Source organism: Cydia pomonella, chromosome 10 (genome assembly GCF_033807575.1).
Source record: "Cydia pomonella isolate Wapato2018A chromosome 10, ilCydPomo1, whole genome shotgun sequence".
Taxonomy (NCBI): Eukaryota; Metazoa; Arthropoda; class Insecta; order Lepidoptera; family Tortricidae; genus Cydia; species Cydia pomonella.
In genome coordinates, this window is record NC_084712.1 from 22,810,926 (window position 1) to 22,955,104 (window position 144,179).

Consider the following 144,179-nt stretch of genomic DNA (forward strand, 5'->3'; position numbering starts at 1 on the left):
CTTGTGTTGAGGGTACTTAGACAACGATATATATAATATATAAATATTTATAAATACTTAAATACATAGAAAACACCCATGACTCAGGAACAAATATCCATGCTCGTCACACGAATAAATGCCCTTACCAGGATTTGAACCCGGGACCATTAGCTTCGTAGGCAATGTCACTACCCACTAGGCCAACCCGGTCGTCAATCGGAATAAGGTTTTAGTAAAAATTGAATCAAGAATCGGAATAAGGTTTTAGTAAACATTGAATTTTTGGTACAAGCTTTTATCGCTTACTGTTTTTTTTTTCCACAGGCAACTAGTACTCATCGAGAAGATTCTAAGAACTCCAAATGTAATTAGTTTACGTTGTTTTACCACAGAGTTCCCATAGCCACCTTCTGTGTCCAGCATCAGATCAGCTCGATAGTCCTATAATATTGCGTTGTCACCCGAGTTACATCTGTATGAAAATTTTCAGCTTCGTTGGAAGTCGGGTATTGGGTCAAATTTAACTTGCAAGATTTGACCCGTACAAACATAATTAGATACCTACATGCTTACATTGCAAATAAAATCTTGTAAATAAGTTTTTGGCAAATATTTCATTTTAGGTACAAGCTTTTATCGCTGACTGTACTTTTCTTTCCACAGGCAACTAATACTCATCGAGCAAATTCTAAAAACCCCAAACACAATTAAGTTGCGTTGTTTTATCACAGAGTTCCTATGTCCACCTCTTATCTCCATCATCAGATCAGCTCGATGGTACCATAATATTGCATTGTCACCCGACTTACATATGTATGCAAATTTTCAGCTCAATCGGAAACCGGTAAGTGGATCAAATTTAACTTGCAAGATTTGATTACAGACAGACAACGGTCAGGTGAAAGTAAATAAAAGCTTTTAATAATAAAAAGAAAATAAATCTGTAGCAAATAGAATAGAACATAATATTAAATGACATTAGATGTTTTCATCATGAGAGAGGTGACTCCTTTAAAAAGGTACAAAATGAGAAGGTTGATGAGATCTGTACCCCTAGTGTAAATGTATTCGATAGCGAAACGTGACGTACGTGTTTGCGTTAAGTTTGTATGGGATTTTGAGTTTCCAAAACGTCCCGCTTGGCGTGCTCTTTCTAAATCCAATACAAAATGAGACTAAACGCAAACGCGGACGTCACGTCACAAGTAACGAATAAAGTTAGACTAGGGGATCAGTACCCCTAGTGTAAATAAATTCGATTTCGAAACGTGACGTACGCGTTTGCGTTTAGTCTCATTTTGTATTGGATTTAGAAAGAGCGTGCCAAGCGGGACGTTTTGGAAACTCAAAATCCTATACAAAATGAGACTTAACGCAAACGCGTTCGTCACGTTATGATGTCGATCAAAGTTACACTAGGGGTACTGAGTCTAGTCAATACCGTGCCCCTAGTGTAAATTTAGTCGATAGCGAAACGTGACGTACGCGTTTGCGTTAAGTCTCATTTTGTATGGGTTTTTGAACAGCGCGCTAAGCGGGACGTTTTGGAAAGTGAAAAATCTCATACAAAATGACACTTAACGCAAACGCGTACGTAACGTTTCGCTGTCGAAAATATTTACACTAGGGGTACAGAAGGCTACAGACCCCATAAAACGCTGCGAGAATCGTCCGTGTTGTAGATGACATATATTACGCTCAAACTTTAGATTTGCGTATGAAAACCGCCGCTCAACGGCTATTTATAATTTCAAAACGAATTGAACTACTGGCCGCAGTTCTAGCCACAAAAGTAGATTTAATGCATAAATATGTCATTCTGGATCCTTAGAAAAGATCTAAAAATCTTAAAACTAGATAGCGCCTCTAAATAATAATAAAAATGCTTTGAATTTATTTATCAACACATTTCAAGTAAACCAAATAACATAAATATTGTATCAAAACTTATAAACTAAACTAAATTATAACCATCGAAATTAATAATAAATAAAATGAGGTTATAAGCATTATTATTATTTTTTATTCTTTACTGTATTTTATGTTTTCTTTTACACCTTTTATTATGTGCATTGTATTTTTTGGGTTTCTTGCCTGCCAAATAAAGAATTTAATTTAATTTAATTTAATTTAATTTAATTTAATTACACTTTAATTGTACTTTTGTTTATATTCATTTTTTCCTGACCTTTATACTAATTAAATCGATTGATTAATTAATTTGAAACCTTAATAAATTCAACGATTTATATATAACACTAATTGTATATAAAGTTGTTATTCCAAAAAAAATGTGGTTGGAATGGCCCCAAGAATATTTAATAAAATACCACAAAACATTCAAGTATTACAGCTTAACAAGTTTAAAAATGCCTTTAAACTATTGTTAGTTCAAAAGAGCTACTACTCTATAAAATATTTTTTAGATGATAATGACTTGTAAATATGTACATACATTTATATATTGACAAGCATGCTCTCAAAATTTGTATGCCGTAAGGCGCCACATAGTGAAACTGACTTATCTATAACATCCTATGTACACCTATGTTTTTCTTTTATACCACGACGGTGGCAAGCAAGCATACGGCCCGCCTGATGGTAAGCAGTCACCGTAGCCTATGGACGCCTGCAACTCCAGAGGTGTTACATGCGCGTTGCCGACCCTTTAAAAATCTGTACACTCCTTTTTTGAAGAACCTCATACTGTATATGTATTTATTTACTATACTGTATATATTATGTTGGACAAATAAATAATTTTGTATTTTGTATTTGTATTTGTATTTATTTTTTTGCAAAGAATAAGTAGGTACAAAAGTGTCTCAGGTGGTAAGTGACAATTGGTTGCTTATTCTGCTATTTGTACTAAACAGGTTGTACTAGCATGCAAAAATCTTAAAACTACTACAAATCTGGCTGTATATCTTCAGAAAGGAAATCTTTTACACTATAATAGCTTTTATCATTAATTTGTTTCTAAATCTATGTACAGGCAGTTCTTTTATAGATTTTGGTAACTTGTTAAAAAGTTTCATGCACATAACGAAACAGTAATTGGAATATAATGCTGTCCTGGGAACACAATTATCAACCAACCTTCCAGGATCCCGTTGATTTCTGGTAGAGGCGCCTTCAGCTGTTGTAAATAAATACATATGCCTCTTTACAAACATGCAGATTTCTAAGATGTATAAACATGGCAGCGGTAAGATCTTAAGTCTTTTGAATGATGGTTTGCATGTCTTGCATGGGGCTAGATTACAAATAGCACGTATACATTTTTTCTGTGCTACGAATGCAATGTTAAAATTAGAATAGAATAGAATAGAATAGAATAGAATAGAATAGAATAGAATAGAATAGAATAGAATAGAATAGAATAGAATAGAATTATATTTATTCAGACAACACATCAATTATTACAAAGAAGATAATACATTAACAACAACAAGAATTAAAAAAAGAAACAGTGGAAGTTGAATAGTACAGAACAGTACCCCTAGTGTAAATAAATTCGATTTCGAAACGTGACGTACACGTTTGCGTTTAGTCTCATTTTGTATTGGATTTAGAAAGAGCGCGCCAAGTGGGACGTTTTGGAAACTCAAAATCCTATACAAAATGAGACTTAACGCAAACGCGTTCGTCACGTTATGATGTCGATCAAAGTTACACTAGGGGTACCGATAAGGATGTGAGGCTGAAATGGTCTCCACTCAGCATTGCAGTTGGCACGACTAAGCGTTGTCAACGGCGCTGGTTTTCTGTGGAGCCAGTGAGGTGAGCGGAACGGCATACTGCGCGACCTGTGTGACAGATAATAATAAATAATCAGTTATCAAAAGGCAATATCAAATAAAAATACTTATAAATAACAGCTATTAAGGTACACATATTATACATTATACATGCGAGTTCATTATATTGCAGTAACCAGATATTTACTTGGGTGTTAATCATATTTAGGAACTGAGGCTATGTAGAATGATGCCCTTAGGCAGCAATACCCTGTTGAGCTATCAGGTGTGCTTTCAGTTCGTACTTAACTAACATATCTCTATATGTTACATACTGAACTGAAAGCAAATTAAAAAGCACTAACGTTGCCATTTTCTCTTACTAATTGGTCGTCTTATCGACTCACATAAAAGTACCAGAGCCGATCATAAACCGACCGGTATGGTCACAGAGTCGAAAGGTAGACAGAGTGTGCGGGCTCGGGTTCGCGTTGAGTGTTAGAAGTCAGAAAGAAAGTAGCGAAAATGTTTATTAATTTTAAATGTTAGTATATGAGTGTTAATGTTATGATAATTAAATTAATGCCCCCGGCCGCGATGGAACCGAAAAGTACACTAAATCTGGGTTAAAGTAAATTGTTGCTTTACGCGTGTTTTGCTGACAGCGTGTGCACGCGCCGCACGAGGCTATAAACGTGTTAAAGATGCAATGCACCGAACACAGAGATACTTACAAGGTACTGCGAGCCAGGAACAGATTTCCATGACCAATCGCCTCCCGGGCGTAAACTCGTATAGTGAACCCTCATGGACGTTAGCTGCCGCTCCGTTGGTGGGTTGAGGAATGGCAGCCACCGAAACACTTAAAAAATTTAGTCATCGCCTCCCGTTTGATATTTTGACAGATGATAGTTCAGATGCTATTGTTAATAAAAAAAAATCTCAGCCGGTTCTATCGTGGTGGTAAGAACGTCAGCTGGTCGCATTAACATGTACAAAATAAGCGCTTTACCGCGATATTGCCAGAGCTCAACGAGGGGGAGGAGGGTTTAGGGTCGGCAACGAGCATGTAACTCCTCTGGAGTTGCAGGCGTACATAGGCTACGGAAACTGCTTACCATCAGGCGGGCCGTATGCTTGTTTGCCACCGACGTAGTATAAAAAAAAATACAACCGGCTGAAGGTTTTTAAATTTAAAACAGCATCTGAACTATCATCTGACAAAGAATCAGCCGGGAGGCGATGACTGACGATATATGCTCGTGGCCCGCGGTCTATAAAGCTTTCTGTCATGTCTATGACGGAATATGCATTTGAATGAAGGGACCGAATCAAAGTCTCTACGCTTGCATAATATCCTACTACAACTTACTGGACATAAGGATAAGAGTCAAATGAACCTAGCCGCCGCTGCCATACAATTAAGGTTACGCTCTCAGATTAAAACGACATTCTGCGATAACATTAAATTTGACATGAACATTCGAATTAAATAAAAAAATCTTACTTTGCTAATCCGCGAAAAGATAACGTGCTAGTCAATCAGTGCTAACCCGTTATACTCCCTTATTTTACATGCAATTAATGTTCCCACCCTCCCACCGCAAAAATAAATACGTAAATAAATATAACAACCCACCACCGAAAGTACAAAACTCGGTATGAGTGTCGCCTCTCTACGAGGCATCCTCAGGAGATGTTGACGGTCCGAAGTACATCAACAGTTACAAAGTAACGCCTGATACTATTCATCATTATGAACATTTGGATGTGAGCCATTCTAGTTGTAAACATGAGGAGATCGGCGTATGGTGAGCAGTTTCATCTTAACGATTTTACCCCCGCACCTACTGAAGTTTGTGAAATTTTCACGTTGACAAATTTTTGTATAGGAGAGAGAATTCCCATTTATAAAATAAAAGTTGCTTTAATTTCCTATGAAATTTTCTTGAAATTTCTGAGACGTCCACATCTGTATCTGTGCCTCTGCCTAGCTTTTAGCTCTGTGGTGTGGACGGTTTTCTGCGGTGTTATCAATAATTGACAAAGAATTGAAACTAATTCGTTTCCTGCGAGTAAATTACTGGGGTAATTATTTGGTTTTATGTGTGTGTGATTGTGTTGTGTTATGAGGTTTGTTACGGTTGGTTGGTAACGTGGTATTGTTTCATGTAAAACGGTTCATATATGCAATGAGTTTCCATATGAAAAATGAAATAATTATCCTGACAAAAGACCAAACATCACCCTAAAAATACTAACATATCCTGGGCGATGGACGATGTTGGTAATTCAATGATACCCCGATCAACCAGCAGATCAAGTCCAAGTGAAATGGAGTTTGGGCATACACTCCGAAGGGATCCCATACCAAGCCCTAGACTGGAATCCCTAAAGAAAGCGAAAACGTTGCCGTCCAAAGCAGAGGGCCAACCGCAAACCACGTTCGACGTCTTGCCTCCCTGTCGCATTTATAAATACGTGTGTAAGTGTGACAGGGAGCCAACACGTCGAATGTGATTCGCGTCAGGCCCTCAGACCTGGTGACGACAGACTATTATTGCAGAGGCAAAAGCTATTGGAAAAACTTGGAGCGATCTCCAGCACGAAGCTCAAGACCGATCCAGATGGCTGCGCACTGTGGACGCTCTCTGCCCCGTACGGGGGACATAAGTCAAGCCTCTTAGCCTAGTCGGTAACTAGGATCGGAGGGTCAATAGGTAGGAAGCAGGGGGTCGCAATTCGAATTTAGGTACCTAAGGCAACATATGTTTATCACAAATATAAAAAAAAAAAAAAAAAGCCTTTTATTTCTTGCAAGTAGTTACAGTGTCAACATGATTCGAAAAATTGGAAGGAATATCTCGTAATTATGATAAGTAGTCAACAATTTCATAATCAAAAATTTAAATTGATTTTTTTAAATAACTCTAAGAATATTCCTACGCTACGAAGCAAGAACCCCTTCTCGGGTAAAGGCCTCCTCCAGAGAGAGCCAGTTTGATCGGTCTTGTGCTGTTAGAGTCCACTTTGGGCCAGCAATTTTTGCAATGTCATCGGACCATCGCATGTACGGTCTTCCATCTTTGCGTTTGCCTCTTGGTCCGGGCCACATAGTTATCTGGTTAGTCCATATTTTGTCTGCCATTCTTGCGACGTGGCCTGCCCACTTCCATTTCAACTTTTTTGCATAATCTAGTGCATCTATCACATTTGTTTTTTTCCTAATAAGTGTATGTCTAATTTTTTGTATCTTCTTTATATTTGTAACACTGCGTTCCATGCTTCTCTGACACGTTTTTATTTTGTTCTTTACATTTTTCGAGAATTTCCAAGTTTACCAGCATGTATATCATCGCCTAGTAGTACAGAAACGTGGTAGCTCACAATGGGCCTCATTAGAAGGCTCAAGGTCACTCAAAGAGTAATGGAGCGAGCTATGCTCGGAGGTTCCCTGCGTGATCGAATCAGAAATAAGGAGATCCGCAGGAGAAACAAAGTTGTCGACATAACTCAGAGAATTGCCAGACTTAAGTGGCATTAGGCGGGCCACATTGCTCGCAGAACCGATGGCTAGTGGGGCAGAAAGGTTCTCGAGTAGCGACCACGTACCTGAAGATACAGCGTGGGAAGGCATCCAGACTAGATGGACGGAAACCGTCGGTTGAGGGCAGCAAATAACCGTTCGTTGTGGAGATGCTTGGGAGAGGCCTTCGTCCAGTAGTAGACGTCTTCTGAGTTGATGATGAGTTGTGCTAGGTCGATCCATGTAAGATAATTAAGTTATTATTTATTTATTTTGTTGTATAATCTGTTAAGATAATAAGTATACAGTGTGTCCCTAGCCATTGGACAAAGCCGAAAGATACATATGCATTAGGGTATTTAGAACCAGTGTACAAAGTATCATAACAACCGGTGTAGCGGTTTCGAAGAAATTAACAAATTACCAATTTTTACTTTGGAGCAGTCTCTATGTGTTAGTAGCTCCTAAGGTAATATCCTCAAAGAATAGTATGGATCCTTCGTCAACCTTTTTCATTATCTTTTTTATTTATGACACTAATAAGCTTCTGACTTTTGAAAAATGTCATCATTATCAAATATTTCGAACAAATTGTCAAAAACACTGCCAAAGATTAACTCAGTGTGTTTCTTTTTGTTGTCGATTATTGCAAATATCTTTTGTTCGAAAAAAATATTAACGTCAGAGCATTCCTGAGAAGTAAGCCTACGTGGGATTTCAGGGTTTGTCCAATGGCTAAGGTCACCCTGTTAAGTCCTCCTCATCGTTTTCGATGACGGCGTCCCTAAATAAACATTATGGATGTTGTCTAGCGTCTAGCGTGTGCCCTAATGTGGCTGGCTAGGCCGAACTTACTCTTAAATACTCTATTGCACGCGTGACAATAAAGTTGGCCAGCTGCGTTGTATAAATAATAATATCTCGTATACGTACATAAGGGATGTATTTCCCTACACACAAAAGCTAAGCCTACCCAATTTACCTCTGACTAATGCGTCACTTTGCTAAGTTAAAGTGTTGTCACAACAAAATAATTTGAGCGTTTAAAGTAACAAAGCGGGGAAGTTGCGTAACGTGACCATTAATGTAATGAAACTCTGTAATGAAGCCGTGACGTGACATTAAGTTAAGTAGGGAAGGATTTGGAAGGGATGTGTGGCAGCTTAAAACCCTTAAATCGACTGAAAATACGGAAAATCGTGAGTTCAAATATCCTCCGCGCTCAGTAGTACTTAGTAATGATCCTGGTTAAGAAAAACACAATGAGTTTTTGGTAAAAAAATAATTGTTGGTACAAGGGTTCATCGCTGACTATACTTTTGTTACCACAGGCAGGCAAGCAAGAAAGCTTACTCAATTTCATGGTAGATGGCGCTGCTCTGCATACATCGCGCGTTACGAGTTCCCAGCGACCTATATAAGTGGCGGCGGATTGTCAAGCTTTTTATTTTTGCAATATTCTTTAACGAATAAACATGTATACGCGTTTAAATGTGATAATATAAAAGTGTGTTGTAAATGGCGTCTCAATTCTTATTTCACAAAATATTAGTAACTAGAGTGTACAGGCAGCTTAAAACCCTTAAATCGACTAAAAACCACGGAAAATCGTGAGTTGAAATATCCTCCGCGCTCAATAGTACTTAGTAATGATCCTGGTTAAGAAAAACACAATGAGTTTTTGGTAAAAAATTAATTGTTGGTACTAGGGTTCATCGCTGACTATACTTTTGTTACCACAGGCAACTAATACTCATCGAGATAATTCTAAAAACCCCAAACAAGATTAGGTTTTGTTGTTTCATCATTACTCAACGAATCCTATGGCCACCTCCCGCCTCCATCATCAGCAGCTCGATGGTACCATAATGTTGCATTGTCACCCGACTTACTTATGTGTGCAAAACTTTCAGCTCAATCTGAAATCGGGAAGCGTCGCAAATTTTGTTTACAAGATTTGACCTACATGTATGTGGGTACATATGTATCTATATACCTACATACGTACAGTCAGCATTAAAAGTTGCGGATCAAACAAGGTTTCAAATGTATCTGCTAATAATGGGAAGTGGGACTAAGTTAGCTTGTAAGATTATTGACTCAAAAAACCAATAGGGTAAACTAGAGCAAGTAGAGGAATTTGTATTGGCCCTAGTTTCTTTGTTTTAAAACGTGCAGCAACGAATACTGATACAAGACAGAGACAGACTATCTATTTATTTTCTGTCTCTACTTCTCTAGGTCCTCGGGGTCCCAGTACGCACAAGTTATGTGCAGAAATCGTGTCCCAGGTTGACGTACCTGGCCGCGTAGCGATACAATCGTTAACGCTCCATAGCGTAGCGTAGTCATCTCTCGCTCTTTTTTTTATACCACGTCGGTGGCAAACAAGCATACGGCCCGCCTGATGGTAAGCAGTCACCGCAGCCTATGGACGCCTGCAACTCCAGAGGTGTTACATGCCGTTGCCGACCCTTTAAAAACCTGTACACTCCTTTTTTGAAGCACCCCATACTGTAGCCCCTCGGGAAAACCTCGGCAGGGAGCTCATTCCACAGCCGGAGCGTCCACGGGAGGAAATTCCTCTTAAACCGCACAGTGCGCAACCATTCTCTATCACTCTTCCACGTTCGTGCGACTGTGACAGTTGCGTTTCGTTCGCCACGGAGCGTGAACGATATGCACGTTGGCTACGCGGGCTGGTGACCGAAGAGCTGGCGGCTTCCTCGCACAACGTATCAGCTTTGCGATACAACTAGGAAATGCCGCCAGCATCATTGGTACGATGCCTCAAGGGCCTATTTTGTATTTAAGCTAATTATTAATTTATTTTAGTATTTGTGTAGTTACTGTAGTGCCCACGACATAGATATATGTTATATGAATGGTGGGCAGAAACTAGTTATACCTACTTAGTTAGGTCATAAGTTCTGTCACAAAGGTTTTGACTGATAAAATGTAATACAAAGCTTTTAATAAAAAAAGATTGCCATGATTTGAAAGCTTGTTTTATACTGATCAAAAGGTAATATTAATTAGTTTAAAATGTATATCGCGTCTTTATTTACTACTTGTTTACTTTGGGATTGTCGTTAGAAGCGAATACGAGGGTGCATTGTGAAAAATCATACTTTATAAAAGGGAGTAAAAATTTGTTTCACATTAATAAAATAGGTACAATTGTTTATTTGTATGAACCTACTGTATTAGAACGTTATTTTATCACCGGCACTTATTTCTCGGACCAGTCTGTACTTCAGCTAATACTCTTCAAACTTAGGGTACTTTTCAGTGACACGCTAATTTTTGACTGCCATCCAACGAGTAGGTTTGGTTAAACACGTACAGTTGCAATTTTGGCAATACCAATACACTTGAAAATAGAAATAGAAATAGAATTTGTTTTATTCATAAACACACAAACAGTAATAGACAGACATAAAAGAGAACATAGTGAGAGTAAAGTGTCACGAAATGGCCTCATCTCAGCATGTTGCTGGCGACTTCCAGCGCTGATCTTCCGATGAGACCATCGAGTGCGAAATAGTCACGGAAGGTAACAGAAAAAAGGAAAGAAACATAAAATAAACATGACGAACATACTTAACACTAAATAAAATTGCACGGACGAAACGAACGTCCAGTCTGTACCGGTCCGGTCGGATCGCATCGTGGTGCGGCATTAAGCACTTGAATTATATTATAATTTAAGAAAGATAAAAGATCCGGCTTTTGTTTTAAGTAACAAAGAAAAATAAATAAATATAAATAAATAAGGATCAAAATTACCTTGAACAGGGCGCGTATTTTTTGCATGTTTTTTTATAAAAAAATTCTGAATATTACATAGAACTATGCAAAACTGAGACAGCAAATTACGTTAAATTATATTGTAAGTAATTCAGTATTAAATATGATTTAAACCCATATGTATGAATAATAAGGGATCTGTACATATAGCTTTTTATCTATATATTTATATATTTTTTATTTAAAAAAAGCGCTGGTGGCCTAGCGGTAAGAGCGTGCGACTTGCAATCCGGAGGTCGCGGGTTCAAACCCTGGCTCGTACCAATGAGTTTTTCGGAACGTACGTATGAAATATCATTTGATATTTACCAGTCGCTTTTCGGTGAAGGAAAACATCGTGAGGAAACCGGGCTAATCCCAACAAGGCCTAGTTTACCCCTCTGGGTTGGAAGGTCAGATGGCAGTCGCTTTCGTAAAAACTAGTGCCTACGCCAAATCTTGGGATTAGTTGTCAAGCGGACCCCAGGCTACCATGAGCCGTGGCAAAATGCCGGGACAACGCGAGGAAGAAGAGAGCTTTTTATCTGTCAAAACCTGTTTGACAAAACTTATGACCTGACTAAGTACAAATATAGGTATTCCGTCTAATTCGAAAGCCACTAAAAATAATGATAATGTGGCTAACATTAAACAATCTTAGTTATATTTTCAGTCTGTCAATACTTTTTTTATAATATAGGAGGCAACGAGCAGACTAACCGCCTGATAGTAAGCAATTACCGATGCCTATGAACACCTGCAACAACCAGAGATGCAAGTTCGTCGCGGTATTTATGATGGGAGGACGCTTTTCGTATCTAACATGATTTACTTGTATTTACATGATTTAAATTAAAACACCATACAGATTTCACACATGTATTTCGTAATAATTATAATATGATCGTATCGGTACTATTAATAACAGTAATATTAATTTAACCTGTAAGTATAAAAATGATATGACCGGGTCGAAAATTTACGTGTTTTCAATCTTCTAGAAAGATATAAGTTCGATGCGGGCAAGACCGTCTACAAGAGAAGACAGTCTACACGCTCTTTCGTCGCTTTTACACTTACAGAAGGTTTATAAAAGGTCGATAAAGCAGAAAGAGTGAAGCTCTTCTTTTCTGACTTTGTCTGAGCGAAAATGTATAAATTACAAGAGTTATTACTCTATGACGGCCTTACCTGTGATATATTTTGTATGCCGGTCTAACCCACATTGATCTTATTTTACTATGTATGTAAAGTACATAATTATTAATTAGGGACACTTTGTTACAAGCCAAAAGAAGTTAAACAGCACACGAAAAAAGTGTATTTCAAAAAATATTTATATTATGAGCTACAGCTAGAAAATAATATAAATTATTTTGTTAAATATTTCAATTTGTGTTGTTTTTACCACTATGTAAATTATAAACTGAAATTTTGATGTACGTCGAAAAAGTGACCAAGACCTTCATTTCCCAGCGCTGAGATAGAACCAGCGGTTTAGAATAGATCTTAGGGATGACTCAATTTAGACCAGGCCGGGCCCGGGCCCGAGCTTCCGGCACTTCGTTTTATATGGAAAGCACCACGTGATCATCTAGATGATCGGTGATCACGTGATCACCATAGAATACGGTCATCTGTCATAGAAAAGTAAGCGTCGGAAGCTCAGGCCCGGACCCGGGCCGGTCTAACATGAGTCTTCCTCTATACGAAACGCATTTGTCGTGAATACAAAATACGCTTGGTTTTGATTTCTGCGCTTTTTTACCGCTTTGGGCAATGAAAGCACTTTTTTGGTCATTTGTTTAACTAAAAGAATCTCCAGGTTTTAACCTTTTGACCGCCACAGAAGTCATATGACGCGCGCGGCGACAGCCCAATATCAACTTTCATACATACCGACAAGGTTCACGACACGCCGCGTACGATAGGCGTGGCGTTCAAAAGGTTAATCATATTAACGGATCGAATGACTAAATTTGATCCTGTATCAAAAGAAATAGTAAGATATGTGGCATTATGGCGATATGGCGCACTGCGCCGCGCAGCGTTGTATTTGTATCGGAGCATCGTTTATAACGGCGGAAGCGCCATCGACAATAAGGTCTCTTTTCATAGATAACGTCACATATATCTTAATTACTTATTGTACAATTCTAGAAGATTAATAACACGCTGACAATGTAGTTAAAAGATAGACTCGGGCTGGTGCGTTTGCGCAGTATTTCAGTGGAGCCATTTCCAATGGGTTCAAAATCGATCCTTTTGTGAAATTCTTATTATTAAGTTTACCATATCTATAATAATTCAATGTTTTTTTTAGAACAATAATAACTGCATCAATAATTTGCTCTGATATTTAGATTAAGATGATATTTCTAAAATTTGACGATTTAAAAGTGCTTGTTGCTAGGCCTATTTGAATAAAGAATATATTGACTAAAATATTTTTTACTAAACATTGTTACTTACAATTTCAAAGCTAAACTAGTTAGGTAGGTAGTTAGGTACAACAATTACCTACTTTCTATGATAAATTCAAATTTAGTATGATTATTAATTCAAATGTAAACAATTTTTCAAATTTTAATGACTGGATCACGGGATTTAATCGCGTAAAATATGTTTATTAATTTGACACGATATAATTTAAAAATAAATATATACGCGATTAGAATTCGTTTGGTTATAGTTGTTTGGTACTTTATGCAGTTTCTACCTGTGGAAACTTGTAATTGGCTTACTGTTTTTATTTCGAAACCTATTTTGTTACATTAGCTGTAAGTTTTCCCAAGAAATAAAAATAAAATAAAATAATACCCAATTTTTACTTCGCAAATGCACCAGTGTGTTCAAGTCTTTACTCAGATCTTTTGATTCCAAATAAAATATAAAAGTGTCAAGAAAACAACTACATCAACAACCTTTTTAAATATAAATTATTGCCCCGATTAAAGTATTAACATTGAAGAGAAATAAATACCTTTCTATATACACTACTAACTATATAATACAATTAGTCTAGTTTTTACACTGGATATGTTATCTTTAAGGTGACATTCAGATCTCAACAGCAGCTGCATTAAGCTGTGTATACAATAGGGTACGCCTGCGCAGCTTTACCCGTACAGTTCAACTGCACAGGTAAAGCTGGTTAGGAAACTGCATAGGCGAATGCCGCACACGCTCCGTTTTACCTGTGCAGTTGGCAAAACTGCTCAGACATACCCTAGTGTGTATGGCCAGCTTTACCTGTGCAGTTAGCAAAACTGAGCAGGTGTACCCTAGTGTGTATGGCCAGCTTTACCTGTACAGTTAGAAAAACTGCGCAGGCGTACCCTAGCGTGGATGGCCAGCTTTACCTGTGCAGTTAGCAATACTGGGAGGCGTACCCTAGTGTGTATGGCCAGTTTTACCTGTGCGGTTAGCAAAACTGCGCAGGCGTACCCTAGTGTGTATGGCCAGATTTACCTGTGCAGTTAGCAAAACTGCGCAGGCATACCCTAGTGTGTATGGCCAGCTTTACCTGTGCAGTTAGCAATACTGGGAGGCGTACCCTAGTGTGTATGGCCAGCTTTACCTGTGCAGTTAGCAATACTGGGAGGCGTACCCTAGTGTGTATGGCCAGCTTTACCTGTGCGGTTAGCAAAACTGCGCAGGCGTACCCTAGTGTGTATGGCCAGCTTTACCTGTGCAGTTAGCAAAACTGCGCAGGTGTACCCTAGTGTGTATGGCCAGCTTTACCTGTGCAGTTAGCAAAACTGCGCAGGTGTACCCTAGTGTGTATGGCCAGCTTTACCTGTGCAGTTAGCAAAACTGCGCAGGCATACCCTAGTGTGTATGGCCAGCTTTACCTGTGCGGTTAGCAAAACTGCGCAGGCATACCCTAGTGTGTATGGCCAGCTTTACCTGTGCAGTTAGCAAAACTGCGCAGGCGTACCCTAGTGTGTATTATGGCCAGCTTTACCTGTGCAGTTAGCAAAACTGCGCAGGCGTACCCTAGTGTGTATGGCCAGCTTCACGTTGTGTTGTTGCTGTCGCTGTATCGGACACCTTCCTTGATAAAAGGGTAATTCTTTTCGTTGTCTTGTTTCTGCCCACTCAGTCACGATTGTATTTGTGTCTTCTCTCAAATAAATAAATAAAAGTGCTATTTTATGTCTTTCTCGCTGTAGATTATAATTTACATGAGAAAAATCAACTCATACAAAAAGACACTCCTTCACATTTTTCGGGGACAAAAAACAAGACAACGAAAATAATTTTGGCCCAAAGTGACGGAATGAACGTTATAATCGCGGCAGTTGCGGCGGCGAACGTTTCTTTATCAATGAAATTATCTCAGATTTAGACGCAACAACGGAGCAACAATGAGAATTGATTGTAATCGAGAGGTAAAGTCTAAGAAAAAACTTACCCCTTAGTTTGACATCCAAAACTGAGGGCCTAGGTACCGCGAACCGCGTTCGACGTGTTGCCTCCCTATCACACTTACGAACGAATTTACAAGTGCGACAGAGAGGCAACACGTCGAACGTGGTTCGCGGTAGGCCCTCAGATGGCGCTGTACTGCGCCATATCTTTAGCGGTCACTGAATTGCCAAACGTCAACTTTTACCGCAAAATGTATGGAGCTGTACCGCGCCATCTCATTTATCTGTCAAATTCGAAGCACGAAGTCTTAGATGTTACAAATCACTCAATCAATGTATGTATGGGAACAGAGGGCCTACCGCGAACCACGTTCGACGTGTTGCCCCTCTGTCGCACTTGTAAATTCGTACGTAAGTGTGACAGGGAGGCAATACGTCGAACGTGGTTCGCGATAGGCCTACAGTAATGCAGCTCACACTTGACATCCGAACCTCAACTTTATTTGATACAGTCTAAGTCACATTTAAGTACCATTTGGGCGTTTTTAGAAAATTTTGTTAAGACTGCCATCCCTAGTTGGGTATGAAATCTCGCACCAAGATTGGCGATGCGAGATCTCGCACGAAAAATCTAAATGGAGTTAGGGTGTTTCGAGATCTCGACAGTCAGACTTTCGAGATCCATTAGGAAGGTTACATTATTACATAAATTGGCTGGATGGATAATTGAGTATAAAATACCACAAATCAACCAGGCAATATCCCACAATAAGAGGAAACACTAGTGGTATTTTTACTATACAAACGTTCTCGACTTTTTCCTCTCTGGATTTTGGTCTTAGATGTTTTTTTTTATGATGAGTGCGTTCTGCGATATTCTTGTTTTTATAAGGACTAGGTTAAGTACTTCAAACAGTGCTAAAACGGCCAAATAAATGCACCGCAAACAGACACGTAGCTTACAAAATCGGCAAAAAAATGCTAAAATCAAAATGGTCATACGCACATAAAAATTTTTTCATTCCGTTCCCAAAGTTTCATTACGATTGGTTAAGTTTCGGAGGAGGAAAATGTCAAGAACGAAACCTCGATTTCAGAGATTTAACTAACTATTGTGGCGCAGTGATCCAAAGAGGGTCTTGGCCTCCAAAACGAGAGAACGCCAGCTGTCCCGATCCTGTGCCACTTCCTGCCAGTTATCGGCTTTGAGTTGGCACAGATCCGCCTGTACACTGTCGCTCCAGTGGTATCTGGGCCGACCCACTGGACGGCGACCAGTCGGTTGTCCCAAATAAGCTTTCTTAACACCTCGATCCTCACCCATCCTCAGTAAATGGCCGAACCAGCGAAGTCTGTGGCATTTCGTTTCGCCGATGATATTGGGTTCGGCCACTAACTCCTCGATTTCGGCATTCTTACGGATCCTCCAGGTGCCGTCATCTCTTTTGATAGGTCCCAGGATCTTCCGTAACACCTTTCTTTCCACTACCAGGAGCATTCAGAGATTTTAACGCAGGAGATTATTCACCTAACGCCTAAGCTACAGTTGTCCTTATCACACTAATTTTAGGAGCCGTTGAAGCCAGCGCGACGGAGATATTCACCTAAAATTTTCAAATCCGAGGAGTTTTTTCCTAAAACTCAAATTCTTGTAGTCGGATTTTGGTTTTTGAATTTATTACTTTTTATTACATTTTCAAAAACATGGTCTAAAATGACTGTGATTTAAAGCATATAAAAGAAATAAGTACCTACCTAAGTAATGTTCTCGAAGCAATCATATTTTAACAGAAGTTTCTAAAAACGCCTGTTAAAAACCTTACAGCAATGTATACTCTATAAAATGGTAATTAAATGCATCTCTGCCTGCTCTATTAAGTCTTTACTGAAGCAGAGTAAAACTAATGATAATCATTCATATATTAAAGCAAACTTTTCATCAATTTACTGAGTCCAGGTATGAACAACCTATCTACTGTATCAAACACGCGCATTAACCGCCAGCTATTTCTCAAATGAAGAAGGTGATAGAAGACAGTGTTCATTCGACATTTACAAGCACACATTAGGAATCTGCAACGCTAGTATGAAAAACTGACCTCAGTAAATTTTATTACAATATCAATAATCAAATTGCATACTATTCACATTTTAGCCAAGATCACCTTTACAAACTATTATCGAGAAAGTTGGTACTGTGTTAGAGACTATGGTCTGTTAAGTGAACTGTAAGAAATACATAGTATGAGTGGTAATTCTTACTAAACTGTTGAGTACAGTCAGCTGCAGAAATGATTGAACCCCTCTGCATATAAGTTTATAGGCAATGGGTGGCAACTTTCTCTGCAGCTAACTTAACCAATCACAAAAAGTTCTATACTCTACATAGGATTTGATCTGTTTGATCATACCTTGCCTTACTTTATCTGAATGTAGGTGCCAGAGAGCTGTAAAAGTACATACCAACATTATTAATGGAATTCATCCATACGTATGTATTTTTGCAGCAGCGTGTACATCACCGGGTCCCAAAGAAGCCACTTAAAGTAGTGGCATATTTATTCTATCACCTGCTTAATTTATATATGCTCTTATCTGTATCTCTAAATGCACAATAAAGGGTGACATAAACCTCTTCAAATACAGTCAAAAGTTCAAGTGTGTTCGATATAACAGTCATTACTTTGTTACATTATTTATAAGATAATACATTATAATTAGAACTTACTCGTCATGAAATGGATATCTTGTCTATATGCACATTATTATTTATTGGGCAACGTCAAAAACGCTATTCACACAAGTAAACAGGATCTTCACACCTGGGCACTAAAAGAGCCTCTATAGTCACTATTCAAAGTCACTTTCACGTATTAAGCAGGGATTCTATACTGAACGGATTGTGCTTTCTGCCCCCGTTCTTCGACAGGTCTTGTTCCGATGTGCTCCCGCCGCTGAGGTCTAAAGATACTGCACGGCCTGAGTCAAAATCAAATTTTTCGAAGCTTGAGGGTCCGAACTGCTTGAAGAACGCCTGTTGAGGGTCCGGGAGAGGACTGAAGTTTCTTCCTGAATGTGCGTCTGAAGTGGAGCTGTCTGAATTATTGATAGCGTCTCCGTTTGAAGGCGCTCGAAGTCTACTGGACAGAGAAAAGTCTTCAGGACCGGAATCATGGCAGGAATCGCCTCCTACCACGTCTATCATGCATTCCTCCCCATCCACATCTCCGTCTGAGTCGGAGTACAGTCCACTGTTCCTGTGCTGAGCCAGGTACTCGGCCTTGAGGGCCTCGAGGTCGACGGCGATGCCCTTGGCGCGCAGCTTCCGAGCTTGGCGGTCGAGCGCTTTGGCCAGCTTCTTTCTTCTTCTCGCCCTGGTGATAAAATCAATAGGGCCTAATTAGTATAGAACCTATCATACTGTTTTTAGTGACAATGATTAAAAAAAAACATCAAAGTGTATAAAAAGTATCACAAAACTTTTGTAGAATACATTTGACTACCTTGGCTATAACTACATACATATGTAAGTAATAAACTTGGATTTAGAAATCATTTCTAAGTCTCCCTGATGAAGATGAAAAAAATATAAATATATATGATATGCCCATTTTTAATTTTTTTTGCAAATATACTGTCTGTTAAAACAATTTTTCAGTTAAAGGGGGAGATTGACTCCTGGTGCCTATTTTATTAAAGTTTTTTTATTGACCATTTGGTTTTCTCGATTTTCTGGATCTATGGGTCTTAGTGCCCTTAATGGCTCCTCTACACGATAGCCCAACGTAGGCCAGTCCAAGGAACGCATTTATGCGTTAGAGGGAGCAAGTGATATTGCTATCTCATTCCACTGCACAGCTGCGTCCCTTAGACTGGCGTACGATGGGCCATCGTGTAGAGGAGCCCTAAAGTATCGTTGCCACAGCTCGTGTGGCGGTAAGGTTTCTCCAGAACACGACTGCGGGTCGTGGACTCCAAGAGTCTACCAAGGGTCCTAGTGACCTTAAAGTACCGTAAGTGGCTCACCTCTCGCGGGCCCTCAGCTCGTGTGGAGGTATGGGTTCTCCGGAACACGACTGCGGGTGCGCGTTGTGGGCCGGCCGTCCTGGGCCCTTTTTTGTGTGTTCCTTCTTCCGCCATTTTGCTCGTCGGTTTTGGAACCATACCTGTGGACAATTATATTCGTGAGTCATAAATTCAGAGTTCCAACAACTATTAACAACAACAATTGAAGTTTCGCTGTCATTATAAAATGACATTCTGAAATAACATGAAATTTGACATGAATATTTCACTACCGGTCTGACCCAGTGGGTTTTTGGCCTTGCGTATGAATCCGATGGAAAAAACACAGAATACACTGAAAAACTGGCCACTTTCCAACGAGCGATGGAAAGGAGTATGACAGGACTAAGACCAGCAGACAAAGTTAAAAACACCATCATCAGAAAGAAAACGAAAGTTCAGGACATAACCAGAAAGATCAAAAGGCAGAAGTGGAAATGGGCAGGTCACATAGTCCGAGGAAAAGACAAGTGGAGCAAAATAGTCAGCCTATGGTATCCACGAACAGGAAACAGAAAACAATGCAGGCCCCAAAAAGATGGGTTAACGACATAAGAGGTGGCAGATTTAACTTGGGGCAGAGTAGCCACAGACGGGCTAGAATGGAGAAGACTGTAGGAGGCCTTTGCCACTTGGCAACCAGATGAGCAACAATGGAAAAAGAATGAAATATACGAATATTAAACGGCATCTGACTAAAAGGCTTATAATAATAATAATGAAGCCGATGGCATCGGGATCGAGTCTCGGCAAGAGCATTTATTTGTTTGATGAACACAGATATTTGTTCCTGAGTCATGGGTGTTTTCTATGTATATAAGTATCTATGTATCTATATACGTTTTTTTTTTTATTCAAACATATTTCCATAACATTACAGTCGCAACCAATACGTCATGAAATTATATAAATTAACAGCGTAAAACTACACACATGTACTCGATATACATAAATACATACTACAGCGTATGTATTTATGTATATCGAGGACCCTCGTACCCATAGAACACGCTTTGCTTAGTTTCGGTCTAGATCTATCCAAAGAAAATTCAAAATAGAGGTGTAATGTGAAAGAAAATTTTGTAGCGACGTAAATTTACTGCCATCTTTCGACATATGATTAAAACTTTTGGAACGCCATTTGAATATATGATAATGAGGAGACAAGTAAATGATTCTTAAAAGGTATAAGGTGGCTATTTATTAAAGAGTGGCCAGTTATTTACCATTTACCCTATGTAGTACTAATAATAAACACAGTTTGTAGTTTTACTAAACAGACTGAGTTATATAATCTGTGCTTAAATTAAGTCATTTAATTAAAGTTTACTAGTGCTTTTACTGTGCCGACTTTATATCGCAGTGGTCACTCAACGTTACGAGGAGCCCGATTCGGATTCGACATCTTGTTACGATTTTGATACGTACTTAAAGATCGCTGAATGGTTCCCGCCTGATAAATGAGTAAAAGTCGTGCATGGAATGTAAAACCGCAGCCAAATAACTAGTGACTGCCGGTGAGTAAGGTTGCCAGAACAAGGTTGCGGAGTGTTATTAGAGTCGGCAACGCGCATGAAACTCCTCTGAAGTTGCAGGTGTATAGTCCTCCTCATCGTTTTCGATGACGGCGACCCTAAATAAACACATTATGGACGTTGTCTAGCATGAGCTCTAATGTGGCTGGCCAGGCCGAACTTGCTCTTAAACACTCTATTGCACGCGTGACAATAAAGTTGGCCAGCTGCGTTGAACGTGTACACGTAGGAGGGCTTAGGTCTCTCTTTCCGTAACTGGCGTTTTATGTCTAGGCTAGTGAGTCGGTTATCTTCGAATGTTTTGACACCGTTATGGATGGTATAACGCCAAGAAGAACTCCTTCCAGCAAGCTCCAGTTCCAGGTGTACATAGACTACGAAGACTGCTTACCATCAGGCCGTATGAAAAAATGCACCCCAATCACCAAGACGATCGCTAAGGTTGTATCAAAACCTGTTTAAAACATCAAATTGTTTAATCAGAATCGATCTCAAGAGGGTAATCGACACGTTATCGCCTCTCAAGTTTAAAGCTACATTAGATAAAGATAAAAGATGGGAAATTAACAAGACTGGGTAATTAAGTTGTAGCGCTAAGGGTCCCCAGCAACCTCGGATCTCCATACAAACGTAGTTACAGTCTCATTTTAAAACAACTAGCTAGATGGCTCTGAAACTTTGTACGTAAAGTAGCATAAGGTATATCTATGTCTGTAATTACTAATTAGTTTATGTAGCTTCAGATACCATAGTTAAAAGAATATAGCTATATATACTAATAAGTAGTAGTTATTTTATATGCAAAGTTCCATTACCAGGGCCCATACATTTCACGCTGTTGACGCAAAACTGGCGTTATGTAACATATAGTGAGTTTTTTACAACACTACAAATTTAGATAACTGTAGGTAAGTAACGCGTAGAAAAATAAATTATTGTTACGTAAAATATACTGCTAAAAATAACAGTTATGTTTAGTTTAATAAACTAATAATTTATTATTTAGTTGAGTGACAATAAGATGAAAGTTAGTTAGTACCTATGTGTACTAATTGTCAACTATCTATATCAGTAGGGCTAAGATGGTCTCTTTATCATTTGTCACCATGCCTGTCACGTTCTGACAAGTATGTCAGCGTGAAAATGACGGGCATAGTGACAAGTGATAAAAATGGAACCATGCTGCCATCACAGTTGATTAAAGAGTTGACGAATGATTAAATATTACGAAAATACTAATTGGAATCATGCTCTAAGTAGCCACATTCCTTTGAATAATTTTGCGTTTTTGATGCGTAAAGTTGACTCGCCCAATTGTAATGTATGCGGAGTAATTGAAGACGTGTTTCATATAACAATGGAATGTCGCCGAGGTGTCGCACAGCGTCGCTTGCTTAATGTCTGTTCCTATGACCTCGGCCGAGTCAATAGCATCCTAGCATCCCCTGCTTCGGAAGAGGCTGGGCTCCTTTATTCTATGGTTATCGATATCATAGCACGTAGAAATAGTGAAAATTAGACTGGTGTAGTTTTGTTAGAGAGCCACTATGAGGGTGGCATTTATTTAAAAACCCTCAATAAATAAATAAAGATTTAAAAAAAAAAATTGCGTGACGTCATTTTTCCGTCAACCGCATGAAATTTCAATCCAAATGCAGGTGCCCGCGCAACGAAGTGAAAGTCATGCGTGAAATGCAGCCAATCAGGAAGAGGATCTCTAAGGTCGTGTCAAATCCAGTTCTAAAACATCAAGTTGTTAAATTTGAGTCGGACTCAAAAGTGTAATCGCCACGTTATCGCCTCACAACTTTAAAGCTACATTAGATAAAAGATGTGGTTAAAATTATATGGGGAATAAACAAGATTGGCTAATTACCACTTATTACTTAATTAAGTTGTAAATTTTAAGGTTGAAAGCATTGTTGTTGCAGTGTTGCGATATAACATTGACGGAATATCAGGAAACTAAATCATCCGAAACCGGACTTTTTCCGAAAAGTTTTGTTCTAGTTTCGGCCGAAACATGATCTTTAAGCCTGCCGTTATAGAAATCGTAACTTCAGTTGGATACTACCGAAAATACAGTTTCGACGCGGCCATATTTTTTGCCCGTAACTGAACTTTCGGCTGAAACGATTTTTATGCCGAAACTGGCTGTAACCGAATCCGAAACTTTAAACAGGGCCTATCAGAAACACAATGTGCAGAGTAAAGTATGCTTATAGGATGCTCTGAAAGAGGGTTTTTTTACGGTAAGCAATTGAAATTTGATTTTAAAATTGGTTTTCTATTCTGATAATGAACTCAACATGCCATAAATAACGACTTTTTTACCTACCTTCATACCGTTTTTACCTTTGAACGTTTACTGTTTTTTTATTTCTTGTAAAATTATTAGTTGTGACTTATTTATGTTTTGAAGAAAAATACTACTTGTATTTTTCTTTATTTTCCTCGTATTCTAAATGATACTTTTCATTTCAGCCTCGGAATATTGGTGCTCTCACTGTGTTCGAGCGGCAAACTACCTCGGCAGAAATGACTTCCATTCATCCCTTGGTGTTAACCTACTGATAATTGACCCCGGTTCACCGAGCACAACACTCCAGACAATTTTTTCATCACTGCAACTTTTTCTCCGACACTAAACACTTTATTACGCCATCTAATTAGCCCTGACTCTGACTTGATAGTTTATGATTAGACTAAGAGCTTTCACATTGCCCGATCTGATATCGGATGTCGGATACGACTTTAATGAAACAAAAGGAAAAAAGTGCCTTTTTATATTTTTTTATACGTTTAATCATTGTTTGTTGTTCAAAAGAAAGCGTTGATACGAGAATTTTAACGACTTGATGTATCCATTGACTTATTATTACTTCGTAAACACCAGCTCGAACATTACGAAGTGAGCCAGGGGGCCTACTGCGAAAATCGAAATTCGCAAATTGCGGGAATTTTCTCTTTTACTCTCACTAAGACGTAATTAGAGTGACATGGAAAAATGCCGGCAATTGATGAACTTCGATTTTCGCGGTTGTACCCCAGTTCACTAATTTTACCCTCTGGGTAGGTCAGATGGCAGTCGCTTTCGTAAAAACGAGTCACTACGCCAAATTTAGGGATTAGTTGTCAAGCGGACCCCAGGCTCCCATGAGCCGTGGCAATATGTCGGGACAACGCGAGGAAGAAGAGTAGCCCAGTTCACTGGTACTAAAATGGCGTTTGTGCACATTTTGGCTGATTGATTGATTATTTATTCGTCAACACTAGGTTTATGAAGTGTATATGTAACCGCATTAGATGTTAACATTATGCCTACATATTGGCATACACATTGGTGTACATATTCGCTCGGTATTATATGAAGGCCTATCCTAGAAAGGATGGGTGACGATCGGGCAGTCAAAAGGGCTTACTTGAGTGGACCAACTGGACGCCGTCCTGTTAGTCATCCTAAATATCGTTGGGCGGATGGAGTGGAGGCAGATCTCCGTGAGCTCGGCGTCAGCGAAAGCTGGCGCGAGTCCGCTCTGGACCGAGCAAAGTGGCGTGCTCTTGTGTTGGAGGCCAAGACTCATTTTGGGTCATCGCGCCAGCCAAGTAAGTAAGTATCCTTACTTTTGAAATCTTTGGATGTATAGCGCGTTTCTTCCAGCTGTTTTCTCCAGAGGTCATCCGACTTCCGATATCGTATCGGACAATGTGAAACCGTTCTAATTATGACTTTATAGATTTACGAATTATTGTGAAGATGTATTGTTCTTGAAATGTTGTCACACGGTGTGTTTGTAGACGAAGTGGGTAAAGTAAGAGAAATTGATAATCTCGGAGTCTGCGGGGTTATTTAGGAAATATAACTATCCATTTTATTCTAGCGTTTATAGAGGGAATATATCTCCCACCTGATTTGGAATTGTATTTCAAAGTGATAGGGTTCAATTTTGCAATTCCTGACACCCATAGCTTATAAGGTTAAAAATTGTACATTACACTTGTTTTTAAATTAGGGATTAGGGTTTTTACTATCGAGCTCTTTTATTATTATTTGTATGTCTTTCCATATCTCAGGACCATGGGGTCCCGGACCTTTGGGAGGCATGCGTGGGGCCGAAGCCAACAGCGCAGAGGCCCTTTTAGACAAATTCTATGTTATGTAATACACCAGCTAGAACCCATTCACGGGTACAAATAGATTATTATTATTTAAACTTTATTGCACAATAAAAATAAGTACAAATGGCGGACTTAATGCCTTAAGGCATTCTCTACCAGTCAACCATAGGGCAAAACTGAAATTCTCGAATGTGGGTGCAGTGAGAAAAATAATTCCAAAAAAATATCAGTAATTTAAAAAAACTATTTACAATTTTGGACATTAATAGCATTAATCGATCTTAATAGGAAAAAAAAGTGTACCAAGTTCATATTTTTATCGTTCCTTTCCGTAACCGTTATATAAAATATAGGTATGAAAAATGGTAACGAAATGGAAATAAAAATCTTAAGACACATTTTTTCTCATATCAAGATCGAAAGAGCGCATAACTCTGAGTAGACTTAACAGACATAAAAATAGACTGAGTAGACACAAAAATTCCCAATTCTGAAAAAAAGTGTAGTTTACAACTTTAAATAAAATCGCCCTTACAATTAAGTACAGTCACGTCTGAAAATATCGACACGAACAAAGTCCCAGAAATTTGTATACACGATCTTATTGCCCGTATATGAAGATGTGAGTATAAATATTTTTGTCACTATCGTCCGTATGAATATTTTTAGACGTGACCGTACGTAGTACACAGAACACCAACATTAATCAATACCAAGCAATAAACAACAAGAAATATTTCCCAAAACCACATTTTCCAAGATAAATCAAATCCAAGCGAAACATGCCAATACTCCCAAAGGAGCCTGTACTAATGGTCTCCCCTCAGAGGGAGGGGCTCATTAGAGGGAGGGGGGAGGGACGCCATTACGTGGCTGTTTCGATTCTATTCCGTTTCTAATCAGTGGTGTGATTTGTCGATGAATCAAAAGTGTAAAAGTGAGGTTAGGATAACAGTTTTCTTGTTGATTTAGGTAAGTTAATATTTTGATAAAATTTGGTAACGTTTCCTATTATAGACAATATAAGCGTATTTTCGCCGTATATTCGACAATATCTAAAAAAAAAGAAAAAGTTTTTTTTTATATCTTTTTCTGAGTTAGATACTTTTTTTTAACGGATTACGTGTTTACTCCGTCTAATAAGGAGCCTCTTCAAACTTGCAAAATGTTATCAAAATCTGACGAAAAAGAAACAAATAAAAATGGGCACATTTACATTGTTATTACCTTAATTTCCATAAAACCCCGTCGCTAAAGCTAAAACCCGAATAACCCGATCACTCCCCGAAATAACGACACCCTTTTGTTTACAATAAAATAACGCAAAAAAGAACAATAACCAATTTGTCTACCGGCCCCAAAATCAGATACACATCAATTACATCCCAAAATACACCTAACCACTAATTTCTATCCAAGCTAAAACGTCATAAGTCACTTAAAACACGTTGATAACATGACGTTTATACTTAGAATATCATCAAATAATCCAATTAAAAGCAAAAAGTATTACATGCTCACGCATTGCGTAGATACAGGACTTTTTAATTTGACAGGATTATACGAAAAGGCGTTTTTCCAAGGGTAACTGTAAATACGGTGAATACATGGGGGGAAAATTCTTATTTACACGAAGGGGAGCGTCGGCAATTGGACGATACGATTTCCACAAATGGTTTTCGTATGAATCTCGTTTTTTGGGCTGTTTAAGGCAATTCGCAGGGGTGATAGTTGGGTTTAAACAAGTATGTTGGGGTTGGAAGGTTAAGCGAAAGTGCCGACGTGAATTGTTGTGTTGACAGCTGTAAAAATAGTCTGATGGTGTGTGTGTGTTCAAGAAAGTCTATTCGGGAAAGTGGAGGTAAGGAATGGAATATGGAAGGTAGAGGCAAGGAACAGAATCTCCTTAGGCAGAACTGTTGCTAAAGTGTCCAGCTGTCAGCTATAAATAATAGTTCCAAATCTATTCAGAGTAGCGCTAGAGTAGCTAAGAACCTAGCCGTTATTGACGGAGTGAAGTGCGCTGTCTATGCCACCTATTTATTATTTTTTGTCGGACACTTTTTGGTATATGGAGATTCTGTTCTTGCATCTACCTTCCATAGAATGGAATCTCCATATACCAAAAAGTGTCATCAAAAAACCTTAAATAGGTGGCGCTACAATACCTAGAATACTTGAAAAAAAAAACAAATCATAGACAGCGCACTTCACTCCGTCAATAGCGCCTAGGTTCTTAGCTACTCTAGCGCTACTCTGCACTCTGGAGAGATTTGGAACTATTATTTATAGCTGACAGCTGGACACTTTTGCAACAGTTCTGCCATAAGAGATGTCACTCCTTTTAATCCCACACTCAAATCCTATTCGTGATTCAGAATTTGAATGAAAATAACAACTTGTGTTATGTGGATAGTTATTATTATCCAGAAATATAAATACAGAGTATAATTATGAAATAATTGAGGGTATATATTGAGAAACCCTCCTTCTTAATTTGTTTGAGGTTTATTTCCAGATTCGTCTGAAAATTTTTCGAGATGAATTTTGTTAAAAGAACGAAATAAATAGGTATGTTGAATATACGGTCCGGTTTTTCATAAAGTTATGTAAGTATCATTATACTCGTACCATTTACCCATGACCCGCCACAGTTTTTGCTCAAAAAAAGATTTACTACTAAGGACTAGGCCTCGTTGGGATTAGTCCGGTTTCCTGCCGATTTTTTCCTTCACCGAAAAGCGACTGGTAAATATCAAATGATACAATCTTGTACATAAGTTCCGAAAAACTCATTGGGTTTGAACCCGCGACGTCCGGATTGCAAGTCGCACGCTCTTACCGCTAGGCCACCAGCGCTTCTAGTCGTATAGTGCAATAGGTAACTTGTGTACAATACAATTATAACATACCTAAATAGTGCATTAGTCCGAAATCTGGCTGTAAACAAGCCATTTTTGGGTTAGCAATTAAGAAACATGAAACTGCGATTAATTTAATGTTTAGAGTTAAAAAAACCGGCCAAGAGCATGTCGGGCCATGCTCAGAGTAGGGTTCCGTAGTTACTCTTCCGTCACAATAAGCTAAACTGGAGCTTAAAGTATGGTAGATTGTTAACCAAGGGATGAACTGTGGGTGTACGTCTTTTTACTATGAAGGGGAAACTTTTTGCGATAACTCAAAAACAGCTAAACTGATCATATCCGCTATAGTTTTCATTTAATGTTTTTCTTAAGCTCTACTTCCAAGATTTTTTTAATATTTTATGGACCTATGGTTCAAAAGATAGAGGGGGGGGGGGACACATTTTTTTTTCTTTCGGAGCAATTATCTCCGAATATATTCACTTTATCAAAAAATGTTTGTTGAAGACCCCTATTAGTTTTGAAAGACCTTTCCAACGATATCCCACACTGTAGGGTTGAAGCAAAAAAAAAAAAATCCACCCCCACTTTACGTGTAGGGGAGGTACCCTAAAAAAAAAACATTTTTTACATTTTATTGTACGACTTTGTCGGCTTTATTGATTTATATATCCATGCCAAATTTCAGTTTTCAAGCACTAACGATCAAGGAGCAAAACCTCGGACAGACAGACAGACAGACGAACATGGCGAAACTATAAGGGAGGAACCCTTGTTGACTACGGAACCCTAAAAAAGGTATTTAGATAGTTATATATCTTCTCACATTGATCTTTCACAAAGCTAAAATTGTGCACATCATGTCTGAGCCCTAATTTATATGAAAACCCGCTGAATAACCCAACAAACGACATATAAAACCTTAAATTATTGTGTTCAACGCGAGCTTCACACGTAAAACACATTTTTATTCGATACACACCGCTGTATTTCAGAGCAATAACGCTATCTCTTTTCTTTCAACTTTTTAAATTGATATTGGAAGTGTGAGATAGAGACAGATATAAATTTCACATGCTCACGCAAAACGGCTAACACGGATCAAAGACATGTATACAAGTTTCGCCGTTTTACAACGAGGTAAGGTCGAATAGTGTATACATGTATATGGCGCGTGCGTTTCGTTTGACGCAAAATTTGGTTAGGGTTGTCTCTGAGGGGGTGTTGTTTTGATTGGAGTAATTGAACTGTCAATTGAATGGTTCGTCGGTTGAATGGTAGACTGCTTTATAGCTATTGTATCTTCAAACAATTTTATTAGTTTGATTAATCAAACAAGCGAACAATTTTAAATGGAGACTTGGCAGGCACATACATGTTAGAGGGTGGGTAAATCTTTTTGTTAATCTGAAGTTTAAGGAGTACTGATGTGCCGATGGAAAGTTTCCGAAATTGCGATATTTCCACGAGGTATGAATTCGGAAACTTCTTATATTTTTGTATGGGAACCTTTTCTATTTCCATTATGAAAGTTTCCCTTGTTTCCTGTGAAATGTTCCTGATATTTCCAAGCACTTTTCCAACGTTTTGGAAACTTACCGCAGTTTGTACATCTGTATTCAGGATTTTTTTGATATATTTAATAACGCTTAGAGGCGCAATAAAAACGTATAAGAACTTGTCTGTAATTAAAGTTACCTACTCATTAAATTCTAAGAAAAGAGATTGTATGAATGTCTAAAAAAAACTGTATTTCTGTCAATAACAATGTGACATATTTTTATTATTTGAAAACTGAAATAGAACGGGAAAATGCCATAAATTCATTAAAAGAAAACTTTGGTTTAGAACTAACGAAAATTTACACGTTTTATACTACTATAAAGTAAACATTGTGTATTTTAAATTATTATAATAACAATAAAACTCCTACCACTTGATGAGCGAAGTTATTTAAGTAGGTATTCAAATAGCTTCATTTGAACATTTTGCAGTGAGCTAAAATTCGCTGATTTACAAACTTGGCAAAACATCTTTTACTACAACTTGTAGCCTTATTATTAATGACAATAAAGATTCCATTACAGATTGTGCACTATTTAATTATAGTATCTACAGAACGCTGCATGCCGCAAAGCTGCATTAAATCACTTTAATACGGGCATTACATTTTCAAGTGAGAAGATTATTCAAGTGCGATAATTTGCCGCCGTTGGCAACCCTACGAACAGGCTCCATGTCTATCTTTTACTGTAAGCCTAGGGCGATTCATACCAACGAGAAAACAGGACAGGGAATATATATAAAGTTACGCGAGTAAAAGGGACGGAGAGGAATCCTTAAATTTTATATTCTATCCGCATTTTGTCGCCTAAGCGTTCCATTTAGTGTTCCATATTTAAACGCGCTTTTTTCTTTTTTCTTTTCAACCAAGCGAAGGATGTAACTTTTTTCTAAGGTTTCCAGCCAGCAACGGATGTGTTCGGAATACTGATGTGTACTGTTAGGGAATGAAATTGGCATATAAATGTAAATTTTATGCTATGAATTTTAAAATGGACTCGATACTTCCGTGGTTCCAAATTTGGCGGAGGGATGAAATTAGATTAGAATACGGCGGCTTCGGTAAAACATGGAGTTTTAAAGGTTTGCATGATGTCTTTATGAAATTTGGTGGCCATTATTTTGGATATTATCTTTAGGAAGATAAATTGTTTGTGTGAAGTTAATATAGATTTTAAATCACACCTAAGTACCTAAACATGTTTGTGTTATACGTAATAGAAAGGTAATCAACCAAACTTAGTTAACAACTCTATAAGTATTTTATGTCTCGAAGCTTAAGTGATCAGAAATGATCGACGATCAGAAAAATTAAAACATCAAACGGAACTATAAAAATAGATATCAGAAAAAGAACAGCAAAATAACCTCTAGACCTCGAGCGAACGCAGGAAAATAGAGAAATGGAAGAGGAAAAAATCCACTTTACAGACGCAAACAACTCACTTTAACTTTATTGAGCTGTAATCGAATTGTGACGTCCCTGCTCGCCGGCGGGGAGGGAGCCGCGCGATCTGTAGCCGTCCTTATCTGACCCGCGCATTTAAATCTATGCTATTCAATCGTGCCGTCTCGCTCGTGTCCCAGGGGTGCCGCCGAGATTGCAATCTTTTGATTTATACCAACTATTAGGAGAGCGGCGGGATAGTCTGTCTCTCGAACGAGATCTGCCGATAAGTGTGTAGCGCTCACTACTGAAGAAGCAGAATACATGGCCTTCGTATAGAAGATAAGCCATTTTGATTTTAACGGTTCTGTTGCATACTGTTCGCGTTAGTACTTATTATACGAATGGTTGTACTGATCCACAGTGAATAAGAGCATGTTTACCGACAAATGAACTAAATAATAAGAGGTATTTCTTTTCATTTGTCAGCTTCGGTATTGATGGGTGTAACGCTTCATTTGACTTCTTGTTTTATTAGTAGCTGGCTTAATGTTATAAATTACTGTTGTGTGTGTGAAGTCACTGATGCACTGGGCTGTAGCCCAACCTTGTACAATAAGAAGTTCGTGCCTACAGATGTGGACCTTGCGGAAAGTTTTTAAATAGTTGGAAAAGTTCTCGGAAATATCAGGAAGCAAAGAAAACTTTAATTTTACAAATAAAAAATTTCGATTTTCATAAAAAAGAGAGAGATATGAACACTGTGAATGTCATCTCACTTTGTGTGGTAGGGCACAGCACAGCGGATGTCATTCCAGATCTAGAGCAGAGCCCAACTAGGGAAGTACCTCCATTTTACAGAAAAACACAGCCAAACAACACTAGACCATACTCATAGTATTGTGTTCCTGCCGGTGAGTAAGGTTGTCAGAGCTCAACGAGGGTGCAGAGTGTTAGGGTCGGCAACGCGCATGTAACACATCTGGAGTTGCAGGCGACTATAGCCTACGGAGACTACGGCGACTAGGCGGGCCGTATGCTTGTTAGCCACCGACGTAGTATAAAAAAGAGATGTTCGTAATTTTTTTCTATGTGGACATTTCGTGGTTCGGAAAAGTTTCCGATCGCACATTAGTAGTATTAGTACTTGTCCCTAAAGTGGTGATGATATTTCCATTCGCCTTTACATTTACCCACGAGTGAAGAACGTTGTTTATATAAATGCCAACAATTTTGATATAGGCATGTAAGTTACCTATACATGCATACCTACAGGCATACATATACGTAGTAGGTACAGGGTACATACATAGGAATATCGAAAAAATAACGACGTCAAAAAATCGTGCTCAATTTCCTCTCCGAGTTTAGCGAAAATCCCTCAAAACACCTGCAACCAAGCTGCAAATTTGGACCTCAAACCAACTCAAAACATTTTTTTCTGTATGTTACCTACATGTGAAAACTCTTGATATATTAACACGGGTTTAACCTCAATTTTTCCGTTCTAGTTACAAAATTGGTCCCAGGTAAACACTTCTGACCGAAGGTCCCCGCCGGATGGTTAAGGTCGGCAAGGGAGAACCCTTTATCAACTAGAATAAAAAGAGCGTAACTGTTTGTAAGTGTGGTTCCTCAATTCCAGCCATTAACTAGCAAGTTGCTTGAGCATCACTTTCTATAGGAGTTAGAAGAGTTAGTATTTTTTTAATACTTTGAAGGACAATTTCTTCCAATAGGTTGAGTTTGGGCAGCTAAAAAAATACGTGTCCGTTATTTTAGATTACTCTATAACATATATAAAAATATAAATCTAATCGGAACCGGACAGTTGGGTACCTTTCCTGGTTAGTTTAGATATTGTTATTAATGTACTAGTGTTTAACTATAATTTCTATAATTACCATTGTAAAAAATTAATTAGCTTAAGTTTTAAATGAATAAATATTATCTTATCTTATTAATTAGGGTCGATTAAACAATATTTCTACCTACTGGCTAACCTGAGAAAAGACATAAAATCTAGACCATATAGACTGTAACCCTCTATCTTGCAAAATCATATCTAATTCATAACTCTTCTAAATCCAAATGACTGACATATCTTTATGACACAATAGTTCTAACCAATGATTATTTAAACCTTATGCTCGCATGACATGACTAATCGCAGTGATATGTCTAAACAAATAATTACTATAATTCATAGCGATCACTAATTAAAAGGTCACGGTTTAAGTTTGACCCTTAGCACTGTCTAGACCTATCTGTCAGTTTGATCTGTCAAGTTTTTTTTGACGCCTCGAAATTGTAGGTAACCTAAAATTAATTTAAAAGGATGAATCATTGTTGTGCTGTTTATAACAATTTAACAATTGGGTACTTGACACATGTTGAATATTATAACAAAATTTAGTTAAATGGATAGAAAATGAGCCATCCATTATAAAAAAGTAAAATTTAAAAAATTATATTGAGATAGTAAAAAAATACAAGGCTCCGAAATCTTAAAAAAAAAATTGTCTTTTAAAAATTGAAAAGAAAACGGTACCATTCGATTCCTTACATTTTATTGAAAAATAAATTGTATGACAACTATACACATAAACGCAATATTTCAGGGTCAAAATGGCAATTTCCTTGATCTTCCATACATTTAGGACAGACTTATATGATGTGACGTCACATCACCTTATCATTTTGAGGCTTTCAGCCGACGAGTGCGAGCGTCAGACTTTAACTCTCATTTCTGACCTTTGTGTTGCTTAAATGCCATGAGTCCTATACAGACATTTGACCCTCAGGAAAATCAAGATCGTTTGACATTATTTACAAAAAACAGTCAAGTAGCCAATTTGAGATAATATTATCAGAGGAAATCCTAAGGGTCTGTTTTACACAGTCTGATAGCTAATTATCAAATAAATTGACTGCCAGATAAAACTTCCTGCAAAACTTAGCACTTTATCTACCAGTTAAGCTTATTTGAAGATTGTTAAACGCCAACGATGACTTTATTCGTCAGATAAGTGGCAAGTAGCTTATTCAGAACTTTACTTGGACATTGTTGACGACCAGTTTGGCCTAGTGGATAGTGACCCTGCCTACGAAGCCGATGGTCCCGGGTTCAAATCCTGGTAAGGACATTTATTCCTGTGATGAGCATGGATATTTGTTCCTGAGTCATGGGTGTTTTCTATGTATTTAAGTATTTATAAATATTTATATATTATATATATCGTTGTCTAAGTACCCTCAACACAAGCCTTATTGAGCTTACTGTGGGACTTAGTCAATTTGTGTAATAATGTCCTATAATATTTATTATTATTATTGTAAAACAGGCCCGTCTAATTTGTTAATGTATCTAACCGATATCCCTAGAAAACCAAATATTTCTAATTTGTTTTATAATTTTTGTTAGGTTATATTAGGGTCATTTTATTTAATATTCTACAGTCCCCATCAGATATGTCGGAGCGGCCCAGGTGCTCACAAATATCTGAACACGCCTCTATTGCCAAGGCGCTAGAGTGCGTGTTCAGATTTTTTGGGAACCTCGCTTATTTTTCAGATTTGAGATTTTTTTTGTTATTTCTACCCCAGAAGGACGAGCTCTTTTGATCCGAATAGGAGAAAAAAAAACATACAATTTTCTTTGCTTCCATTTCGTTACTGTCATAAAAATTCTATTAATAGATATTGAAGCGGAATGGAAACACAAATCTCGGGACACTTTTTCTTCGTCACAAAAGCCCGTGATTTTGAGTAATACTTAACACAAATATTTAAAAAAAATAACAAAATTAAATAAAACGACACATATAAAATTATAAAATTGTTCTCTAGTCTATGTCAAGATATTTTTTTTACCTAATGTGTTTCAAAGATCCATCTCCATTAACAAACAGATGGATAGACAGATAATGTTTACACAAAAACTTGAGACACAAAAAAATAATAATAATAATAAATTCTTTTATTTCAGATACTATCTATGCGATCCATAATTACACAATCATTAATATTATAGCAATTTTGATACAATTAGCTAGACAAAATATAAATTAATAAAAAACAAAAATACATTAAAATTACAATACTTACTTAATTACTTGCACACATAAAATTAAAAATTAAAACGAATAACATACAATCAATCCCCAATCATACAAAAAAAAGAATTCCGTAACTCGTATAAAATAAAATACTTACGTAAAGAAACCGTTATATAAGTTTTCGGAAGTGACTTAATAACCAAAACACGGGCGATAAAACAAAATTGCTTACGACAAACGAAGCGAAGCAAATGTTAACACACGCCATGACGCCACCCTTCCGACGCTTCGGTACAAGTTTTGTAACAAGTACAATGAATATTATACGTTGAAGACAGAGGGTTCGAAGTTGGAACACGCTCTGACATGACACTTTGAGTACAAAGATGTGTGTAACTTGTTCGTTGAGGGAATTACAATACAATTGACAACATTTCATATTTTTAAGTGCTACTTTTTAATGTCTACATCGAAAGAACGCACTAATTTAAGGTACCCGTTTTTTTTTTTATTTTGCGTAAGTCCTATATTTGTTATCTTTATTTAAAAATATCAAATTTTATTTATTCTAAAGAAATATTACAAAAGTAGAATATTATATTACACACAAATACAATTAGAAACAAATACACACAAAACAATAATATACAAATAAACTACGTGTACAATGCTTAATAAATATCTTATTCTAAAAGACCTCCGTAAGCTGCACCGGGTGCAAAGGTGCCCATCACACTTGCCTATATTTTGGTCATAAAATCTATTTATATTGTTACTTGAAACAAAAGGGCGTATGTAACAAACGTCATTTGTGAGAATGGTGACGTCACGGATCTGTTTCATACACTGGAAAAAACGTTGAATTAATTTACGTTTGAGCATAGACAACAGTGCGAGTGACACAACCTCAAACGTTAAAAATAAAATCACTAATTAACAAGTGTCACAAACGTCAAAACTCAAGTCAAACGATGGTTTTCATCCCGTTTTCAATGACAATGACAATGTCAACCCAATCGGAAGTCATTTTTTTGCTTGTAGTGGCAGAACTGAAGGAGCTGGGTGACGTCAATTTCAGTTTTAACTATTTTTAGAGATTTTGAATACAAAAATTCGTAAAAAATATATAAAATTTATTTTTTTGTAATCTACAGGAGCCCCTCTCGAAATGGTTTTCGATTTAGGGATATTGAAAATTTTGAAATGTTGTCAATTTATATTGAAATCTCATACAGTTCGGTCAAAATTATTTTCTGTTTAGTTTCTGACCATACTGTCTCGCGTATATATGTCTTCTATCAAATACATAAAAAACGTCGAGTGCATGGCAAATCTTCCTAGCTGTAGAATATAATTTAAATCAGAAAAAAAAATCATCTCATACAAAAAGCCGTTACATTTTTGCGGCGCCGAAAAACAAGACAACGAAAATTTACCCATAACGAGTAGGTTGTTGAATATAATCCATAATAACTAAAAAATCAAAATCAACATCAATTTTAATTTTGTTTCCGTAAAAATAAGTTATTTCTGTTGTTATAACCTTTTATCACATGTCCGAATATTATTATTTGCAAACAATAATAAATTGTAATTTAATGATAATCTGATTGAAACGTTTCATAATCTGATAGTTTATTTCTTTAGATTTGCACAGATTTACGGCCTGATTCGAACTTTAAGATAAGTCAAACATTTTTTTCGTATCTTAAAGTTCGAATCGGGCTGTTAGAATAGTATCGAATGTGCATAATTAAATTTAAATACTTAAGAATAATATTATAAAATGATCGTCTACGAGTAAAATGTATACATTTCATTACTAAATAAGTATTGGGCACAAAATACAACCAACTAGACTTAGACCACGCTAACTTCGGTCAAACTTGCCTGTAAGAATCTATACATATTTCTATTCCTATTAGCTCCATACTTGAAGTAGCACTTGGTATGAAAACTTAGCGTGGTCCGACTCTAGTATTCGAATTGAATCAACATGTAATTGGTATTTTTGTTTCTGAACTCAGCCCCAGATTAATACATATTGATTGAGTAAGATGTGTAAAATGTAAGACAATTTTGTACTGCGAATTTGACAGATAAACGAGATCGCGCAGTACAGCGCCATGGATTTTGGATGTTAAACTAAACAACACGTTTTTTTTTTCTATTACCATCATTTCTCTTTCGTATTACTAAGTATTTCATTTTCATTTCCGAACACAGCTCTGATCACTGTATTTTGATTTCCGAACACAGCCCCAGGTTTGACGAACCAAATCCTGCCAGTCAGCATGACGACAGGAAACGTCTAACAGGAAATTACAAGGGTGTTATGTTATGATGTAACTATTAGCACCAATCAACACTATGTCTAAAAAAATAATTGGATAACCGGGTGAAAGATACCCACCTATGTTTTTTGTAAGCTATGAATTAAGTAAGACAAGAGTTTTTCAACATAGCGAGTTGCGAGCTGTCTATAAAAGGGCAAATTTGATTTCGTTGTGTAATTTTTGTAATTTTCTCAATAAAAATCGATAGGAGGGCGCGAGGTATGAAGATTAATGGGGACTAAAAACAAACGTTATATACTCGTTCGCAACTTATCTTTCAATCCCCTTAGCAATGAGTAGAAAGACTGAACTGTCAATGTGGGGAGTCTTGATCCCAAATTTTATAATCGTTTGCAAGGAGTAAACTTCAGATATGCGTCGGAGCTGACACACACACACACACACACACACACACACACACACAAAACACAAACACACACACACACACACACACACACACACACACACACACACACACACACACACACACACACACAGTTTTTTCGTCAGATTTTGGATAAATTTGGCTGGTTTAAAAATCATTCTGGGCGGAATAAATACGAAATCTGTGATTATTATACCGTTGAGTTTCGTAACTCATAGGAAGATTTTAGGACAACGGTGAAATTGCGCTTATATAGTACATAAGGAGTGACGAAGCCCTAAAAGACCTGTCCGCTCTCGGAATACCCAACTGGCGTGAAGTGGCGCAGGATAGGGCAGAGGTGGCGCTCTCTTGTGTCACAGGCCAAGATCCTGTTTGGGTCACTGAGCCAGTGAAGTATAGTTGCGAATGCAACTTATTATTGTATAAAAATCAATGCAGTAGCTAAACGCAGCCGTCGGGCTCGGCTAGTATTCGGAGGCTTTTCAAAAGCACCAATAGGAGCGCTCCACATATCCTGTATCGCGGCCAATTAGAAGCATCTAAATTTAAACTACCTTTTTGTACTGATCATATATTGCAAATCACTCTTTCGTCATCCTCCATACTATCAATACCTACTTTCTACATTGAACCGTTTTGGCAAGAACCCTAAACCAGTACCTTTTGGAAGATTATAGGTACTTCACTTTATTATCAATCGAAGTTTTATTTAAGTCGTCGAGATCCTGACCTGCACGGCGGCTGCAGGAATAAAAAAATGACAGAAAAATAAAAATCGGCCCAAAGGGCTTGTTTAAATTAAAGAGTAAATATACAGGTAAACATTTATTATAAAAAAATAACAATTATTTTTGCCGTTTATGCTATTTCGAGCCTAAATATTTGCTATAAAGTAAGCAGATTATTCATAATGGGTTTATGTTATATTTTTTTATTGTATAAGAATATAGCAAAAATTAAAACAGAATAAATAATCTGTTTCTTTACTACATTTTCTGTCACCCTAAGTAGCTGTAAGTTTTTACTATAAAATAAAATAAAATAATAATAAAATTAACGCGTTTCGTTGACTGGACTAGCGGATATTTCCGTTCTGTTCCACGCTTCATCGCGATGTCTTTGTGTGTTAGCGTTTATGTCTTAATTACCGAGTGCACTCGTAAATGAGATTTATCTTGTGTCCTTGTGTAAGATATCTGTAAGTATTAGTGTTATATAACATTTTGTCTAACATATATCCGGAGCATAATTTCTGACATATGTCCACCACAAACAGCAGGCAAATGTCAGCCCTTATCATATATTTTCGGCGTTATCTTAGTAAATTTGTTTCGGATAGTCGGTTTTTACTGTTTAAATTTCATCAGCTTGTTAACATAGAACATAGACACGTAATTACTAATTATAGATAACCCCACAGAAATAAGTCAGGAGCTACAAAATTTGGGGATTTTGGGTGCCAATCTCTGTCAGTGTTTCTCGAAATTAATCAAGCAAACAACGTGTTTTAAACAATACAAACATTTGAGAAAAAATTGCTTGCTGCTAGAGGTAGACATTTGGCTGTTGGCAGAAATTATCTTTCTTATCTTTTGGTCACTTGCCAATCCTGAATAATATATTAATGAAAAAATATTTAATAATTTTTGCACTTAATATAATAAAAAATAGAAAAATTACGACCGGTCTGGCCTAGTGAGTAATGAATGATGCTATGAGGCCGATGGTCCTGGGTTTGAATCCCGGTAAAGGAATTTATTTGTGTGATGAGCATAGATATTTAATTTTGTTCCTTAGTCATGGATGTTTTCTATGTTATTAAGTATTTGTATATTATATATGTCGTTGTCTGAGTATCTACAACACAAGCCTTCTTGAGCTTACCGTGTATGTATATGTAATTTTATTTTGTTTATTATAATTTGCATGGTATTTTGTTTGGTTTTTGTGTATTTTTATAGGTTTCTTCACTGACTGGACTAGCAGAGCGTCTGCGATCCGTTCCACGCTTAGTTACTGCGTCCCGTGTTAGCGGTTACGTCTTAATTATCCGACTGCACTCGTAAAGGTGGTTATTGTTAATGTCGGAGGGTTATGGCCGTTTAGTCTCGCGACTGACTCATGAGTATAGTGAGTAATTAAATATTTATCTTTATTGTGTTAGTTTTATTCTTCTTCTTCCTCGCGTTATCCCGGAATTTTTGCAACGGCTCATGGGAGCCAGGGGTCCGTTTGACAACTAATCCCACGAATTGGCGTAGGCATTAGATTTTACGAAATCGACTGCCATCTGACCTTCCAACCCAGAGGGTAAACTAGGCCTTATCGGGATTAGTTCGGTTTCCTCAAGATGTTTTTATTGCAAATATAAAGTGAACTTGTTAAGATAATGTCTCTATACAAAAGGGTTTTCCCTCTGCAATGATTACACATACATACTGGCCTTAGCGTCTATTTCAGACGATCTATGGTGCAATGTCCGCAAAACATCTTTTTTGGTGACTGAAAAGACCGATGCGAGAGCGGCATACTTTGCGACGGAGCTGGCAAGGGAAGTTCGCGACGGACTGTGACGTTTCGCTACGGTGCCTTTTTTCCCTTTTGTATACCAGTGCCACAAACCAGGCCTCGTCGCAGAACTTGCGACTATCTCCAACGCACTTGCGCCACTCCGTTCGCTTCTCCGCAAGCTTCTCCCAGTTACGGTGGTCGATCTTAACAGCTGGAAAGCTGTTAATGTAGGTACTTACGGCTACTCTGCTCTCTTTAAGGTCCAGCCTCATAGCTAAGGCTTCTCTCATGAACACGTCAGGGTAGTGTGAAGCTAAGAAGGCCCGCTCCAGCTCTTCCAGCTGCCAGGAGTTGAAGTTGGTGCGCGAGCGCCGCCGTTTGCCACTGTCGCCGTCGTCGTCCACGCCACCTGGCGAGAAATACGTTGAGCTTAGACACTGTTTGAGAACTCTAAGAAAAAAAATACTTTCTATGGAAATATTTTAATTTGTGTTTTTTTTTACACGTCGGTGGCCAAGAAGCATACGACCCGCCTGATGGTAAGCAGTTTCCGTAGCCTATGTACGCCTGCAGCTCCAGAGGAGTTACATGCGCGTTGGACCCTAACACTCCGCACCATCGTTGAGCTCTGGCAATCTTACTCGCCGACAGGAACACAGCACTATAAGTAGGGTCTAGTGTTATTTGGCTGCGGTTTTCTGTAAGGTACTTCCCCAGTTGGGCTCCACTCTAGATCTAGAATGACATCCGCTGTGCTGTGTCCTACCACACAAAGGAAGATGATATTCACAAAGCCCATACCCCTCTTCATGTGTTATTTAAGGTAGATACACCACTACTTAACACAACACAAGCCTTATTGAGCTTACTGTGGGTCTTAGTCAATTTGTGTAATAATGTCCTATAGTATTTATTCTTTTTTTTATCATATTCAGTACCTATCACACAATATTAAGCACATTATCTAACGTGTCGGGCGAGCGACCTAATGCCCGGTATATTCAATCAAGTCGTAAAATCATTTTATGACACGTTTCAACTGATATTGCATTAGGTCATTCTTATTTATAATTTTATTATAAAATAACAACACGGTTTTATGACTTGATAGTATGTTTGATTCCTTGTGTAATTGTTTCTTATAGATAGAAGCTACATTGAACATTCAAAAGAATTAAATACATTTTTAATCAGACTTGCTCGAAAAAGAACTTATGTCATGCAGGTGTACTGAAGGACAAAGGCTTACATTGTTCCCGGGGGAGTTGTGGATTGTGGAAAAAAGCTATAACACTCTTTAATTTAATGAATGTTGGAAATGTCATCGTATTTAAGAATTATTTCGCTTAAAATTTACTTTTATTTTCGCAAGTGTGACGAAAAACATTGTGTGTATCTCCAGGGGTAAGAACATTGCAAACTCAGGTCTCACTTACCCCCCCTCGTTGCACAATGTACTTACAAAATGGCAGCGATTTTTCGTAATTCGAACAATTGTAGTAAACCGATATAAATGCAGTTGAGTTTTCTTTATAAGTTGTCAAATCAACACAAAACTGATTTGAAACATGTATATTTTATCATCCCAAATAACGAATAAAGATTTCAACGAAAGTTTACCTTTTAATTTTTTTATATCGACTACTATATCAGTCACGAATTTATTTAATGATTAAACGAACTTACCTTAAATGAAGTTCTATCATAATTTTACGAAGCGCCTCGTCACTAATCTCGAGGACGAGGCGCGAAGTATAATTCTAAATATTTGTCTATAACAGTTGTACATTTATTATATTAAGCAATCTCGAATTTAGACTCAATTTTATAATTCCGAAACTAAACACAAATTTTGTATAGCTCCACTCCTTAGCAGATGAAATCAAAGCAATTAAGATTACGCGTCGATATCCATAAAATATCTCAAACTTATTTATTATTATCTTTCTAATATTTCGTCGACTCAATTCAATAGATATCAATATACATTGTCTATGAAAAAGCAATCGCGCAGAGACAAATAAAGATGCTATCTCAGGCCATAAATAATAATAATTCGCTGTAGTAAGCTATCAGTCGCTTGTATCTAATAGAAATATGAATCAGACTTTTATTGAAATACATGATATAAACAGTTCCGTGTTTGTGAGCCAATTTGTGTAGTTGAGTTGCAAAATACACCTAATAGACTTAGTCGGGTCGATTTTTATCTGTAGGGCTAAGATGGTCGGCTCTTTATCATTTATCACCATGCCTGTCACGTTCTAACAAGTATATAAGTACGAAAGTGACGGGCGTATTGACAAGTGATAAAAATGGAGGTTTCGATAAAATTTGGTAAGTTTGAAGAGCTTCTCATTTTAGGCGGAGGTAAATACGAAAACCCAATTTGTGATAAAAAAAGTATGAATGTTTTTGTTGCGTTACGAAAATACCATACGTTTTCGTAACTATGATGAATATTCTTTAGTACTTTAAGGTGAAATTGCGTTTATATTGTAAAGTATTTATTTAAAACTTATTGCACAAAGATATACAATCACAAAAATACAAATACAAATTTAATAAAAGCGTACATAGTTATGATGCGGGGGATGGGGTCTCCGGGTCAGCAAAGAATAATGCCTGTGTTTGGAGGCACCGCTCTTCCCTTAGGTATATGAAAGTTACATACTTTAGTACAATTATGTATAAATGCCGGACTTAGTGTAAAAAGGCATTCTCTACCAGACAACCATATGGCCAAACAGAAACACTAAAAGTTGATGAAAGGAAAAACAAGCCATCCTCTGGAGTTGCAGGCGTACATAGGCTACGGAGACTGCTTACCATCAGGCAGACCGTATGCTTGTTTGCTACTGACGTATCATAAAAAAATCCAGTAAAGACAATGACAAAATACATTACATAAATCACCTAATTTTACACAAAAAAATTTCGCAATTTAATAAAAAAAGATAGTACAGTCAAGTGTAAAAATATGGGTGTACACATCTTACTGAAAAATATGTCCCATAGCATCTTATTCCAGTGTAATAAGAGCGTAGTACCATATTTCAATTCAATTTCAATTTCAATTATTTATTTGTATCGAATCTAGGGATATCCATATAGTGTTAGTACAGTACAGAGAATCTTAAAAAATAAATTGGGGTTAGTGACATAGAATTTACAAATAACTTAAAACACACACAGACATTGCACATTAAGACAACAACAAAAAGTATTATAGTAAAATAAATAAAATAAAATAAAATCTAGGCACTCTATTAGATGCACCATTTCTCAGCATCTGTTGCTGCCATATGCAGACTATTCCAATACTTTAGTAATGGTGCAGATGCATCTTACCTGCCAACGTTTTCAGGATACTATTGTTACAGCCACCCAGTCTCCGCATAAGTGACGCCGATCTGTTGCGTACAATCGCAAAAAAGTTGTCCGTGTGCGCCTCCGCGAACATAGCGGATGCACTATTTATGAGACGATTTATTCGATACATATTTTTGCACTTGACTGTACTACACAAATTGGCGCACAGACAGTTGTATTGCAAAATGCGCCTCATTGACTTAGTCAGGCTTTGGCTTTTCAGTAATCTAATTTGGCAATTATTTAACGCCTTTTATTCACCTACTTACGGTATTTATGTAACATGGATGCTTTATAATTTTTTACAGTACATATGGTGCTACTTTACCGCACTAGTGCGAATATTAGCATATTACGTTACTGTGTCGAACATTTAAAGGGCCATATGTACTGTAAAACGTTGTACGATACATGTGCGAATAGGTAATTCGCAACTCGTGTCGACTGTTTCCAATTTCCTATTTTTCGCACTTGTATCGTAATATTCGTAATGTACTATTAATGAGTACCTATACGAATTAATGAAATGGAATAAACGAAAAACTAAAACACACGAACGAAAAACTAAATCAGACAACGATAACTTGAATCTGGCATACTAATAATTTCGTAATGTTAAACCAATGTTTTAAATTGGGAAAAGATGCATCTAATCACTTTTTATTTGCCATTAGTTCTCAAGTAATTTTATTATGTACCATGTAATAGTAATATATAATTCTACCTACATTGTTGGAATTATTTAATTGACAAAAACTCCAAAAATACCTATTGGTAAACAAAGATTTCTGATTATGTTTAATTAGTTACCAATTAAATTTTTCTGTCATAAAAATAACTTAAACAATCTTGTACTATTAAATTATCTAATATGCTTCATTCCGTATGTACTAAAGTGTTATTCTTATTATAAATCAATTTAAAAAATCGTCTATCACAACCACAGACTAAAACAAAGCGTTATAATTAACTGTTCGAATTTATTAACCACATTACACCCCCAAATAGATACTTTCGCCCCCTCCTAAAACGCCAGACTAAATTAAACCGCGCCAAAACTGCCTATATTCACAAACTAGTATATTTTGAACTCTTATTACACTAGAAATATAAGTAATCAGGGGTCAGACTTAAACTGGTCGTATCTTAGTGAAGTATTGCTTTAGAATTGCGGTCTGCGGCCCAAGGCAGTCGTTTGTTTTAATACAATATCTCCTGTCTCGCTTGCTCTTGAAGGTTAGCGGGTAGTGTCGTCTCACTCGCGCTCAATTTGGTTGTTAAGGCGACAGCGCGTAACGCATTGGGGTGTTTTTAGGAGGAAAATTCATTTGGAAGCGTTTAGGTTCAGGGATATGATATTGATAGATATGTTAGTTAAATTGGAGTTTTTGTGTAAGTATCTATACAATTGGGGATCATATTAGAAGTATTTTACACACAGACAGAACATAGGCACCCATCTTCATATATGTCAAAAAATTCAAAATTCAAAAATTCAAAAATTTATTCTGCAAGTAGCCCTCAGGGGCTCTTTTACAAGTCAGTACAACATTATAGTAACATCATATAGTGACATGAAAAATACATAACAACATTTATAAATATAACAGCCAATACCTTGGTAAACATAACATTATAATAATCTTAAAATAAATAATTACTACAATACAATAGAGATGTATAGTCTCTATGGTTAAAAATACATTAAATCTGGAGATGTAAAAGGTCCCCAATGTCAGAGTACTAATAAGATTTGGAGGTGTAAAGTCTCTCCAAGTGTCAAAATAAAATTTATACTAAATAAATAAGCCGCGCCTGGACTATTAAGCAAGCAGTCTCATAAACAAATGCTACAGAATACCTAACTAGTATGTACCAATACCAAGTCAAGAATATTATACAATATTACAGAGACGTATAGTCTCCACGGTTAATACATTAAGTTTGGAGATGTATAAGGTACCCACGGTCTGAGAAAGTAATAATACACAATAATAATGACATTAATAAGATTTGGAGGTGTAAAGGCTCTCCAAGTGCCCAAGAATAAAAAATAAAAAAAGTGTATGAAATTAATGTTTCACGTCATAAGTAATCTTAAGTAGGTACATAAATATTTAATGCTAGTTTAGTTTGGTATTGTGTTAAATAAAAACACTTAATACTCCCATATCTCGTTTGTAGTTTTTTTAATCGACGATAATAATTGACGTTTTAGAAAAAAAAAGTTTAAATTTATAACGGTAATTATTTAAAGCGATACATACATACATACATACATATAATCACGCCTTTTTCCCGAAGGGGTAGGCAGAGACCACGGACTTCCACTTGCTACGATACCTCTTTCGCTTCCTTCACTTTTACACACTACTTGTATATAGATTTAATCTGTATACTTTGTACTTGTCTCTAAAAAATAACTATCTACCCAAAACTCTCTATTATTAGCCTCCTCAAATTATTACCAATGTCCATACACACATTCTTGTTATTTCAGTACATTGTATTATTTTAATTACCTACGTTACGTTAAAGCAGTTATTACCAAAACAGGAGCGCTTTCTCTTAATCACTTCTAATTTATTTAGTCGAGGGCAAACTCCGTAATTTATAGCCATCCCCGTCCCACCCTCGCTCTGCTCGTATACCCGTCTCTCTCTGGAGACCATTTTTAATTAAAATCATCGGGAGAGCGGGAGAATTAGAAATTATATTCTATTTTCAAAAAGTTGTCCGACGGTTGGTAGATTATCTGTTTTTTATGAGCCCCTGGTCGCGCTTTCGGGTTATGGCGTGGAGATTTTCGTAATTGACTTAGCCACGGCCGCGAGCTTCACTTTAAAGGCAAATTTTGCTTTGTTTTAACGTGCCTTAATGAAGTTTACTATTTTAATCGTGCCACGAATATTCGATACCTATTCGGTATTCTGCCTATTCGGCCAATTTGTCGAATATTTGGTATTCGGCCCATTTGCCAAATATTCGCTAATTGATCGAATATTGCGTTCTATTCGGCCAAATACAGAATAACTATTTCACCTGCTTATGAAAAAAAATTACGTAGTTTAAGTGTATCGCAAACCGTTATATTTAAAATGTATGTGTAGATTTTCGGTGAAGGAAAACATCATGAGGAAACCTGCATATATCCGCGAAGAAATTCAAAGGTGTATGTGAAGTCCCCAACCCGCATTGGGCTAGCATGAGGACTATAGCCCGAGCTCTCTCGCGGATGAGAGGAGGCCTGTGCCCAGCAGTGGGACGTATATAGGCTGAATTATTATTAATTTATGTGTAAATGTACTAATGAGCAACAAAACTTAAGCCTTAGCGAATATTGTTTTTTGTTTGAGACCAGTTTCATACAAGTGTGACTCAAAATAATACAGATGTTTTATCGAATATTTGGCGCTTCGGTCGAGAGTTTAGCCGAATATTCGGTATTCAGTATTCGGTCAAAACCACTATTCATGGCACCTCTATTTTTTACTATAAATAGTTCGTTTTGCTAAAAAACTGTTTAACATTTTTATTTTATGTTGTTGAGAAAGTCGTATGGACGATAAACTAAACAAATTAACGAAAAACTAAATCGGGCGTACGAAAATATTTGGTGCCGCGAAGCATAAAACATGCTCAATAAAGCATATTTACATCCATTTTAAACAATATTTCTAATACTGAAACTTAACTTTGCCATCAGATAACCATTACAATTCATACACTAAATTATGGTTTAACCTGGACTGAGTTTTAGTTTTTACTTTAACCCCGAATATAGTTAAGGTGACTTTAAACCCCGAGAGAGTAATAAAACATAGAGTAGGGGCGGGCCTATACGAACATTTCAAGTTCATAAGATAGATACACTCCAAAACAACCTATAGAAAGAGTCCCGCTTATGTTATTCTTTGTAGTAGATAAAGTTACAAGCTTTTGGCCAACCTTCATTTTTCTGAAGAAAAAAAAATGGCATAGTTTCCACCAATTCACACTATGCTGTTAAAAAATGGCATAGTTTTCACTAATTCACACTATGCTGTTAAGAGGCTGTCAACACCCAATGTCCTTGAAATTGATGTTACTTAAACAGTTTTTTAAGAAAGACTATTTGTTTTAGACAAATAAGAAAAATATATGTTCATATTAATTATATTTCAAAGACCGTGGTTGTACTCGATACATGATTGAACGAAATCGGCTCGATAGAAAATAATTGCAAAGATTGGTCTTAAAATCACAATTAAACGGTTTTATGTCTTTATTGTTTTGACTTATGGGTCTGCAATTAAAATCACAATTTCAGAACATTTATATCTAAACCGTGGTTGAGTAAAATATTACACTAATAATCCACTTTTTTTTATTTAAATATTTTTCTTATTATACCCTTGCCCAGGCCCAGTAACATGCGACAGTGCTATCTCATTTACTCCGATAGAAATAGACAGTGTGCGCGCTTTAGGTATTGACAACCTCTTAAAAAGAATGTGTAAAAGGGTTTTTTTATTTACAGTTAAACAATACATACACTTCTTTCAAATTTGGGATGTTTTATGTAAGTTATAATCAGATTCACTAGCTCTTACAAAAAGTATCCCAAAATGTCTATGCATCAGGGTCGAACCCTTCCAATTCGTTACTGGCAAAGTCATAAAAAGTCTAAAATGGCAACGGAATGGAAATTAAAATCTTGGCACACTTTTTTCTCCTATTAGGACGAAAAGAGCTCGTTATTTTGAGTAAAAATAACATAAAATTTACAAATACATTTTTTTTGTGTGGAACTTTAAATAAAACGGCCCACTGGTAGTTACAAGTAAGAACGTGCCTATGTGTACGTGTAGTTATTATTCGAAACTAAACCGCAATTTCCTGGAACCGTATTAATCACGTTTTCGCCGAATGTGTCAATAAAACTGCTCGTCTCACGAAAAAACCGACGAATATTACCAAGAATCAATCGAGCAGGTCCGGACTTGACCACGGATTTAATTCGGGAAATTGTATCACGATACCGCACTAAAACGTCATATAAACCTACCAATGTAAAGTAGCTTAAACCCTTTTAAAACTGTAGGAGGTAAATGTGGAACAAGCACGATAATTAGGTATAATGTTCACACCACCAATGATCGGGTTTTCGGAAGCGAATTAAATAGTTAAAGTTGATATCTGAAAATTCACACGTGTTTTGCAATTTCGTTTCATTGTTTCGTGTGTGCAGTACCCCTAGTGTAAATAAATTCGATTTCGAAACGTGACGTACGCGTTTGCGTTTAGTCTCATTTTGTATGTGATTTAGAAAGAGCGCGCCAAGCGGGACGTTTTGGAAACTCAAAATCCTATACAAAATGAGACTTAACGCAAACGCGTTCGTCACGTTATGATGTCGGTCAAATTTACACTAGGGGTACAGTTAATTATTTAGCGTTTTCACTAAACGTTTTTACAAATTAAAAATATCACTTTCATGATGGTTTTAATGTCGTAATAAACCATAATTTATATAATTGCTTTAGATTGTAATGTAACGTAATCGCGTGACTAAAACGGACTTTGAACACCGTTTCTCTAAATATAGGTAAATTGAGTATTCAATTATTAAAAAGTTTGCTGGACTATCTCAAAATCAATAATTCAGACCTCATGTTTTTAGGAAAGACAATAGCGTGGTCGTGATGGTGTTTGTGCAGAGTTTTAACACGTATAAACTTAGCCAATAAGCAGCCAAGCAAGATAGATATATTATACTACGATAAGAAGTATGTCCTAGGATTTCTCGGTAGATCTTCCTCTCTTCTACCAGTAGCGCGCGCTCTTCCTTTTGTGTTAGTGTCCAAGCTTCGCATCCGTACATAAGAATTGGCATATGACCGTTTTGTATATCCGGAGCTTCGTGTTCCTGGTCATTAGCTTGGACACTAACACTTTGTGCAGGGCAGCCGCAAAGCGTAGAGCGTTCTGGATCCGGACTTGTATCTCGCCCTCTCTCTGGTTGGTATCCGTAACTATGCAGCCAAGATAATTGAATCTCTCCTCGCCTTTATACCACAACACACGCCCACACCCACGTGTGGGCGTGTGTTGTGGTATAAAGGCGAGAGGATGGAACCTGGAGACTCCACAGGAACCAGGAGATTGAAGATCTGTTGTCCGAGCCGAACATCATTGGAGAAACTAAAGCCGCCAGACTCCGATGGCTCGAGCACGTAGTCCGGATGGGTGAAGATCGTGCAGTCTGGAGGACGTACTCTGGAGTTCCAAATGGCCGAAGACCGGCCGGCTTTGGACAGAGAAGCATGGCGGTCTTTGGTGTCGGAAGCCAAGATTCACTTCGGGTCGCTGCGCCACAGTAGTAAGTAAGTAAGAAGTATGTAATTTTAACCCACTTAAGAACACATTCTGATTCCATTTGTAATATCGTACCAGTTTTACTTAAACGTCGATATTTTGTTTAGTCCTATGCCATTTCTGGGTGATTAGCCAGCGTGCCAACCGTTAACACTCCGTAGCGTAGTGTAGTCATCTCTCTCTCTATCACTCTTCCATATTAGTGTGACAGTAGCAGTTGCGTTTCATTCGCTGCGGAGCGTTAACAAATGGCACGTTGGCTACGACCCCTGGACAGATTATTAAGGGCAATAGAGTCCGAACAAGATAACTCTGTAGCGATTTTTATAGCACAGACTTGCAAGTGTTATTTAATCGTCATAATCATAATTTTATAGAAGTTTGACGTTTAAAATAACACTTGCACGTCTGTGCCATATATATCCCTGCAGAGTTACCTTGGTCTGACTCTACCTACCACTGGAGCGTTGTTTGGTACCTCACATGTAATCTAGACAATTTAACCAGCGGTACAATATAGCCGACTACCTTACAAGTTCAAAGTTTCCATTTGTCGTCCCTTTTAGTTTCCTGACAACTTATTTTGCATACAGCTAATAGATTAATAAAGCGTAAATAATTATTTGTCGAGTCCGGACCTGTTCGGCGCAGGCGCACGGCTAATGACTTAATTTAAGTATCACAGCGCACACTGCGCAGCGGTACACTCCTCATTTATACGCATTCATGTTTACAGGTGTTTATATCTGTTTTAAAAAAGTAGGGCTCGGAACCGGTATTGAAGTACCTGTTAATATCCTTCCAAAGCCGATATATTATTTCTTTCGCTAAAAACCGGTTAATTAATGGAACGCGAACTAAAAAAAATCGTTCTATCTGCTAACCGGTAAAAACAGGGAACGGAATTTTATGATTCGCGGAGAATTATATATAATACCGGTTACTCTCATATCTCGGAGAATCTCGCTTAAACTTGTTGTCATACGTGAAAGATTTAATTTAACCGGTTAATTTCGTGCCCCGAAAAACGAAATTGGCATAAACCATTATCTCAAAAGAACGGTTTATTAACCGGTAACCGCTAATGGAAACGAAACAATTGCGTTCCCGGATGAATGAACGAAACCGGTTTGAAAAATACCGGTTTCCGCGCCCTGTATGAACACTACACACACCAAAAAGCCGCTCCCATACAATCGAAGTATTGATCTCATTTAAAACGACACGTTTAAATAACATGAAACTTGGCATGAATATCTACGTCACATAGTTATATCTATGTCTGGTTTTTATTGCTAAAAATTGTTAAATACAAAGAAAAAAGTAAGTACATAGAAGTTTTGTGTGTATTCGCTTTAATGAATTGTATATCAGTAACTCTGAAAATATACTTCGGTCTAAAATTTTAGGGTAGGTACCGATATGCAGCTGAAATATAAAAGAAAATTAGATTTTCTCAAACTTGCAATGAAATTTTGACATGGATTACTTCAAATTAGGTCCGGATATACTACGTGCGATGCGATAAGTGAAGATGTTTTGTAAAGGAATTTCATACAGTCTTACACGCCTAGGCCTGTAATGCAACATTCTTTTATTTTTAAACGGTAATTTCTTCCACAACGTTTTGGTATTGAACCATTAAATAGAAGTAGATTCTTAATTTGTTTTTAGCTGTGTAGCTAAAAAAAAATCTACGAATAAAATGAAATGACTTTTTTTTTCATTGCAAGTTTATGAAAAGCGCTATACAAATCTTGGCGAGAAATGGGGTTGCCGGCTGCGTATGTCTGTGTCTGCTTAAGCTTTCGTTTCCCGGCCTCTATAGTAATGTACTAATTTCGTGATTTTAATCTAATGATTTCTTTCATGGAATTGGCCTTTGAATAAAACCTATAAAAATTCAATAAAAAAAAACCGCAATTTTTCGTTCGCTCCCCCCCCCCCCCACCCCTTAAAATCAAATTGTCATTTTCATGTCCATCGGTATATTTTATGTCTCCGATGTACTTATTGGCACTTTTGTAAACCTGGCACCGCCATGCCAACTTTGCCGTCCGCCGGCAGCAATTTGCCCGCGATCCCGAGAAATTAATTCCGAAAATCACCGGCAATCAGCAACTTATAATTTGGGCTTAAATTTGCCTTTTTGGGACACGCGTTCGCACAGGGACGCATTTAGTAGCGAGGAATAATTGACCTTTTGTCGCTATGAGTAAAGCAATACTAAATTAATAAGCTGCAATTTTCTTCTTTTTTTTTCTTTTTTTTTATACCACAACGGTGGCAAGCAAGCATACGGCCCGCCTGATGGTAAGCAGTCACCGCAGCCTATGGACGTCCGCAACTCCAGAGGTGTTACATGCGCGTTGCCGACCCTTTAAAAATCTGTACACTCCTTTGTTAATAGACTAGTTTAAATTTAATGTAGGTAATAGTTGTGTAATAGATGCCAATGATACAGTCGAATGGAAAAAACGAGGGAAGCCTTTGCTCAGTAGTGGGCACTAAAGTAGTCTAACAAAAAAATAGTTGTGCAGAAGTTATGAAATTAATTTTATAAAAATTTACGAAAAAGATAATAAAAGTTTGGATTAAAAGCAGTAAAACTCTAATAACTAAAGGTGGATTTAACAAAACTTTGTGACGTTACATGATACAGTAACTCGAACGCTATGGATTTCATAAATAGTAGTAAATATTATCTATGATTAAAAGTAAAATAGCCTATTTAGAATTTTTTTTCTTAGGTACACTATTCATTTTGAACGAGAAAAGTAACCCTATTTTATTGTCTTATTTATTACTTAATTAGCAAGAGAAGAAAACTCCTTGTCACCTTTAAATGCCATTGCCATTTCAATTATAATGAACTAAAGACTAAAAATAACTACGATTATTAAAACCGCCGTTCCAACCCGAACCCAACGTGACAATAATTTCACGTTTTAAGAATTCAATTGGCATAATCCGCCAATCTAATTAATTTTTCACATAAATCCATAATAAGGGTCATTATGGGTTGCCTGAACTTTTATGAAGACATCGTATAAAATGGCTTCATTACGGTTCTGCGAAGCGACAGACGCCATAATTGAATTTATGTACATAAGCTTGGAAACCTGTACTGTGTATTACCGTAGACTGGCACAGTAGGCTAGCTATGCCGGTTTAAACAAAAGTACTATATCTATTGATTAATATTATAATGAATGCAAAAACAATTATTTCTAATAATTTTTCACGGCAGGTATACACTAGATTATTTAATTTAATTAAGAAATTTTGAAACGTAATAAATATAAGAGCCTCGGTAGAGAGTACCATTTTGTACGATTTGGCGTTGAAACTCTAGGTCCATGGGGTCCCAGCGCACACAAGTTTTTTGGAGAAATCGCGAAACGTCTGGTTGACGTAACTGGTGACCGAAGAGCTGGCGGCTTGCTCGTACAACGTATCAGTATTGCGATACAGCGAGGAAATGCCGCCAGCATCCTTGGTACAATGCCTCAAGGGCCTATTTTAGATATAAGCTAGTTATTGGTTAAAAAATCAAGTTAAAACTAACACTGTATGGATTTTTATTTTATATTATTTTTTTATTAAGCTGTTGAACCAATTTAGATGAAATTTGATTCAGACATAGTTTGAACTTCGGAGGACATAGGGTAGTTTCCATCAATCATCACCATTCCGTGACGATACCGCGGGCAGAAGATAGTTTTCCAATATATTTACTTATATTTTAATTATGTTTTTTAAGATCAAGAAAAAATCTGTGATAAAATTCTACATCGGGAAAACGATAAAATCAATCAAATGAACGAAAAATTTAAGATATGGGTATCTTAATTTTTTCGTTGAAAGTTAGGGCTTTCAACTGGTTTTAGAGGACATTAGGTTGTTAATTTACGTGTATAGAAGTAAAATTGGATATTTAACTGAATTTTATATAACTCTAGTCGGTATTTTTACGTCTTAAGACAAAATTAAAATCTAACCTTTACCGGATTTATTTTTTGCCGGAATTTAATTTTATTACTATAATATTTATTATAGGTATGAAGCGAAAATGTTTATTTACAATAACAATATGCATAATGGTTATATTTATTATGATTATACTAGCTTAAATCCACAATAGGCCCTCGAGGCATTGTACCAAGGCAATATTTATTTAACACATTAACTACCAACGTTTTCGTAGCGCTACGCTCGTAGCCGATCTCAGCGTTTTCCCGCTTTGTAGAGGAAAGCGACTACGAACAGAGAAAGAGAACTCGCCGAGCGGGTTCCCGGTACTCAATGTGTACGTGTTCGTTTCTTCGCGCACTGTATGTCGTACACAGTGGCATTTCTCAAGACGACTCATTACCCCGCCTCGCCCGGCTATTCGCCAGCTAACCATTACGCCATATTTAGAATTATTACCAATATACATACCATTTTTTAAAGCATTAGCGCCTATTACATTTACATTACGTGTTGGATTATAATTTTATGACAACAGGCTTTGGAGGAATTATAGGTTTAGGTGATGCTTTTGCCATTATTGCAGGCTAGGTTATGCTTATCATTTAAAGCTGCCTTAGCATTTAATTAAGATTAATGTTAATTTGTTTAATAAGATGGGAGTTTGTATCGAATTAGCACGGCTTTAGTTAAATAAGTTGTTTTGTGCAGAGCAATGTCGCTTTCTATCAGGCGGGCCGTATGCTTGTTTGCCACCGACGTAATTTAGATAAAACGCTCATTGTAACAAATTTTTTTTTTTTTTAGGTAAACAAACAGTCACTACAAGAAAGGCTTAAATATAAAGTAACACTGTTTACAGTATGTGTGATTATTATAGTGTAATGTTTACCCAGGTATTGGCTGTTGTATTTATAAATGTTGTTATGTATTTTTCATGTCACTATATGATGTTACTATAAATGTTGTATTGACTTGTAAAAGAGCCCTTGAGACCTACTTGCAGAATAAATTTTTGAATTTTGAATTTTGACCAACACCGTTCACCACTTATTAATTAGGTACAATTAGTTAGATTATTCGGAGCATTTTTTTTACAAGTTTTACAACATTGGAGCTTAAGGCTCCGGGAGGCATTGACATTGATAAATTCATGAAGAAGATAAAATAATCTTTAACGCTTAACAGCTAACTTAACTTTTTTTTTCGCTTCATATCAGTAGATGTTACATATAGTTATTGTCTCTAAGTACATCTATTTCAAGTTTTTTATATAAAAACTTTAAATAAAAATAGTGAAATTCATAGATTTCTGTTTTTATTTTACGTTGCCCTGCTTTTGTAGTTCCTAAAAAAACCCGAAGCTACGGGTTTTTTTAGGAATTACTTATGCACCTACAATTATTTTACAAACTTTAATATACAATAAACAATTACTTTCTATTGTAACGTAAACGATGTAACATCCACGTCAATTACATAACAACTTTAATTGCCACTTACCTATTTATCTGTTTTAAACCTAAGCACCCGACGCCATAATTGTAAATCCTAAACTAGCAATAAATAATGATGATGGTAACGAGCTAAGTTGGCGAGGATCCAAGATGAGCATTGATTGCATTATGGGCGGATTAGCCCCAGGGGAGGGATAAATCCGGCGGCGACGGCCGAACATGCGGCCGGACGATTAGGTAGATACGGATATGTCAGATACTATTGGGTATTGGGGTCTGGTATAGCTAGACTGTTTTTATACATTCTTACACTTTATCCGATGTAAATCGATTATTCCTGGTGGAAATCAGCTCAAGGCAGAAAAAAATAGGAACGTTTGGGCCTTTGTGCGCAAAGCGCCATGCTATTAGTTAATTTATAATAATAAATTCATAATTTTTAATCATGATAAAATTCGTAAAAATCAATTAATATTAATATCACCTAATTGGCATTTGTAAATATAAATTTATTACTTATGGATAAATAAGTAGATATTATTTGCATGTTATTTGCTAATTATGTAATTGTAATTAATGTAATGCTATTGTAAATTGCATTAAATTAATGGCTATTATTATTATACTATTATCAAATCGATTATTCCGTATTTTTTCCAAAAAACAGTGAATACTTCTATAAATAAGATCTTTCTCATAAGAAAAAATAGTAGAAGATTGTAAGTAGTTCCCCTATATGGCTTTTTTTTGCATCCTGTAAACCTTCATACTGTTTATTAATTTTAACTTTTATAGTTCTATAGTACACGTGAATCCATGTTTTGCTGTCTAAAGTAACTGATGATTTATAGGAAATTAAATTTCTAAGGATTAAAAATCTCGTACTATTTGAATTTGCGATTGAAAAAAAGGACGATTTACATTAGATCAATCGATATTTCATTTACATTTACAGTTATAAAAATACATCTACAAAACTCCAGATCATCATTCCAGATTCTACCATTTCAGATTGTCATTCCAGATCTAGAGCAGAGCCCAACTGGGGAAGTACCTCCACCTTACAGAAAATCGCAGCCAAATAACACTAGACCCTACTCATAGTGTTGTGTTCCTGCCGGTGAGTAAGGTTGCCAGAGCTCAACGAGGGGCGGGAGGGAGTTAGGGTCGGCAACGCGCATGTAACTCCTCTGGAGTTGCAGGCGTACATAGGCTACGGATACTGCTTACCATCAGGCGGGCCGTATGCTTGTTTGCCACCGACGTAGTATAAAAAACTTATTGATTTCTAAACTACAAATATCCTGACTTTTTCGTACATTTGATTTCGTTTTTCGTTAATTCGTTTTAACGTTTTCGTTTTCAGATTATTTTATGCACAATATGCATATTGCATATTCCAAGTCAACTCCATTTGTGGCAATTGGTTAATATCTATGTTTGTACTACTTATAAATAGGTTACATCATAACACTTCCCCCAATAAAATATCAACCTATTTCGAAGTCGATAACAAAAAACAACACTTATTTAAAACCAAATCCCAACTTGTTCAAAAAGTCAAGTGCTCTGCAAAACTTAAACAAAACGGGGCCCTTGTTATTCATAAGGGTTGCATTTCGTATAAAAAGGACTTAAGCGCCGCAACTTATCCAACCACATACGCTATTTTCTATTTGATAAACCGTTAAAAAGGGCTTAAGCGCCATGGCAACTGATGTAACATACGTCGTTTAGTTCTAGAGAAGTACGTCTCTCGGGAGCCATAACTCTCCGGTATCTGCAGATGTGGTATTATCAGCTGGTTCGTTGTTGTCGGATTCATGTTTTGATTGAGTTTCTAATGTGTATTTTGATTATGTGTTTTTGTTGTTTAGGAGATATTTGTTAGGATTTTCTGGGAAATTTCAAGGAAAAACCTGCGCTAAAAAAAACAAAAAAAAAACGCATGTAAAAATACGCAAGTAAGTATAACGGGTTAGCACTGATTGACTAACACGTTATTTTCTCGCGGATTAGCAAAGTAATATATCTTGCTTTTTAGGGTTCCGTAGCCAAATGGCAAAAAACGGAACCCTTATAGATTCGTCATGTCCGTCTGTCTGTCCGATTATTTTAGCATGGATTTCCGCAAAGTAACGCCTTATTCTATTAATTATTTGAAAACCTGCGCTAGTATTTTTTTCGAGAAAATAATTCGTTGGCCGAATTTTTATATAAAATCAGATTGGTTTTTATATCTAAACTATATATCGCACTCCTAAAACGATATAACTTTGTATTAACAACTTTAAAATATTATAAAATCTTTAGATTTTATCTTTTCCATACATGTCCGCTGACGTCAGTGTGTTTGACGTTGCTTGTCACGCTTTAAATGTAACCAAATTCGCAATACATTGCGTCTCAGAATTAACTTCAACGTGTAATAAAAATTAAAACATAAGTTATTTATAACCGACTTCAAAAAATGAGGAGGTTCTCAATTCGACTGTTTTTTTTTATGTATGTTACTCCATATCTCCGAGAATCGTGAACCGATTTTCAATTTTTTTTTTGATCGAACATGTATAACCCCGAGATGGTCCCGTTGGCACCAAGTCGGGGTCTGATGATGGGATCTTGGAGAAATCGAGGGAACTCTTCAAATGTTATAGGTACACGTATGGCGCTTTTGGTAATATTTGAAGTCGTTTTATTTTTTGTCAAAAAGTTTTATTTTATTATTAAAAGTCGCTGAACAAAATGTTGGTGAATTTGAGAAGTACAGCCTACAGTTTTATTTATTTCCCCTGTTACAGGAAACAGGCTGTATTATGTTGAAGCGGTCGACATCAAAATCAAAGAGATTAAGATTTATTTAGTGAAAAATGTTTTCTCCCGAAAACAGCTAAGTGTTTGACGATCCTTTTGTGAAATTCTTATTATTAAGTTTACCATATCTATAATAATTCAATGTTTTTTTTAGAACAATACTAACTGCATCAATAAATTGCTCTGATATTTAGATTATGATGATATTTGTAAAAATGATGATTTAAAAGTGCTTGTTGCTGGGCCTATTTGAATAAAGAATATATTGACTTTGACTAAGCTCACAAAGCTATTATTCACTTAAACCTTCAACTCGCATGTATACGAAAGGCAATGGGAATACCGTGGCCACAGACCATTAATCCGGACATTAGACCGGATTGGCCGGCAGCGGAAAAAAGGCACTCCGACCCATGCCTTGAGTAATTACAAACATTTACATAATTATCTATTTAACACGTAAGTTTATTACATTCAAGTACAAACACAGCGTAATGGTGATCAGTGGGGCAACATAAACTTTTTGAGACCGGTCTGGCCTAGGGATGAAAATTCCGGAAAAATCAAATGTGTTTTCGGGAATTTTGCAAAATTTAGTTTTGATCGATTTTTCTCGTTTTATTCAGAAAAATACGTTAATACATAATTCACTGATGAATAGTGATGAAAGTATATACAATGCCAGAAACTACCACATGCAACCTTAACCTACCGGCTTAAATTCCTAATAAAGTATATTGAAAAATACAGAAGTTTGATGCTTTATTCGTTTTTTTCGGAAGAATCCAACTGAAATTTGCATTGGTTTTTTCGAAATAAACTTGAAAAAAAGGACCCGTTTTGAAATTTCCCCGTATTTCTTCGGTTTTTTTTAACGCTAGACTGGCCTAGTGGGTAGTGACCCTGCCTATGAAGCCGATGGTCCTGGGTTCGAATCCTTGTAATGGCATTTATTTGTGTGATGAACACAGCTATTTGTTCCTGAGTCATGGATGTCTTATATGTATCTATATCGTCGCCTAGTACCCATAGTACAAGCTTTGCTTTGGGGCCAGGTCGGTCTGTGTAAGATCGTCCCCAAATATTTATTTATTATTTCCTCAACCAGCATATCAACGATTCAGTTACGCTCACGCTAGCGAACATTATCAGTGTCAAACTCGTGGTAAGACTACATAAGAAAGATAAAAAAAAAAAAAAAAAAAAATATTTCGTGAAAAAAACACGTATACAATTTTTACAAGTGTTGAGCCCTCCTAGTAGGTATGAAGACACCTGTGCCAGGAGAACTCGCTCTTCTTGTTATGGTAAGTACATTTTGTTTTTTTTTATCCACTAGTATTATATAAAATGAACCCTAGTTTTATATAAGATGACTAAAACAATTGTAGTTTCTTAAATTTCCATGTCGAAAAAGCCTACTCCGCTGCTCTTCTCAATTAGAAAGTCATTTTGCAACTGGTCGTTACCTTCGAAGGCGAGCCAATCAATATTTCCGTATAATATTAAATTTTTATGACACGCCATCTTTAAACATGAAACAGCAGTTAAAAGCGTATTTTAAGGAGTGCTTATTATATTTAAGCTCAATGGCCAGGTTGTTGCTTTATATGGTTCTGTACTAAAGAATCGATTTACTGATATTTTGGACCCGGGTATGTCCTTAAACTACGTCCACAAGAGAGGTATGGGCATTGTGAATGTCATCTCGCTCTGTGTGGTAGGGCACAGCACAGCGGATGTCATTCCAGATCTAGAGCAGAGCCCAACTGGGGAAGTACCTCCACCTTACAGAAAATCGCAGCCAAATAACACTAGACCCTACTCATAGTGTTGTGTTCCTGCCGGTGAGTAAGGTTGCCAGAGCTCAACGAGGGTGGGAGGGGGTTAGGGTCGGCAACGCGCATGTAACTCCTCTGGAGTTGCAGGCGTACATAGGCTACGGATACTGCTTCCATCAGGCAGGCCGTATGCTTGTTTGCCACCGACGTAGTATATAAAAAAAACTGATTTATATACGTGATTATTTATAATATACACCGTGTTTTTTTTGATTTGCGTTAATTTCGAGGGTGCATTCCTGAGCTTAAATTAAGTAACTTTCTCAAAGATACCGATATTCTAACTAACTCCATTTCGGAGATAATCAATCATAAATTTTTATATTATAAGGCCCTTACGAGCGTGTACACTTGCTTTAGGACCTGTTTACTTATTAGTTAGTGTTTAGTGCGAGTTCATACATTTGCTACTAAACGTACGTACTATCTCGGACGATCGATGTTAGAAATGACATTGATATGTCACAGTTTTCAATTGTTTGGTTGAGTTAAATGCAATGCCCATGTTACAACAACGCTATATGCAACATTTAGTTACTTTTTATAAAAATAAAAAAAGTAAAAAAAAAACAACAAAAAAATATTTTTTTGAAAATAAACTATGCCATTTAGTTTCCTTAAACGTACTTACCGAAACCCCGGAGTTAACGCAATTCAATAAAAACACGGTGTATAAACACAAAAGAGTATTTCAGTGTATTTCAATAAATTATTTCACACCGTGCACGAAAGAATGCACCACAAAATTAATAGAGACACGTTGATAGCAGTTACATTTCATCACAATTTCTATTTTATAATTCGTATAGAACTATAAAGAGTAGGTAGCTTGACCGTGACGTCATTTGCTAGTGATAGTGATAAATTTCATAGTGGCAAATCGTTTTGACAATTCGAAAAAAGAAACTGATTTGACTATATAGGGTTAGTAAGTAGACTTCTATATACCTGAAAGAAGGTATACACTGGGTATACATGATTAAAGGAATTATTTACATACAGGATGTTTATTGCACCTGCAATAATTTACGGTGCTCTCGAGGAACCCAAAAGATTTTGACAGTGTATTACTGATCACATTTAGAGACTAAAATGTCGTATAAACTTTACTGGATTTCGCTTAGTTTCAGAGTTAATACCAATGTAAAAAAAACATGTTATCGTAACTTAGTGCAAAACGCCTTTTTGATCGCGATGATGCCATTATGGGGTTTAGTCTAAATATCCTTATTGATAGATGTCAAAAAGTGACAAGTAACCTTTGCAAGAACTAGCTTTTACAAAAAAAAATCGTAAAAAAATATTTTCAGTGCCAGTTTTAGCATAAAATTTGAAAAAAAATTTCTTTTTTTGGCGAAATTTAGTGAAACTCATGTAACATTTTTTCCGTCTTTTGGCCTCAGAAGTACGTGGTTTAAATCTTTCGGGTTCCTCGTGAGCACCGTGTATATAGGTCATACTGAGCAAGTGTTACTATGAGACCAACCCAGAAATCGCGAAAAAAATGTCTGTTTCATACATTTTGGCTGTCTGACCTTGACATTTTCTATGAGAGAGTTTTTTTTTCGATAATAAGTACTCCTTAAAATACGCTTTTAACTGCTATGCTACAGCTAGCGATAAAAGCTTATACCAAAAATGAAAATTTTCCCAAAAACTTATTTCCTTCAATATGTGTTTGTTCAAAAGTTTATCAAACTACACAAAACGCATCTAATGTAAACAAAGCAAATTATCATTATCTAGTAGTGAGGGCCGATACACGAGGGTCACATTAAAGCGCAGATTTATGGCGGTTATCAGAGGGGAAATAATTACAAGGACTGTATTAATCAGCCTCGTTTAACTTTCGATTGAGACAAATCATACTTGTTGGAAGCTGTGAAGCGGGGATAGGATGCTGTTAGAACGGGGATGTGGTTAGAAATTAAATTAGTTTTTGCCAAAAATACCGTTTTTGGTACAAGCTTTTATCGCTGACTGTACTTTTTAGGGTTCCTTACCCAAAGGGTCAAACGGGACCCTATTACTGAGACTCCGACTCCGACCGTCCGTCTGTCACCAGGCTGTGTCTCATGAACTGTGATAGTTAGTCAGTTGAAATTTCTACAGATTATGTATTTCTGTTGCCGCTATAACAACAAATACTAAAAACAGAATAAAATAAATATTTATTTCCAATCTCGAGGTTCTCATCCAATCACCGAAGTTAAGCAACGTCGGGCGGGGTCATTACTTGGATGGGTGACCGTTTTTATAGATAATGGTACGGAACCCTTCCTGTGCGAGTCCGACTCGCACTTGGCCGATTTTTTTACCACAGGCAACTAATGTTCTTCGAGGAAAATCTAAAAACCCCAAACACAACACAATTAGGTTGCATTGTTTCATAGCCACCTCCTGTCTCCATCTAATCAGCTCGATGGTACAGTCAGCATCAAAAGTAGCGGATCAAATAACGCTTCATAAGTATCTACCATTCTGTAACAGCTTAACAAAAAGTGATGTCTTTAATATAGAACAACTAAGACTGTAAAATATATATTTTTGAACGCGAATTTTAGAAAATTATCTACATTTGGAAAAGTTATCCGGAATATCAGATACTTTTGGCGCGTTGTTTCATCCGCTACTTTTGATGCTGACTGTACCATAATATTGCATTGTCACCCGGATTACATAATTATGTGTGCAAATTTTCAGCTCAATCGGAAATAGGGAAGTGGGTCAAATTTAGCTTCCAAGATGTAATCCACAATGTTGTTGAAGTGGAATATTGAGCATTACGAGGGTCTTAAAGCACGAGGGTTAAATTTTGCCACCGAGTGAAACACATTTTTTTTACCACACCAACAGGAAAATACTTAGATACTAACAGAAAAAAATCAAACCAAATTCAAATGAACGTTATTGAATATTTAATTATCATTCAAACTGATATTTCAAAAGTCAATTCTGCAAACCATAATGAAAGTAATAAAAAGTGTATCATTCAAGATCAGCATTTAAAAGTCAATCCTACCAGCCAACATAAGGACACAATTCAAAATTTGCATCAGATTACTTTGCCACACATGTGGATAAAATGCAGCTTTCTCATCAGTTTTTGAGCAATCAAGAAAACCTTTATCAGCTAGTGTGGTGAAATATATTTTTATACCAACACCTGTGCAAACATTGAAGCATATACCTCAATTATATTTTCCCAAAAAACCTGAATAAATATGAAATCTAGAACATCAAAAACCAACAAGAAAAATCTCACCATGCAGTGAAAGCATCGAAAGTCGACCGCCGTTTTTGCGACCAAGAATATAGGGTAATGTTGCCACTTCCAGCCACTTACAATTCTATCAAATATTAACCAAGGGCGCGAGCCAAACGGGCTTTTTTGCCCTTTTGACCAAGCTTGGTTGCTCGGTTCACCCCTTGGGCGTAGCTTAATTTTCTGCTACATTAGGGATGGGTGGAAAGGGGTTGCTCGAAATACGATAGCTTTAACAAGATATTATAAAATGTAAACGGTTTTATTTATTTTATGGGGCTTTTGTTTGGGATATTATATTTGTTTTAGGATAGGGAAGGTATCTTAAATATTATAGGACATTATAGGACATTATTACACAACTTGACTAAGTCCCACAGTAAGCTCAATAAGGCTTGTGTTGCGGGTACTTAGACAACGATATATATAATATATAAATATTAATAAATACTTAAATACATAGAAAAAACCCATGACTCATGAACAAATATCCATGCTCATCACACAAATACATGCCCTTACCAGGATTTGAACCCGGGACCATCAGCTTCGTAGGCAGGGTCACTACCCACTAGGCCAAACCGGTCGTCAAAATGTCTTGTACCGAGCATCTGGCATTTTTGATAGATTTTTTTCTAGATAGCTATACTCTGTACTCTATATAACTTGTCTGTATTATTTCTAGAATTATAAAATGGAGTCAGACCAACGTAAGGTGCCATCGATTTTGACAGCCCAAGCAAGCGCCAGACAGTGCAAGCGTTACTTTAAACGTCAAACTTCTGTTCAATTATAACGTTTATTTAACACTTGCACAGTCTGGGCTATCAAAATCGCTGCCAACTTAGCTTGGTCTGACTCTAGTATGATTGACATATAGTTTCGACTGATATTAAGATTTATTATTGTAAATATTATATATTTTTTGATTATTTTATTTGATTTTTGAAAATAAGGATAAGTTACTTAGCATCTTAAAATACAAGGGTGTTCTAACAGTTATAGGTATAATAAATAAATAAATATTATAGGACATTATTACACAAATTGACTAAGTCCCACAGTAAGCTCAATAAGGCTTGTGTTGAGGATACTTAGACAACGATATATACACCGTGTTTTTTTTGATTTGCGTTAATTTCGAGGGTGCATTCCTGAGCTTAAATTAAGTAACTTTCTCAAAGACACCGATATTCTAACTAACTCCATTTCGGAGATAATCAATCATTAATTTTTATCTTATAAGGCCCTTACGAGCGTGTACACTTGCCTTAGGGCCTGTTTACTTATTGATTAGTGTTTAGTGCGAGTTCATACATTTGCTACTAAACGTAGTACTATCTCGGACGATCGACGTTCGAAATGACATTGATATGTCACAGTTTTCAATTGTTTGGTTGAGTTAAATGTAATGCCCGTGTTACAACAACGCTATATGCAACATTTAGTTACTTTTTATAAAAATAAAAATAGTAAAAAAAAAACAAAAAAAAAATGTTTTTTTGAAAATTAACTATGTCATTTAGTTTCTTTAAACGTACTTACCAATACCCCGAAGTTAACGAAATTCAATAAAAACACGGTGTATAATAGGTATATAAATATTTATAGCGGACATTGCACTATAGATCGTCTGAAATAGACGCTAAGGCCAGTAGTAGATATATAAATATTTATAAATACTTAAATACATAGAAAACACCCATGACTCAGGAACAAATATCCATGCTTCATCACACGAATAAATGCCCTTACCAGGATTTGAACCCGGGACCATCGGCTTCATAGGCAGGGTCACTACCCACTAGGCCAGACCGGTCGCCAAAATGGTATGTGCCACACTTTTCAATTCTACCCTCATTTTAAGTAAACTCCTAAATATCTATTAGGTCATATCAATCTCATAAAACAGATCATCATAAACTAAATCAGACAATCTATACGAGCTATTAAAATTAATCCTATACCATACAGATAATAGAAGTCACGCCTCACACAAATCCCGCGATATGGCCAGTAATCCGTGGGGGCTCTCCACCGCGGCATATTGGCTTATTCGGCCCCAGCGTGACTAACCTTGTTTGTGGATTTGGGAAGAAATTAACAGGCGTTTTGGTAGCGTGGTAACCAATGTGGTACGAATAATAGAGGCCATTATTTCATGAAATAAATTGAATGACACAAATAAGGCTAAGATGGTCGCTTCTTTATCGTCTGTCACCATGCTTGTCACGTTCTAACAAAGTATGTAAGTGCGAAAGTGACGCATGACACGATAGGCGATTAAAACGCGACCATGCTTTTTACATTTTCAATCCTTCTTCCTCGCGTTGTCCCGGCATTTTTCCACGGCTCATGGGAGCTTGGGGTCCGCTTGACAACTAATCCCCAGAATTGGCGCTGGCGCTAGTTTTTGCAAGCGACTGCCATCTGGCCTTCCAACCCAGAGGGTAAACTAAGCCTTATTGGGATAAGTCCGGTTTCCTCGCGACGTTCTCCTACACCGAAAAGCGACTGGTAATAAACATCAAATGATATTTCGTACACAAGTTCCGAAAAACTCATTGAGACGAACCGGGGTTTGAACCCGCGACCTCCTGATTGAAAGTCGCACGCTCTTAGTTTTTTTACATTTTCATAGAGTTGTTTAAAAAAATTTTGCATAAAGAATACTTAAATAAGTTATTTTGTTAAGGTTATCACCTTACCAGATTTTTATTTTGTACTATTTATTATTATAATTAATTGAATAATTACAAATTAATTAATATGGTCCTATTCTGCCTGAAACACAGAAACTCCTAGTTCAGGCATTTGTAAACTTTTCCTTTATCCTTAATCCTTAATCCTAAGTCTTTAAGTGCTACCACTGTACTATACTGTTTGCAAAAAAATATTTGTATTTTTGTATTTTGTATTTGTTATATTCTCACACTTTTATCCTGGGGTGTACATTTATTATGTAAACTTATTTCAATGTCCTTCCATTTCGTGTTAACAGCAGAGACTTGAGACATCAAACCACAAGCTCACACGACAGCGTTTATGCTCGGTCGTTTATACAACTATTAGACCGGGCCCTTAACACCCGGCCAACAATGTCCAATTTGCCGGAGGCGGGCCGGCAATCATTCAGCATTGTGTTGGTAAACTATGCTATTGGCAAACTGTCTTCACTAGTGTTCCGATACAAAACTAGCATGCCTTGACACTAAAATAAACGCATAGTTATATTACTCCCATGTTTCCACCGTATACCTAAATGTGGTTTGTAGAAAATAGTAGATTGTCTCACAAGGGAGTAAAATTACATATTTACGGTGAGGGCGTACAAGAAATTCTAAACGAAGCAAAGGTAGGAAATCGAATCTCGAGAGTTTCGAGGTATTTTGAAATAGAATCCTGAGCGTAGTGAGGGATTCAAGTATGTTACGCCAAAGATGGAAATATTTTTTCTACCTTGGAATTGTGACACATACGTCCTTTCACATCACCTATTGAGAAAATAATGACGTATGAAAATATTATTTCGGAAAATTGTACGCAAAAAAAATATGAAGGGAGGGGGGGGGGGAGGGGAGTGTAAATTCGTATTCACATAGCTTTAACTCAACTCACATAGGTATTCTGTAGCGGTATTTATATACGGACGGGAAAAAATACGGGACGCGATAGTTAGTTAGTATTAGGTATATGTTCTTCGTGAGATACGTACATATATGGAAGCATCCGTATTTAAGGACATTTATGCTATTTAAGTTTTTTGTTCATGCCATAACTAAACAAACCCAAACTAAAGCATACAGACTCCGTTGGTTAGGCTATCTTAAAAGAACGGATGAAGATCAAAGTGTGAAAAGAGCGTACCTGGGTCGCCTAGCAGGAGAACGTCCTGTCGGACGCCCCAGGTATCGCTGGAGCGACATGGTGGAGGCGGATCTGCGCGAACTATCCGACGCCCCAGGTATCGCTGGAGCGACATGGTGGAGGCGGATCTGCACTAACTATCCGACGCCCCAGGTATCGCTGGAGCGACATGGTGGAGGCGGATCTGCGCGAACTATCCAACGCCCCAGGTATCGCTGGAGCGCCATGGTGGAGGCGGATCTGCGCGAACTTCGAGTCAACAATTGGCGAGAAGTCACACAGGACCGAGAAAAGTGGCGCTGTCTTGTGTCGGAGGCCAAGTCTCATTTTAGGTCACTGAGCCAATGCGACCGGTCTGGCCTAGTGGGTAGTGATCCTGCCTATGAAGCCGATGGTCCTGGGTTCGAATCTCGGTAAGGTCATTTGTTTGTGTAATGAGTATGGATATTTGTTCCTGAGTCTCGGGTGTTTTCTTTGTATTTGTATGATATATCGTTGTCTGAGTGCCCACAACACAAGCCTTCTTGAGCTTACTGTGGGACTTAATAAATCTGTGTAAGAATGAATTGTGATATTTATTTATTTATTATTATATGTTGGTGCAGTCACCAGCTCAGTAGCTAGTCCAATACCTAGCCTATTTGTTACATTGCTGCATATTCACACTTTATGATGTTAAACATACATGTAAACTCGTCTAAACATATACACCTTATTTTGTTACAAACGTGTTAAATTAAACACTCTTAAGCCTTATTGGATTATAGAAACGAGACTTAATCGCGTATTGGGACTCTTAAGCCTTATGGCCTTTACAACATCACCGATTATCGCATGTTATTTGCGATACATTGCGGCATTTTATCAATCGATTAAATTCATTGCTACTACTTAGCCGGCAATTATCTATAATCGTATGTCATTTGTTGCAAAATTTATTACGAAAGCCTTTAAAATAGTTTTATAATCCTTCATATTTAGCAGTCGCTAAATACGTTTGTAATTTAACGCTTCGAACACATTACTCATCCAAACACATCCGCAACGACAATTAATTATGGCCGCGCAAAAAACGACGAAAAATTCCGCAATAATTTATTCATACAAAATACTGGGGCATGAAATTAGTTGTTTGTTTTTTTTTTGTTCTAAAAAACGTGGGTGACATTTTTTGTTGGAATCCCACGCGGGCATTAATCAATTGGTTACGATAGAAAACAATTCTTAATTAACATTTTAAAGGTTTTGTTTCATTTGGCAGTTATGCTGATTATAGTTATGTAGCCGTGAAAAAATGTTTTTTATTATTTTTATTATGATTATAATGGCACAGTTCGATTTATATGATTGATCGTGACATTGTGATCGCAGGGTTTATAATAGAGATTGTAGTTATTTGAAAAACATTAAGATAGTTGAAGTATTCACGAGGTGATTTGTATAAAATTACGCCTAATGCCATAGGATTAGTTATTTCCTACGAATAATAAACTTAGTTTCTCTGAGAACAAAGGTTTAACAATCAGGAATGTTAGTTCTAATGATCTAGGTACTCAAAAAGTACGATTATAGCATTTTTTAAACACTATTTTGGGTTTCCTGTGCGTCACACTCACTCATACATGTATTAACAGTAAAACGTGACGAACAGGAAAATGCCATTTGCGAGATCATTCTAATATCCTGGATCGAAGGTTATACCGAATCCTAGTACTTTAAAAAAAATGTATTATTTTAAATTGGATCTCTTTTCTATTAGCTAGAACATTGTCAGAATCAGAATCAGAATTATTTTATTTGCCAGAATACTTAAAAACCACATATACAGTACAGGATGTTAAGGTACAGTATAGGTGATAAAGTATTTAGTAAGTAATACCTAATAATAGTAACCAAATTGGTAACATTAATTCCTAAAAGAGCTTAAGATGCGTGAAGTGGTCAGATTCCGACATAAACACACACAAACATAAACATAACTTTCATTGCTCGTAACGTTACGGCACGCAAATCTGTGGAAACTCCCCGACGTCAACTTACTTGCCCATCAAACTATCACACCAACCAATAACCAGTAACTTCGTAGATTCTAACATATAAACATACATAATAACTTTATGTTAAGAGAGGGCAGGAAATCAGAAGGAAACAAAAGATATGCCGCGCCGCGTGAAATTAGTGATGGAAGAACTGAAACCATATTTCTGTTTAAAATTTTGCTCGTCAGATCCCTCGGCTATATCGCTAGCTATTTCATTACGGGTAACGATATACAATTGAAAATAAATGAAAATAACATGTCTAATTTTCATTTTTGCTGATTTTTTTCTTTTGAGCCAACTTTAACGTTTTAAGGTATGGTTTTTAAATTCATTACAATCGTCATATTCGAGTAATATTTTATATGATAATATTGTTTTTAAGAAATATATTTTTTATAATAGCGAATAAAGTAACATATATTTCCTATATCACATATCTTCCGAAGTTCATCTTAATTTAAGTAGGAACTTTTGGCCCAATATAAACTTAGTCTTATATTTAACATTGTATATGTGTAGTCCCTCGTTTCGCTTTTTGAATGTAATATGTTTGAATCTTGTCAGCACTGTAACTACTAATATTATCGTCAGTGTAATAATATTAGTTTAGTACCTATTTTACTAACATTTTATACCTCAATCCGAAGGCAATGCCACTTATATATTATTAGTTTATAAATCTTAGTGGGAATTGTCTCAGGATGTAGGTTGCACTTATAATGTAAAAACCAATATCCTCTTTTCTGTATCATCTGCCTATGTCTGTTTTGTTTTTCCCAATAAAGAAAATAAAATAAAATCTTTGGTATATATCGTAAATGTTTTTTTTGTATGTTCAAGTTGTACAGTTGTTTATGCCGCTGATTTCACTTCCTAAACGACATATTGGCACCCGTCTCCCGTGTCTAATCTCTCCAAAGGGGTGTTCCAAAGTAAACATTAAAAAAGCGCGTCGAATTTGACTAATGCGTGTTTTGGAGCACGCGACCTGCGATTAGTCGCGCGACTAGTCGTAGCGTTTGACACGTCTGACAGCTGAGGAGAAAATTGCCTTGAAATGACAGTTGTTCCGAAAGTCTGGTGAAGTGAGTGGCGCTGTGATTGCGGATTTCAACATAACACCATGAAATCGTTCTATTTTGGCTTAGAGAGCAAATGTTAGGTTACGGTTGGTTTTTTGTCAAAAACCATATATGACTCATAAGTAGTTTGTTTTTTTGGTATTATAATTATAATCTAGATGATATAATTTATCTTTTGATTTTTTAGTATTTTTGGACTAACGTCGACTCAATTTTGAGAGAGGGAAAACATTCGGCAATAAGAAATTAATTATTCATTTTTAAAGAAATTATATAGTACATGTTCGTGACGTAGCGGAAACAAACATGATCATAAGTACAAAATCTTGGACATGTTCTTATCAACAGGTTTGTAAATTCCATTGTTCTTATTTGTAAAATATATCAAATGACAGAGAATCTTTTTTTACAAACATAAGTGATAATGGAAAGTTGAAGAGGGTATACCTAATGATGACTATTTTTTAGGGCGGTCATGTTTTTGTTTTAATATTGATCTTTATTATTTTAGTCACTAGCAATACCGAGTAAAGCTACTCGAAAACAATACCAACCTACATATAAATAAATAAATAAATAAATATTATAGGACATTATTACACAAATTGACAAGTCCCACAGTAAGCTCAATAAAGCTTGTGTTGAAGGTACTTAGACAACGATATATATAAATATTTATAAATACTTAATACACAAATTGACAAGTCCCACAGTAAGCTCAATAAGGCTTGTGTTGAGGGTACTTAGACAACGATATATATAATATATAAATATTTATAAATACTTAAATACATAGAAAACACCCATGACTCAGGAACAAATATCCATGCTCATCACATGAATATATACCCTTACCAGGATTTGAACCCGGGACCATCAGCTTCGTAGGCAAGGTCACTACCCACTAGGCCAAACCGGTCGTCAAAACACATATTCCTCCACAAAAACTAAAATTTCATCACCTGTCATAATATAAAACTTAGCTCGCTTAACGCCCACACTAATTTGGCATTGATTCACGAGGGGAGGCTCGGGCAACACGGACTAATAATCAGGAATCACAACTAGTCAAAAGAGCATCAATAAAGAGGGGTCGCGTAATGGAACACGCATAAATTAGCCCGTTCTCCCCTACGGGTACGGTATTGCGATCTAGAAAGTCATGGAGTAACGAGTGTATTAAAATCATTGTTGTAAGTATACGATACGATGTATTTTTTTTTATAAAATGTATTTTTTTTTTATAAAATGTATTTTTTGTAGCAATCTTTTTTTAATGTTTTGATAGTCTATTTGCGTGTAGTACACTTAAATAGGTAATTATTGTTTAATTTACATTTATGTATTTATAAAAGTTTATGTATTTATTATAGGAAATTTAATTTATTTATTTAATCTTTATTTCACATAAGAAAACACACTGTACAATATGCAAACTTAATGCCGTAAGGCATTCTCTACCAGTCAACCTTTAGGCAAAGCAGATAAGTTGTAGGCGGTGCAAAAACAGGATACAATTAGGTACATGTACGAACACAATACAAAACTTTAGGGCTAACATGAGTAAATTTTTCTAAAAATTATTTTGGTACAGTCATCATCAAAAGTGGCGGATCAAATAACGTTTCATAAGTATCTACATTTTGTAACAGCTTAAGAAAAAGTGGTGTGTATATAGAACAACTAAGACTGTAAAAGATATACTTTTGAGCGCGAATTTTAACAATTTATCTATATTTGGAAAAGTTATCCGGAATATCAGATACTTTTGGCGCGTTGTTTCATCCGCTACTTTTGATGCTGACTGTACAACAGAGTGAAAAGTATTGTAACAACACACAACCTTGTGGTAACAAATATTAAAACAGTGAATTAAAGAACAGGACAAACACATATACTGACAAACACAGAACAAAATAATACATATGTTTCAAACCTGAGAAACTAGATCATTTTGTTAATTCAGTGCCAAAAATCTAGTCTAGTCTAGGTATCGCTGGAGCGACATGGTTGGCGGATCTGCGCGAGCTTCGAGTCGACAATTGGTGAGAGGTCGCACAGGACCGAGAAAAGTGGCGCTGTCTTGTGTCGGAGGCCAAGTCTCATTTTGGGTCGCTGAGCCAACGGAGTAAGTAAGTAAGTAAGTGCCAAAAATACTATCCAAACCATAAAAAAACAATAGGTGTATAATAATATTAAAATAGCTTAATATGTCGTAGATGTAAGACGTGATGTAAGCCTGCACCTAACAAAAGTCTCTTTTTGACCCAGTGGTTGACTGATAGAAAATGCCTTAAGGCATTAAGTCCACAATTTGTATTTAATATTTTATGTGTAATAAAGTATAAATAAATAAATGTAATAAAATATAGAAAATTCATATTTCACTTCACTTAAATCATTAAAATCACAAAAAACAAGCTCGTTTTGCAAAATAAGTGCCAAAAAGCCAAATTAACCACTAATAGGCGCTGTACAGAAAACAACGCTCAATCTGCTTAAAACATTTAGTACCTACTGGGAAATATTGGCCAGCCTTACTTAAACCTTTTAAATTAAAAAAAGCGAGCTCATTACGCAAAACAAGTGACAAAAGGCCAAAAACGCTAGTAATGGGGCCTGTTGTAAATGTTGTAATGTAGGCAAGGTGTGCAAAAGTCGGGTTCTTGCGAACACCGCACCGAGCGAAGGCGAGTCGAACCTTACCAACCAGTAGGACTCGTCCAGGTATTTTGATCGATTGGAAAGACTCGGGAGATTATCTGAACGGGTGAAAATTGAATAGCGTTTTCTTAATAAATTGTGAAGCTAGTTCACAAAACAGCTGACGGGTATAGAAGCAAAAACGCTGCTGTCATTACTTAGCAGATCTCGAAATTGTGTCACTAATTAAGGGGCATATTAGCTAAAACACCTCTGTACATAATGATGTACAGAGGTGTTTTCTCCTATACCCGGCAGCTAAACAGGTATGTAGGTACAATCAAATACTTTAAAATAATATGTTCAACTTAACATTTAATCATTTTGTATGGATTTATGTAAAGTAGTTTAGGGAATGTTTGTTTTTAAATATTTAATACATATTTAATTAAACAAAATGGTACCTACTCCAATATAATAAGTTACACTTTTTTTAATGGAGTCCCACTAAAATATATTATTTAAAGATGTGATCGGCTGCAGAAGAACTTTATAAGTTTATTGATAATTTTAATTTAATTTTATTAGTATTTTTAATTTAATTTATATAATATTTTTATTTTATTTTATTATTTATTATTTTGTAAATATTTTAACTGTTTATTGTTTTGATTTTGTATAATGAATGCCTTGTCCGGAATAAAAAAAAATTATTTCATTTATTTATTTAAGCCTCCGATGTCACAATACAGTGGTTAGCCTTAACGTCCGACTTTCCTACATTGTGAGCACTTCCTCCAATTTCAAGGGCCATTTCGTCCCACACCCCCGCTCAATTTAAAACGAAACCAAGACCCCGCACAGCTGTCACGACATAAAGTAAGTAGCCAATGATGTATTGTTTATTATCTTTAATGCGATCATTTTTTATAAACTGTATTAAGGTTTGCGGTGTGGTTGAGTGTACTTCCAGTTAAATGGGAAATAACGTGTCATAATTGGTCCGGTTAACAAGCGTTTTTTGGCGGAAATATACACATATTGAGAAAAAAAACTTCGAACAAACCCTAACGCAATTTGGTTACGTTGTTTTATCACAGAGATCTATGGCTATTGGCCACCTCCTCTGTGTCCATCATCAGATCAGCTCGATGGTACCATAATATTGCTTTGTCACCAGACTTACATATTTATGTGAAGTTTTAGCTCAATAGGATAAAGGGAAGTGGGTCTAATTTAGCTTGCAAGATTTGACCCGAACAAACATATCACGAAAAAAGTTCACTTAAAGCTTGTAAAAAGGTTTATATTATGTTATACTATATGATTAAGTAAGTAAATAAATATTATAGACATTATTACAAAACTTATATGGTAGAATTAATGGGCAGGCAACTGTATAAAATGTGCAAAGTGTAAGACAACTTGTGCTTTAAATTTGCTAGCTGATACTGAACGGCTCCGTACATTCTATCATAACTCAGGTTGTCAAAATTTGACGTATGACGTTTCCGTTTGGATTACAAAATGGCGAAGACGTCTCGAGATTTTTTATTTTGTTTTGGCTGATTAATATTGTTTAAAGTGCAATATTGATAGCTTATTTATTATGCAATGCAGTGAACTAACGTAACCATTCTTTAGTTAACAACCGGCAATCCATATGGCTGTTTGTAAAGTCCAGCATCAATTTGCTACAAGCAAGGGATGCTGGACGGCGAAGTCATAATAAATTTGATGGAAGTCAGAGTCAGAAAAGTACAGAGTCAACTATTTTGCAGTCAAACTAGGAGCATATTTTATTTACTGAACAATCAATATTGCATTTCTTTATAGCAACTTCTGAATAATCCTCGATAACATCGCTTCTCAATTATCCAAGTCTGTAAATGGAGTCAAATCACAAGCAGTTATTAAAGCAAGTCGAATCAGGCCCCTTGAACCGGCGCCATATTGTCTGCGACCACAGCGCCCGTTCCGGTCGATCGGCCGAATTAATTTCTTTGTCTCTAATCGTTCTTTGTGACCACTCACTATTATTTTCCAATCCTCCTATCTGCTCTACCTTCCCTTTTAATAGTCAACTTTATTACAAACTATATAAGATTGTTATTTGGAAGTAAATGCTTAGGTGAATACGTCTTTTGAAAACGGGAGGTGAGAAAATTAAAAGCGCATATTGGGCGGGTCGTCGCCCGATTACGATTAAAGGAAGCTAACCGTTTATTTCAAATTTGGAACAGTTAGGTAAATTTAAAACGTTTTTTATGTTTTTAAGAAATTACTTGCGCGTCGGACGCCATTTTGTTGTTTCACTATAATTATTGTTTTTATGGCGTCGCGTTGGTGTAACTTTAAATGCGTATTTGTAATCTTGGTAAGTTTTATTATACTATTAGGTGTGTTCGTTTTATTATGAAGATCAAGTTACGAAATTACCTTACTTATAAGTACATATTATGATAATTTGATGATAACAGAATCTTAAAATGACGGTAAAATATGTAAAATTCATTTTTTTTGTAAATAGGCGAGCAATCAGCAAAATCTTATTCTTTTTAATTGTATTTACTATATCAATAGATTTTTGTTAAATATCTTTTCAAAAAGGGACAAATATAAATATTTCCCTGTGGTAACTGATTTTGATTACCCTTTTCCTAATTATACGAATATTCTTCTTCGTTCCGTTTTCCTTTACAATTTGTAGTTTTACATGTATATAAAATATATAATTATTGGTACAGTAAAGAATATTTACTTACTCGTACTAACTTACTATTGTAATATATTCCCTAGTTGTCTCCATTTTTAATATACCTACGTATATTTAAATATAGTTCATTGTTTATTATGCACTACTTCTTCTTCCTCGCGTTGTCCCGGCATTTTGCCACGTCTCATGGGAGCCTGGGGTCCGCTTGAAAACTAATCCCAAGATTTGGCGTAGATTTATTATGCACTACTATATAAAAATATTGTTTACAATCTCAATTAGCATTCATTCTGCAGAGGACGACAAACCAAATGAATTACCCAGTTACACATCTAATTATGAATTACTGATAATAATAATGTTTCCTTAATAATAACCGAAGTATCGCTAAATTCACAAATCACTCGTATCGCTGCAAATGGCGAATAAAACAATTAATTTATAGGCAAAGATATTATTTCAAGAGGACCGACTGATATCTTAATAGTAATGTTGTTTCATAACGCATATGCCCACTTATTATGTACATTGACAATTATGCAGTATTCCATTCAAAAGTAAGTTGAGTTGAGTCCAAGAAAAGAATTTACCTACAGTTAAAGAGACGTTTTGTCACCGTTAGGTACAAAAGTGACAATTATTGATATGTTGGCGGCAGATCGTAATGTTCCTGTGTAATGTTTTTCGGTAGTCACATTAAACAAATAGACAGGTAGGATAGGTTTGTTAAGTTGCTTCAGATGCCCGAATGGCTAACTGCCCAGAAAAGGTGCGACCAGACCGCAACTTTAAAAACGGTCACGATACGGAATCGCAGTGACGCGTCGTATGCGTACCGTTTTTGACGCATGCTCCCCACACCGCTGCTTAAAATACGCTGACGCACCGTAAATTGATCTGCGTAAAAATCGCAAATAATATTATTACACGGAGATCTTATGGCAGACACCACACCGGTGACGTAAAAGACGCAAAGATTTGCGAACAAAAAAGATTCGCGTGAAGCACGTCACGCGTCACTGCGATTCCGTACCGTAACCGTTTTTTAAGCAGCGGTGTGGGGAGCATGCGTCAAAAACGGTACGCATACGACACGTCACTGCGATTCCGTATCGTGACCGTTTTTTAAGCTGCGGTCTGGTCGCACCTAAATAGGAGCCCCGCGTGGCGTTAGCGTTACATGTACATGTTATGCTCTTGAACCCTTAATTCTTTGAAACAATAATACGTATATTTACACGCAACCTTTGAATCTTAGTCATAAGAATATTATAGTTTTCAAAGCTATGTAAATAAGTACCAAACCTATTATTGCTTATGGAATAACTTACATGTATACATTTACACCTTTACCATGTTTTCATATCCCCTCTAATCCAGAAAACGATTGACTTAATAACTAACCAATTGTCATAATAAAAAACATCCATACCAATCCAATTGCAACACGCTTCCTCATTTAATAAATACGGATTTTGTACCTTTTGTATAATATATAAAGCTTATACTCGTTTGACATACAGGCAAAACTCAAATTCATTACAACTTCATACAATCTAATTTATAATCGTAGACGAGTCTATTCCACAAAGCTATGCGTCATCCACAAAATATACTAATTCCGTGGGTAACACCTCAGCACGCCGACAAAGGCTCGATAAAAAGGTCGATAAAATCTTCGGCGTAGATCGACGCGCGCGCAGCGGGCGGTGCGATAACTTACACCGAGGATTACCCTCGTTAGGCTCTTCGCACCTTTCCAGTATTTTTTATTATAAATTATTCGATCGAGATCGGATTTTTCGGGAATAATACGGATTGTGTTAAATACGTTATTTATGTCTAGGATAAGTGTGTTTTTTTTGTCGATTGATTGTGGTTTGCTAAAGATAAAATCTGTGGCCCTAGTGAAAAAGGGTACAAGTCTCTGGCAGCGCAGGTGTAAAGGGGTGTAAGTTCCACGTAACACTTATGCCCTTATACACCTAAACTGCCAGAGACTTGTACCCTTTTTCACTAGGGCCACAGAAATGTGGTTATAAGTTTAATAGGTATATTTAAATATATTATCAATATTATTCTGTTCGGTTGAAATTTCTGCGCACTTCTGTAGTACATCAGCGATGTTTGCGGAGGCACACACAGACGGCTTCAGTACGATTGTGCGTAAGAGTTGCCTCCCTCATGCGTCGCATGTGCGGCAGTCCGAACAGTCTCCTGATCGCTGTTATGTCTGATCCGGCCAGTAAAATTATGAAACACTGGAACTCTAGTTATTTAGAGTACAGATGTAATATTTATAAGTACATGTAAGTTTAATTTTAATTCACATTTTGTATTGTTAACATTCAAGTTCGTGTAATACTAATAAGTCTATGGACAACATAAGTCTGAAATAAAGAAAATTATTCATTTATTTAAATACTTTCGTTTAAAACATAAAATGTGTTAAAAAGTAAGAAATTAATTTTCTCTATATTTATTAGTTAGACCACCAATAACAGAAAAGTAGTAATTTTTAGACTTTTTACCTTTCCGTGACTAATAATGTATGTCAGCAAAATATCGAAGTAGTTATGGTAGGTTATTACTTTGATAAAAAAAATGGAAAATGTTTTTGATAGTAATCTTTGCAATCTATTTATTGGTGTATATGTAATTATATTTGTGTTTGATTGCACAACTTGTCAATTATTATTATTATTTAGATAACTAAATACAAATTCATGAATGTTGCATCTCCCTAACAAGTATAATCTTATACCTTTAAACGAGCAATTCTTGTATATATATATATATTTCTGTGATCTCGGAAACGGCTCTAACGATTTCGCAGAAATTTGGTATATGGGGGTTTTTGGGGGTATACAATCGATCTAGATTAGTCTTATGTTTGGGAAAACGCGTGTTTTCGAGTTTTCATGCGTTTTTCTTTCGACGCAGAATATGGTCGCTAATTTCGTGTTGCCGGCCACTGTCCGTCTGGTCCAGCGGGTTAAGACGCGGACGGCTAGAAACGAGTGTTACGGGTTCAAATCTCGCCCGGTGACTAACTTTTGTTTTTTTTTTATATGTTCAAGTTTATATTTAATTTTTTAATTTTTTTTTTGGTTTAGACAAGTTTAATTTTGTAAAAAAATGTATTTAAGATTATCATCTATACACCACCATATTACAATAAATAGTTATAAACGAGCAAAGCTCGGTCGCCCAGGTACTTCTTCATTTAATTTCATATGATTTAAAGTCTGGAAATCACACATTCTAATAATCCAGTGATAGTAAGCATACGCAAAATGCAATAAAACATTATTTACCCCTTTACTATTTGTAATTAAGATAATTAAGTTATTAATAACAAGTATTTCTCATTAATAATTGCAAAAAGTTGTGTCTGCCCTTGTAATGAATTTAATTATACAAACTGGTTTTCACACAACGAGTAGCATTTATGTAATATTATGGAATTGCTGGGTTGAAAATAATTAAACTACTTAATACAGTACCCCTAGTGTAAATAAATTCGATTTCGAAACGTGACGTACGCGTTTGCGTTTAGTCTCATTTTGTATTGGATTTAGAAAGAGCGCGCCAAGCGGGACGTTTTGGAAACTCAAAATCCTATACAAAATGAGACTTAACGCAAACGCGTTCGTCACGTTATGATGTCGATCAAATTTACACTAGGGGTAATGTTCTAAAAAGCTAAGCAATGATTAAATTCGTTACTAGATTTATTATGTACTCTAAAAAAGATACGGTCTAGCTGAGGTGGGGAATGTAAACGCTCCAGGTAGATTCTAATATTTTTATATATTTTTCTTCGTAAACGAAATACAATAAACAATAATGTCGACTAGCACAGATGCTTGTAACTTTCAGAATGAATTCGCCTGCAGATCTTTATTCCGTCAGTAGGACGATAGTTCTGAATTAAAATAATCATTGCCAGTTATCATCACGAGACTGTGAAGGTTTCCAACCTTCATAGTACCTATAAAGTATAAATGCTTTTTTCTATAATATTTTTTTTTAATCATGCTTAGTAACTTAACCATAAATGTAATAATGATCGATACCTACTTAAAAATTGTATACTTTGACTACTATACAATATAGGTACTTTTTGGAGGAAAAACATTAAATTAAGTAATTAGGCGGTTACTTTTATGAGAAGAAAAAGATTTAAATAAGAAGGTATTTCTTTTTGATGATGATATACATACAACAATTTGAACCTAACTAATACGTGATGTTTTATGACATAAAAATCATGATAATAATGTTATTTATAAGTTCTACGTTTACAAATATTATTCTGAAAATAATGAATACAATTATGCAGTTTTATTACGTCTAGTAAAGTAATATTTTTACTATTTAATATAATATTCTAACTTAATTAATGAAATGCCTTCCTGACTTACAGATCTATGCAACGCGCTCTAATAAAAATAATTCAAAATTATTATGCGTTATGTAGATCCGTTTTTACATTTTAATATATTAATTTGTATTTTATATTAATACCAATATTTATCACTTGTAACATATAAATAACTGTAACAAGGACTCAGTGAGATGTCCAATCAAAATTATATATATATAAAAAAAAAAACAAAAACGCCTGCTTTTTCCGTCGGCATGCGCTGCGATAAAAAATATTTGTTTTTTTTTTTTATGTTTTAATATGAGTAATAAATACTTCCCTTTTACTTTAAAGTTTAATATTTAAGTACACTCATTTGCAACACCTAATTATTATAATTTTTACTCCATTTCTTGTTACAAAGTGATTACATTCTAGTAATTTTGTTGCACGAGCAGTTATTTGTAAGTGCCTTGGTGACATTTGCAAAACGCTGATCATGGTTGCAACATTACACTTTACCTACGTAAATAGTAATAAGAACTTGTATTTATGTACTAAAAATTACTAATTTAAAAGCCATGTACTTACTTAATAGGACATTGTTGCAGATGTACTATAATTGTTGCAGATGTACTATAATTATTTCAGGAATGTCGATCATAAAGAGTTTATATATGACTATTACCTATGTGACACTATCGAGAAAAAAATACAAAGAAATTATATTCAGTGAATGTTATGTGTTATTTAAATAAAAAAACTAAAACAATTTTACTTAATTATGAAAACAAAACTACTTAATTGCAAAGAGGCCAAATTTTTTAGACATATTTTAATTTTATTTAGTATTAGTTTTTAGTTTTAATTTAGTTTTATTTAATAGATAAGTTAGTTTATTTTTATTGTGCCCTACATTTAATTACTTTTTAATAAATAAATTTGAGTCCTAAAAAAAAATTTCGAAAATATTTTAAGATATTTTCAGGTATAGGTAAATAAGATATGGTACCCGAAATGTAGGCGGTCCCGAGGGTGTATTTTATTCATTCCGATTTCCAATACTATGCCTGAAATATAATATGTGTCTGTTTATTTCATTATTAGCCACACGCCTCAAAATAATCTCAGAATAAAAATATATTTCGACTATATAACATTTAAAACTTTCGCGTTTTGAACACATTTAAAACCGGGTCTGTCCCGAACTAATTTTGTTGCCTTTATTTCTGACGACTACTTAAAATGAAACAAATTTTTATTTACAATAACAATATACATAATGGATATATACAGACGAAAAATTACTTTACATTACTACTCCGTTGGCTCAGCGACCCAAAATGAGACTTGGCCTCCGACACAAGACAGCGCCACTTTTCTCGGTCCTGTGCGACCTCTGGCCAATTGTCGACTCGAAGCTCGCGCAGATCCGCCTCCACCATGTCGCTCCAGCGATACCTAGGGCGTCCGATAGGACGTCCTCCTGCTAGGCGACCCAGGTACGCTCTTTTTACGTTCCGATCTTCGTCCATTCTCTCAAGGTGGCCTAACCAACGGAGTCTGTGGGCTTTACTTTCTCCCATGATGTTAGGTTCAGCCACTAGGTCTTCAATCTCACGGATCTTAAGGACTGTCCAACTTCCATCCAGTCTTCGTTTGGGGCCCAGTATTTTACATTACATTACTACACTTAAAATTATAAAGTAGATAGATAGAATACTCTTTATTGGCACACCTCAGTAAAAAGATACAAGAAAAATAAACAATTGATTGAATGTAGAGGCAGACAACAGGCGGTCTTATCGCTAAAAAGCGATCTCTTCCATCCTTGTTGAAGAATGTACAATATCCACTGTATAACGGTTATAAATTACCTAATGCTAACCATTCAGTTGTGGGAAATTTTACATTTATATGACGGAAAGAAAACTGCTCTTTAACAAGATTATACTCGGACGATCGTTATTGCGGGTATCATGTTGTTCCGCCGGGACCTATTTGTAAGGGACCGCCTTCTACCAATATTATTGCAGACATATACTGAATTATCTAAACTGATGATATTTTGAATAAAAAAAAATGTTTAGGTATATTTTTGACGACCGGTTTGGCCTAGTGGGTAGTGACCCTGCCTACGAAGCTGATGGTCCCGGGTTCAAATCCTGGTAAGGGCATTTATTCGTGTGATGAGCATGGATATTTGTTCCTGAGTCATGGGTGTTTTCTATGTATTTAAGTATTTATAAATATTTATATATTATATATATCGTTGTCTAAGTACCCTCAACACAAGCCTTATTGAGCTTACTGTGGGACTTAGTCAATTTGAGTAATAATGTCCTATAATATTTATTTATTTACTTATGCAAAAATTAATACGTTCAAAATTATAAAAAAATCTTAAAAGGTGTGATATGACCACCTGTTTTGGCACATCTACTTGAGTTGCTGTATTTTCTGTATTATTTTATTCTAACGAGGTGCACAATATAAAGTTTTTGTATTGTATTGTAACAGTACCATTATTAAACAAAATCATAAATTGAATACTTAAAATATGAGTATTTTAAGTATTACTCAATACATAGTTATTGATATGTCTGACTGTATTATATAGGTATTCTTTAATAGTTATGAGGATAGTATAATATTAGGTATCTATAAATAACTACATGTTGAGAATTAATTCAGGCAAGTAAATTTTAAATCAATCTAATTAACCTTTACACCGAAATAATATTTACATACAACAGTATTTAATAATAATAATATCTTAAATCTTGATTAATTTAATATCTACTTAATACCTATTTTAACTCTCACTTTATATTCAGTTTAAATCCTTCCTATTTATACAACCAATAACTATAAAAAATAATGAATATAAAAAAACAAATTTAAATGAAATGCTGTGCAAAACAAATAACCCATTGTTTTCTTTCTCCATCATTGAATATATTTATCATAAAAAAGAACTAATTATAAACTAATTATACTTATAAAGGCACCCATTCAATCAATTATATACATACACGTGATTATTAAACATCAAGGTCACGCGTAGCGTAATATTGATAAATAATGACATGTTATACTTTATCACGAATTTGTTAAAACTAATAGCTATCAATTGGTTTGTTTTTTGTGCTGTTTAGTGTAATCAGCGTAGAATCAGTCACGCTCAAACTTTTTTAACAATATTTCGCTCCGATTTGTAATCGATCGGTCAATCGAGTTCGTTTAACTTTGCGTTTTTTACGCAACGTCTTTCACTATTTTAGGTGAAACATTTCTTTATTTACCTACTCAGTAAAAGTTTTCAAGATTTCCACCTTTAAGTAGGTAGATCGCTAAACGTCTTAATCGTTCATGCACATCGATTATCGATGTAATAATAGGTAACTATTAGTCTAGTCCACATGTTCAAAATGGTGAAAAATAGAGATTCTGCTCCTATAGATACTGGATTCGGAATGATGTCTAGAAATTGTATTCAAATGTGTGAGTGTGTGTGTGTGTGTGTAATTTTAGTACATAAAAACAAAATTTATAAACAAACCGGTAAAAATTAATAAAGGTACGTACATCCCATCCCATCTCTATTATTTTTGAGCAAATTGTGTTGGAATCATAATCAGATTTTTATTTGCTAGAACATGGTACGGTCAAGTCTGAAAATATCGATACAAAAGTGCCAAAAATATGTATACACGACTTTATTGCCCATATATCAAGGTAGTGTTTTCATATTTTTGGCACATTTTTCGTACCGATATTTTCAGACGTGACTGTACAAAAGAGTGGAGCTACGGAATCTCGTAAATGTGATAAGAATACGACCGAAAAAAAATTGGGTGCATTTTTTAAAGCTTTTATGTAACTTTTGCAAAATGTAATATTTATTTGTTTACCACTAGGTATCCAAAATGTACTATCTATTTCTTTTCCACTAGGTATCCAAAATGTAATATTTAATTGTTTACCACTACGTATCCAAAATGTAATATTTATTTGTTTACCACCAGGTATCGTAAGTGTAATATTTATTTGTGTACCATTATGTATCCAAAATGTAGGTAATATTTATTTATTTACCACCAGGTATCCAAAATGTAATATTTATTTGTTTACCATTAGGTATCCAAAATGTAATATTTATTTATTTACAACCAGGTATCCAAAATGTAATATTTATTTGTTTACCACTAGGTATCCAAAATGTAATATTTATTTATTTACCACCAGGTTTCCAAAATGTAATATTTATTTGTTTACCACTAGGTATCCAATTGGATTTTTAATTTGATGCTTTGTATATTGTGTATTAAATGTGTATTGCTTTTTGTAAATATTTAGCGCTGTTTACTAGTAGATTTGTGTGAGACTATTATATTCAAATTAAGAAATATTATATGAAATATTTTTCTGTATGAAATACCTGAGAAGTGAGTTGGTTATTATGATTTTAATGCATTTTAATGTAGTAAATTATTTTTTTCAGTATACAGGTTTTTTATGAAATAAATCAGTGGTTTCTGTTTGGTTGGTCTGATATTTGAACACATTCACTGCCAAAAACACGCTAGGGTTGTTCATTTTGTATTTTAAATGGGGTCGTAGGCACTGGACGTGTTAAAACGTTTACAATGGATCCAAGGTTTTCACCACAATCCACATAAGTCCGACATACCTATACCTAAAATTTTCATCATGTTTATTTATTTATTACGGTGTTTAGGTCCGTAGGTATTTCATTTCTGGCCTAATAACTTTTCAATTCTCCCTGAGCATTCATCCACCAACCTTTACTGCTCCCGCCATCCTCATTGCTGTCCTCGCTGGGCGGTCCGTGCGGCGCGCGCGCCGGCAACGGGTGCGGCAGCCTCGGCCGCGCCAAGAACGGCGGCGGCACGCCAAAAAACGGCAGGAACGGCGGCCACGCTGGCCGCGGCGCCAAGCCCGCCGCCGCCGCCGCGTAAAGCTGCAGCGGCGCCGGCAGCCCGCCTTCTAACACCATCGTTCACACACGGACAAACACAACACTACACGCAGACATGGTCCTTCGGCGCCGGCTCGCACCTCACTGCCATGGCGAACGCTGGGCGGCGCTAACCCCACCACGCTCCCGCCTTCATATTATAGATTTATTCGAGTAGGATAGACTTTGCTGCTAAACGATAATAAACCATACGCTCGGGAGTTACAGATCGATATTGAATAGCGGGCTATAAATTAAGCTGAGCATCATTGAATTTGTGACGACGTATCTATCCTAAGCGAGGAATCAAACCCAACTCTACTGTATTTTATTTAAGGTGTATTTTTGGTTAGATGCGGCATGTAAGTAGGATTTATAGGGCTGTCGCTTCGCGAGGGATGTCATAATCTTTTTTAGCCGCATGGCGCGCTCCAGACATATAGAACCATAAATACTTATAGAAAATAAGAATCTTGCGAGCGGGATGTTCACCGCAAACTGTGAATATGTACTGGGTGATAAAAGGTTATATGTGTTTTGAGGTAAAATGCGTTTAGGATTTTTTGATACTGTTTGAATGTTTAGAAACGGTGACAGCAATAGGTGTTTTGAAATTGTTCACAATAATATGCTTTGTGCTTCGTGAACGCGGTTTGTGTATTTTAATGTATATTTAAGAACATTTACGAACTATACTTATACCTATAGTTTTTTTCTGCAATTAACATGACGTTAAGAAAGTTATAAACTATGTTAGATAGTGATCATCCTATTACAATGACATTGACTTATGAGGCGCAGCTAACGGTCCGATTGTGGTCGTCTTCTCATGACATGACAGGTGACGGCGCCCACAATAGCCTTACGTAAAACTAGATTACCCCCCTCCCTAATGACCCACGAACAATCAATCATACAAAATTAACACGTACAAGATTATATTCCTGACATTGATGAATCATAAGCGACTGAAAGGCAATCAATTTCACAACCAATACCTTATTCCATTAAACAAAAAAGTAATAACCTAATTGACATAAATAATAATAAATATGTCAAGACGGTGGAACGAGACGTGACAGCTCTATCAGGGATCGCGCGCCGACTGCGTTAAAACCACGCCCCCTCGCGCCGGCCCGGTGCGCACGCGCGCCATTGGCTGCGGCGGGTGGGGGGGTTAGGCGGGGCCTTTTTGGGGAGGGGAGGGGGGCTTAGTGTGGCATGAATTTAATTAGTACGAGCTCCTCGCATTAGGAGCGATGGGCGAAGCAATAAAAGATATAAAGGAATGAGTATAAATTAAAAGTTAAATAGGGTCTGCCGTCCCGCTCTCGCGGTAATTGTTTGACGATCTTATTAGTATCAGTTAATGTCGGTTTTTCTCGGATTTAATTAGCGGGCGTAATTAGTTGGGCGCTGTGCTTTCAGCGAGCTTTGTTTCTGTAGTTAAAGTTAACTGAAGTTAACTTTACTGTATGGTTTAAGTACCTACCTTTCATAACCAACAATGTTGGGTAGCTTAGCTGTAATAGATAAGTACACACACACAAAGCTCCGACATTTTAATGCAATTACTCCTTAAAATTTATTTATTCAAAGGTTAACTGGAAGAGATCCCATACAGGGATAAGTTCGCCTTTGTTGTATTTAATTGACTCTGTCACTGTGTTTTTCGTGTTTTTATTTCTATGTACAATAAAGTATATACATACATACATACATATTATTTCCGATATATTCTTCATATAGTTTCTGCCCGCGATTTCGTCTGCGTCTTATAATATAATGATTGACAAAAACTATCTTATGTTCTTCCCCGGGAGTCAAATTATGTCCAACACCAAGTTTCATATAAATCGATTCAGCGGTTTAAGCGTGAAGAGGTAACAGATAGACAGACAGACAGAGGTATTTTCGCATTTATAATAGGTAGAGATTCCCTACCCACTCTCATGAGACAAAAAAGTTCAAAAAACGATTAACCTACTTATATTTAATACGAGTATGTAACTAGAAAACTGCCTGCTGTTTACTGAGTCCTGTTTATTTAATTAAATTTAAAATAAATAATAATAATAAATAAAATAATATTATAGGACATTATTACACAAATTGACTAAGTCCCACAGTAAGCTCAATAAGGCTTGTGTTGAGGGTAGTTAGACAACGATATATATAATATATAAATATTTATAAATACTTAAATACATCTAAAACACCCATGACTCAGGAACAAATATCCATGCTCATCACACGAATAAAATGCCCTTACTAGGATTTGAACCCGGGACCATCAGCTTCGTAGGCAGGGTCACTACCCACTAGGCCAAACTGGTCGTCAAAATAGAGACAATATAAGCCTAAATAATTGTATGCTGCTCTAATACCTATGAATATTACTAATATTTAATTTATTTATTTATTTATTTAAACTTTATTGCACACATAGGTACAAATGGCGAACTTAATGCCAAAAGGCATTCTCTACCAGTCAACCATTGGGTCAAACAGAGGCATTTGTATATATTGGTGCAGAAAAAAATAATAACAAATAATAAGGTTTAATATTATAAAGGCGAAAGGAACTTTGTGTTGTATGTTACCTCTACGCTGAAACTGCTGAACCGATTTAGAAGAAATTTGGTAGTTTAAATAATAATAAATATTATTAGGTATAGGACATTATTACACAAATTGACTCAGTCCCACAATAAGCTCAATAAGGCTTTTGTTGAGGGTACTTAGACAACGATATATATAATATATAAATATTTATAAATACTTAAATACATAGAAAACACCCATGACTCAGGAACAAATATCCATGCTCATCACACGAATAACTGCCCTTACCAGGATTTGAACCCGGGACCATAGGCTTCATAGGCAGGGTCACTACCCACCAGGCCAGACGGGTCGTCAACTCAGTTTGAGGCCCGGGGAAGAAAATAATCGTAGGGTAGTTATTATCAATAGATTCCACGCCGACAAAGTCACGGTCAGAAGTTAGTAACTTTATAAGTACTTATAGATTTTGTTTTTTCTTTCAAACTCTAGGTTCCAAAATTTGGTGTTGCGTAAAACTATATATACCATAGTTTCATGAAAAATAATTTTTGATTCTATGTATGTGTACGGTCAACAAATATAGCCCATAAAGGCCCATCTTAAAGGCAACGCACTTACAACCCCTCTGGTGTTGCAGGTATCCATGGGCGGCGGTAATCGCTTACCATCAGGTGATCCGTCTGCTCGTTTGCTTCCTCTAACATAAAAAAAAAAAAAAAAAAAAAAAAAAACAAAAAAAACATTGCCATCTCATCGAAATAACTTAAAATTGCGAAAAGCAATAAAATACGAGTCCTCAGTAGCTCTAGCATCCATAACATCGCGATTTAATAGTTAAAGTATTTTTTATCATAAAGTGTATATTTTCGTCAATATTATGAGCTAGCTAGCTATTGGCATTAAATAACCAACCAGTAAAAACCAACCTACCAATAAAAACAACCAACAGAATGTATACCGAAGTCCAATAGAAAAAGCAAATAATGTAAACAAATATCACAACTTTTGTTGGCATTTGACATCTACTAGGAGAAAAAAAATACCCAAGATTTTTATTTCCACTACGTTACCATTTTTCGTAGGCTTTAGTATGCCGGTAACGGAATGGAAGGAACGAAAAATGTACGGGTATGTTGGGATTGTGACACATTTTTTTCGTATTAGGATTGAGACTAAATACTAGTGATAAGTCACCCACTAATCGTGTTATTAGAACGTGGTACAATATTTCTTCTAATAAATCGGAACGTAAAAAGAGCGTACCTGGGTCACCTAGCAGGAGGACATCCTATCGGACGCCCTAGGTATCGCTGGAGCGACATGGTGGAGGCGGATCTGCGCGAGCTTCGAGTCGACAATTGGCGAGAGGTCGCACAGGACCGAGAAAAGTGGCGCTGTCTTGTGTCGGAGGCAAAGTCTCATTTTGGGTCGCTGAGCCAACGGAGTAAGTAGTAAGTAAGTAAATTATGCTACCATTGTCCCCTCGACGGGAAAGAATAACAACAATTAGAAATATTTCACCCGCTCAGAAAAAAAAACAATCAAAATTCAAAAAGGATTCTATAAGTAGGTCTCTTTCAGTCAATCAGATACCATATCTTAATACAAATAAACCAAAGCACTAGCTTTCTTTTTGAAATGTACCCATCGTAAACCGTAAAAAACGATATTTCTTACTCGCCATAACAGAATAAAACAGCATCCTTGCATTAAGGCGGAGCACGCGCGCGCCGTCCGTCCTCATTACCCGGGTACGTACCGTGAATGGCAAGCCTTGCTTCATGTGCAAAAGTGTTGGTTAACACTTGAGTCCGTCGAGTCTTCTGCTTTAAGACTCGACTCAGTTATTCAGTTATTTTCAGAGAACGCTTTATTTTTAGGGTTCCGTAGTCAACTAGGAACCCTTATAGTTTCGCCATGTCCGTCCGTCTGTCTGTCCGAGGCTTTGCTCCATGGTCGTTAGTGCTAGAAAGCTGAAATTTGGCATGGATATATAAATCAATAAAGCCGACAAAGTCGTACAATAAAATCTAAAAATTTAATTTTTTTTAGGGTTCCCCTACACGTAAAGTGGACGTGAAAAATATTTTTTGCTTCAACCATACAGTGTGGGATATCGTTGGAAAGGTCTTTCAAAACTAATAGGGGTCTTCAACAAACATTTCTCGATAAAGTGAATATAATTCGGAGATAATTCCTCCAAAAGCAAAAAAAAAATGTGTCGCCCCCCTCTAACTTTTGAACCATAGGTCCAAAAAATATGAAAAAAATCTTGGAAGTAGAACTTAAGAAAGACATTAAATGAAAACTATAGCGGATATGATCAGTTTAGCTGTTTTTGAGTTATCGCAAAAAAATTCCCCTTCATAGTAAAAAGACGTACACCCAAAGTTCATCCCTTGGTTAACAATCTACCATACTTTAAGCTCCAGTTTAGCTTATTGTGACGGAAGAGTAACTACGGAACCCTACTCTGAGCATGGCCCGACATGCTCTTGGCCGGTTTTTTTGTATAACTAATAATATGCATTGTCACCATGAAAAAATCATGTTATATTTGTGTACCTACACAAATATAACAACTCCTATATTCTTTACTATTATTTACACAAAACCGATGAAATTGTTTAAAAATTTTATTCGGAGGCTCGAGTCTTTTTATATCCCTTAAAAAGACTCGACAAAGGACTTACAAAAACTAAAGTTGTTTTAAGTACCAAAGTAATTGAGTTCTTTAAATTTAACTCAAAAGACTCAAGGTGCTACCAACACTAGCATGTATTATAAATATCTATACGCTCTTTCCAAGACACCTAACATGTCTTGGAACGAGTGTATGTTATAGAGTTGGTGACTTGTTGAAACAACACTTATATAATATTACATTTGGAAAATTTGATTTTTTGTAGAACCTACACATTTTTCATCACACTTGCTCGAAAAAAAAGATCTTATTTCATGCAGGTGTACTGAAGGACAAAGGCCTACTTATATTTTTACAATTACAAAATGGCGGCCGAATGTTGGATTTAGTTATGTCTTCGCAAGTGTGATGAAAAACATTGTGTGTAACTCCGAGGGTAAGAATATTGCAAACTCGGGTCTTTAATTCCCCTCAGCCTGCGGCTGTCGGGAATTACCACCCTAGTTTCTAAAATTTCACTTAACCCCCTCGTTGCACAATCTACTATAAATTAGGTAGGTACCATAGTTACATATCATTTTAACTAGCTACTTAGGTAGACTATATAGGTAGTCGGTAGTGACTACAGTACTAAGATGGTCGGCTGTTTATCATTTGTCACCATGCCTGTCACGTTCTAACAAGTATGTAAGCGCGAAAGTGACGGGCATAGTGACAGGTGATAAAAATAGAACCATGCTGCCACCGCGGTGTGAGTAGTTCGAAAATAAGAAGGGGTTTAAAAAACAGTACTTGGCCAGTGAGATAAAATGACTTGTGATTCCCTCGTAGAGCGGGCCCGCTAGATTTTCTATAATCTTCTTGTCTTCTAAGTAAGTAAGTGAGTAATAGTACATTACGATACAAGTGCGAAAAATAGGAAATTCAAAACGAGTGGCGATAAATTAAAACACGACCGAAGGGAGTGTTTTAAATCGACAGGAGTTGCGAATTACCTATTCGCACATGTATCGTACAACATTTTACAGTACATATGGCCCTTTAAATGTTCGACACAGTAACGTAATATGCTAATTTTCGCACTAGTGCTATAAAGTAGCACCATATGTACTGTAAAACACTTTATTGTACACAAAGGAACATAAAACCGGAAAGAACACACATCATTTGTACAAAGGCGAACTTATCCCTTTCAGGGATCTCTTCCAGTTAGCCTTTGAGCAATTGAGGAAGAATTGGAAATGACCGTTCATCAAACTGAAGCGGCATAAAATAAAATATTTAATTTCCTAAAGGATAGATAAACCTATAAGTCATATAACCTACAATATATAAATCTTCTTTATCACAAATCTAGTCTATCACTGTCCAGTTACAATAAAATAGGATATCTTAGTCAATTTATGTATAAATGTATATTTATTTATTTATTATTTAAAGAAGTTCCTGCGTCGAGCTACCCCCTTGTAGCTTTAGATTCCTTCTAAAAGTATTTATTAAGTAAGTAATTTCGTTAGTCAGTCTTGAGTGCATGGGCGTGAAGTTAAGACCGAAATATTTCGGGGCATCCTGATACAGGTTCATTCACCTAAAAGGAAGCTCCAACCACTTATGCCAAATTGCAAACCTTTACTTCATAAGGAAATAAATATTTTTCATTTTCATTTTTCTATAACTAAACAACTCAATAAGTTCAAAATTAATAAACTTTGCTACGCGATTAGGTAATATCTAGATTGATATAATGTTAAACGTGGTTTTTAGGGTTCCGTAGCCAAATGGCAAAAAACGGAACCCTTATAGATTCGTCATGTCCGTCTGTCTGTCCGATTCTGTCACAGCCACTTTTTTCCGAAACTATAAGAGCTGTACTGTTCAAACTCAGTAAGTGGATGTATTCTATGAACCGCATTAAGATTTTCACACAAAAATAGAAAAAAAACAATAAATTTTGGGGTTCCCCATACTTAGAACTGAAACTCAAAAAATCTTTTTTCATCAAACCCATACGTGTGGGGTATCTATGGATAGGTCTTCAAAAATGATATTGAGGTTTCTAATATCATTTTTTTCTAAAATGAATAGTTTGCGCGAGAGACACTTCCAAAGTGGTAAAATGTGTCCCCCCCCCCCCCGTAACTTCTAAAATAACAGAATGAAAAATCTAAAAAAAATATATGATATACATTGCCATGTAAACTTCCACCGAAAATTGGTTTGAACGAGATCTAGTAAGTAGTTTTTTTTTAATACGTCATGAAATTAAAAAAATAATTTTTTTTTCAACATACCCATACATGTGGGGTATCTATGGATAGGTCTTCAAAAATGATATTAAGGTTTCTAATATCATTTTTTTCTAAACTGAATAGTTTGCGCGAGAGAACCTCCCAAAGTGAAAAAAGTGTGTCCCCCCCCTTGTAACTTCTAAAATAACAGAATGAAAAATCTAAAAAAAATATATGATATACATTACGATGCAAACTTCTAACGAAAATTGGTTTAAACGAGATCTAGTGAGTAGTTTTTTTTAATACGTCATAAAATTAAAAAAAATTTTTTTTTCGTCAAACCCATTCGTGTGGGGTATCTATGGATAGGTCTTAAAAAATGATATTTAGGTTCCTAATATATTTTTTTTCTAAAGTGAATAGTTTGCGCGAGAGACACTACCAAAGTGGTAAAATGTGTGTCCAAAGTGGTAAAATGTTGAACGAGATCTAGTAGTTTAAGTAGTTTTTTTTAATACGTCATAAAGGAACCCTTCTTGGACGAGTCCGACTCGCACTTGGCCGCTTTTTTTTTAGACGTTACCTAAAACACGAGTAGGTAGGAAAGGTTACGTTACCTGGATAGTGGAGGACCACTTTCCCATACAAACGTAGTCCCCATTTTCCTCCCTGGATATTGCCTTTACAGAAAATAGTTTTACACAGTTCATTATTCACCTGTAGGGCTAAGATGGTCGGCTCTTTATCATCTGTCACCATACCTGTCACGTTCTAACAAGTATGTAAGCGCGAAAGTGACGGGCATAGTGACAAGTGATATAAATGGAACCATGATACCGCCGCTGGTGTGTAATGCTTAATATAATAAAAAAAACTGTCATACATTTATTATAATGCCATTTTATCTTCTCTTCTTCCTCGCGTTGTCCCGGCATTTTGCCACGGCTCATGGGAGCCTGGGGTCCGCTTGACAACTAATCCCAAGATTTGGCGTAGGCACTAGTTTTTACGAAAGCGACTGCCATCTGACCTTACAACCCAGAGGGTAAACTAGGCCTTGTTGGGATTAGTCCGGTTTCCTCACGATGTTTTCCTTCACCGAAAAGCGACTGGTAAATATCGAATGATATTTCGTACATAAGTTCCGAAAAACTCATTGGTACGAGCCGGGGTTTGAACCCGCGACCTCCGGATTGCAACTATTGCAAGTCGCACGCTCTTACCGCTAGGCCACCAGCGCTTCATAATGCCATTTTATATTATTATATTATGTTATAATGTATTTTTCATACGTTTCTGTTTTTTATATTGTGATTACATGTCAACTGTCATTGATAAAATGCCTAAGTATTGTAACATAATTTTTAAGTAACGAAAATCTTGTGAGGGTACGTTATATTTCAATAAAAAAAATACAGAACCAGCTCCCTCTTGACTCCATCCAACGGCGGGCAGTTTGTATTGTCGGCGATCCCGAACTTACTGACGGCTTAGAACCTCTTAGTCTTCGGAGAGACGTTGGCTCTCTTTGCATGTTCTACCGTCTATACAATGGGGAATGCTCTGAAGAACTTTTTGAATTGGTGCCATCGTCACGTTTTTATCATCGCACCTCCCGCCAGAGGAGCAAAGCTCATCCTCACTTCTTAGATACGTAGCACACTAAGAATAAGCGGGCATCTCGCTCGTTTCTTTCTAGAACGTGCGGAATGTGGAATGACTTGCCTCCTGAGGTACTTCCTTTGCGCTACGACATGGGATTCTTCAAGAAACGGGAATTTAGGGTTCTCAAGGGTCGGCAACGCTCAAAAAACAGAAGTCTAAACTGAAGGTTTGCCAACGCGCTATGGAGCGCAGCATTCCAGGTATTAAACTAACTGATCGCATAAGAAACACACGCTCTAAAACCCGCATTGCTGACGTAGGCGAGAAAAGCGCTAGGCTAAAATGGGACTGGGCCCGTCACGTCTACCGCATGCATCCGGAGAGGTGGGCTAGCATAGCCACCGTGGATGCCGGTAGAGGGACGTGGACGGGGCAGGCCCAGGCGGAGATGGCGGCATGACCTGGACAGCTTCCTGAACAACTGGCCGGAGAAAACACCAAATCTGGAGTCGTGGAAATCAAGGGGCCTTTGCCCAGCAGTATGACAGTCAAACAGGCTGTCAAAAAAAACATAATCTTACATAGTTACATTGCTGTATAAGTGACGTGGATACGCAGATAAGGATAACGCAGTAAAAAAAATATAAATGTTGGATCACAATCACAATAAACACACTGTCTCAGGGCGATTTAATAACACGGGCGCAAAGTAGTTACTTTGGGCCCGGGCAGCGGGTGGGGAAAGTCCTTATTTATATAATTTGGCTCCGCTAAGCGCAAATAATTACCTTCGGCAACTGTTTAGTGGCCGTCGTTCGTTTACTGCTCGCCGTATTCTGGGGAAGATGAAAAAACCGGTTTTTCTGTGATATTTATTTGGGTTTTCACAATTTTAGGTTAAAGTATATGTAAAGTAAACGATGAATACAAATCTTAATAACATATCTGTATGAATTGGATACCTACCGAAGAGTCAGACGTACTTAAAGTCAGACCAATATAAGTTGACAGAAATTTTGATAGACGGTGCGAGCGACGGTGCAAACAAAAAAGAAATTTGACGTTTAAAATAACACGTGCCCCGTCTGGGCTATCTAAATCCCTGCCGACTTACCTTGGTCTCACTCTAGCCTACAATGAAAGTTACACTTTAATTTTATGACGACATTCTGAAATAACTGGTTTTTTGGCGAAGAGTTTGTGTGTCTATTAAGAGTCCGCAGAAAGCTCAGCCGAATTTCACCTTCCCATACAAGAGTTTCGTTCTCATTTTAAAACTACCACCGGCCCGATTCGAAGAATGAGATACGATAACGATAAGTTCTGGTTTAGATAAGTTCTCATTTAGATATCGTTTGTAAAGTTTGTATATCGTATAATTGACAGAAGCAGCTCGATTCCGACAACCAATGCCACTTTGACGTTAGAAATATCGTAGATAGATCTTACTGGGATCACAGCGGAATCGAAATAAACGTCAATTTTGACATGTCGTTTAGCTATCGATCTTTTAAAGATCTTAAACGTGACTTAATCATTCTTCAAATGGAGCCGTAAGTGTTGGTTTGTAATTAAACTTTGCTCAGACAATGACATGAAGTATATCTATGCCTGTAATAGCTCCAGCTTATAAATCAAACGAAATAGACCAAAAGCAAGTTTTGTATGATAAACTTAAATTCGCTGTATTTTTTAAATATGGTATCTGAAGCTACATAAACTAATTACAACCATAGACATATCTTATCCTAATGTTAATACATCGTTTCAGAGCAATCTAGCTAGTCGTTAAAATGAGAGCGTACCTATGTATGGAGAACCGACCTTGCTGGTGATCCTTAATTCTTTGAACGCCACGCGTATCGTACGCGTCGCGTAATCTTGAACCTTGTCGGTACGTATGAAGGTTGATATTGGGCTGTAGCCGCGCGCGTCATATGACGTCTTTGGCGGTTAAAAGGTTAAACAACCATCACTACAGTACTCAAGGTAGATCTCAATTTTAAATGTAAATAGGGTTTGTTTTAATTTTTATTGTAATTTTAATTTTAAGTTACTTAGTTTTAACTTTAATTTAGTAGTAATTTTATTTTGACATGTAAATTGACTTTATGAATGAATGAGTATGAGTTCTCCTGTAGCCTTATCATGATCTTGTCACTAACGTGACGCTGACATATTCTCTGCGTGTGTATTTACTTTGTATGTATCTCGCTCGTACTGGTATGTCTGGCATATTAAAGTAAGTTATTACGTAAAGTAAGTTCGTGAGACAAGTTCGTGGTAGCCGTACTGAGTACTGCTGGCTGCAACCGAGGCATCGGGCAAGATTCGAATTTGCGACGTTTTGGAAAACCGGTCCTATCGCTCCTAACCAACTGCGCTTCCGAAACCTGCCAGAAGCCAGTTAAATAAAAAAATGCAGTATTGTTTACAGACGTACTTGATAAAAATTAGTTTTCACCACAACAAATGGTAAAGGCCCTCTTGTTTGTTCCAAAATTAATAAGAAAATTGCATTTTATCCACATGTGGGACAAAGTAGTCAAGTGCAAATTTTGAGTTGTTTCCTTATGTTAGCTAGTAGAATTGACTATTAAATGATGATTTTAAATTATATTTTTTATTACGTAAATTTGGATTGGTTTAGTTTGTTTCTTTTGGTACTTATTTCATAGTAGGTATTTTCCTCGCATTTGGTGTGATGGAAATTTTTGTGTTTCACTCGGAGGCAAAGTTTGTTTAACCCTCTTGCCTTGAAACTCTCGCAACCGTCCAGATTCCACTTCTAGAACCACTTACTATTACGCTTCTTCTTCTCTACGGATCTTTCGCTTGCGCGGGTATCAATATTAGAACGTGTGATTAAACAACAATTTTGCTCCCTTGTAAAGCAAATAACTATTATTCATTTTTGTTAATTAATAGATTTTGTTTGCCTTTGATTTTAAATCTATTATTATTATATCTCCTTGGATTTCACGGGCCTATAAATCCCGGTCTTTTGATAGGCTTGCGTGGGGATATAGATCCAACACGTAGAGGCCCCTTGGAGAGCTTTGATGTCATGTAGAACGCCTGCTGGAACCCGTTCACAGGCGCAACAATAGACACCCATGAACCGGTCGCAGCAGGCATTGGGACTATTGTAGTAAAAGTGAACAGTATAACGGTCTATGGATTGAAGTTTGGGAGGACAATGAGACTGGGTTATTGCAAAGACGTCCGGACACCTGCCATAACAATGTTTTCACTAGTTATCGAGGCAGGCGGTGACTCGCCGCCCACTAGATGGGCCCCTGAAAATGCCGTCGTGAAGACGACCAGGAGCAACACCGGTGTGAGCGGCTCAGGGGTGTCGAGAGGTGTACGCCGCTTTCTACCCAGTGGCTGATAACAGCCACTGTGCCAACTCGCGTCTTATGCAAGTTTTCACTTCCACCCCTGGAGCATTTAGCTCTAAAGACTCCTCTCTGGACGGCCAATGAAGGCAAGCCAGAGCTGAGAGTCCTGCGGGTCCCCTTGGGGTCCACTCCGACCGACGAAGACAGGCCGGAGACTGAGACCCTGACCGACTCTCGGGAGTACTCGGGTCCGTGGGGTCGTTAGTCCGCAACAGCTCGCCACAAGCTGCCCTGCGGATTATTATTATTCTTGTTAATAATGTGATATTAAATAAATAAATAAATATTATAGGACATTATTACACAAATTGACTCAGTCCCACAGTAAGCTCAATGTATGATTAATATATATTAATAATGATTTATTAAAAAAAAAATTCAAATTCAAAAAATTCAAAAATTTATTCTGCAAGTAGGCCTCAAGGGCTCTTTTACAAGTCAATACAACATTTATAGTAACATCATATAGTGACATGAAAAATACATAACAACATTTATAAATACAACAGCCAATACCTGGGTAAACATTACATTATAATAATCTTAAAATAAATAATTAATACAATACAATAGAGATGTATAGTCTCTATGGTTAAAAACACATTAAATCTGGAGATGTAAAAGGTCCCCAATGTCAGAGTACTAATACTAATAAAATTTGGAGGTGTAAAGTCTCTCCAAGTGTCAAAATAAAATTTATACTAAATAAATAAACCGCGTCTGGACTGTTAAACTAGCAGTCTCATAAACTAATGCTACATTCTGTACATAACTAGTATGTACCAAGTCAAGTATATTATACAATATGACAGAGACGTATAGTCTCCACGGTTAATACATTAAGTTTGGAGATGTATAAGGTCCCCACGGTCTGAGAAAAATAATAATACACAATAATAAGATTTGGAGGTGTAAAGGTTCTCCAAATGTCAAAGAATAAAAAAAATAAAAAAATTGTATGAAATACATATTTCACGTCAAGAGACTGTTAAGCTAACAATCTTAAAACATCATCCCGTGTGTTCTGGAACCGCCGGGCCTCTGTCGCACTGATGGCAAACGGCCGGACGGGTTAACTTTGGTGCCATGGCAGAAGGGGAAGTGCCTGCTGTGGGACGCCACGTGCGTTAGCACGTTCGCTGCCTCGCACCTCGGCCGGACGGTGCGGACAGCCGGCGCTGCGGCAGAGGTGGCAGCATTGAGAAAGAGGGCAAAATACTCTTTTCTAGAAGCGAATTATTACTTTGTACCTCTCGCCTTCGAAACGACGGGGTGTTGGGGGTCTGACGCCATAGCGTTTATAAGGGAAGTGGGACGAAGGATTAGGGAGAAGACCTCTGATGCCCGCGCGGGTTCGTACCTGGTGCAGAGGTTGGCCATCGCTATCCAGCGCGGTAACGCGGCAAGTGTGATGAGCACCTTTGCACCCGGTGCAGCCCACAGAGGTCTTTTAGAATAAGTTAGTAGTTTATTTATATATTATTGTTTTGTGTGTATTTCTTTCTAATTGTATGTCACTTTTTATTGCAAATATAAACAAACTATGGATCTTAAAACTAGTTCTACAGAATACATATTTTATTAATAATGATTGAAAATGTATTAAGTTTTAATCTTATCTTTATTATTTATTAACGTGTAATGTCTCATGCATATACAAAATAAATATGAATGAATGTTCCAAATAATAGAACAAAATTATTTTTCTAACATATACCGCTGTATATGTTAGAAAAATATTTATACACTTAACCAATACATAGACTCGAGACGCTCCAGAATACAGCCGGCTGCACCCCCCACCCCCCACCAGGGGGTAGGGAAGCTATTAAGCCAAGCCAAAACTAATTTAAATTAAATCCTAGTGAATTACCCGAGGAGGAAATTGTCGGGCTCCCTCGGCGCTTCGAGAGAGGACTGGCGGGAACGAAATGCTTGAAACGACTGATTGACTTGAAACGAGTGATTTATTTACTTATTTTATATTGATTATACCTTTAGGCAAGCAAAATACAAGATGGAACTAAAATAGTGGGCATATTTGGTATCGTGTTATGATAAAGAAAAAAGTGCAAGAAAATAATTTAGACACGAAAAAATTATTTTTTTTCAATAGGGCAAGACGTCCAAGTGGGTCTTTGTTGTTTCCCATAAAGTTTTAAGCCATAATGTGTTGTTTGTTCGCATTTTCTATAGCCGTAATTTGTTTTTTCTCAGACACGCGTAACTTTTCAGGATTGCCATGAAACAAACCTAACCTAACCTAACCTATCTATAGGATAACCTAAGGACATTCCTGAAAAGTTGACGGTTTCAGAGTTATGACTAATGATAATATGACTATCATTATATTATGACTTTCAATAATTATGTCAAACAAAGGGATCCGCGTCCAACTCGTCCAATCCTCCATAGCAAGGTCAGCGATTGATAATAAGCATGTTTTTTTCGGTCGCTGACGAAGGTAAAAAAAATGTTTGCGTCTTAAAAATGTTTCTTCTACTTTTTTCTGATCAGAATACGATATTGAATATCCGAAATAAAACGAATATGCCTCGTTCTTATTTCCATTTTCACTAAATATTACCTTTTTGTTGTGATATATAATATGTACAGAGGATTACTATAACTAGCTTAAATTTAAAATAGCCCCTTGAGACATTGTATCAAGGATGCTGGCGGCATGTCCTCGTTGTATCGCAATGCTGATACGTTGTGCGAGGAAGCCGCCTGTTCTTCGGTCACCAGTTACGTTAACCAGACGCTTTGCGATTTATACAAAAAACTTGTGCGCGCTGGGACCCCACGGACTTAGAGTTTCAACGCCAAATGGTAGAAAATGGTACTCTCTACCGAGGCTCTTATATATATATATTATATTACGTTTCAAAATTGTCCTATAATATTTATTTATTTATATGAGTTTATGACCTAAATCCATAGGAATCTTTCTAAGCGGGTTTCGCAATAATTACTTCCGTGAACGCTTATAGATTTCAATTTATTGAGAAACCAACTGAGATCATTATTGTTTATACAAATATCTTAAAATATATGGTTAGTACTATAAACAATAACACGAATATCAGTAAACTTATATTTAAAACGCCGTAAACGCTTTCCTCCGCGAGCGTACCTTCTATATTGCCTGTCGGCGTCGGGTGTCGTTACATGTACCATTTGAATATTATCTCCCCCTACCCCCCACCCTTGCAGCCTCCTTAATTAATGCAAATTTGAGTGCTAACAAGATTATGAACGCGACCGCTTTTTAACCACCTTCATTTAGCGTTACAAGTACTTTACCGTCTTTACACGAGAAAAATATACAAGGAAATGTATCTACAGTATGTTTATTTATATCTTATTATGCTGTAAGGGAAATGGGGGCATTGGAACGGCGGGTAATTGGGACTAAAGATATACAGGCTGGAAAAAAATAATGAGTCCTAGAGGGAAAGTACCTTAAAACCATAAGTTAGGAAACATTATTATTATGGGGTCTGAATTGCGACTGAAATGAATTGTGAATTGAAAAGTCATTGCCCCGAACATATGGACTAGATGGTCTTTAAAGTTAAGTTAGGTGATAGCAATTAAAAAAGAAAGAAAAGTTTGATTATCTTGAAAACCATAATACTTACTATTAACTCCATTCTTCTTCTGAACCAGCATAAGGTGACAGTCCATTTCTGACCACAGCTGCACCACTGCTCCGACATAACTGCAGCGGTCTGAACGCGTTGGTGTGATTGTCAATTTTCATGGTAAAATCAATGACGGTACCGACTGCACGTAATATGGTAATTTTAACGTATTTCCGACCGCAGCTGCACTACTGCTCCGACAGTACTGCAGCGGCCTGAATACGTCGGTGTTATTGTCAAATTCCATAGTAAAATAATGACAAGACCGACTGCACGCCGCAAACAGCAGCAGTCGCCCGCTGCAGTAATGTCGCACCAGTAATGTCGCAACGGTAGTGCAGCTGCAGTTGGAAATGGACTGTCACCTTTACGGTGCTCTCACCAAGGTTAAAAGATTGCCCATTATTTACTGGACACGGTTATACATCCACCTGTTTTCGCTTCCCGATTCTGAATATCAGTATATGTCTTAATCTAGTCGGTAAACGCCTTCGTTACCCAAAATGACTTCACTACATACCCTAGCAATAAAAAAGCTATAGATAACCTATAATATTATTCCTTCCGAACCACCTTATGTTCGGTTATCTTCGCCTCTCGGTCAGATCTTTAGATAATCTTCAGGGAGTTGATTCTAATTTAACGATTTGATATGGTTTGGTACTGGTTTCGACAAGACATTAACGATCATTTTGGTGATTGGACTGATAGGCATATCTCACGCGTGATTTTCACTTCATTTCGCATCCGCGTGAGCTAGCTTCGAAGTCGAATTAAAGATCAATGTAAGATCAAAACCTGATGATGATGATGATGATGATGATCTTTCCGGCCGATTTCGACCATGGCGACCACTTTGACTCCTAGTTAGCTCGGCGCTCATGCGCCCGAAGATGGCTGACATAGCCGATCTTCGAGGTGAACCCCCGCGCACATTGAGGGCACGTGAGGACACCAGCTATGTAGTGGTAGTGAATGGACGCAGGCTGGCGCGTTTTCAGCTCATCGCGTTTAGCGTCGAGGTCAGCTTTACGTTGCTCCTCGAAATCGCGCACATTGCCCTGCACCAGCCTGCGCCACTCAGGACGATGTGCTGCCAAACCTCTCGGTGGGATCAAAACCTATCAAGTTATTTAATCTGTATCGGGCGCCAGGTTTCCCGATAAATGTCGCTGACCCAGTAAACGAAGTGTCTGAATTAGGCTTGCATGATTTTTATTGGATAGATAGGAAAAAGCTTACTTACTTTGGTGTCGCTTAATGAATGTTGAATACGTTTACATTAGGATCTTATATTTTAGTCAGGTATTCTCAAATCCATGTTATACATAAAATAAAAAGTACATTACTTACTCAGTGGCCCAAAATGAGACTTGGCCTCCAACATAAGACAGCGCCACTTTTGTCGATCTTGCGCTACTTCTCGCCAATAATTCTAGTGTTCTGGCAACGGAAGCTAAAAATGTCGGCCTAAGTATATCACACGAAAAGACTATCTCCACATGCGTCGCTATAATAGTACATACCGATACAAGTGCGAAAAATAGGAAATTCGAAACGAGTGGTGATAAATTAAAACACGACCGAACGGAGTGTTTTAAATCGACACGAGTTGCGAATTATCTATTCGCACATGTATCGTACAACGTTTTACAGTACAAATGGACCTTTAAATGTTTGACACAGTAACGTAATATGCTAATTTGCGCACTAGTGCGGAAAAGTAGCACCATATGTACTGTAAAAAGAATTAGGAAATATAGTGTACAAAGGCGTGGCAAAATTTAAATACTTAGACTGCACCGTTACAGACACCAATAATCGTGACGAGGACATCAAAATCAGGATCCAGAATACCCTGCGATGTACAATCAAGTATATACATACATACGTACATACATACAAGGCTCGGAACCGGTTTTTTCTTCATACAAAAAATACCGGTTTTATTACGTTCTTTTTCGTTCTTATGTTTATTATTTCATTTTTAATGGGACTATCTAATAATGCGAAGTTGTTGCCTAAATACATGATCCAGTCCTACGTAAAGAGTATAAAATAATTAAAAATATTTTGCTATTTTGGGATTTAAAAACAAACCGGTTTCGAGCCCTGAGCTAAGATATACAAACGTTAGATAAAATTATGAATAGGTATGCCACAGTAACAATTTTTATCAACATATTTTTGGGTAACCCTGAGAAACCCTTAGAAAAATCAATAAATTAATAAGCTCCCACAAATTCGCACGCTACCCTTTGAGCTTATTAATAAAAAATACAATTCAAACGTCACAATTCCAATTATTAGACATCATTACAACCCGTTCAAAGTCATCCATCATCACGTTTAGCAAATCAATTACCGCCCCTTCATGTAACGGCTTAAGCGCCATGTTTTTAGCAGGTACGGCGGCCATTTTGTGTGACGTTTGAAGTCGCGTGCGCCACATCAATCTCTTGTTATCAATATTTAAAAAACATTAGCAGCGACGTTGATGGGTGCGGAAATGAGATTTGCCCTTTTGGAATTGGATTTTGGGGAAACGTAAATTGTTAGTTTTTGGGATAGGTTGGGAGGGAAATGAAGACTGTTTCTAAGAAATTGGGAAACAATTTATGGGAAGTAAATTTTCCCGTGTCTGCGTAAAAGCTGGATGACCTGGTAATGAGGTGTTTTTGCTTTTTTAGCCAAAATCAACTGTTTTCGCCTGACATGTATGTATGAGGAACAGACATAACATTCAAATTTATAATATTGATTAAACAACTCGGATATAGCGACTAAGTATAATACGAAATACATAAGCAACATCATTAAAAAAAAACAATATATTTATGGCTCATGTCACTACGCTCCAAACAATCAAATATTCCAAAAAATGTTTAACACCTCGAACACTTTGTAAACCTTTCATACAGAGAAGTAGGAATGTATGACGGGTAGACTGTGCTTAAAAAAGAAATTTCACATAAAACCGACCAATTAGACGTGCTGACTAATTGACTATGCCAGCCAGATTTAGATATTTCAGACGGACGGCCCGATTCGAAGAATGATTAAGACACGTTTAAGATCTTAGAAAGATCGATAAATAAACGACATGTCAAAATTGACGTTTATTTCGATTCCGCTGTAATCCCAACTATCTACGATATTTCTAACGTCAAAGTGACATTGGTTGCCGGAATCGAGCTGTTTCTGTCAATTATAGGACATATAAACGATATTTAAATGAGAACTTATCTAATCCAGAACTTATAGTTATCGTATCTCATTCTTCGAATAGGGCCGATAGTGTAGGAACCGTTATTCAAATAACATAACACTTTGTATTTAGGTGCAGGTCTATTTTAACATCTTGTTTATAAACAAGATGTTAAAATAGACCTGAACCTTTTTTTTTATACTACGTCGGTGGCAAACAAGCATACGGCCCGCCTGATGGTAAGCAGTCTCCGTAGCCTATGTACGCCTGCAACTCCAAAGGAGTTACATGCGCGTTGCCGACCCTAAACCCGCCCCCCCTCGTTGAGCTCTGGCAACCTTACTCACCGGCAGGAACACAACACTATGGGTAGGGTCTAGTGTTATTTGGCTGCTGTTTTCTGTAAGGTGGAGGTACTTCCCCAGTTGGGCTCTGCTCTAGATCTGGAATGACATCCACTGGCTGTGCCCTACCACACAAAGCGAGATGACATTCACAATGCCCATACCTCTCTTTTGGACGTAGTTTAAGGACGTACCCGGGTCTCTGGAAGAACCTATAGGTCCTGACCGAATTTATACTCACCTTTTTATTCAAGTACGTTTTTTCTGCTCAATACAGAACAACCGGGGTTCGAACCCTCGATTTTTGACCATCACACACAATCAGACGTGTGAAAGGTTCAAGCACGCTCTTCGTTAGCAAAATGATGTTACAGACGAAATAATCAGAGAAAACATCAGCATCGAACGTCACTGCATATAGCTTTGTAACTACGGAAGGTGGAGGTAAGGAAATAAATCTCCATGTACCAAAAAGTGTCATCAAAAAACCTTAAATAGGTGGCGCTACAATACCTAGAATACCTGAAACAAAAAAATCATAGACAGCGCACTCCACTCCGTCAATAGCGCCTAGGTTCTTAGCTACTCTAGCGCTACTCTGGAGAGACTTGGAATTATTATTTATAGCTGACAGCTGGACACTTTTGCAACAGTTCTACCATAAGAGATGTCACTCCTCTTAATTCCACACTCCATATTTGTAACCTCCACAACACACGTCCAGTGTTGGCCGAACGTTGATTGCAATTATCCGCTACCATTACAAATTGAACCGTAAACCGTAACGGATGGTTACAGTTTTGGGTTCCATTTATAATGTATTTTTCCAATAATGGTTTTGTATTAACGCTTCGGCCAACACTGGATACGTCTACATATTCTATGTGTTGTTAGTATTTAGTATAGGGCCAAATGAATAAACTCTTATATGTTTTACAAAAAAATTCGACTTTTATTTTATATATTAAATATTTCAGCGTGCAATGTCATTCCTTTGACTTTATTCAAAACGTAGTACTTACTGTCTCTACGTCACAACTTTACTGTCTCAAGTCAATCAATTAATTGCACATTAGTTATGGTTATGGCTACATTTTTTTTTATAAAATTAGGTATTAACCTTATACTTATCCAGACAGAGAAGTGCAAAAGTAGGTATACACTCGTTAGCCGTTTCATAGCTCCAAATACAATCAATGATACAGACGAAATAATCACAGATATCATCAGGGTGGAACGTCACTGCAGAGTCCACATCCAAACGACTTATTTTAATACCAAATATATTGTACTTACGTCATTATCGAATTAAATTGATGCAGATAAATGGCATATAAGACGTTTTGCATTAACGGAACGCAGTTCCCCAGCGGGCCGTAATGTTAACTCGCGCATCTGTCCAGACAACGCGGCATTTGAAATTCTATTACTTTCGGTGCTTTATCTTGTGTCATCTTGGTTGATAATAATAATGTACTTATTAATGACGAAGGGAGGGTGTTTGAACAGGAGCAGAGCAGACGAAAACTAGGGGGGTTTTTGCTTAAAAAGTCCAGCTATCAGCCGCAAATGCATATCGACTTTATCAATAAATTGAATGATTTTTATTGACGACCGGTCTGGCCTAGGGGGTCTCTCTCTGCCTATAAAGCCGATGGTCCCGGGTTCCAATCCCGGCAAGGACATTTATTTGTATGATGAACACAGATATTTGTTCCTGAGTCATGGATGTTTTCTATGTATATTTTAAGTATGTATTTATCTATATACATAATGTGTATCGTCGCCTAGTACCCGTAGGACAAGCTTTGCTTAGTTCAGGGCTAAGTCGATCTGTGTAAGATTGTCCCCAACTATTTATTTATTGGATTCACTCATAATTTCTCCACGCAATTTCGCAGCTCAATCACTTAATTACTAATTACACTAATTTGGCGTTACGTATGTACTCGTACAGTCAGTATCAAACGTGGCGTATGAGAATATGCCTCAAAAGTGTGTTTCTCCGATAGCTTAACAAAAGATAGAACTTTCTAGAATAATTACCGTTTGCAGATATTTCTGACGATAAGTATTCGAGGGTTGTTGGAAAAGTATTCGAGGATGGCCGACCTTTTGGCGCGTTGTTTCATCTGCTACTAATGATTCAGACTGCACAATGTGTATAAAAACACAACTTAGTAATACTTGATTGTGTACAAATCGAAAAATTATACTTTGACTCTAAAATAGACACAAGAAGATATATTTAACCCGTAAAATACTAAGCCAGTCCCGCCACTCAATTTTAGTTTACACATTTTAAATATTTTATAGTATTTTATGCATCAGTTGTATAAGAAGGGTCAAAAAAGGCGAGTGGCGTGAGTTAGAACATACATAAAAGGTTTCAAGAAAAGTCTACATTGTCTATTCCTCATAAAAGCTCTTGTGCTTTTAATCGCTATAAAGTTACTGCGATTAATGGCTACCAACCTAACAAAACCAAAATGAATACAGTTTTAAACTAAGTGCATTGATGCCAACTTACAAAATATTCATTTGGTTGCATAGTAAAAATAATTACTTCATAAGTCAGAAACACGCATGTGACACCCGTAATATAGCAACACCCATAGACTACGAAGACCGCTTAGCGTTGCTTGTTAGTCTCCGTAGGCTACGGTGGCCAAAATTGAGAAAAAACTGTCCAAAAAATTAATTTAGCAAGTAGCATGTACCAGGGCCTCATGAGTTACGAGGAGGTGTCGCCGACCGGCCGGCCGCGGCCCGGGGCGGGCCGGGCGCGTAACAAGGTATGCTCGCGCGTCTTGGCTATATACTTTTGCTGTAATTTGTTTACCTAAATTAAGATTTATTTTTGTTGACTCGTAGGAAAAATATTGTATGCAACGTTGTATAAGTAGGTCAAAAAATTCTCGTGGCGTATTCCTTTACAATGTTCGCCTACGCCTTCGGCTCCGGCTCACATTGTAACTCACGCCACTCGCCTTTTTTGACCCTTCTTATACAACTGTTGCATAAAATACTATAAAATGTTAAACTGCAATGAGTATGTCGCGTGATACTGATGACCAGCTGATGACCCATTTCAGCAAAGTATGCTGGTACAGTCGACGTCAGATCTGATTGGAAAAAGGTAGAAAAAACATTAACAGGCCCTTTTTATTATTTATTGTCGTTATTACATACCAACGTTTGTTTTTCTGTATTCTCCAGGGATCGGAACCGGTTTTTTGGAAAATAAATAAAATAAATAAATAAATATTATAGGACATTATTACACAAATTGACTAAGTCCCACAGTAAGCTCAATAAGGCTTGTGTTGAGGGTACTTAGACAACGATATATATAATATATAAATATTTATAAATACTTAAATACATAGAAAACACCTATGACTCAGGAACAAATATCCATGCTCATCACACGAATAAATGCCCTTACCAGGATTTGAACCCGGGACCATCAGCTTCGTAGGCAGGGTCACTACCCACTAGGCCAAACCGGTCGTCAAAGGAAAAACTTTGAAATAAACATATATTTCGGTTTATTTTATACTCCAAATATAGGACTCGGTTGTGTTTTTAGATAACGACTTCGTATTATGAGATTGCCCAATTAGAAATGAAATAATTAACAAAGAACGAAAAAATACCGTTTTCGTTCCCATACAAAAAATACCGGTTTCCGATCCCTGGTATTCTCTCTTGTTCTTTTTCTAGTAGGAATATGACACCGATTATTCCCAATATATTTCTTATTAATAGTATTAATACCTACATAATAGAAGAGGAGTACTAATTGGACATCTGCTACGACACGACCTGGTCCTTAAGAACATCATAGAAGGAAAAATAGACAGAAAGAGGAAGACCGAGATTTTTTTTTTCAACCAAATAAAAGAAAAGGTTCAGGTCGTATCATATCAGAAGGTTAAGGAGTTGGCAGAGGACCGGACGAGTTGAAGATTGCTCCAGCGACGAGAGCACAACTCTTAAATATGAAGAAGAAGAAGGTGCTGAATAAGAATCAAACCTTGAGACACTAATAGTTAGATTCTGTGCGGAATGAGAAGAATTGTGAAATTTATGGGACCGAATACATTATACAACTCTTCTCTTTCCGCACACACTCTAATTATAGTTTTAATAGAACAAGATAAGATGGCAACCCTTCATGTAAATAAAAAAAATCCTATTGACGTGTGGTTACACTAGTGTTGACAGTTGTGACGTCAACAGCTTGGAGATAAGCGCGCGCGCAACACATGTTTCGATTAGTGTTGTTATCGTTACATCTCAAATTAGTCTGTCACTACCGTGGTGGCGAATGTCGCGACATTTATCGTTACATCTCAAATTAGTCTGTCACTACCGTGGTGGCGAATGTCGCGAAATTAATGGTCCTTCTGTGTGTAATGTTAATAATTATAATACTTACTATTATTAAAAAGGTGTCAATGTATGACAAATTTATATAGGTACTAAAATTAAAACTAAACTAGCCATAAAATAAAACTACTTAAAAATTAAACTAATATTAAATAAAACTAAAATTAAAAGATATACTAATAAACAAATTAGTTATAAAAAGAATACCCCTTCTAAAGTCTCCGCCTGCGGCAAAGATCCCATAACGCTGGCCGCGTTACCTCTCTGTATTGCCAGGGATATACGCTGGGAGAGGTAAGCGCCAGCCCTATGGTCTCCAGTGGCGTCGATCAGCCGTGCCGACAGGGCCCCCATGAATGTTTTCATGTCCGCCGACCAAGGTCCCATTGTCTCCACAGCAAGCGCCGCAAACTCATAATCTTGCAGTAAAGATGAGTATTTGCGGCGCTTGAGTAGTTGGGCCTGGTCGGCAGCAGCGCCGGCTTGTGCGCGGGTAGCCTGGATGTGGGACAGCGCAAAGGTGTCTACGCATGTGGCGTCCCACACCAAAGGCCTACCCAGTCTCCACGGCACCAATGTGGCTCCATCCGGTCGCTTGCCATCGTCTCTCGCCATGCCTGTGGGTTCTAAAGTAGCAGGCACAGAGACGGTAGCAAGCGACCGCCGAACCAGATCATTAATAGTGCCGTGGCGATATAATCGGCCGGCGCTTTTGGTGCATGAGAGGCCATGTCGGCCTAGCCAGTCCACGTCCTTGCCGCATGCACAGGTATGGGCGGAGCATATTTTGGCTCCAATTCGCAGGCAGACCGAAATCCTCAACGTATTTTTGTCCAAAACCGTGCCAATATTGCGCGAAGGCAAAGCGTTCAGCCAGAGTCCCGATTCATTAGTAGAGACAGCTAGTAGGCGGGCGCGATCTGAGTCGTCCGGACTATTTTCTATAAGAGAAGCGTGAGTTGCTTTAAGACCAGGGATATCCCAAACTCTCTGGATATGTTTCGTGGCCGGGACATCCGCTCCAGAGCAGGTATTGCACCAAGCACTTTCCGCCTCCGCCAGGCTCGCTATCTCAGCGCCGGATATCTGGGGAAGATTTAAGATTTTACCGGCTAGAGACAGCGAGCTGTAAGCGGAGGATAAAAATGCGGGCAGGGCCACACTGGTCGAGGAGCGGACACCCAGGCCACCGAGTCGGACAGGGAGAACCGCTTGGGACCATGATCTGGCGTCGAAGTTGATATTTAGAATCTTGGAAAGGGTGTTTTGGAGGGTGCTGTCAATTGACGAAAGTGTGGTGGGGTATTTCCATATCGGACAGCATCGAAGTAAATACATGAATTTGGGGGTGAAGAGACAAAAACGGATTATGAAAAGGGCCATGTGGGGATTTATTTCGAAAAGCAAGTTAGAGGTGCAGTTAAATAAGTTTAATTTGCAATTAATAACTGGATTGATGGCTTGGTCAAAAATCGGTGAACCTAAAAGTGTAAGAGATGAATGGGAATGAACGGAGATGTTGGGCAAAATGGTGTTAAAGTTTGTGAGAATTTCGATTTTTTTTTCTGATGATAGGTGGTTGGGTATGAAAATTTCGCATTTTGTGAAATTGAGGGAGAGGCCTAAGTCTGAGAATTTATCTATTATTACTTGCAAATCCTGTAAGACTGTGGCAGCATCCCCGCCAAGAGAGCCGTCATCCAGATACCATAAGTTAAATTTAGAATTTAGATTTGAGATAATCGGTTGAATAGCCAAACTGAAAATTGCGGGTCCAAGCGGGTCTCCCTGTTGGCAACCGGTACTTGACAAAATAGTTTTGTCGCCAAAGAGTAATTTTGTAGGTGCCCCGTAACACTGCCATAGGTAAGCGTAAGTTTCTGGAAGGTATTTTTTTACCTCTGTTAGGAGGGCACCACGGTTAACCGAATTGAAAGCGTTTTTTACGTCAATTTTTATAAATACCTCATAGTCCGGTCGGCTCAAAAAGGTCCGAGCGGCGTGCACGGCTGCTTCACAACCGCTCTTAACACCAAAACCCAACTGCCGAGGCTTAAATATATTGGTCAACTTCTGATTATATTTTCGGCAGCAGAGTTTTGATGCCAAGCGTCTTAAAGTGCAGCCGACAGCGATAGGACGGATGCCACCATCTTTTTTTGCCAAAGCAATGAGATTGGCACCGTAGAGAAGTGGGACGATTTCGGCGTTTACCTGACCTGCTAACATTAAGTTTATAAGCGCGGTCAGTTCTTTAAGTAGGGCTGATCCCGTGTCCCCAATAGGTGTTGTGATCAGGTCTTTCAAGTGTTGGGGGGAAAGACCATCGAGTCCACCTGCAGAACCATTGGGGAACGAAAGAATTGCTTGTTGCACATCATCTTCCGAAACGGTTAGACCTATATTGCCTGGGACGGGGGGGTCTGGTAGCTGGGTGGGAGATGGGGGAGCCGGATGTTTATCTTTGAGGGCGGCAAAGGTTTCTGGTGAATGCGACGCCAAGTCATCGTTAGAGAAGAGTAGTCGTGCCGCTCCACTCACGTCCCCGTCTGAAATTTTGTTTTCAATTGATCTGATTTTCGAATATGGCCGATGGTTATTAAAATCAATTGGACGGTTTAGTTGGCTGGGGGGTGGTAGGTTGATTGAATTATTTTTTATTTGATTGGTTAAAGATGTCTTGCTGGATTTTTGGGCGTGTAAGGCAGAATAAGAGAACGTGAGCAGGCGGTCCCAAGCATGGGTAGTATTCTCTTTGACGACCTTGGCGACGCATTCTGAAAGGGAGTTCGCTACGGTTCTACGGGCCCCGCGGGGTATTCTTTTTACAACTGCCACATGCTTTTTCAGAAATCCTAGTCTATCCGCAAGAAAAGAGGAGCTATTGGAACTGTCCGCTGTTAAGGGCGTAGGCTGTGAAGCGCTCGCCTGTGGGAGATTAACGGCAATACGGGTGCCATGACGACGAGCTGTATGGATTGCGAGTCCCTTTTGACCCTTATATAGCTTGTTGTCTACACAGAAGGGACATTCCAATAGCTCCACTGAGGATATGCTGCAGGGCTGTGTTGGCATGAAAAATAGGGAATAAAAAAAATACCTGTCTCTCTAACAATAAATACAATAAAAAATAATACCTATTTATCTAACAATTAATAAAATATAAATACCTACTAACTAGGAACGGGCTCAGCAACGGTCAAAGCCGAACGGTTACCTATTTAGAATGCGTTCAGATCGCAGTAAAGCACGGCAAAAAATATTAGATGCGGATACTATTGATTTCGAATTACAACTGCGAAATTATTAAAATTCATAGAATACTATCAAAATGTAAACAAACAGCAATGTTGACAGCAGTTGAAGTTTCAAAAACTTGTCGATGCGCATGTGGTGTTCCGGTGTTGTCTTGGCGACGACCAATCGAATGAGGGTATGTGGCGGCTGACGCCGGCGCGCTGCGCAGGGCAATGGCTGAGGCACCGTGTATGAGAACGTACTGACACTCCTGTCAATATGCAAAGCCAAAGGGAGTTTCTCAGATTACGGCGGCAGGGGAGTCCTCCGCACGCTGCCCACACTCGTAGAACCTCACACCAACATCTAGACTGGTATCGATAAGTTTAAAATGTATGCATGTTCATAATTCCACTAATTATGAGATTTTAAAAGCAGAGACGTTAGTTGTTATTGTTGTCAATTTGACGTTTTGCATTGAAATAAAATAAATATGTCTAATAAATAATATTTGTTTCAGATGTATTTACCTACTTAAAATTTGTTACTTTCGAGGACTTTTGGCCACTGGTGATGGATTGAAAATAAATGGAATCTATTGGCCTGATAACTATTTAAATGAATAAATAAATATTATAGGACATTATTACACAAATTGACTAAGTCCCACAGTAAACACAATAAGGCTTGTGTTGAGGGTACTTAGACAACGATATATTTATATGTAGATTTATTTCTTTCATAATATTAAGTTATAAACTAAATTATTTCAAGCTAATCTAAAGTGTGTCCCTAGCTATTGGACAAAACCGAAAGGTACATATGCATTAGGGTATTTAGAACCAGTGTACAAAGTATCATAACAGCCGGTGTAGCGGTTTCGAAGAAAATAACAAATTACCAATTTTTACTTTGGAGCAGTCTGTATGTGTTAGTAGCTCCTAAGGTAATATCCTCAATAGTATGGAACCTTCTTCGACCTTTTTGATTATCTTTTTTATTTATGACACTGATAAGCTTCTGACTTTTGAAAAATGTCATCATTATCAAATATTTCGAACAAACTGTCAAAAACACTGCCAAAGATTAACACGGGGTGTTTCTTTTTGTTGCCGATTATTGCAAATAACTTTTGTTCGAAAAAAAATATTTTTTTATCTTTTGTTCTAATTAAAAAGATGTTAACGTCAGAGCATTCCTGAGAAGAACTTATTAAAAAATGTATCATTCAAAATGATCATTTAAAAGTCAATTCCACCAGCTTACATAAGGAAACAAATCAAAATTTGCATCTAATTACTTTGCCCCACATGTGGATAAAACGCGACTTTCTTATTAGTTTTTGAACAATCAAAATGGCCTTTTTACCAGGTGTGATGAAACTTAATTTCTAGCTTCAGCGTTTTTTTCTTCATTATTATCTCTAACTATAATCTCAATAATAGAAAAACGCAAAACCTGTCAAATCCCAAGCCTTTGAATGTAAACAAACACCGACCGTTTAAATATTATCGGATCTATTCAACTGCAATCGACTCCTCCATTTTATATGATTCTTATAAAAAAGGCCTAAGTTTACTTACTCTCAATGGCGCTTACGACGTTTTACAACGCGTGCGCGGTGTCACAGGAGATGTTAGTGTATATAAAAAAGGCCTAAGTTTACTTACTCTCAATGGCGCTTACGACGTTTTACAACGCGTGTGCGGTGTCACAGGAGATGTTAGTGTATATAAAAAAGGCCTAAGTTTATTTAATTTTAATGGCACTTACGACGTTATATGACGCGAGTCGTGTCGCAGGAGTTGTAAAAGTTGTAATTGTCACATCTGCCAAAATAGAACCCCTCGAGGGGAAATAAAACTGGTGGCGATTCTGGCCGATAATGTTTTTTGTGTCGCCTTTTTTATAAAGTGATTATTTAATAATGGCGGAGAGATATAATTAAATATTTGATGTGCAATTTATTTTATTTAATCGTATGGCTAGATATTTGTCAAGGTCGCTTACAGTATTTTCCTACTCCTCTACTGTTATCTGTCATTTATGCATTCATTAACACGAATATAAGAACATACATAAAAGGTTTCAAGAAAAGTCTATATTGTCTATTCCTCATAAAAGCTCTTGTGCTTTTATAAGCTATAACGTTACTGCGTTTAATGGCTACCAACCTAACAAAACCAAAACGAATACAGTTTTAAACTAAGTGCATTGCTGCCAACTTACAAAATATTCATTTGGTTGCATAGTAAAAGTAATTACTTCATAAGTCAGAAACACGCATGTGACACCCGTAATATAGCAACACCCATAGACTACGAAGACCGCTTAGCGTTGGTTGTTAGTCTCTGTAGCCTACGATGGCCAAAATTGAGAAAAAACTGTCCAAAATATTAATTTAGCAAGTAGCAAGTACCAGGGCCTCATGAGTTACGAGGTGTCGCCGACCGGCCGGCCGCGGCCCGGGGCGGGCCGGGCGCGTAACAAGGTATGCTCGCGCGTCTTGGCTATATACTTTTGCTGTAATTTGTTTACCTAAATTAAGATTTATTTTTGTTGACTCGTAGGAAAAATATTGTATGCAACGTTGTATAAGTAGGTCAAAAAATTCTCGTGGCGTATTCCTTTACAATGTTCGCCTACGCCTTCGGCTCCGGCTCACATTGTAACTCACGCCACTCGCCTTTTTTGACCCTTCTTATACAACTGTTGCATAAAATACTATAGTGAAACTTTAACTAATTAGGTACTATAATTTTACATCTAGCTCCTTCACCCATCGGGCTGCGTTTTCATCAGGGAGGAGCAAGTCCAGAGTATCTCCAGGGTATTTTCTCTTTGGGCAGTCGTAGATGATATGGTGCATGGATTGCACTGGCTCTCCGCAATCACACATTGGTGACTCTCTCCAGCCACACTTGAACATGTACTCTCCGCAAAGTCCATGGCCAGTTCTAAGCCTGTTCAGCTGGCACCACTCTCGTCTGGGGGCCGAGAAGCCGAATGGCTTTTGCGTGGGGTCATAGTTGGATGCAGTGGCCTTTGGTGGATTTAACTTCCATTCGCCTTTCCATGTAGTTTTTATATCGAGAGGTTTTTCCAGCAGATCAATCGCTGTCTGGTAGGGCGGATGTGCAATGATGAGTACAAACCTAATGCAATTTCTTTATTGTTTTAAAATATATTTTTTAAATACAGGTGTTTATTAAATCACGTGCAATAATTTGCGGGGATACGTAGCTCATACTGAGCAACTTTTACTATGGGTATGGGACCAACAACCGAAACAGCGGATAAAAAAAATACTTTCATAGAAAATTTTAAGGTCAGTCTGCCAAAATGTATGAAACACCCAATCTTTTTCACGATTTCGAGGTTAATCTCATAGTAAAAGTTACTCTGTATGTTCACCCGTAAATTATTGCAGGTGAGTAAATAAACACCCTGTATTTGTTGCAATGAAGATGTCCAGGAAACCTCAATATTTTTATTGAATTGGATGAAAGTTGAATTGCAAACAAGTGAATGTAATTTTTATTTCATGACACAATTTCAATGCTTACTGTACTTTTCTAATGAACCTAAACTTGGCGTGTTCGTCAAACTGATTCGAATAGCAGGAAGTGATTTCTATTTAAATTACAAGATTTGAATCTAAACGTGGCATAAACACAGTAAATAAAAGCATGTAAAACTATTTGCATGTAGTACACAACTAAACGGTTATATTAATTTACTTGCGTAATCTACAATTGTTTGTAAGTAATCGTTTTCTTAGTAACATAGGAAACTAGAAGCCTATTTTTAGTTTGTAAGACATGTTTTTAAAAGGCTGGGTGTTTTAGTAAGTAACTAAATCTAGTCTTAATGGAATTGAAGGATAGGTAATTATACTACAACAACTTATAGGTACTGTGTTAATATAATATAAATATGTATTAACCTTAGTATTATAAGTTAATCATATAATTTAGATTAAGGTACTAACGTTGAAAATGAGTGCCTCATTTCGCCGTTAAACGTAAGTTTGGCGAACCTAACACAAGTTTAAAATGTACCATACTATTTGTGATAATAAATAAATAAATAAAAAGATTTCATTGATGACTGTTTTTAGTTTTTATATAAGTTATCGGCGTTCGACTTCCTTAAATATATCGAAAACTGCTCATAGAATACAAGTAATATTATTAGTAGCTTGCAGTGTTATTAGTATTCTATAAGCAGTTTTCGATATATTAATGAAAGGTAGGCGTGCTTAGACGAGATGGCGCACTTCGCCCCCTAACTTATATTACAAGCTATTAAGTGTTCTAGAAGTAGCTATAAGCGCATGTACTTATGTAAAAAATACTACTATCCACCGCACAATACGATATATTTAAGTAGGTATATAGCCTATTAACATTATTCTGTTAAATCAGTAATTAATATCACAATACTTAAACACAAACCATAACAACCATTATTTTAAAAAAATACAGGTACTTATTGTCAAACTCGAAGCACGAAGTCTTTTGTCACCAGTTCACAACCGCTTTAAAAACAAATACAACTTAACTCCCCTTCAAAAGATTCATGAATCGGGCATCACGCCTCCAATGAGCTCCATAAAGATTTCCCGTACTCCTAATTTATGTTTATCGAAAAAAGGTTTTACTCGTAACGCACACGTACTGGCCGAAACGCCGGGCGCCAAAAAAAAAAAAAAAAATAGCCCGGAAAGCGCGGGAAAACCATGAAATATGGCCGCCGTTTTCGCTACTCGCTACCCGATGTCATTAGCGATCGTAAATTTTATCTCATAGTATATCTTCTTGTCTTGTACGATTGTTATTTACGCGTCTTTTGCAACATTGTTATTTGTTGGTAACAAGTTTGTATTCGAACGTTTGCTATTTTAAATTATGTGCTTTTTTGGCAACAAGGGGTGAAGTTGCGACTAGATGCTTTCGAACGAAAACTTGTTTTGTTTTTAGAACGTTGATCTGAAGACTATTAGGTATATCAGAATATACCTAGCAACTTAAGCAGTTAAAAATGTTAAATATGTTTTTTTTCTTCTAATTAACTGGCTGCGGGACAAAAAAAAATCTGTATAGCATCGAAAAAATACGCAACACAAACTTGTCTCGTCATTTACGTTCTAATTCGAAAACCAAAGAGTCTAAAGTTCAAATTAAGACAAATTTTATTGATTGAAAGTTTATTGTAGGGAACAAAAAAGGTTATCAAACAGTGTACTGAGTGACTGCTAGTAGGTATATATTTTCTAATATACCTAAAGTTTCCCTAAAATCCTCTAAAACATTACAAAACATTTGTATTATTTTTCCACTTCAGCCGTTGAAATTCACACCAAAAAATCTCTTTATTAAAACCATGCTAATCTATTCTCCAGACTTTTAATAAATAACAAAATCAAGGATCACTTTTCCGCCGCAACAAAATGAGCGTCACAAGATTACATTTTGGCTGTTTAGCCATCCATGTTTCGTATCAAAATATCTGATTCTTCCTCAACCTTACAACATTGAAATAAGGTATACTTTAGCCAATTCGGTTACTGTTAGTATAGCTTTTAAATTAACTGGCTATTATTGAACTTTATAGCGACGAAATAAGGTCTATTTTAAGTCAAAGATATATGGCTGTTATACAGCCTTTTATCAGCCACGTTTCGCAGAACGGGCGCGAGGGAGCGTTAAGTGGGATTTCATTTCCCGCTCCTCCCAGGCCTCATTTTTATTTATTTTTCATCGCCCCGGGCCCGATATCATATCGGTCGTTTTATTTATTTTTATTACGATATTACACACAAATGTGCGGTGTTTTTATAGAATACACAATAGGATTTAAGGTTATGGGAATTGGTTTTGTTGTATCTATTTATTTGAAGGTGTTTTTAATGATGGCTGGGAGAATCTATTGATATTCATTCATATTCATAATTATTTATTTCGTATATGCATGATACATTACACGACAACACATTATGAAGATAAGATTAACACTTAATACATTTTGGATCATTATTAATAAAATAAGTCATTATAAATACATATTAATCATAATGGTAGATTTAAAAAAAAAGGATTAAAATTCAATTAAATGTAACAGAATTCTCGGAGGTCATAAAATGATATTGTTGGTCCTTCATTATGAAGACTTAAAGGTAATATTAAAATTACACTTCTTTGTTGGACTGTATATACAGTGTGTCCCCATTGGACAAAGCCGAAATGTACATATGCATTAGAGTATTTAGAACCAGTGTACAAAGTATCATAACAACCGGTAATAGCGGTTTCGAAGAAATTAACAAATTACCATTTTTTACTTTGGAGCAGCCTGTATGTGTTAGTAGCTCCTAAGGTCATCCTCAAAGAATAGTATCGAACCTTCTTCGACCTTTTTGACTATCTTTTTTATTTATGACACTAATAAGCTTCTGACTTTTGAAAAATGTCATCGTTATCAAATATTTCGAACAAATTGTCAAAAACACTGGCAAAGATTAACACAGTGTGTTTCTTTTTGTTGTCGATTATTGCAAATAACTTTTGTTCGATTTTTTTTTCTTCTGTTCTAATTAAAAAAATATTAACATGCATTCCTGAGAAGTAACCCTACGTGGGATTTCAGGGTTTGTCCAATGGCTAAGGTCACCCTGTATAATTTATACAACTAGCCTGCGTAGGTAAGATACTGAATCCTACCTTCAACGATTGTCTGTGATCCTGGTCATCTCTCCCGCTTAGCTACTTCTGCAGCTGATATTTTGTGCTATTGTATTATACTTGCGTATGTTATATTAGTTTATCTCGAATAAATGGTTCTTATTTTGATCATATTTATATTGGATTTCACAATGTTTTTAAAATTTGATATGCGTGGAAGAACCTGTTTAAATACCTACTTTACAAACATTTTCTTATTTCCATAACAAACCAATCTCTAAATCTTGCAAATTGTTCACCAAATTTTACGATGCATTTCCATATACTACAAATAAGACTATCGAAAGCTGTAAAACCGTACAAAATCCTCAAATCCAAGATCTTTAAACAAAACGTATAGAAAAAGTGCTAAATAACTATTGCAGTATACGGCCAATATATATGCCAATGGCGGGGTCAGATACACATATAAAATAAATTGAATCGGCAGGTTTCGCTGAGGCGGCGCGGTGTTTACTACGACTATCAGACTAGTTGACTGGACTATGCAAGAGGTAACCAGTAATAGTTATTTGTTTGATAAACATATATGAGTTTTTCGGAACTTATGTACGAAATGTCATTTGATATTTACCACTAGCTTTTCGGTGAAGGAAAACATCGTGAGGAAACCTGCATACATCTGCGATGAATGAAAAAAGGTGTATGTGAAGTCCCCAATCCGCATTGGGCTAGCGTGGGGAATATAGCCCGAGCCCTCTCGAGCATGAGAGGAGGCCTGTGCCCAGCGGTGGGACGTATACAGGCTGAATTATTATTATTATTATATTATAAACATATAAAATAAATTGAATCGGGAGCTTTCGCTGAGGCGGCGCGGTGTTTACGGCTACTATCAGACTATTAGTTATATAAATGTCCGGTTGCTAAAATGTATTACATATTTAATATTTACGCCAGTGATGGCAGAATATGCTGTTCTGTACCAAAAAGAAAAATAAAGACATCAAAATTGTATATACCATATTTTATTAGATAAATTTATGAATTATTGCAAACTGGACTATGTAAAAACTAACCAATAATATCTATATTAAAAACAAATAAAATATATTAATTTACCGTTGCTGGTATTCCTATTGAAGATTTTCATAAGATGTCGAGCGAAATTCAACCAAAATTAAGTGAGTTACCTAATATTAATGGGCTCATGAATTTCTTAAATACAAAAATAAGCTTATTTTCTCTCTTGTATTTTCATTAAATTTTGAATACCTGTTGCAATAATTTTCCCGTATATTTTTCTCATTGCAATATTTGCAATAGTACATTATTGCCGAGGTCAATTCGTGGATGTGTTTCGGTTTTTCGGACGACGAGAAGCGAAGTCTGACAAAGAAGACGAATCCACGATTTGCTGTCCCTGCCGAGGCATATATAGTGCTTTTCTCCAAACATGCGAGGAAATAAGCTAAAATAATCATAGTTTAAACATCAACCAGCACTCTTACCTGATCTGATTAGAATGTATACACATAAACAATACCGGGAGTCTGGAAGTAGGGACAGCTAAAGTTTCAAGAAAATAAAAAAGGATTTAATCTAATCCCCAAAGATAAAGAGAACACAGCACACACAAAACAAATAAATTAAATTCTGGATAGATAGTTACACATAAATATATGTATTATTGCATAAACCAGTCCAGCAGTGACAATTCGGTGTGGCGGCCATCAAAACGCGTGACACAACAGTGTCCAATCAGATCCCACCTTTTTGCCGAGCGATTTGGGGGTCTGATTCAAAAGCTACAAACAGCTCTCGCTAACTGTTTCATAAAAGTCTATCGAGTATCAGATGAATCAAACCTTATCGTAAAAAAATCTTGTACTTTTGTAAGTATAATATAAATAAATAAATATGTCCTATAGACATTATTACACAAATTGACTAAGCCCCACAGTAAACTCAAGAAGGCTTGTGTTGTGGGTCTCAGACAACGATATATATAACATACAAATACTTAAATACATAGAAAATACCCAAGACTCAGGAACAAATATCCGTGCTCATCACACAATTAAATGCTCTTATCGGGATTTGAACCCAGAACCATCGGCTTAATAGGCAAGGTACCCAAGTATATATCTAATCCATTGCCATGAAATTACCAACTCATCACTCGTTAACGAGAGCGTAAACAAATTTTATGGAGAAATTGCTCAGTGGGTCTAGCAGTAACATAACCGACTATTATTTTTAATTGGTACCATAAGCCACATGTTATAATGCATAAACCAGTCCAGCAGTGACAATTCGGTGTGGCGGTCATCAAAACGCGTGTCACAACACAGTGTCCAATCAGATCCCACCTTTATGCCGAGCGATTTGGGGGTCTGTCTGATTCTCAGCTCCACTGTACAACTCACTAACCACAGCTACTTTCATAAAAGTCGCATGAGATTGGTAAATCAATCGAAAACGTTAATAATTTTTTTGGTAAACATTTCATTTTTGTTACAAGTTTTTATCGCTGACTGTACTTTTCTTTCAATCGAACAGATAATTCTAAAAAACCCAAACACAGATTGCGTTGTTTTATCACAGAGTTCCTATGTCTAACTCCTGTCTCCATCATCAGATCAGCTCGATGGTACCATAATATTGCATTATCACCCAACTTAAATACGTATGTGAAGTTTACCTACCTACCTCGTATCTACTTTTTCATCAAAAATTCTCATACATAACATTCACCAACTCCCACACGGATTCCAGCTCGAAACCAGCCTCAATCCTCTAATCCCCAACAACAACAAACATATCTCCAGCATCCATCAGTAATTAAAGCCACTGTAAAGTGCTAAGCCTCGTACAGACAGACAAACAGACAAACAGCACGCGGCCGCCACGCGCCGGGCTATTAAGCGGGCATTAAGGAACCATTCCGACATTATCCTGTTACTATTATACAATCCTTATCGTTTTATCTTTTAGATTAGCAGGATTTAGAAAGCTTGGGAACTGTTTTGCGGCGGATTCTATTATTTTAATTTAAAAAGTAAGTTTTTTAAAGACATTATTAGACCACGTGCTACCGAGTCAATTTAAGTTTTTCAATCTGTGGTATTGAGTGAATCAAAGTATGTATCTGTGGTAGGTAATCTAGCATTAGTTACATTTTGTATCTGTGGTAGTGGGTAAAATCATGTTTAAGGGCTAATATTTAAAAAGTAATAATATAATCAACTTATTGTTTCATAGATGTTTAAAATAATATGTTAGCTATTTGCACAATATATTTTATCATAGTTAGCTGTGTTCAAATGTGTGTACTACATAACTGTGGGGCTTTCTGTCACAGGTATTATAGGTAGGTACATACTTTCTGGGAATTCCCAACCATGGGAGTGTTATTTTATAACTTTTTTTTTTATACTACGTCGGTGGCAAACAAGCATACGGCCTGCCCGATGGTAAGCAGTATCCGTAGCCTATGTACGCCTGCAACTCCAGAGGAGTTACATGCGCGTTGCCGACCCTAACCCCTCCCACCCTCATTGAGCTCTGGCAACCTTACTCACCGGCAGGAACACAACACTATGAGTAGGGTCTAGTGTTATTTGGCTGCGATTTTCTGTAAGGTGGAGGTACTTCCCCAGTTGGGCTCTGCTCTAGATCTGGAATGACATCCGCTGTGCTGTGCCCTACCACACAGAGCGAGATGACATTCACAATGCCTATACCTCTCTTGTGAACGTAGTTTAAGGACATACCCGGGTCCATAACTGTAAAACGTTCTACAAAATTAATAACTATTGATTTCTGATTTGAATATAGTTTATTGCCCATATAAAAACATGAAGTCTGTCTCGTATGTAAAGTATGGCTTTCCAAATAAAGGTACACCAAAAATGGGAACTAACTTGTAAGTATGCATTCTGGAGGAATGGCCAGAAATTGTAATAAGTTGTTACAATTTGTAACCAAGGGGAAAATTACGGAAATAGAAAGAAAGGAGAAAGCTTTCACCATTTTTACTAATACTCACGGCCCGATTCAAAGACTGGTTAAGACACGTTTAAGATATTTAAAAGATCGATGACTAAACGACATGTCAAAATTGACGTTTATTTCGATTCCACTGTGATCCCAATAAGATCTATCTATTTCTGCCCGAATCGAGTAGCTTCTGTCAATTATTCGCCATATAAATGATATCTAAATGAGAACTTATCGTTATCGTATCTCATTCTTCGAATTGGGCCACGAGACTAATATAACTATTTAAAAAGCACTTTGTGATAGTTATGTTCTTAAGAAGCTGAAAACTACAGTTGTCTTTAGATACAATTACAATTTGAAAAAGGAGGTGATTATATGGTTCGCTAAGCCGCAACTCCCTCAAACAACACCTTGCGATGTACATCATCTACATAACACTAGCTACCGACCATAAAATGAGCAATCGAAAAACTTCCGCAACACTTATTAAAGGAAATGAATTCGTCCACAATAAAAACAAAAGCAACATCACCCACTTTAATAAGAAACATTGCTTCCGATCCGACACCATCAAATTGCGAGGGGAGGACTCACTTAAATATGAATCATTTCATTATAATACCGTATTCAATCCCGGTAAACCTCACTTATGTTATTATTACAAAGGGGAGCTCGAAAAAGTTGCGCTCTAAGCCCCACAGAGACGATAACTGACACTTAATACCATAGAGCGTGACCGAATTATGCTGTGATCTATGGTTCGAATTAGCGCCATCTATGAGTGCGCGTATCAGTCAAAAATTGGAGGGAAAATGCATTTTGCACTCTAAAATTCACACTCAAATTTGAGCTTTGTTACTAAAGAAATAAGCTAACTTGTGAAATGTTTTTCTAGTAACACTGCAGCACTGCGCCAACATAAAGTCCATAGGCGTGACTTTTGAATCTGTACAATGTTTTGTTGTTTTTGAAGGGGACGAGGTTTTATGGGAACAGATTCGGCACGTGTCGAGCGATGGAATTAGCCGTAATACTTGCATTAATAAAGTGTGAAATTGCCACCGGGATGTTGGTTATAATTCCTTATTAGATCCCGAGTCCCTGGAGGCTCAGAAGATGATTTTTTATCCGGTCTCTGAGTTAGCAATTAGCGGGTCTGATGTTCGGATCGATGGATTACGGTTATTTGGCTATTAAAGGAACAAAGGAAATTGTTGATGTGATACAAGGATTAGGGTGTTTTTAAGGGGGTTTATATTTATAAAATACTTACAAGCCCGCGTTACTTACGTATTAGATATATTCAAGTATACAGAGGAGTTCCTGAGTCATGGGTATTTTCTATGTATTGATAAATATTTATATATTATATATAACGTTGTCTAAGTACCTAACCTCAATACAAACCTTATTGAGCTTACTGCGGGACTTAATCAATTATTTTTTTTATACTACGTCGGTGGCAATCAAGCATACGGCCCGCCTGATGGTAAGCAGTGTCCGTAGCCTATGTACGCCTGCAACTCCAGAGGAGTTACATGCGCGTTGCCGACCCTAAACCCGCCCCCCCCTCGTTGAGCTCTGGCAACCTTACTCACCGGCAGGAACACAACACTATGAGTAGGGTCTAGTGTTATTTGGCTATAATATTTATTTATTTATTTAAGGAGGTATTACTGGTACTCTAGCTTAAAACTAAAATAGGCCGAGTAGTAACAAAGATGCTGGTGGCATTTCCTCGTTGTATCGTAATGCTGATATGTTGTGTGAGGAGCCGCCAGCTTTTCTGTCACCAGTCACGTCAAACACACGCACCGCGATTTCTGCAAAAAAGGTGTACCTACACGCTGGGACCCCATGGAGCAGAACGGTAAAAAATCACGTTTGTTGTATGGGAGCCCCCTTTAAATTAATTTTATTCTGTTTTTTAATATTTATTGTTAAAGCGGCAATAGATACATCATCTGTGAAAATTTCAACTGTCTAACTATCACGGTTCATGAGATACAACCAAAGTGACAGACGGGCGGACAGCGGAGTCTTATTAGTAATAGGGTCCCGTTTTACCCTTTGGGTACGGAATCCTAAAAACTGAGGAAGTTATAGACATTTTACAGAGTTATTTGGATATCACGTTTTGTTTTGTAAAGTCGAAAAGTGGCTGGAAATAATAACTTATTTCTTTCTTTCATACAATTCCATCATGTTCAATAATACATGTATTCAAAAAAGCAAAAAAATAACAGGTCCTAAAGTATTTTACAGAATGAATACGTATGACATTAAATATCTTGACATTAAGTATTTTAAATTAAATTGAATTGAATTCAATTCAATTCAATAATCATTAAATTCAGGCATAATCCATATAAGTATTAGTAACAGCCTTAAATAATAATTTTAAACTATATAGGCACGTATATAGACGTGCGTACGTGTGTGTAGTATCCTGTAATTATTTAAAATTATTAATTTAATGAATCAATATTTTATTCATAATATTTTTGTTAATCTGTTTTGACGATCATAATCTTTCAAAAATAGACTAGATACAGATTTTAGAACATTAAAAAGTGCAAAATAAACGCATGTGTTGCGATACACACGCATCACCTCCAAGAGCTGCTAGTGTATCATATAAAAATAGTATGAATTCTTGTAGATTGACAATGTCTGCAATTTATAATGTTATCTTTATTAAGAACTAAATAAGTCTAAAACGAAAGCTATGATATTTCCAATAAACAGGAAAAACATTACGATCTAAGCAACACAACGTAACATAAAAAAAACTTATAAACTAACTAAAACAGGTGCTTTGACCCAAAACATTACGACACAAATAACAGTTACCTAAACTAAAAATACGGCCTATCGAAAGATTTCTTGTACAATTTTAATTACACCACAATCTCCCGCGGAGCGGAACGGTACAAATGCCTTGATTCGATAAAAAAAATGGAGTAACCGCCTTAAACAAGAGGAAAGAGAATAACGGCCCGATTCGAAGCTTGATTCAGATACGTTTAAGATCTTGGAAAGATCTTTCAAAGATCGATAACTGAACGACATGTCAAAATTGACGTTTATTTCGATTCCGCTGTGATCCCAATAAGATCTGTCTACGATATTTCTAACGTCAAAGTAACATTGGTTGCCCGAATCGAGCTGCTTCTGTCAATTATACGACATACAAACGATATCTAAATGAGAACTTATCTAAACCAGAACTTATCATTATCGTATCTCATTCTTTGAATAGGGCCGTAAGTCCGTTTTATATTATAAACAGATACAAATTATTATTTTTAAACATCTTTTAGTTTGTTTTGTTGGGAAACTAACAATTTACAATTATATAGTATAAACTAACATGACTAAAAGATTATTGAAATAGAATTTATTGAAAATTAATTAGTCACAAATCAACCAAAATCATAATTAAATGTTTCTTAAATTAAGGTATTATAATATTATATTATATAGTATTTATAATAGTATATTTTCAATTTTTTAACGTGAACTGATAACGTCTTATAAATTGATGAACACCGGTAGCATGCACGAAAAAGTGTCCCGTTGTGGACAGATCTCCGTGGTAACGTTACGGACACGTTGTGGACAGATCTCCATGATAACTTCTTCTTTGTATTATACAAAATTATGATAATTCAATTTAATTCATAAATAAAAGTATGCAATTTTTCATCAATGTTTTCTTATGACGTTATCACGCAAAATTATCTTCCGTAAACCGACTTTACAACCTTTTTTTTAATTGCATGCTGAATACAGATTCTCGTAAGTATTAAATATACGTATTCGTATAGGTATTTGTTTCGTATAAGTAAAAGCCTTTCTTTGTGGCCTAGTCCACTAAGCCTATTCAACCTTTTGGTGGTGTGGTGGTCAAAAATCTCGTGCGCGCTGTGTTATACAACAAAAAAAATCGTTCTCGAAAAAAATACAAATAGATGACTTCATTATTATTACTAAAGCCTTAGAGGTAAACAATAACATACAAAAACACCGTTCGACACCATTGTAGTATTTTATCTACTCCTCTACTGTTATCTGTCATTTACATGATACAAATCACATTACAAATTTCTGTTTGGCCCAGTGGTTGACTGGTAGAGAATGCCTCGAGACATTAAGTCCGCCCATTGTACTTTTTACTTGTATTTGTACAAGAAAATTTAAAATAAATAAAGCCCGACCAGAAATATATGATCATTGTCAAGAGGGCGCTGTTATTCCCATGTATAGGGTGACAGTTCAGTTTAGTATGAAAAATTTAGTTCCAATGAAATTCCGCAATATGGCGCGTGATCATAAATTACTGGTCAGGGTTAAATACGTGTGTATTAAATACTTATATAAGAACATTCATAACAGGTATGAAGATAAGTCTATATTGTCTATTCCCAATAACAGCAAGTGTGCTACTTACTGCGTTACTGCGATTAATGGCTACCAACATAACAAAATAAACATTAATACAGTTTTAAACTGCATATGTATTGCTGCCAATTTACTTTTTGGAAGATTTCGGTTGTCTGGAAGAGATCGCTTTATAGCGATAAAACTGCCTGTTGTTGCTTAGTTTTTTTATGTGAATTGCTGTGTTTAATCATGTTTTCATTGTGCACAATAAAGAATATTATTATTATTTACAACATATTCATAAGGTTGTTGCTATATTAAGGGTGCCGCATGTGCGTTTCTGCCTCACGAAGCAATTGTTTTTACTATACAACCTAAAAATAATAATTAATTAAAGCTATCGTTTTGTGTCGTCCTCTTGACCGCGGGGGCACGTAATTGGTCAAATTTATTATAATTAACTAAAGCGCTTCGATAGGAATATATTAGTTGAGTCGGGATCCCATAGCGAAAAAAGTATGAGATTTCAGTTTGGTATACGAAGACTTAATTCAACCATTATAGTCGACGAGTAGAGAATATCGATCAATTTTGAAAACAAAAAAACATTGCTCCAAGTTTAAAATCCTCGGATGAAACAATTGATAACATTAGGTACTAGAGTCCGTCGAAACTACCTAAACTAACTTTCTGTAGATTCAAAAATTTCGAAAAGAACAAAGTGAAGCAGTGAAATTATAAACGTCATATTTTCATAGAGATTTGACATAAATGCTGACATGCCGCACTTTGTCGCAGCTAATGCCAAGCAGTTAGCTTAGTCCGATTTTATGTAAAGACTGTTGCCTCTTGAGCTATTTACAAATTGAGCATTAATTCCGTAAAGACACGGTTACGTTTTATTGATTGCGAGGCCCAGTGAGCCGCGTCGCTGACTGGATAAACAAGGGCGAAAAAAAAAAACAAAACGAAGATGGCGGATGCCCCGCCCCCCGCTGAGCGGCTACCGTTTCGAAATGTCATTCTGCTGTTCTGAGTGACGGGATCGTGTATCGATTTCTAATTAGGAAATATGTTGGTCGAATATTAATCGAAGACGTAGACTTTGAGTATGAAACGTAAAGAGTATGATTTCTTTATAGACGGTCAATTTCTAACCTATATTTGACTCATAATAATGCTCGTTTGAAATCAAAATAATAATTATTTATTATTTTTTTATTTGATACACTAGCAGCTCTTGGAGCTGAAGCGTGTATATCGAAGCACTTGTGTTTATTTAGCACTTTTTAATGTTCTAAAATGTGTATCTAGTCTATTTTTGAAAGAGTTCACCGACGGTGCACTGACAACAGTTTCTGGTAGAAATAGAAAGTTCCACACATTTACTACACAATTTGGCAAAAGTCTGGATGCTTTGGATGCTCGTGCTAAAACATAAGAATGACAAAGTACGAGCGAAATGCACGTATCAAAATGTACTTTCAGATTGGCCTCCAAAGGAGTGTCCTTTATTTACCCGACTCCGCGGACACGATATGATGCCTCTGTATTTTCAGCGTCTAATTCCTTCTCATTTCTCATCATTTTTTTTCATGTACCTATATCTACAACTACAGCCAAAAATGTGATAGACTCTGACCACGCTAACTTGGCAGTAACAACGCATCCCTATACGCTCCATACTTGACGTAACACTTGGCATAAAAACTTAGAGTGGCGTGTGTGTAACTTGAAATTCTAATTTCTACTGGATTTGAAGAAAAACCAAGATTCGGTAACCCTGTTATTAACACGTAATTTTATTATACTAAAGACTTATTATTGGACTGGACAATTTATATAAAACAAGCTATTGAAGACAAATATATTGAAGACATACTTACTGGATTTGACTTATGGATATAAATAAAATAAATATTACAGCGACATTCTTACACAAATTGACTAAGTCCCACGGTAAGCCAAGAAGGTTTGTGTTGTGGGTACTCCGACAACGATATATATATATATATATATATATATATATATATATATATAATATAGAAATACTTAAGTACATAGAAAACATCCATGACTCAGGAACAAATAATCTGTGCTCATCAGCTCATCACACAAATAAATGCTCTTACCAGGATTCGAACCCAGGGCCATCGGCTTCATAGGCAGAGTCACTAACCACTAGGCCAGACTGGTCGTCAAAAAAGGAAGACTTTATAACTAAAAATTATTTATGAAATTTAACCTCACCGAAGACGAGAAAGTATGGCCTTCGGTCATAGCCTGTCCAGAAGGACGAATAAACAAAAATAGCGTGGTGTGGTCCGATTCTAGGCATCTTGTGTCCTGGAAATCACCCATCTTATTGCACATACGTATTCCTTATTAAAATTACATAATTTTTATCGTCAAACTCATTGACATTGATAAATCTATCGATAATCCCAGCTAACCGTCAATTCTCCGCACCTCCAATTGTAACCGGAGCATCAAATCGTTAGTTTTTTCCATCAATCGTCTTTCAATTCCAACTTTGTGATATCGTATCGATTTATTCAATTTCGGGAGCCGTTCTCACCTGTCGTGCTGATCATTTCCGTTGCATTCGTTTTGGAACGTTTATTTTGTTTTTTTTTTTAAGTTTCGAATATCGATAGCCGATTTGTCTCGCGCATTCCGGGCGTTTTTAAAAAGATTGTTATATAGAATTTTCTTTGAGGGCAAGTCAGGTTGAGGAGTAAAAACCGTTTTGAATTAGGTCAGTCAATAATACAGTCATTACTGCCCGATTCGAACTAAAAAATACGTCAAACATTTCCTTAAAATACGATATAGATTAGATATATCAGTGTCAAAAGTGACGTTTTTTTAAAACTAAAGTTCGAATCAGGCCAGTAGTATCGACCAAAAATCATAATTTCCCGGAAAAATATTAACAGCGCGAAGTAGGATTTTTCACATACGGTATGGCGACATCTAGCGGGTAATTCGATCATTAAAACAACACGTTCAAATAAAACTTGGAAATTCATACAACGGTTGACATAAAATAAGTGTCTATTTCCAGACCTTGCGCAAACAAGAAATAATAATAAAAGAAAGACTTGTTTGTGTTCATATTAGTATTTAAGCGTGATATTTAGCAACAAAATACGATATTACGTAACGTCCCTATACCAACAAAAAATAAAAACCAACCAAGCATTAATCGTTTAAAAGTGTTATATGTAAATAAATTGACCGGTGGTACAGAACCCTCAGAACGCGAGTTCAACTCGCTTTTATTATTTATCGGTAGTTAATTAGGATGCGCGGGAGTCCCGCGGCGAGGACGAGATTTGAATTCGGAATATAATGGGAACCGCAACTCATATCGTTGGGAACCCATACGAGGATCAGAGGTGTGGATAAGTGTAGTTAACGTATTTTAATGTAACTTTTTTTTCTGCATTTAACGGCTTCTTAGCCTAGTTGGTAGTGGCAGTGACCGTGCCTACGAAGCAGGAGATCCCGGGTTCGAATCCTGGTAAGGGCATTTATTTGTGTTTATCATAAATATTTGTTCATGAGTTATGCATGTTTTCTATATGTATAGTAACTGCCAACAAGCGTTGAGAGTTACAATAAAAAGCTCGTATCTCGTAACTTTTGTTGCTTTACATTGCTTGCCAAATTATTTTGTATGGTTAATTTCTAAACAAAATTTATCTCAATATATATATAAGTATATATGGTACACTAATACCAAAGGTAAGTAAGTAAATATTATTTAGTGCACAATACAGTAAAAAATACACAGGAAATGAAATAGAGTTAAAAGCTAGGTAATAAAGGGCGGTCTTATCGTTAAGAAGAGATCTCTTCCAGACCTTTGGGTAGCAGGAAACTAAGAACTTACAACATTGAACGGGTAGTGCCGATATACATATAATTCAACAAACTGAAGACGCAAATAATTATATATTTACTTTAATATAATACATACCTACATACTCGTATAAAAAATACATTTAAAGGTACATTATCGTTATCAGATATACTATAAACTACGGTCTGCAGCACAATCGCACTAATTGTGCTTTAAAAGGTTCCGTAAAACATAAAAATTACACGTTTCTAAAAAATAATAGCTCATTTTATCGCAGTGACCGGGAACCTGGGTACACTAAGACCGTTTTCACATTTGCCGATCCAATACTGGATGTCGGATATGATCTCAAACAACTAAAATATAGAATTTCATTTTATTCACTCATTATATATAGTGCTACCCTAGAAGTGGGAAAGAGCTACAATTTATGATCAATACTTTACACGCAGCTAGTAAAAACATGGGCCTTGAAATTAATCTTCAAAAAACAAAAATAATGACAAATCATGTAGAAAAAGAAATATTTATAAAAGACTTTAAGCTAGACTATGTAAAAGAGTATATATACCTAGGGAAACAGATATCCTTCAGACCGGATAACAACATGGAAGAAGTAGAGGCGGGTAAATAAAATATGGAACAAGTTCTGGAGCATGGCAAATATGCTTCTGAGCGCTCTGCCACTACATTTAAAAATAAAAGTACTGGATTTGTGTCTCCTTCCCACACTTAACTACGGTTATCAAACGTGGAAATACACAAGCTTCATAAAACACAAAATTAGAACTTGTCAAAGGGCAATCGAAATAATTTTTTTAAATGTTAGATTAATAGATAAAAAAAATAAAAATAAAATAAAAATAAAAATCATTTATTTCAGACCTTGGTCCATACAGTGTTAGTACGACTTACTCTAAAAACTATATTAAATTATTATTGAAATAAATTAAACTTACAATATTTTAGGGTTTAAACTTACAATATTTTAGGGTTTAAAACTGGAGCCAGGCACATACACTAGTAATAACTACATACACTCATGTGAGGTATGTGTATGTAGCTACCACTGAGTGTACCCTGGTCCAGTGCACAAGAAGCTGACTGTCAAGCCTGTCAGCTATAATTGCCAGGAGACTGTTGCGGTTGCCCCGCAGGCGCCATCCCGGACGCGCTGCACCAGCGAGGCAACCGCAATAGTGCCCTGAAGGCATTGTTGTATTGGATGCGTAGGTCGCTTAGCGACCTTTGCGTATAGCTGGTCCATAGTGCACATGTATAGAAGGTAGTGCAAAAAGCTCGAAACAATGTTATTTTTACTGGCGCGGTGCAACGCCTAAATCTATATAAAATACGTCATAAAAATATACGAGAAAAAACTAAAGCAATTTACGCTCTCGAACGCTCACTAAGACTCAAATACCAAATCAAATATCAAACACCTTTTATAACTGGTTTGTGATATGCAATAAACAATTCATTCATTCATTCATTCATTCATTCATTCATTCATTCATTCAAATGGCAGTGGGCAGGTCACATCGCGAGGATGCCAGATGAAAAATGGACAAAACGATTGACTACCTGGAAGGGATCAAGTGGGAAACAAGCACCTGGGCGCCCCCGCGCTCGCTGGGCAGACGACATAGAGAGAGTGTCGAGCAACTGGCTCACAGAGGCACAAGACCAAGAACGGTGGAAGAGGTTGGAGGAGGCCTATACCCGAAAGGGGTCCTAACACTTTATCAGATTAGTATAGAATAGTATTTAGTTTAAAAATAGTTTGCGAAGTGGTTATGGAATAAAAAGGCTTTTTACCAGCTTTACTAGCGATTAAATCAGTTAAAAGATCTATTGTACGGAACCCCTAGTGTGAATTTATTCGAAAGCGTAACGTGACGTACGAGTTTGCGTTAAGTCTCATTTTGTATGGGATTTAGAAACAGCGCGCCAAGCGGGACGTTTTGCAAACTCAAAATCCCATACAAAAAAAGACTTAAGGCAAACGCGTACGTCACGTTATGATATCGAATAAATGAACACTAGGGGTACTGATATGTTCCTGTAAACAAAAACTACATATTAGATGCTAACTACTAAAAAAACCGGAATATTTATACTCAAAAATACATATTTCCTCATTCCACAGACGACATGGTACTAGATCCACCAGGCGTTGTCTTTTAGAAACACATCCACACAAAACCGTCGCTTTTACGGGCTGCTTCAGGTATCTCGCAACCAAGTGCTGGAATAATATCCCTCCACCATTAAGATGCCTTAAAACAAAGCAATCGTTTAAGTCTCATTTTAAAATGTACCTTTTAAATAAACAAATTGCAGGAATACCGCACGGGTACTTGGTTGCAGATTACCGAATCTAGTCTGTATGTGTACAAACTCTTTATATTATGGTAGGCCATTTTATACTCGACATCTGTTATAATAAGGTACTATACACCAACACGCACCACACTTTTACATAATCCATACTACGACACTTATTATTATTTTATAGGCATGCTACTAAATATTTATGTATATATATGTTTTTTTTTGTTACATCGTGAATCGTTCGTGATCTGGGTTCTAGCAGAATTATCAGTGCTTCACCCGAAAGAGTGGAGCGTATTACTGAGCCAGAACCCTTTTGTTTTGCTGCAACGCACACAGCACACATTACCTTTTATTGATGCTTTTTGTTCTTTATTTAATTTTTATTTTGGTGTTGCTATTGTTTGTATTATTTTTTTTGTTTAGTTGTGTGTATTGTGGCAAGCGAATAAATGGTTTATCTATCTATCTATCTATCTAACTTTTTAGGGTTCCGTAGCCAAATGGCAAAAAACGGAACCCTTATAGATTCGGCATGGACTCCGTCTGTCTGCCCGTTTATGTCACAGCCACTTTTTTTAATACGTCATAAAATTTTAAAAAAATATTTCATCAAACCCATACGTGTGAGGTATCTATGAATAGGTCTTCAAAAATGATGTTTAGGTTTCTAATATCATTTTTTTCTTACCTGAATAGTTTGCGCGAGAGACACTTCCAAAGTGGAAAAATGTGTGTCCCTCTCCCCTGTAACTTCTAAAATAACAGAATGAAAAATCTAAAAAAAAATATATGATACACATTACCTTGCAAACTTCCACCGAAAATTGGTTTGAACGAGATCTAGTAAGTAGTTTTTTTTAATACGTAATAAACGGTACGGAACCCTCCATGGGCGAGTCCGACTCGCACTTGGCCGCTTTTTTATTGAATAAAGTCTCAATATTGTTTGTTTATTTAAGACGCTTATAAATAATCTCTAATAATAAAAAGCACTAGGTATATCGGTATGTAATATTTAGTCTGAGGATGGGCTATAGATAATAAAAATACATTTTAACCGAGGAAAATGTTATCTCCTCAGATATTATGCACGTGTGCATACGTGATGAACATATCAATATTATTGCGCCATTTATGTCATTTCTCAGTAAAACCGTTAAATATTATTGAGCAAGTATTATCTCTAAATAATAATTTTATGACGGGTGATTTAAGTAGGTTCTAGGAAAAGTCGGTACAATGTCGAAGAATGAGTAATTATTAATAAAACCCGATAGGTCTAGATAATAAGATATTTTGTTATTCAAATAAGAACTCCAGACGCGTCTCATATAGTTCCAATTCCAAAAACCCATTTACTTGCCTTATCGGGTTTGACCAATCACCCCCTCGATGTATGATTTCGCTACATATTCATGTAATCTATATGTTTTCAGAAAGCCTACCGCGAAAATCGAAATTTCGTTATCTACCTAGTATTCCTAGTACGCCCTCTGCCTCTGTTGACGTCAAAATGTGTTTCTAACTAATATGCGTTTCAAAAATGGCGGCGGCAAGTTACGAACAGCTGTCAGTTTAATCCATTATAATCTTTCTAATTTGCGTTATCGCAAGTATCTAGATCTAGAGTGAGATTCTTTATTTTTACAAGCTTTTATTTAACTTGCCCTTAGTATGGTACCCCCTTATTCATAAACGTCTACTAAACAAGTTGATTAGCCGCTAATAATCGTTTGTCAATTTCCGACGTATTGGTATGATGGAAAGGGACAAACATTTATTAGCGGCTTGTCAACTTTAGTAGACGTTTATGAATAAGCGGGTTAATTTGTCAGTTAGTGTGGGTCAAATCTAGGAAGCTAAATTTGACCCACCTCCCGATTTCCGATTGAGCTGAAAATTTGCATATGTAAGTCAGGTGACAATGTAATATTATGGTATCATCGAGCTGATCTGATGATGGAGGCAGGAGGTGACCATAGGAACTCTCTGATGAAGAAGAGCAACCTAACGGTGTTTGGGGTTTTTAGAATAGGGTTGTTTCCACTTTTTGAAACGCTTGTATTACGTTAAGAATAACGTAATACTTTTAGTTAATATAGAAATATTAACTAAAAATTGCCCTAAAATTCAACTTTTATACTAAAAACGGCTTTAAATATGTTAAATTAACAAAATATATTTTGACAGATGCTTTCGCGCCCAAAACGCTCTTTGAAAATTGTGTGACGTCACAGTTTACGGCTTGACACATAACTACATACACACGTAGAAGATACGAACTGTCAACTGACATTAGTCATTTGTTGTTTATCGCCTAACTGTCAACAGTGTCAATCCGAGAGTTGTGACGTCATCAGAATCGTCAATGACGTTTCGAGTTTGGTCACGTGACGTGTGCCAAAAGATATTTTTAATTCAATATTTACAAAAATATGGTCATTACAGGTCCCCTAAAAGTAGTTTAACATGTTCTTATAATACAAAAGAATTTATTGGGATACAATTCTGCCCTAAGATTTGTAGATGGAAACAACCCTATTGTCTCGATGAGTATTAGTTGTCTGTAGTAAGAAAAGTACTGTTATTTATCTTATACCTTTAAACGAGCAATTCTAGTATATATATATATATATATATATGTATATATATTTCCGGGATCTCGGAAACGGCTCTAACGATTTTGCTGAAATTTGGTATATGGGGGTTTTTGGGGGTAAACAATCGATCTAGATTAGTCTTATGTTTGGGAAAACGCGTGTTTTCGAGTTTTCATGCGTTTTTCTTTCGACGCAGAATATGGTCGCTAATTTCGTGTTACCGGCCACTGTCCGTCTGGTCCAGCGGGTTAAGGCGCGGACTGCTAAACTAGTGTTACGGGTTCGAATCTCGCCCGGTGACTAACTTTTCTTTTTTTATATGTTCAAGTATATATATATTTTTTTAATTTTTATTGTTTTAGACAAGTTTAATGTAGTAAAAAATGTAGATAAGATTATCACCTATACACCACCATATTACAATAAATAGTTATAACCGAGCAATGCTCGGCTTATTCTATTGGCAACACAAGATAGGGTTTGACTTGTTTCTACAATATGATATCGGAATACCTCAAACATACAATCATAGACATATCATATCTCACGTCTATCAAATATGAGCCAACATGCGGCATTTGACACAAAATGAATCACCCGACGCGGCATTCACAAAAGGCCCTAAACCAACCTACCATTACCACTCCATGATTCCATTTCCACCCTTATTCCCATGCATGAAGGATCACATTGACGGCACTATCTCGTCCTAGATGTCTATGACTGGTCATCCGTTCTAGTAACATTGGTGCCCTTTATTGATTAGTTCACTCATTGAATGATAACGCCATTCATAGGTCGCTAATAATATTGTTGTAGAACATGTAAATTACGCTAAAATATATTATTATTATTATTTATTTATTATTATTTATTTCAGGTAAACATCTGTAACTTACAGCTAACAAGCCAAAGCGTTACAAATATTAATTAATATATATTAACATTACAATGATTGAAGACTAACAAAACTTCGTAACTTAATATAATTACATCCTTGACGACCTGACCTGACCTGTCTGGTCTAGTGGGTAGTGACCCTGCCTATGAAGCCGATGGTCCCGGGTTCTAATTCCGGTAATAATGGCATTTATTTGTGTTGAGCACGAATATTTGCTCCTGAGTTATGGGTGTTTTCTATGTATTTATATTATATATATATCGTTGTCTAAGTACCCACAACACAAGCCATATTGAGCTTACTGTGGGACTTAGTCAATTTGTGTAATAATGTCGTATAATGTTTATTTATTATACTATTTATTACATTCTTGTACCGGCGCGTGAATAAGTATTTGTTGTAAGTTTTCTTTGCATACGTAACGCCATCTCTCTCGCTATCCCGGAATCACTTGAGTGGATTCATACTTTTCTACCTTAGATTTGGCCAAAGAGTTAGCCTACCTTAAAGAGATTGCATATACATAGCTACTCGAGAAAATTTGACCCGTACCATCGTGGCTAGAGTGATTGAGGCATCTACCGCGAATGCAGAGGACGCTAATTCAATCTTAGCCCTGTCCGCGTAGCCAACATGCTAATCGTTAATTTCATAATAATTTATTTGCGAAAAATGGAGTTACAATAGTTGGTACATTATATTTTCAAGCAAGTCCATCCTCTTAGCCGTCCATACACAGTACGCAAATCTTACTAACTAGCCTAAATATGAAATATTTTATAAAATAACAATTTTATTTACAATCATACCTAAAACAACAACATAATTTAATAAATAATTTACAACGCCTTCAACACGAATAAAAAAATAAAATAAAGAAGGGGGTGCATAACCATATAAAATTGTAATTGAAATGTAATGTCAAATATAAATAATAAACTAATAACTAGAAACAATAATTTGATGTCAATTTTTATTAGATTTACTTTAATTTATGTTGTCTAAAAGAAACGCTCCGTAGCGTAGTGTAGTCATCTCTTTATCACTCTTTCATATTAATGTGACAGTGGCAGTAGCATTTCGTTCGCTACGGAGCGTTAACGATTGGCATGTTTGCTTCCCGGGCAGGGCACTGTGCACAACAATACTTGAATGATTATTAGCCTTATTGAGCTTACTGTGGGACTTAGTCAATTTGTGTAATAATGTCCTGTAATATATTTTTTTAACGCGTAAGCGTAATACGCGCGTAGAACGAGAGCACTACGAGCACAAACAAACAAACAAGTCCGCACTCGAAGCGTCGTCATAGCGTAGCGTATGAAATTTCTGTCGTCGTTACGACAGGCGTAGCGTTATGCACGCGTAACAAACAAAACCTCTGACATGCTCAAACAATAAAAAAAAACTTCATCTGACTAGAAAGTAGGTACATCCGCCGAAGACATCTGAGGACCTACCGCGAACCACGTTCGACGTGTTGCCTCTCTGTCGTTCTTGTAAATTCGTACGTAAGCGTGATAGGGAGGCAACACGTCGAACGTGGTTCGCGGTAGGCCGTCTGACGCCAGCGGCTACATAATTTCAACTAATGAGATTTCGAGATACGCTTACGCGACGCTTGATGCCCAGAAGAGTATGCGTCTCGTACTCGTAATGTTTTGTGGTTAAAGAATTTTTAGAACGAATACGCTTAGGCGACGTTTACCCTTACGCTCCGTGTGCTGAGGGCCTTATTGTCTGCGTCCTACTTTCGCTATCCCCATATACTCGATTTAATCCTGAAAAGATTCTTTACTTATCTCCAATTCCTTAGTTTAGTGAATATCGTCTGTTGAGGCCATTAGTCAGGTTTATGGGCCATTCAGACGACACATAGCGGCTAGTAACGGCGACAATTGCTATGATTTAATACTTGTTTAATGCCCTTTATGGCTTTTGAATTAGGTATAAAGTTTTGATATTCTTTGTCAAGAATAAGATCTTAAAATACACAGTAATCAAGTTTACGTCTCTCCTCGCGACAGGTCACGTGACCGACAGATTCGACAGATTCAAAATTCGTAAGACGGACACGTGACCTGTACCCCTAGTGTAAATTTAGTCGATAGCGAAACGTGACGGACGCGTTTGCGTTAAGTCTCATTTTGTATGGGTTTTTGAACAGCGCGCCAAGCGGGACGTTTTGGAAAGTCAAAAATCTCATACAAAATGACACTTAACGCAAACGCGTACGTCACGTTTCGCTGTCGAAAATATTTACACTAGGGGTACTGATCGAAAAACTCCATTATGGTGTAGTCGTTGAAATTATGGATGGAATTTGATTTTTCTGAGAGATAAACTTTCTAATGTTAAAAAATTGTAATAGTTCTGAAGTGTTACATTTTAAATGTAATATAAAATTTCATGTTTGTGTACGATAGCGTAATAAATGAATATTGTATTTTACCACATAAATGATAGTACTTTTATACTGATAATTAAAGCAATTCGTGCAAAATTATTCCCTAACCAATCCAAAATATCAAAAATGCACAACGTTCACATTCAAGTTTTCACTTCTGCCGGCACTCCGTTGTTTTTTTTACAGTTACTTGTCTTCAAATCAGAAATATTTATTGATTTGCAATCAGCCGAAATACAATACCATTCAGCCCTGTAAAGCCCAATAGCCTCCATCGCAGAACGATAAACAAGCGTAAACTGAAAGATAATGCTCTCCATGTAACAGCATCGGCCATTATTTCACGAGGGTATCAGCTCGTAAATCAGGAGCGTCCTCCGGCCATTTTTGATCCGCGGCGCTTAAGTTATGTGTCCCCCGGGTCGTGTATCGCTGCTGTTTGGCGAAACTACCAATTGCTGTGAGTCTTCACAGCAACTTTAAAATCAGTTATGTTATACAGAAATAACTAAGCTTATACTCTGTATCTTTAGGTATTTAAATGAAAGTAAACAAAATCTACCCTCAAATGGCTCCTTAAGTCAGTTGAGGGTAGATGAAAACATTACATGATCAAATAATGTAGGTTAAAGTCAGGTTCAGTTACAGATCCAGGCGGTTTTGTATTTGTTTAGTTAACCAATAAATGTTATATTATTACTACCTGAAAATGTACTAATTGTTTGAATATGTACTTTTATTTAAATAGGTACCTAAAAGTGTGTTCACATCATAAAAAGGTAAAAACCCACTTTTGATCAGTTTAACCGAGCTTTGCGAAAACATATTTGTAATAAGATTTAACCTTAATAAGTCGCACTAGTCCGTTTTTTATCCCTGAAATCATTCCTTAAAGAGATGAAAAAGGAGGGAGGAGTTAACAATAGTGTCCAAAATAATCTCCACAGATACGAAGCAGAGGTTTCTGATTAATATTCGACTCTAATTATCAAGCATTCGAAGACTTATCACCCAGTCTAAGTGTTAACATGAATTATGATCTCGTTATCAGTTACTACATGCACTAAATGCAGTTTCCATTCATCTCGGCTATCGAGCGGATGCAGGATTTGACGAGTTGATAACCCCTGGCCGACGTGGATGGTGCTATGCGCTATTTCGCAAATTGATCTATTCATCATTATCATAAACTAAACAAAATAAATATTCGGGATAATCTTATACAAAGTATACAAACCATTTCATTTGAAAACGTACACTACACTTTTTTTTCATATTCGGGATTTTTATGTTATTTTTAGAATGTCAGAATCCCGAGCTCATTCGATCGTAATAGAAGAAAAAAGTGTCCCAAATTTTTATCTCCTATTGGGATCGAAAGAGTTCGTAATTTTGAGTAGAAATAACATAAAAGTTATCGTATAAAAATGGTATAGTTTAGAACTTTAAATAAAATGCCCTACACAGATTGACCTAATAGCTCAAATTGTGCTTGTACTAAATGTACTATAAGTAAAGGTTAGGAACTACATAATACATAATTATATACATAAATAACATCCCTACACTCAGAAAAAAAAGTGGCATCCCGGAAGTGCCGACTGAAGTGAAAACTTGAACAATTACGTGTCTATTTTTTAAATCGTTAGGAAATACGCCAACATCCATATATATCTATGTACGTACATAAACAATATATGTACATGCTTATATACACAGGTGTTGGTTACGGTAACAATAACAGGGTCGCAAGTTCAATGGTTTTTCCCATCTCAGAAAATGCCCAGCGCGCCTAAAGAGGTTTTTTCACTTCAAAAATACCGATCATGACATTCATGACGATTGAATAATGACAAATGTCCAAACGACGTGATTGCATAAACCTGTCCACTCACTTGGACATTTAGAGTAATGGTGCTAATTATTGTTGGCTCATTGAAAACACCAGCTGCCCGCGCCCATTCATAACGTCGGCCCAGATTCACGTTATCATAATAGGTTTGTCTAAATATATGATATATGTTCTTAGAGGATATGAATGTAATCTAAACAAAACCGCCAGGTCATAAACACAGGGAAACAAGAGATACAATACAATACAATACAAATACACTTTATTGCACACCTCAATACAGAAACAGTACAAATAATACAACACATAAAGAAGAGGTAAACAACAGGCGGTCTTATCGCTAAAAAGCGATCTCTTCCAGACAACCTTTAGGTAGCGGAATTTAAAAAAAAATGTTATGTCAGTAGGTGTTCCAGATGCAATAAAAAAAGTCTAGCACAGAATAAACACAAAACTAAACAATATATCATATACAAAAATAGATATCGCATTTAAAACTTTCGCGTTTTGAACACATTTTAAAACATTTAAACCGGGGATCTCGAACTGATGGGTGACGATCGGACAGTCAAGAGGGTTTACTTGGGTCGACCAACTATGTAGACGCCGTTGGGCGGATAGAGTGGAGGCAGATCTCCGTGAGCTCGGCGTCAGCGAAAGCTGGCGCGAGTCCGCTCTGGACCGAGCAAAGTGGCGTGCTCTTGTGTTGGAGGCCAAGACTCATTTTGGGTCATCGCGCCAGACAGGAAAACCGGGTCTATTACGCGAATTTATTTTGTTGCCTTTATTTCCAACGTTTCGACGCAGGTTTCACTGGTCGTGGTCGCGGATAACTCATGTCCCAGCAAAATGTCAAAACAGAGGTGTAACTACCCGACGAAAAGGCTATGAAAAAGTTTAGGGTAGGTAGGCATCGCAAACGTCGGAAATAAATGTAACAAAACAAATTTGCAATAGACCCGGTTTTATATTTAAAAAGAGATATGTTTTCTGCCCCAAAAGTTATTAAGCTAAGCTCGTGGTTCAATTTTGAAATCTTTCGCTTCCTTGGGTATCAATATTAACACTGAGAGGTTAAATAACAACTTTGCCCCTTGTAGAACAAATAACTATTGTTTATCTTAATTACAATATAGATCAAGCCACTTGTCATTAGTTATATTGATCTACTATCAAATCAAGATCAGAGCTATAACCGCGAAAATCAAAGTTCGTCAATTGCGGGCATTTCACTCTGTCACTAATTACGTAAGATAGTAAGTAAAGATTCCCGCAATTTGCGAATTCCAGTTTTCGCGGTAGGCCCCCAGACTTCAAAACTTGGAATACCACTCAAGGTGCTCGTGAAATAATTAGTTTTCGCCGGCGGAGGGAACAAATCAATTCGATTAATCCTCCAACAACTCAATCCAGAGAATAAATATTAAGAAAATCGTTTCTTATTTATTTGAGAAGGTTTATGGCTGCTAAAGTGGCTCACGGTAGTCCAGTCAGCGAGGAGACGACGAGAGGGCCGCGAAAAATGAAAATCGAAATTTCTTTATCTATTTATTATTATTTTTTTTTTTTTCTGTATCGCTTGAATATGCAAGAGCGATATAGAGAGATAACGATATTACGTGGTTACATTGGGTTCTTACAAAAAATGATACGACCGGTCTGGCCTAGTGGGTACGGGTAGTGATACCCTGTACCCTGCCTATGAAGCCGATGGTCCTGGTTTCGAATCCCGGTAAGGGCATTTACTTGTGTGACGAGCACAGACATTTGTTCCTAAGTCATTTTAGTATTTGTATGTTATAAAAAAAATCAGAACCTTTAAAATTTATTTATTTTATTTAAACTTTATTGCACAAAAGAAAAACTTAATGTACAAAAGGCGAACTTAATGCCATGAGGCATTCTCTATCAACGTTAGGGCAAAGCAGAAAATATTATAGGCGGTGCGTTCAAAACTAAAAGAAATTGAAAATTCCATAAAATAGGTATTATATATTATGTCGTTGTCTGAGTACCCACATCACAAGCCTTCTTGGAGTTGGCTTACCGTGGGACTTAGTCAATTTGTATAAGAATGTCCCTATAATATTTATTTTTGATATGTTTAGGTTATACACAGCTTTAGGTTTAAAGTTGTATTTTCTGTTTTCCAAAAGTAAAGTTTCCAAATACGCATTATTTAAGATTTTCATGTACAGTCACGGTTTACGTCATATTGGACATTTTTTACCGTTAGTAATGATAAATTAAATTAGCTTGAACCTTAGATGGATCAACAATTAAAGTCTGGGACCCTACGATACGAGACGACATGTTTTTTTATTAGTAAGAATAAGAATTATTGCTTATTTCAAAGAAAAAAACCTTTTAACATTTATTAATATTCTGCGGGCTCACACTACGCTATGGCTGTCACGTGGCAGCCAGGATAAAAGCTGTATTTTGTTTTAGTAAGATATAATAAGTTCTAACTTTTAACAAAAATTTCATTTTTGGTACATGCTTTTATCGCTGACTGTACTTTTCTCTCCACGTGCAACTAATACTCATCGAGACAATTCTAAAAACCCCAAACACAATAAGGTTGCGTTGTTTTATCAGAGAGTTCCCATTTGCCGCATCCTGTCTGTATCAACAGATCAGCTCCATGTCATCATAATATGACATTGTCATCCGATTTACATATGTATGCAAAAGGTCAGCTTAATCGGATATCAGCAAGTGGTTGAAAAATGGTTTTCAAAATTTGAAATAAAAAGTTACGACTATCTTGTTAGTTACGAGTAATAAGAATTTGAAATAGAGGATTGTCAAAGAAAATTTTGTAGCCACGGTAAATTTAC

The 144,179-nt window shown here is 36.7% G+C and overlaps 1 protein-coding gene and 1 long non-coding RNA gene across 3 annotated transcripts; both read right to left on the bottom strand.

Annotated features, from left to right (window-relative positions):
- Positions 1-11,902: 11,902 nt before the first annotated feature.
- Positions 11,903-15,513, bottom strand: LOC133522442 (uncharacterized). The gene is made up of 2 exons (XR_009800057.1): positions 14,400-15,513; positions 11,903-14,344 (listed from the first exon to the last, which is right to left on the bottom strand). It is a non-coding gene; the product is annotated as an uncharacterized LOC133522442 (long non-coding RNA).
- Positions 15,514-16,267: 754 nt separating this feature from the next.
- Positions 16,268-86,146, bottom strand: LOC133522443 (homeobox protein unc-4-like). 2 transcript variants are annotated; one of them, XM_061857798.1, is made up of 4 exons: positions 84,840-86,146; positions 40,476-40,645; positions 19,437-19,576; positions 16,268-18,775 (listed from the first exon to the last, which is right to left on the bottom strand). In XM_061857798.1, the coding sequence occupies exons 1-4, from the start codon at positions 85,051-85,053 to the stop codon at positions 18,277-18,279; spliced, it is 1,023 nt and encodes a 340-aa protein (XP_061713782.1). In that variant the 5' UTR covers positions 85,054-86,146; the 3' UTR covers positions 16,268-18,276. The 2 variants fall into 2 exon arrangements, with proteins under 2 accessions (XP_061713782.1, XP_061713781.1); XM_061857797.1 differs by having other exon boundaries at positions 16,268-18,784; positions 84,840-86,143.
- Positions 86,147-144,179: the final 58,033 nt, after the last annotated feature.

Excerpts from the sequence above, each read along its gene's own strand:
- LOC133522443 (XM_061857797.1), bottom strand. The coding sequence starts at position 85,053 with ATGGTGTTAGAAGGCGGGCTGCCGGCGCCGCTGCAGCTTTACGCGGCG. Across the intron at positions 40,646-84,839 it reads GGATGGCGGGAGCAGTAAAG|GTGGCGTGGACGACGACGGC; the intron begins GTTGGTGGATGA and ends ATTTCTCGCCAG. Across the intron at positions 19,577-40,475 it reads TTAAAGAGAGCAGAGTAGCC|GTATGGTTCCAAAACCGACG; the intron begins GTAAGTACCTAC and ends AATTGTCCACAG.